This window comes from Martes martes (genome assembly GCF_963455335.1).
Source record: "Martes martes genome assembly, chromosome: 5".
Lineage (NCBI taxonomy): Eukaryota > Metazoa > Chordata > Mammalia > Carnivora > Mustelidae > Martes > Martes martes.
The window spans coordinates 67,724,386-67,829,587 of NC_137892.1; the positions used below are offsets into that span (position 1 = coordinate 67,724,386).

Here is a 105,202-nt window from a genome sequence, read left to right on the forward strand (position 1 = left end):
TGCTTATAAAAATGGTTATTCAGGATTTATTCTGCAATGCAAAGGTGACAAACTAAAATATAAAAAGGTTGTTATGGCTTAACATTTTTGTTGCAGATTAAATATGCAGCATTGAAAAATGGAAAGGTGTGGCTTCATCTCTGACCAGCAGAGTTAAAAAGAAAAAAATCTCTCCATTTTCCTTCATCATCATGGGATACACTGTTCAGGCAATCCGAATTAATAAAGACTTGCACTTCCATATGCACACAAGATCAAGTGTACCAGTTAGGATTTCACATTCACAGTATATAAGAAAATACACATGGAAGGAAAAGTAAAGGGTTAACTTAACAAGGATTTATTCACAGGAATACATGTAAGTAGAGAAAAATAACAGAAAAGCTAAACAAATGAAATGAAGAGGATCCAAACCAACTTTCACTCTGTAGCTTTTTACTTGCACCCTGTGTGCATATATCTAGGGCACAGAGGGCCACCAACATGCGCCAATACAGTGTAGGAACCCTGCATTACATCCATTAACTTAAACATATCTTTAAGATCATGCTTTGAACAAAAAAAGAAAGCTTAGAAGGCAATATGTTGAGTGGGAATAAACATTGAAATATAGCAATCATGTCTTCAACTTCTACAATTGTCTTTATGTGCCAACTAACATTTACGCAGCCTCTTACAGATCTTTTACCATGTATTTTAAGTTTTAGAAGTTTTGATAAAATCACTAGTAGTATATAACCATGCAGAAAGCACATCACACTGACAGCACAGAGGCAAAGATTTTGCACAGGTATATCAGCTTTCCACATTGTGCAGGTTACACACAATACAATATCAATCTTACTCCTAACAAGATCCTAAAAAGATATTTCAAGGCCTAGCTGTAAACTACAGTACTTTATATATCTATATTCTTAATAAAAATAAAAAATCCACAAATCTTCAAAAGGAATTTTAAATGCAGGGCTATATTGAATTGGTAAACTGCAACACAAACTGGCGCCACAGAGGTAAATGAATACCAATCTCACTCTATGCGATGCAAGCATGCTACTTTCCCACTAATTTAAAGTACTTTCAATCACTATGAGCCAGAATGCATGCCTGAACCTTAAACTGCACTTTAAAAAGAACGTCTTGGCCTAGAAATTAAATCTAATGAAGTACAACCATCAAATTATATCCACTACATTAATGTTTTAATGCAAAATCAAGATGTCAATCTTTAGTCTGATATGCCCAACCCCATTTATTCCTCCCTCCCTGCCCACCCCACAAAGGTAAAAGGAGTGACTCATTTGGCATTTCACAGGGTGCTTCATTGTTTAAATTTGTTTTGTTTTATTTCCAACTTTTTTTGGGGTACCTTAAATTGTAACTTCCAAGAACCTGCTTCTACTATGGGTAGGCAAGCTGATTTTAATTCTATTAGCTTCATTTGCGTAGTTCTTCATCAGCATGCAAAAACAAGGCCCCAACACGTGGGAAAATTTATAAAAATCTTTAAATTAAGGAAAAAAAAAAAAGCTTCTTTACTCTTTGTAACCCCCGTTCTTAGGTTTCCTTTATTGTACGCTATAGAATTTTTCCTCTTTCTTATCCCTATGCATCATTTATGTGGTTCTTGTTTTGGTACAATTCCCCATAATATTCCAGGATGTACTGTTTTGTGAGTAGACTGAATAGGTTTTTTGTTTTGTTTTGTTTTTTGTTTTTTTGCTTCTTCACATCCAGTGCGGAGTTGTAATTGGAGACAGATTTCCACCCACAAAGGCTCCAGATGTTAAAACGTTTCCCAACATCGACTTAATACAGTGACGGCAACACCTCCCTCCCGCCCCTCCCAGTAGGGTTGGGATTGTACTGTATTCCCTACTGGTTTACCCTTCCCCCCTGTAAAGGGTAACATTTTCCCTGGGTGCAGAGGCTCCCTCATAGTCTCCAAGACTGAAGGACCTGTAAGAAAACAAAACAAAGCAATTTTATATTTTAACAACAGTTTCTCTTAAAACCAGCGAAACACAAAATTAATCAAGTAAGAATGTTATCTCTAACCAGAGAAAACGAAAACTGGACAAACTGCCTAAGATCATGCCAGCAGTCACTGATAACCCATGTTAGTACCTTCCCCTATGGCTTTCAACAGTCATCTGTGTCAGATATGAAAAGTGACACCAAGCTGAGGACACAGAGAGAGACGTGTGGAGCTCTACATTACACAGATGAAATTCAGTGGATGCCCTGCAGGATGCTATCGATCTAATTCTTTATCCCCCAATTGGTTATTCCTCACTTGTTTAACAAGATGCCTTACTTTTTGCAAAAATCAAGTAACACTTTCTTTAAAACAATCCTTTAACTTGGTGAGAATGAAAACATTATTCTTTTTTTCCCCCAATATGTCCAATATTAAGCAAACAAAAAATCTAATCCATCAAAAAATAAAGGAACATTACTTCTTGTTGGTTGTCTGATGTTCTAGCTTAGGAAGCACTAAAGGTGTTCATAATACACTAAGTTTGCTACATTCAGTAATAGCAAAAAAGTATATTTTAGGGGTGCCTGGGTGGCTCAGTGGGTTAAAACCTCTGCCTTCGGCTCAAGTCATGATCTCAAGGTCCTGGGATTGAACCCCACGTTGGGTTTTCTGCTCAGGGGGGAGCATGCTTCCCCTGCCTGCCTCTCTGCCTACTTGTGATCTCTGTCAAATAAATAAATAAAATCTTTAAAAAAAGTAAATTTTAACATCTCCTTCTAGATGTTCCTTATAAATAATTCTTTTGACCCTATCCTACACAATTGTTTCCTATGTTCTCAGACCTCTTGATATTCCTATAAAGAACCTTTTCAACACTAGCAGTTTTAATGATAACCATATTAAGAACTAAAATCAGATCACTAGCATACTGAAACCAGCGCCTGATGCTGGTCCTTTCACAACAAAAATCTACTAACCACTCAAGCCAAATACGGGGTATATATGAAGACTGATGTGGATTCACAGAGAACGATTAGCCCATCTGTGGGAAAGTGCAAGCAGCACCTTTTCCCTGCCTCTGAAAAAAGGCAGGAATAGAGGATAGTGATCCACTTTCATCTCTAATTAGAAAACAGGTAACTATTTTATGCCTCATCTTAGAACACGATCAACTCAATAAATCAACTTAATTGGTGACATGATAGGGATACAGAAGTTACCAAATCTGCAAGTGCTAAAGACTCAGCTCACTATTATATCATCTCTCAGGCCCTGATATTAAGAGTCATTCTCATCCATTACATTCTCATGATTTAATATAAAGACAATTAAACACTACTTCAAAATGCTAAAGCCACAAAACAGCCACGAGTACTCAAAACTACAGGGGGACAATACACAAAGGGCTCTGAGATATTCCAGAGGCTGCAAGTCCACTTTTACTGCCTTGTAGGTTATACAGCATGGATGTGGAAACCTTTCCAGGTTTAAAATCTAGCTCCAAGTAAATGAGCAGGAGAGCAAACAAAAACTCCAACAAAGGAGATAATTAAATTTCGTGGACATCTTTTGGAAACACACTGAGTACACTCTCTGAGCCCTCCAGTCAATTACGTCTCAGTTCATGTTCAAAACCTAAAGAAGTATATCCTTATTCACTGTACTGACCCATATTCCTAACATTTATTGAGCCAACTTAGTGTGTTAGGTAATACACTTAGTTCTGGTATCACATATAGTTTTAATCTTCAAAATAACGAAAGAACTGAAGCTATGAGATCAGGATTGTTAGTTTGACTTAAGTACAGAAAAACTCAAGAAACAAGAGTCCAAATGGACTTACCCCCTCTACTACCCCAAATCCAAAGACTCATCCATTGTCCATTTTAAAATACAATGCAGGTCACATGGTAGGTACTCAATAAAATACATGTTGAAAAATGAATATTAAATATTCCCATCTGCTGAGCCCCAAACTAGTTGCAATTCTAGCAGGCTTTTCTCAAAAGCTCACAACACAGAAGTCCTTGATGTATCAGAGACTATAAATTTACACTTCAAAATAATCTTTACCCTACCAAAGTAAATGTGGGTGACTTCTTACAGGGCAAAAATTTTAAAAACGGGGATTAGTTTGTTGAGTAATCCAAACAGCATACCAATTTGGTTTTCTTTTTACTCAGGATTCAAAGTAAAACAACGCATTTTACCTTGCTTGCTAGTTTCTAAAGAAAATTCTCTAGCTTTAATTTTAAATTTCAAGGCTAATATAGCCTGAGTTTAACTCAACCTCTGTAGAAAACATACAGCTTTTATTCTACTCAGTAATTTTAGATTGCAGACCTAAGTTTCTTTACCCTGAAAAACTTCCACAAACTTCTTAAAACTTACCCCTAATTATGGGACTGCAGCTTAAGTGTATGAGATTAAACACCGTAAAAAGCTGCAAGACGCTCTTTTAAGGGAAGCGGAAACTGGTCAGAGAAACGCCTCCAATTTTCATCCCCAACTTGATTTTTAAATCCGTGAAGGATCTGTAAAAAGTGAAAAAAATCGTTAATTCATCACTAACAGGAGAAAAATTCCAATCTGCATAGCTTCTGAAGTAAAACAGTATTATTTTTCTAAAATTTTATCAATTTTAAATCAATGGTTCTCAAACTTTGTTGGATGCTATACCACTACATGTCTTACCTAAAAGCACCTCAGAATATATTCTAAATCTTGGTTTGAAAAGCTTAGAATTCAAGCAAGTGTCCTAGTAACAGATGTATGCTAAGCAAACTCTGACCTACTACTAATGGACAACTAAGTACACAATTCATCCAATGGACAAAATTTTTATGTCACATTAAGTTTTTTCAAATTGGAAATATATAAAGCTTTAAGTTCATGTCTGGAATCACAGCTGACTAATTTTAGCATAAGAGGATTCAAACGGGTAACATCATTTTATTCTTATTTTGTTGTGGTTGAGTACTGACTGGAATGAATCCAAAGGGACACTATTAAAACAAAGAACTATATAGACTTAATCCCCGTGGAAACCATTTCAGATTTACTTTATTCAACAGTTTACATTATACTCCAAATCTCAGTCAGCTGTCTTTGAAAATATATGCTGCTTTGGGTTGGGGGGATGATGGGACATCAATCAGCAGTATTGCTGGAGAAAATATTTTTGAAGTGTGTGCTCTTCTGATACAGAGTCACTGCTGTACCTTAAAAAAAGATCAATACAGATGATCTACCAATACTGATTCGAAGCAAAGAGTCTAGTTCTATATGAAATGTAAATGTAATTTAAACTTTCCAACTAGTCTTGTAATAGTCCCAAGATGTTTATCATGGAGACTTTATAGTTACCTTACCTTACAGAACATGTCTCTCAGATCATCTTTTGGGTTAATCCACGATGCAACAGCATCACAAAAAAATATAAAATCCTGTAACAAGCAGGAAATACACCTTAGGCTGCTATTTGTCAAACATAGCAAAACGTACCTATCACGATAGAATCCTACCTCAAAAAAAATTTTTTTAAAAAATCAAGTATGATAAAATATAAATGAGCACCAATCTTAAAATCTTAATTAATTCATTAATTAAATTACTGAATTAAAGAAATACATAAATTCAATAATCTCACAGTTCTGACTGGCCTAGAAAGAATTTAAAGCAAGTTAAGTATATGTCAAATAAGCTTGATTTGAAGTATAGTAATTAATAGATCTAAATTTCAGAATGAAATTTAAAGAAAAGGACCAAAAGCTAGAAGAAAAACTAATTATATAATTATAATACCTAATGCAACCCAACCCAGAGTGAACAAAAGAGAACAAAAAAATCCAATGCTCAATTACTAGAAAAAACTGCATTACTCTCATGATAAGAACAAGGTGACAAAAGGTATATGCTTTAAGTGTTTCATTTAAGTACTTTTTGATCTTGACTATCATACTGAAACAGCAGTTCAATATAGAGCACTTAAGATTACTGCTTATGTCCTGATATGTCAACTATTTAAAATTTTACTAAAGTCTGAGAACTTTCTTAATTTCAAATTTACTGACCGAAATATATGCATAAAACACACATTTAAGCAATTAAAATTCCAGGTGCCTGAGGTTCATGGTTTATTTGAATTATAATTCTTTTTCTTGTTAAAAATTAAAAGTCTCATGTTAAAAATTAAAATATTTACATATCTAAAATTTGTGATGAAAATTTAAACATAAAAAATAACACTTAAGATATTTTCTTCTAACCACATCCAAATAAAATATGTAAAAAGCAGAGATTTGTACTAATTCTTAAGTTGGTAGTGATTTACTGACCACATATGTATGTTACTCTCACCGTCTTAAATGTTAATTTGAAAACAAACAAAACAATAAAATCCTGATGGGAAAATGTTTCTTAATATAATATACATTGTATCAGATAACTCTAAAACACGTTTAAGATGACATAAAGTTCTTAAGTATTGAAAAAAAACAGAAACTTAATCACAGGAGGTTATTTTGCAACTAGGGACTATTTCCAAAGATAGCACCGGCTTGTTTTCATACTAAGTTATTGTTTTACAAATGTGAAAATCAAAAGACTTTTTCCATTTCTAATTTACATGTTTTCAATGCCTATCACCACATTAATTTGAATTTTTAAGCTGGTAATTGACAAAGTTTCTAAACAAATTAACAAACACAGTCATTAACACAAGACGTATCAAAGAGTATTGACTGAAAGATGTTCAAAGCACGTGTCTCCTGGAAACGAAAGGTTATTTTCTTGAAAAAACATGTCCCATAATTTCTTTTCCTTACCATTCACCTGCTGAGTAACCTGGGATACTTAACCTAGAGTTCCACAGCCTGCATTTTGTTGATTTCATACACATGGTGTCAATCAACATGTTCCTCCAGTGTGTGTGTCTTGCAAATTGACACTTGGATCCAGAGGTTATCAGATTCATATCTGATACTTCTGCCAAATAATTTTTTAAATGCTAAAAATGTCCAGATACTATCTAAACTAAGGAAACAAGAGGAATAAATCCAAACCTCTCCAAGTTATAACAGTTTCAATGGTTAATTCGGTATTCTGTTTTGTTAACTACTGAATTTCTAAGTTTAATTCTAATTCCTTGGGTCACTCTCTTAAGCGCAGACACCTGAAAATTCAACAACCTGATACTCAACAAAAGAAGGCATGTACAAGGGGCGCCTGGGTGTCTCAGTTGGTTAGGCATCTGCTTTCGGGTCAGGTCATGATCCCAGGGTCCTGGGATCGAGCCCCAAATCGGGCTCCCTGCTCAGCGGGGAGCCTGCTTCTCTCTCTCCCACTCCCCCTGCTTGTGTTCCCTCTCCCCCTGTGTTTCTAAAAAAAAAAAGAAGGCATGTACAAAATGGAAGATGCTCTGGCTTAATCATCAAGAATATAACTCCAGTACCCTAATGTGTTATTTATTCCACAACAAAGATTTAGGAAGTCATAAACAAGCATTATCATTTCAAAATATTAAGAAGTATACAACTTCTTAAAAACATAATTTGTTTTGGGGTGCCTGGGTGGCTCAGTGGGTTAAGCCTCTGCCTTCAGCTCAGGTCATGATCTTGGGGTCCTCGGATCGAGCCCCACATCGGGCTCTCTGCTTGGCAGGGAGCCTGCTTCCCTCTCTCTCTCTGCCTGCTTCTCTGCCTACTTGTGATCTCTGTCTGTCAAATAAATTAATAAAATCTTTAAACAACACATAATTTGTTTTTATTATCTTTGAAAAATATGTAATAAATGATATTTTCATAATTAAAGTGTTAAAATAATTCACCCTTTAAAGTTTCATTATTCAGAAGATTACAAGTTAAAAAATCTTTGTGACATCTTACTTGGATTACTCCACTGGGATTCACACTGATCATGGTACAAATCCCACGAAACGCTGAATCCTTTTCCTCATTGTCCCTTATGTTTCTCAGAGAGGTGCACCTATTAAATTATAGAACTGAGATTAGCATTTAAGTAAAAAGCAGGTTCAATCACAATACTAATGGACAGTATTTAATGGAATAAGCACACAGTATAGTAATGTTTAGATTCAAAGAATTTTCATGAAGTTTAAGTTTCTCATTCTCCCTGTATGTCTGGCTCATCTTCTAATCTCAATATAGTGGAAGCCTTGAAATTCACATTTTCTTATTAATAGATTGCATTTATAAAATGGACAGTTGATTTTAATCTCCCATTTAAACTTAATGAGGTTGAGCCAAGAGTATGTTATGAATTTTTAAAACTGTATTATGACTTGTATTCCATTAAACACTACTAAAAATGACTTGAATTGAAAGATTATCAATTGAAAGAAGCAGAACATAGGATATACTGCCACAATATAAACTATTATTACACAACTTATGGTGTAGATGTTTAACTTTAACATTAACAAGCAAATAAAGTTTTTATACATAACGTAATTTAAACATGTATTTCTTAATGCAATCCAAGTTTTCAAATTAATTCTAAAAGAAACAATGCAAAAACCTAAATTTATAGAATTTGCATGCATCTTTATTTTACTGGTGGATATTTAAATGCTTTTCATGTATAATCAAGCTTTTTAACACAGCAAGCATGTGACAATCTTATCCCATGCATCAATTAGTCGTTAGCCACAACATAAAATAAATATACATGACGATGCTACTGAAAAACCTCACAAACCTGATAGGACAAGATTAGTCACATGGTTGGCAATGATTAAGGATTGTGATTTTTGTAACCAACTGAAAATATATCTAAAAGTGAGATAGAAAGAGAAAGAAAGAGTGAAGAAAAATGAATTAAAAAAAAAAGATTGAATAATACACACCAGGGTCTTATAAACTGCTGTAGCATGGGGGCCACCTCTTGAGGACAAACGTAACCAAGACGACCAATTGTTATTGCTAAGGTAACGCAATCACGGTTATACACCACCAAACGCCAACCAAGACATGAGCAAATGAGGGGGAAGGAGAAAAAATAAAGAAAAAACAACAAATAACTCAGAAACAGAAACCAACAGAATTTGTGTATGATAATAAACATAAGATTTCACCAGTGCTGTTTATTACCACCCCCTAAAATAAGGGGCAGCAACATATATGGCATACTCTTGGAAAAAGGAAAACAAAAGGAATTAAAAAAACTTTAAAGATTGAGAGAACACCAAAAACCATGATGAAGTGCTTTTCTCGCTCAATCAAGTAAGAAGAAATTCTGTTAATAAAAAGATGAGCGATTAAAATGCATGGATTTAGAGATTCTCCATTCAAAGCCAGTTGAAATTTCAGAATTTAATAATGAAATCTATGTTTTCTCCCCCAAGAATTATTAGTAAATGCAAATGATTACATTTCTGAATTGTTTACTCAAACACAGTTCTCAGAAGTTAAAACAGTTGAAATTTCTTTACTTCTCTATGTCTTTTTTAAATAAGTGATTTCCAATCTTTCAAAATCATCTAGAAATTTAATCGCAATTTAGGTAGTTCTGTTTGTTAACATTGCTAAAATGAACCAGTGGACCATTTGTTACCTGATATCAAAATCAACCATTAAATTTTAGGGGTTACAGTATACACCGAATGAATGAATTGGAAAATCGCTGTGCTGTTGTCAAATTCCATTCCAATTAACGTTTGATGGTGATGATCATGGTAACAACTCAGATAATAGCCCACTAATTTCAAACCATTATTTGACATTAAGAAAATTTACAGTCCACTGTAATGATGTGAAATGTGGACAAAAGGAACAAACACATAATCTGTCTTTGCTATAAAAGGCATAGCACAAAATAGGTAAGACATTATACTGATCACATGCTAGAATTTTACTTAAAAATTTCGAAGTGGGAATTACTCAAACATATTCACCATCAAAATTCATTCAAGAAGTCCTTAAACTTACGAAGAGCTAAAAGAAGTTGCAACTCAGAACTGCATTCTGCAATTCAAAGGTACAAACATATAAATACATTTATACACAACGGGAAAAAAAAATACAAACAGAAAACAAACCATAAGGTGCTTTAATGGTGTTCTCTCAAAAACTTACAGGTTAACCTTTCATAAAAAAAGGGTGGGGGAGGGTAAAGAAAAATGTTTAAGGATTACTTGAAGCAAACTACACAGATAATACTAAAATCCAGCAGATTCATATGAAGCAAGAGAAAGAAAACCTATGTTCAAAAGACACAAACTATGCAACATTCTCATTAAACAGGCAAGTATGAACAATCCAATGAAACATGCGATAAAGCAGATGATGGTCCATTGAAAAAGTTCAGTGTAGGATATACTAATTGGAAAAAGGGCAAATAACTGCATATACTTAGAATTGGCTTTATGAAATATTAAGAAGACAGTAATTAAGTTGCTAAAATCTACAGACATTAGCCACTGACAATGGTTTTATTTTTGTTAATTAACACCCACTTCCCCCTTTTGGATAAGTAATAATGGAAACATTTTCTGCAGCCACTTGTGATAAGATTAATCCAGTGAATCCCAAGTGCTTTTCAATCATATCAATTTAATTTGTCAACTTGATGGGCATTATCAACTTCTTGGTTTACAGTAAAATAATAATTAGAATATAAACTTACAAATAAAGCCAATTTGTTAAAGGAACTATCTAACAAATTCACAAGCTGATATCCCACAAGAAACTTTAATATACATTACATTCAACATTTATTTGCAGTTATGCATTCACATTTAAAAATAAATAGGAAGTCTTTAGGTTCAACAGTAATTTTATGATGGCAAGTGTTCCAAATCTGAATGTCATGTATCGGTACTGCATTCTAAAGAGATAAAAACCTGACAAGATTTCATAACCATCCTAATACATAGGTTTTTATACTTTTCAGCAAGAAAATCTAATTCACTTCACGATATAAACAGTACCCATACAGCCAAACAGCTATATAACTGTTTAATTCAAAGATTTCCTTCCATACCAATAAACATATCAATTTTAATCACATTAAAACATTCACCTTCTATAATTAAATAAAAAATTAAAATGCCTTTGAAAACAAATTTTCTTATTTAGAAGACCTTATTTTAATTTTCACATAGTATTTTGGTAAAACCCTCACTGACTATGAATATATTTACTGGAATTATATCTTAGTTATATAAAGAAAAGGATGTGCCTGATTGAAAACAAAATTCACATCTTTTATCATTATTAACAAAAATCAGGGCGGGTGGAAAAAAATCACCCTGAAATGTGTTCTATAGTATGGAAGGTACTCTTTAATATCAACATGCTCTCTATAAATGCAAAAGAGAAACAAGCCTCCTGAATAAAAATCCCATGAAGTACTGCCTTAAGTTCCCAATTTGAAGGAAAATAATACAATGAAATACAAAATACACATGCCATTGTTAACCAATTAGCCTCTACACTGATGTATATTTTGGGCTACAATTTTGTAGATTAAAAAAAAAAATTACTTCCCAGCTGCCACTCTCTGAATTAATATATATTAAAATTCATATTGTTCAATAGTTATTTTAGCTGGGGTCTGTTTGAGGGAGTATTTAAACACAAAACAGGGGAGAAGTGTTTTTGAAAGTCTCTGAAAATTGGTTATGCGATACAGTTAAAACAATACATACTGTCACTGAAATCTCAAACAGCTGTTAATAATAATCTGGGTTTCTAAAGCTAGTTTTGCTTTGGTTTCTCTACGCATCTTAACTTTAAAAGGCAAATAGTTTTCTCTTCACCATAACAGTTCAGTCATATGGTACCTGTATTCTCTAACAACGTCTTTGGTGTGTTGGGTCTGTTAATGATTTCTACAAGCTGGTGCAACACCATAGGAATATAAGGCTGCATCTCTATACCTAAATCACCCCCAAAAGAGAAAACAAAAGAGAAAAATTTTAATGTTAAAATATCAACATAAAATATTCTGTTCCCTTTATTAACTCTGACATAAGTTAATAATAAATATTTATGTATAAAACTCATTTAGGTTAAAAAGAAAAAGCAATTACAAAAATTCTAAGGCATCTAAAAATTTACAGTGCTTTTAAAAGGGGAGAAAGATCTTACCCATTTGAATGGAGATTTCTCCAATTGCCCATGTGGCATTATTGCAGACTGAAATGAACTCTGGATTTAGGTTGGTTCCCAATATAGGCATGAAATCAGCTAGAAAAAAAATGTTTTAACAACTATGTAGTAAACTTTTCAACAGCATTGAATTGTGCTTTAAAGGAAATCTACTAGGTGGAAACTGAAATCTAGGCAAGAAACACCAATTTTTAAAAGGTTTTGATAATATCTAATCTTAAGAAAGTAAAAAAGGCACTATTTGGCCACTGAACTTTCTATGAAGTAGACCAAGAAACATTAATTTTGGTCTATTTTAGGTATCATTAAAATGAGTTGGTCAGAGTAATTGCTCTTGTCATCAGACGGAGAAAATTCAAATTAAAAATGAGGAAAACATGATATGACTTTCTTCAAAGCTAGTTTTTTTTTTTAAAAGATTTTATTTATTTATTTGATAGAGATTACTAGTCAGAGAGGCAGGCAGAGAGGGAGGAGGAAGCAGGCTCCCCGCTGAGCAGAGAGCCCGATGAGGGGCTCGATCCCAGGACCCTGGGATCATGACTTGGGCCGAAGGCAGAGGCTTTAACCCACTGAGCCACCCAGGCGCCCCAAAAGCTAGTTTTTCACACGCACAAATTAAAAAAAAAAAAAAATCAATGATTTTGGCTTTTAAAGAACTTTGACTTTAGTGTTCAGATTGTGATCTCTAAATATCATTTTCCACTTAAAAGGAATGAGGGCTCTCAGAGAAATGTCTCATTGCAGGCTAAAGGCAGGAAATGTACAAAACAAGCCTGGACTATGTTGTCATACCAGGAAGGACTAAGGAGCCAATTTGATTAAGCTCCCACTGCCAGTGGTAGGACAATTTGAGCATCATGAATTCATACTGACACTCAAAAAAGAACCAAACACAAACAAAAACTGAACTCTGAAACACAATATAGATACCTGTGGAAGATGCTGGGAATCAATTCATTATTTTGAAAACTGGTAAACAAAGAGAAAGAATCAAGTAATTATCCTGCCTCCCCTATATGGTTTGTACCTCATGGTAATAATACACTGGTATGAGAAAATGTCTCTATGTAGGTATTCTCACTGTTAAATCAAGAATTAGAGTAGCATCCTATTTTTAAATCCCCAGTAAGCTTTTTTAAGATTTTTATTTATTTATTTAAGAGAGATCAAAAGTGAGAGAACTCACAGAGGGAGAGGGAGAAGCAGACTTGGCCGCTAAGCGGACAGCCCAATGTGGGGGTTGATCCCAGGACCCTGAGATCATGGCCTGAGCTGAAGGCAAACGCTTTACTGAATGAGCCACCCAAGCACCCTAAGTTAACAGACTTAAGTCAGAGTTTCTAAACCTCAGCAATATAATATTTTGTCCAGATCATTCTGCCACTGGGGGAGGGTGGTGCACACAAAGGGCACTGTATCATGCATTTGTTTGATCTTTAGCGATATTCTTTGCCTCTACCTACTAGGTACAAGTAACACACCTCCAGGGTTAAACAAAATGTAGTGTTAAAATTGCCCCTGGTTGAAAAAGCCCTGATCTAGAAAATAACCATCACGGCCAGTAACATTAAAAAAAAAAAAGAAAAAAAAAAAAAAAGAAAGGTAACTAGACACAGTGTACCTCCTGAAGAAGATACACATGGTTTGTAAAGTCTGAAAAAAAAAAAAAAAGAAAGAAAAGGAAAAGAAAATCCTTCATACAAATTTAAATTCATAAAAACTAAAGTAGGTGTTAAGTACTGGTAGAACAAGCTTTCCATAAAATAAGAATTCATTACACTTTCATTTAGAGTAGTTAGGCTTAAACCTGAGAGTTTAGCATAGCATAATTAATGTTATTACTCAAAGTTCAGAAATACAGTTGTTATTCAAAAGCACAACTGGGAACTGGGTCAAGTTGGTCAAAGGGCACAAACTTCCAATTACAAATAAATCTTGGGGTTGCACCATATGACATGATAACTATAGTTAACAATACTGTATTGTATATTTGGAACTTACTATGAGAGATCTTAAAAGTTCTCATAACAAGAAAAAAAAATCTTTTCAGTACATGAGGTGATGGATATTAACTAAACTTACTGTGATTTTGCAATATATGCCTATGTCAAATTAGGTCATATAGCAAAAACTGACACATGTTATATGTTAATCATGTCTCAATAAAACTGGGGGCAGAAAGCTGAAAAACCCGAAGTACAACTGTATCAAATGAAAAAACCATTTCAGGTCCATGTTTTAAACCATGGTCCACAAAACTGTGTATTTAAAAAAACTAGGATCCAAAACGCTGGGATATAGATTCTAAAGAAAACCAAAAAGCCATTTAATCCACGATTTTGAGAGCAGTTCAGTTTACGTTATTCAAGGAATCCCTATTGTCACAAAAGGCTAAGACAATGCTGTAATGTTAAAACAAAAACAAATTGTTACTTAAAGTAAATGCTTTGGAAAGTTTCCTATGATATCTGAAAAAGTACACTGGTTTATGAGAAAGGCTATTATTACTTGTGGGTACCTCTAAACCCCCGCAAAGGAAGGTTACTCAAAAGTTACCAGTAAACTAGCATATGGTACCAAGGTTACACAGGTGGCATGTCCTTCACACTAAAGTAGTACTTTTCCAGCTCTTCTCCAGTCATACTATAAACGAGTGCCTCATGAGCGGCTCAAGTGATCATGAATTTAAGGGAGCAAGGACATTCTCATCCTACCTGTTTCACTCAGAGCAGCTTTAACTAGTACAATATGTATTTATAAAAGCTGGTATTCCATGACATTTCAGTTTAATAATAGAGAAATATAACTGATGTAAAACTAATGTTAAGCACATCATAGCAGTAGGAAATGTTCATACCTATACAAGGCTTAACATGCTGAAAGCAAGCTTTTGTCAGGTCACCTAATAGGGCGAAGGAACTCTGTCGAACTTCTGGCATTTTATCCTACAAGGAATAAGAAGAAATTAACCCCATTGTGACACAGAGAATCAGGTTTTAATACATTTTAATTTAACAAGTCTCACCTGCATGCATTGATACATTAGTGTTAGAATGTTACTTCGGGCTACTAGCTGTTCAATGTTGCCTCCAAGCCCTTCAGCCAGGCCACTGAGTAAATCAAGAGCCACTATCATAAAATCTTTATCAGGAGCCTCATACTGATCTGGTTGAGCATTGTTCAGCTGAAATTAGACAAAAGTTTTAAAAAACTTAGTTTGTATCAATTAGATGAAAAAAATTTGTATACGTTATGTCTATCCTTAGAAAAATGCTTATGATGCGAGGGAGAGTAGATGTAACTATTTTTTAAAAATACCATGGCTTGTGCAAGAGTCTTCTGTACTAGGTTTACACAACGCTGGTACACAGGTTCACAGTATGGAAGGAAACCAGACTGCAGGGCGGTGGCAACTGAAGATAGGCACTAGAAAGAATAAAGGAAAATGTAAATTTCTGGACATACTTAAAATTATGATAAATGCTTACAAGAGTACTCAGTAAGTTTCTGGTCATTTGTGAGCCTGCTCTATATTCTACAATACCAGGTTATCTTTTCAGACCTCTCCTCTTTGGATGCCACTCACCGCTGTTCAGTTTGTGGAGATTTCCTCAAAAAAGTTTCTGTAAGGAATATTATCCTTGGAGAACCAGATTAGGTATTATATATGCTTATTTTTTTCATCAAATGTAAGATGTTTGCTTATCCTTTCATGATTAATGATATGGGTAGACTTTTTTTTTTTTTTTAAGATTTTATTTATTTATTTGACAGACAGAGATCACAAGTAGGCAGAGAGGCAGGCAGGCAGAGAGAGAGGAGAAAGCAGGCTCTCCAAGGAGCAGAGAGCCCGATGCGGGGCTCGATCCCAGGACCCTGGGATCATGACCCGAGCCGAAGGCAGAGGCTTTAACCCACTGAGCCACCCAGGCGCCCCGATATGGGTGGACTTTTAATGAGGATACCCTGAGCGCCTGCCTAAAAGTAAATCTATTAAGCATAATGATTTTTCTTGTTTTGCTGGGCCCAGAATCAGCCACTGCTCTTAGTCATGGAGGTTTTTACTTCTCTGGCTAGGGACAAACAAACCATGGCAGAAATGACGACCCCTGAAATGACAGGGGAAACAAGAATGGCAATGACTGAAATGGCTCCACCAGCATCAATTAATTTAAATGGTCATATCTGATTTCACGTTCAGTTATTTGAATAACATATCAACTATCAAACCTCAAAATGGACAGAAAGGGTATGAAGCAAAGTCCTTCCCTTATCAGCACCAAGACTCAATGATACTTCACATATGACTAAATGTGTGTATATACAATAGGTATATAACACACAAAATAATTTAAACTATATCAACTGTCATGGTATAGCTATGTATCTATATAAAGAAATGCAATTTAATAGAGGACATATAAGCTGATATGGAAAGATCTCCAAGTTAACTGATTTAACACTGAAGCAGAGCAGGTGAGAAAACATGTAATATAATCCTTTGATGACCTAAAGAAAAAGAAAACAAAAACCACCCAACTTAACACATCCATTATGGGTTTTCTGTTTAACAGTATTTCTTAGTATGGAAGTACCATAATTAAGTAAGGGCAGCTACCTACTTATTCAGCATTTTAACAGAAGTGATTCAAAAGGTTCATCTATTAACATTTTACTCATCACATATTCCCACATTTTATATTTACAGATGTATTTTGATGAAACACGCTATTAGATTAACTAAAGGTTACCAGCTTAGCATACCTCAAGTAAAGGGAAGAGATCTTTATCTTCATCCTTTAACATGTTCCATTTCTGGATCAGTGGAGGCATTAGCATCTGAATATATTCCTATTTGTGAAAAACACATAAAGCTCCACTATCATATATCATACAAGTCCTTTTTGGGTCTATGAAAATTAAAATCCATTTAGAGTAATTGTGTAAAATCATTACAGAATGCATTTTAAAGACTCAGTCTGCTCCCCTTAGCGCCTTTAAAATTTTTATTTTCTGCTTTTTTATAACCTTATTCTATTTTTAAGTCATCATATATCCTTTTTGAAATAAAATGTATACAAATATACCACTACCCAAAAATTATTTGATCAAAATAGGGATAATCTGTGTAAGTTTTACTCTGAATTTTTTCAGTCCTAGAGCTTTTAACATATAGTATGGTCCTAGCTGTACACTATGTTATAAATGACAGGTAAACTTACAGAGGCATTTGTATATGAAGATTCATAATCATTTAAGCATCTTTAAACTTTAGAATCCATAAATAAATAAATACTAAATAAACAATGGTAATCATGTAAACAAGGGGCACAGATTCCAAAGGGTCTAACACATTCAGAAAAACTCTCTCCAGCCCCCTGCACACAAAACAAAACCAACCAATATCAAAGCAAACCCACAAACCAAGTGTCTTGCACCAAGCTTTAAATTTAACTTCTAAACACAATTTTTTAAAGACTTCATATAGCTATCATAAACATGTCATCTATTCTTCCGCTGGGAATTTTGAGCCTGAAATTCTAATATTTAAATCCTATTCAAACAAATCCAATTCCACCATACTCTTCTTAACCCTACTAAAAAGAGTTTGGCTCCTTAGCCATACACACATACTTCTTCTATACCACTATTCAGTACTTCTAACTTATTATCCCAATTTCTAATTGTCTTATCTTAGTGTATGTTCGTTCCCCCCACACCTCTAAGTTCCAGTGAGAAAACAAAGATGTCTAAATGTGGTACTCTAAAGCCTTAATATTTATGAAGTGGTAGATAAAAATACTTGGAATTAAGTAAAAGCTGAAACCCACAAGACCTTTATCATCCTTTTCTAAAAAGTGTTGGTACATTCATGTGATATGCTAATATGATTTCCACACCAAGAAGATATTTACTTTTAATACTATCTAGAAAGTAAATATGTTTGCTGACTTAAGATCTACCTTCTTAAAGTAACCAACACTAAGTGTTCACATCTCCCCAATTTCATTTCCAAATATATGTTAACCTTTTGATCTTAGATATGGTATGTATTTTTTTCTTAATAGTTAATCAAAGATACTCACTGGTTTGTTTAAATGATGTCCTACTGAATCTGCTAAAGTTCCTATGGCATCATAAAGAATGAGCAGGTTCTTATGCTGGTATTTACTAAAAGCGAAGACCAAGGTATCAAGTATATAAGCAAGGTAAGGAACAAGTTCCGTACAAGCCTCCTCTTCTAAGGTAGCAAAGGCACTACAGTTTAAAAAAACAAAACAGAGAGAGAGAGAGAGAGAGAGAGAGATTATTACTGCTGCAGTTTATCATAGAGATAGGAAACCAAGTCTGTAGTATATAGAACATCTATTTATACTTTATATGCCTATCTCCTTACCTCACCATACTAGAGGCTTATTTTTATTATTCATTCCCCATTTCCTATCACTTCTTTCAAAGAGGCTGTCACCTACAGGCATTTGCTTCACTACAATAATAACATCTAAAATTATTGTTGGTTCTTAATATTCAGTCATTCAACAAACTGAGCAGTGTCATGGCCTCCTAAATGTTTCCCTTAGCAGGAGGGGAAATGGGATGATGCAGGTGGTCAAAGGGCACAAATTTTCAGTTGTAAGAATAAATTCTGAAGATCTAAAGTATAGCGTGGTGACTATAATTAATAATGCAGTGCTGTATACTTGAGAGTTAACCTTTCTTACCACACAAAAGACTTACTTATGTCAACTATGTCAGGTGATGGATGTCTTAATTATCTTTATCTTGCTAACTGTTCCATAACGTATGTTTACCAAGTCATCACGCTGTATACTTATTTTTATTTTTTTAAAGATTTTATTTATTTATCTGACAGAGATCACAAGTAGGCAGAGAAGCAGGCAGAGAGAGAGGAAGAAACAGGCTCCCTGTGGAGAAGAGAGCCTGAAGTGGGGCTTGATCCCCGATCCCTGAGATCATGACCTGAGCCGAAGGCAGAGGCTTTAACCCACTGAGCCACTCAGGCACCTCCACGCTGTACACTTTAAATACATGGATTGTTTTTGTCAACTTTTCCTCAATAAAGCTTAAAAATGTTGGTCTAAATTCTACACCATGCATTAGGATGCAAAGTGTGTTATTACAAACTTGCCTTATGTATGACTTACCTATTAAGACAAATTAAGACAGAAAAAACAAACACTCCAGAGTCTGAGTAGTTACTTCAATTTAGGCCTAAATTTGTCTGGACTCTAAGCTGTACCTGGCTCTTCATTTCTAAAATTAAGGTTTGTATTATTTTCTATTCTACCCACTCAGCAATTTCCCAAAATAACAGGCTTAAGCCATTTGTTAGTGAAAGCCTGGTCTTAAATTGTTTATGTATTTCTTTTACAGCACTTGCCATGAATTATAATTATGCAGTTGTTTAGTATTCTATACTAGCCTCTAAATTTAAGATGGCAGGGTCTGTAAACACAGCATTTAATACATGCGTAATGACTAGCAGAGTTTTAAAAAAAACCACAAAACACCTTAAGGAAACCGAATATAATACGTAACCTCCCCTCATTAAAAAAGTAGTGCCATTAATACCAAAGACCTTTTGGTTCAATGTTCTTTCATCTTATTAAGGATTAGAATGCTTTCAGGTGTTTTTGCTTCTCATCTGGTAAAGGGTACAACTCCACTTAAATTCATTTCCCTTTTTTCTTCTTATTAACAAAGTCAACAGTAAAGCAATTCTAATTAAAAAGTTAAGAGCTATAAATATGTCAGGCCTTTTCAGAACACAAAAGGTTTGTTCCAGAAAACTGGAATATTTATAGTAATGAAACTAACTGCTGATCTGACAGAAAGACAGCCCCAAACCCAAACGACACACAGCTACTGGAGTGGATTCACTAAGTGAAAGCTAAGTCATTGTGGGACTTTCTCGCTGATCTTTAAACTAATGATGTGAGTCTGGTCAAACTCTGTTATTCCTTCAAGAGCAAGATCCTCCCTATCACCACTCTAGATGTCTGCAAGAATTAAGATGAAAGAGAATTCTACTGTTATCATAGGCATAGAGAAAAGAAATGAGCCCAAGGAACAGCTGACACCTAGTTGACTCACATTTTGATTTACAGAATCTACAGGTAATAAAAGCTCCATTAACAGTTTAAAACCAACATTCCACCATAAAGCTGAAAATTAGTTTCTCACTGAAATACCCACTCCCTTTTCCCACAATCAACAATGTTATGGATTTGTCCCACCTGCAGGCAGCTTCTTGTACTCTCTTGTTGCTGTCGAGGATTCGCTTTAGCAATTCTGTCATTAATGGCTTCAGGTACGTATCAGGGGGCTGGCTGACTACCCAGTGTGCATAGCGGCTAAGAGTCCAGCACGTTATGGAACGCACAAGAGCCTTTTTATCAGAGAGGCACTGAATAAGGTGGGGAATGAGCTCAGGCAGGTACGGAATCATGCCTTGCATACAACCTGGAAAAAAGGTAACAAATCTCTCAGAAAGTGCTAAAATTCAGTTAAAACAAAATTATTTCAGTTGAATACTAAATTGATAAATGCAGCCATGAAAAATATTCAGATAAAAAAATAGAAAACACTGAGATCATCTCTATCGCAATAAATATTCTCTAATAATCTGTTCCGAAATTAAAAAAAAAAAAGTTAATTGGTCCTAGGTATCTTCTAGTAGTTAGGAAAGCTCGTTTTACTTCTGCTGCACAAATTATGGCTTTCAGAAGTGCCTACAAAATAATTCAATTTCTTGTATATATACACCTATTTCCAAGACACAGTAACCCTTTATGGGGGTTGATGCGACTCTCCTACCATGTTTTTAACACTTACCAATGGAGAAAATTGTTTTTCTAGCAGTGGGGATGTTTCTAACATCAGCCTTCTCATTCTGTTCCCTTTATTGTAACAGAAGCATTTGTAAAACATCGTGATGGAGTTAAAAGTAAGCCTACGGCTAAATAATAATTAACTGGTTCAAGGTAAAAACTTGTCCTGACAGGTTTTTTTTTTTTTAATTGCATTCTTTTACTCTGAGACTGAGCATCTTTTCATGTGTTTAAGGGCTATGTGTCTTTCCATTTTTGTTAGTTATCTATTAGTATATTTACTAATGCTGCTATGTAGGTATTTTCTTCCATTTTTGTTAGTTATCCATTAGTATCATTTACTAATGCTGCTATTTAGGTGTTTTCTTTTTTTCCAGTTCATTCCTTTTGGTTTTTTAAAATTTAAACTCAATTAACAAACATATAATGTATTATTAGTTTCAGAGGGAGAGGTCAGTGACTCATCAGTCTTATATAATACCTGGTGCTCATTACACCACGTGCCCTCCTTAGATGTCCCCCACAGTCTCCCATCCAGCAACCCTCAGTTTGTTTCCTATGATTAAGAGTCATAGGACTTATGGTTTGCCTTGCTCTCTGATTTTGGTAAGAGGACTTTTGGATTTAAACGTCTTTTTTAAGGTTAATGTAGATCACAGTGTCATCTATTCCACATCAGCAACACAAGAAAGCAAAAAAGTATGTGAATTCCAGACTGAATCATCTTTGCTTATTAGAATAACATTCCTTAAAGTGGTCCATCTGCATTAGAGCCTATTAAAGACTTCACAGTTCAGTTTTGACTTAGACTTACCTTCAGCAATTGCTCCTAAAACCAAGATGCCAGATTCTTTAACAACCCATTCATGATGAAAAAGCAATTCTTTCAAAAGGGGCAAAATGTGTGGCAAAAGCTCATCACGATACACATTTGCAAGAACATCTAGGGCAGCAGCAGAACATTTTCCTAAAGAAATATTTAATTCAAAAACATTACATTAAACTCTTATTATCATTAACCCTATTACCATATTTGTTCTATGTACAACACTTTATTCACCTACAGTTTCAAAGAATTCAATTAAATAAGAAGCAATCTGTCTGTCAACAAGAAATATTTTTTGGCCAAGAATTAGAAACCTAATCATAAAGGTATTCTATTTTGCATATGACTGCCACACTAGGATTCTTTTGTCTATGGAGAAAAATCAAAATACATACTGTTCCACTCAATTTAGTGCTTCTAGGATATGATACCCACTTCTACAAACCTGCAGTAAAACGTGTACATTTATTACTTCTACTTAATATTCTTAGTGGTAGATCATTTCGAATCAAGTACGTAATGACTCAGCAAGAGATTAGGCAAAGAAATCTTACCAAGTCACTAGCACCTGAAGCATAAAACAGGCCAGAAAACATTCCTTCCAGATAAAGGAACTATTAGCCATGGAACTACAGATCAATTAAGATTTCATTTAATGTAATAATTAAGAAAACAAAAATATAATTAAGCATAAAAATTTTTCCAAATGGGATTAGGCATACTAAATAGTGGGTCACAAGTCATTAAACAGTATTAAAATCCTTTTTGGAAAAAGGCTGTTAAATTGGCTAGAAGTAACACCTTACTCATCAGTAAGGGTCTTGATTATATTGTATGGTGGAACCATACAAATGAGTACTATACTACCATGAAAGACAAAGAAATCTTAATGTACTGATACAGAATGAGTTAGTTATATGATAAATGGAAAAGAACCAACAGAGTACATGTAATTTCATTTCACTGCTGGGAAGTCAGCCTTGTCTCCAAAAAGAATTTTTTTTACATACATTTTTTTCTGCATGTGCAAAGAAAAACTTCTGGAAGGGTATGAAAATGGGTGGGATGTTAAGAGGGAGTAGGTCCCCCCCCCCAATTCAATTTACATTAGTGCTTTTGTAAAGTTACCTGTATCCTGCCTCCAGCCTAAAAGTAGGGATATACGAGGAGGTAGTATACTAGCCCTCCACTGTGCTGTTTTGCTTTCCATGGTTTTGGTTACCTTCAGTTAGGTGCAGTCTGGAAGCAGATGCTCCTCCTTCTGATGTATCATCAGAAAGTTAACAGTAGCCTAACCGCTATACCATAATATCTATTTCAGTTAACGCCCCCTCCCATCTCATCATGTGAACATTTTATCATCACATATCATCACAAGGGTGAATGCAGCACAGTAAGAAATTCTGAAAGAACACATCACATAATGTTTACTATGGTATACTATTATAATTGCTCTACTTTATCATTAATTAATATTGCTAATCTCTTATGGTACCTAATTTACAAAGTAAACTCTATTGTAGGTATGTATGTGTTAGAAAAAACAATATATACAGGGTTTGGTACTATTTGTGATTTCAGGCACCACTTGGTCGGGTTGGGGGGGCATCTCAGAACATACCCTCCTGCAGATAACAGTGGCTACTACAATCTGACAGAGGTGAAGATGCTGGGCTCTCTTGCTATGGGAAACTTGGGTTCCAAAATTAAGTGTGTCATTAGTACTAGCCATGTTAAATAACCAACCTTGGTAAGTTTCTCTTTTTTGCAGTTTCCTCACCAACCTAAAGCTGTTGTAAAGATTAAATGGGATATTAAAACAAAACAAAACAAAACAAAACAGGGTTTCTTCCTGGGGTGATGAGAATGTTCCAAAATTTACTGTGGTGATGGCTGCATAACTCTGTGAATATATGAAAAACCACTGAATTGTAGTCTTTCATGAGGGCATTGTACAATATATGACTTAGTTCTCAATATAGTTGCTACCAAAGCAGGCAATTGCATTTTTTCTTTTTGACTTACTTAGATTCCAGTCAGAAATTGTATCATCATCATCAATTTCATCATCATCATCATCTTCCTCTTCAATTCCATCTTCATCATGCTGCTGAGCCACTGTCCTTGATCGATGAAAACGTGGCCTTATATCCTGTTCACTATCAGGAATTGTTTCATCTTCTTCAACATCACCCTTTTTTTTAAAAGAAAAATTTTGATGATATTCAAATATCATTACTGAGAGATGATGCCATGTACGTGGTTCTGAAAGTGTACCTAAGAACCACTCCCCTGCACAGAAAAGAAATCTTTGTCGAGGGGCGAGAAAACTACCACACTGCGTATTAGGTTCAGGCCCTGTAACTGCATTACATTGTTTCCCATCAGCTGGTATAATCCAGACTATCTGTATAAAATTCAGACTGTATTTAAAAATTTTAAAATAAATTACAAGTAATTTGAATCAACAGGAAATTTATGCTAACTCTACCAGTGTCACCATCTGGTTCCAATGAAGTTAGAGTACATTAGCACCCAAATTCGTTGTTGGCTTCTACCTTTAAACTCTGTAGCATATAATATATAAGAAGAAACATACTTACACAGTGTCGATTTTAAATAAATATGCTATTAGTCAAATTCAAAGATTCTCTAAAATCAATAAAAAAAACCCTTACCTATTCATCCGAAAACAGTTTCCTTACCTTAAGTAGGATAATATCTATATCTGAGTACTTCATCCCATTCACTAATACAGGAATCAATCTGTAAAGGAATGAATTCATGAAACGAAGATCTAAAAATCTTCTAAGAATTAGTAAGAAGTCTTAATGACCTTACACATACTAGAAATACCAAAGAGACAACTACCACTGCTAATTTGGTCTTGAAGCATGTTCTGTGATGTCTGTCCTTCTCAAATATTGAGTATTCCTAATACATATCCCAGGCCCCCCTTACATACTCACATATGGGATCTACTGGATGAAATCTTAGTAAGAATAAGGTAGCTTATCAAGAGTGGTTAGAAATAAAACTAGCAACAAAAAATTTAGTAATTTCTCCCCTAAGAATTTATCCTGAACATCCTAACAAACATTCCCAGTTCTTTAAGACTTAATGTTTCTTGATGAAGTAACAAAACTAGAAACAATCTAAATGTATGTCATTTAGGGCTTGGTTAAAAATAAATTACAGTAAAGTTAAAAATGAAACAGAAATGCATAAAACACATTTAGCATGGTTCTACTGGAGTTAAAAATAATGAGATTATCCATGTAATTACTTGTATAAACAGACTACTATCTAGAAAGGATATGCAAAAGAAACTGGTATTTTTGGAAAACTGGATAGGCTAAAAAGGGATAAAATTAATCAGTGTGACACTTTTACAATTAGTCTACATTCAGTATTTGTACTCCTTTTAATAAAAGAGATGAAAGTGTTTAAAATGTAAAGTCTAAAGTAATTCATTCAAAAGAAATAACGCAAAAATGGAAAAAGAGCTCTACCAATAAGATTACATTATAGCCTTCAAAGAAGAAATTAGGAAATTTTAATTTCTTAAGAAATTAAGAAATTTTAATTTCTTTTTTTTTTTTTAAGATTTTATTTACTTCTCTGACAGAGATCACAAGTAGGCAGAGAGGCAGGCAGAGATAGAGGAAGGGAAGCAGGCTCCCTGCTGAGCAGAGAGCCCAATGTAGGGCTCAATCCCAGGACCCTGGGATCATGACCTGAGCTGACGCCAGAGGCTTTAACCCACTGAGCCACCTAGGCGCCCCAGAAATTGTAATTTCTTAAGAAATTAAGAACTTCAATTTCCAGTAAGAAAATGCTTAAATCAGGAGGATATCGTGTCTAATCTGAAGCATTAACATAATCATTAAGCCAGAACCAAGATGTCTGTAAACATGGAATCCCAGGTATCCTGGAGTAGTTAGGAAAAAAAATTTACCAAAACACACAAGGAAAGGTCAAAATACTAATGACTTCAATTCCCTTTGTAGCTATGAGAAGTTTAAGCTTTGACTGGTTTAAGTTTTGATGATTTCCTTTCTCACTGGGCCCTTAACACGTTTAAGAGTCTACAGTGGATAAAAGGTTTTGAGAAAACTTAGGAAGCATTTAAAAAGTCCACAGTTCTAGGGGAATCTGGGTGGCTCAGTCAGTTGAACATTGGACTCTTGATTTATGCACAGGTCATGAAGGTTCAGCAGATCAAGCCCCACCCAGACCTCCAGGCTCAGCGCTCAACAGGGAGTCTGGTTGGGATTCTTTCTCTCCCATGCCTCTGCACCACTGCCACCCCCCACCCCCACAGCTGGCACATTCTCTCTCTCTCAAAATAAATGAATAAAATCTTAAAAAAAAAAAAAAGTCTATTGTTCTCTGCTTCTAAATTCTACCTTTAACTGTTCTGGATAGCTTGGGAAATGTGAACAGCCAAAGGAAATTCATACCCATGACTACCATGTGGGCTTATTAATAAGCACTTTCCTTATAATCTAATGAGAAGGTATTATGATCTTCATTTTATAGATGAGTCAACTAAGGCTCGGAGAGGTTACATTACTTCCACAAGGTCATTAATTTTAAGTAATGGGAGAGTCAGAATTCAAGACCAGTTTGGCCTGCCTCCAAAATAATTCTTTCCCCACACCAGCCATTAAGAAACTCTCACTCTCCACGTTCATGTGTTAGGCCTTTGCAGAGGCCTTACTTCAAAGAGTTAAACACTTTAATGTCAATTAAATATGTGCAAAACCAATTCTGAGTACAACTTTACCATCAATAAATTTGTAAACCCTTATTAACTAAAGGAATAGCAAATAGGGGAAAGCAGTGGGACTTAAAATCCCCTACACAGATATAAAAATGTGGGACGGCCAAATTTTCAAGCTGAAAAGTCCTTCTAAATTCTAAAATACAGATTAATAGTAATTTAACATTACAGCTAATGAAAAAGAACTATATCCAATTTATAATAAATAAAACCCTATTCATAAGCTACAGGCATTTTGCAGCACAGTCAGATTTATTTTATTCACCAACAATGAAATCATTTATCATCTCTGTCAGTAATTTGGGGGGAAATAGGACAGATGGAAGACTATAAAATTCTGCAATTAACATGAGGTAAAGTAAAGAAGTAAAGACAGTGAGTCCTGTCTATCCTTTTTAAGATGGAAAAAATTATAAAGTTATGGAGAAAGAAGAGAAAGAGAAAGTTCGAAAAGAGAATGTATCCATTTGATGGGGTGAGGTCCCTGAAGAAAAAATTATGCTAACCATTTAAATTTTAAAAGACTCCTTCAATTCCTATGCAATTAAAATGATCTTACCAGGAAATTCTGAGTACACTGATGATAGGTTAACCTTATTTAAGGGAAGTAATATGTAGTAAAAAGATGAAATTATTATTAGAACAAAATAACTTGTTTGGGCAATTAAGATTATGATTTAGAATAAACCATCTGCAATTAAAAAAAAAATCCCAAAAAACAACTGCTTCCTGAAAAATCTCTTTAGTTATAACCCATGCTTATGCCAAGTAAAATTAAGTCTGGCTTCTTTAGAACTTCCTTCCCTGATGGCAGAATGCAACATAAAAATGTAAAAATGAGGAATCACTATAAATTTAAGAAAAACGCAGCATTCAAAAGAAGGAACACTTACTTAGGAAGATGCCTTACAAGTACATCTTTGCATATGGGTTGCTCAGCCAAAGTGAGCCAGAATTCACAGGCTTCTAAAGCTACATTTTCATCTTGATCTTGCGTCCTCTGTAGCATGTACTGAAAACAAAGAAGCATTAATATTAATTGGTTTAGATCATAAAATTAAAGTAAACCTAATGCTTGCTCAGCAAGTTAAAGGTCCTCTGCTATCACCTTGAACTTTACAGTGATTCTTAACCTCGGCTTTGATTTTTTTAAAAAGTTCCTGGGTCAACTCTAAAATCCAGACAAACTTAAGAACAACTTTGGAATGCTACTTAATGAAAAGCGTTCAAACTATGTATGGCATATCTGCTTCTGTAGAGGTGTATTTTCTTTTATGAAACCACTGAGATTTTAAACGTATTAATAATCAGTCTTCTTGGAAATATCAAAATAAAGTCCATTATACCTTTCATTAAAAAAATGAAGAATCTTTTCATAACATAATTATTTAACCTGTCTCTTACATGTATTTTCACATATGTAACATATGTGACATACATATACTTTACAATTACAAAACTTAAATTTTTATATTTGGAAGGAAGTAGGGATATTTCTTAGAGCAACTATAATCTGTAGTCTCTAACATGCCAAGCCAAATTCATTCTTACTTCTTATTCTTAACTTCAAATAACACTTTTTTTTTTTTTATTAAAATATTTTATTTATTTATTTGACAGATAGAGATCACAAGTAGGCTGAGAGGCAGGCAGAGAGAGAGGAGGAAGCAGGCTGCCTGCTGAGCAGAGAGCCTGATGTGGGGCTCGATCCCAGGACCCTGGGATCATGATCTGAGCCGAAGGCTTTAACCCACTGAGCCACCCAGGCACCCCTCAAATAACACTCTTAACCAAATTCATTCTTAAGGTACATCAACCTGAAATTTATCCAAAGGCAGTGTCTGCCCCTCTTTAAAAAACCTTTATGTGCAAAAACAAAATAAATATAATCAAAGGTACGCCATATGATTTCCCAAAGTACCTGGGCCTGGAAATGGGGTCAAGCGTTAGAGGAAGCCTTTGTACATATTCTCTTCCAGACTGAAACATCTCACATGACAAAACGTGGCAACACAAGAATTGTGACAGGCCAACCCCTATTACATTCTACACCATGTCCTATTACCATGCTGAGTACTGCTAAATAACTATACCATTTTAAGTTAGGCTCCCCACAGGTGACATGGCCCCAGCAAATGATAAAATATCTTTTAATTTTCCCGTTAGCTCCAACTTTCACTAAACCTTCAACCAACTTGACCCTATTCTTCTAGGCACTTCAGAGAGAACAGGTTCATTAGAGAAAATGTCACTTATTCTAATGCTGCTACACATCTTCACCTCTATAACTATCTTTCCTTATGCTTTAGAAAAGGAGCTGCTGCACACTACAGATGCTAGCTTTTTTCTAACAGGTCACAGATCCCCATACTTTAAAAAAAAGATCTTCTCTCTCCAGACCATATAATTCTCTGGAGGTGAAAAGGAGGATCTAAGTAATGTATTATTTAATACAACTGGAAAGCTATATATATACTACTCACATACAAATGTATCCAGTAATATGAAAAGTAGGTGGTACAGTTTGCCACTAGCAGAACTGAGTACTGCCCAAACAAGTTATTTTGTTCTAATAATAATTTTATCTTGTTACTACATATTACCTCCTACTATCATCAACATACTCAGAATTTTCTAGTAAAATTATTATAATTGCATAGGGATTGAAGGAGTCTTTTAAAATCTAAATGGTCTCCTGGAACTAACTGTAACAATTATGTCTAGAAACAACTATGTTTCTACTCAGAAATTTCACTTTTACCATAAATCGTAAGTGGATCAGATCAGCTTTACCAGTAATGGGTGGAAAGCAAACACTTCTAATTCCAACTCCAACGACACAAGAATGTGCCACTTAACTTACCACAGTTCTAGTAATCATTTAGCCTAACACGTATCTAGCAAACACAAATAATTTACTTATTTCTTAGTTATTCTTGTTAAAAGCTGTCTATCCCTTTAAATAACTTTCCCCCCTATAAACATCTTCAATCTCACAAAAGAGAAGTCATCATAAAGAGAACTTATAATTTTAAGACAATCATGAACTGTTTTTCATAGTTCACTGCCAACAAATGTGTTAAATAAATCTAACATTATACATTTTGTTCTCAAGATCTCTCTTGGGAGAAAAAAGAGGAAAGCGCCTTTAAGTCACCTGTATTACCTCAACTATGTTATGCATGTGAGGAAGCAGGCGATCCATTCGAACTTCAAGCAACATCACAAGTGCTCGGCATACATTTTTCCGTACCTCTGGTTCTTCATCAGCAGCCAAAGCAAAGAGGTTCTAGTGAATGAGAAACATTTTTTTTCTAGTTAAGCATTCCGTGTATTAGAAAGGTTTATACATAATAACAAGTCATCTGTAAGTTAGTAACATTTGGAGAAACCCTAAGAAGATATGGTACAAATAAACACTGTATTAACTGGCCTGCAATACTAGGTTATAAAACAATTAATTAAACATAAGATGGTAACTGCCAAAAAGTATGACTTGGTAAATAATCTAAAGCCATTCTTTTGGAAAGACTATGACTAATTGTGTTTTAAGGTAATTTTTAGTTTTTGAGAATAAAATCGTGTCATTAGAACATGGGACACTCATCTAGCTCACCTAGAAGAAGATAATCTTTAAAATACAATTTATTTTAAAAAATTACACAAGTTATTTTCCTTCAAAAGTACTGTGTGTCAAGAGATTATTTCTACCAATCCGGAATCTTAAGGTAGTAACTAATAGGTGCAAGTTCTTTAAAAGCATCAATAATGGGGAAATGGATGCTGAGTTTCCAACAACTTAACCCCAAACTGCTGTTGTTCACCAAGTCAACTACTGAATAAGCAGTAAAAGTAGCCATTAATCTTATGCTGTTCTTAACAAGTTTGTCACCAAGGTTAAGGGGGAAAAAAGGCGCCTGAATAAACAACAGACTGTTTCATGTAATCTACAAGACATTATTATTTGATTTTATAGATAAGGAAATTTAGAAGCTACCTAACTTGCTAGGCAGGGGAGAATCTGAATATGGTTTTCATGGAATTTTAAGTCCACACTCATTCACTGTATCAACAAACCTCCACTAGAAGAGGAGGTTGTCTTTGGTAGAGGTTGCAAAGAGGACATGTGAGAAGATATAGTAAGCCTTCCCCCATCTCATTCTTGAGTTTTTCTTTCTCTGTGTGCGTGCACACACACACACTTACACTTATTTAAAAGTAGTAAAACAATCATTAAAAAAATACATAAAATCCAAAGTGTCCCAAAATCTTCTCTCAAAAAAAAAAAAAAAAAAATCACAGAAAACTCTCCAAATTGAGGAACCTGAAAGCTTATTACAAGGGGTAAGACAATGGAGAAATTCAAATACCAAATGTGACAGTATGTGAAGTACTGTTGTGAAATTTTAAAAACTTCGACCTCTACAAGTCCTTCCCCTGCAACTGACGCTTTCAAAACTCTGTAGTTCCTTTTTTAATCAGACATATTTTACGTATGTTTGATAGTCTTCATTAAATCTGATGATGTCTAAAGTATAAATATCTAGCTTTGTCAAGATACATCTTAGGCACGTATTAGTAACCAATACATTTTCATTCATTATTGTCACACTCAGCAAACATCCGCCCCCAATGAAAACAATGATAATTAAAGAAACAAATGATCCACTTATTAATTTAGCCAACAGTTTTCGAGGGTCTACTATGTGTCAGGCACCTCCTATGGAGGTTTTCTCCTCTTGGATGGAGAACTGGCTGAATCTTACAGGATTATCAAGGAGCAAGAAAATGTTCACATGGTATTTAACACCAATGGGAAATACTTTAAAATGTTGGGAAACATGCTTACTCCACTTGCTGAGTATGGTCCTGTGGAATTTGTTTTCAGAGAGAATTTTATTTCTTTTATTCTGAATTACATTTCTGTATAAGATGTTGGGCTATTTATTCCTATTCCTTTTTTAAACTGTGAAACACTAAGAGGAAATATTATTACACTACTACTTCTAAGAATAATAATAGCTGTAGCTAACATGTAGACCACCTTATTCTGTAGCAGGCACTGTTCCAATTTAGTTATAGCAAATGTCTTTATAACAATCCAACAAGGTAGATCTATTATTGCCCTCATTTTACAGATGTTGAAACTGAAAATATGTTAAATAATGTGCCCAAGGTTAGCAGCTGTGGACCTGAGCTTTGCTTGAACCCAGGCAGTCTTACTCCAGACTTTTAGTATTATCCACTGCCCTCTACCTCAAGGTAGACTGAAGGCAGAAAATTTATGTAACCCTAGCACCAAGCACAGTGCCTCATTTATAGTACGACTCAGTGAATATCCACTGAAGACTCGTGTTTTAGTTTCAACTTTAAATAGCTAGAGGATCCTACTACTCATAGTCTACTGGTCAGAAATGCTCAAAGAAGCTTGTCAATTTAAGTGATGAGGAAAAATGATGACACCATTCCCCCCTTCCTTCTTTTAATTGTCCAACAAAAATACTAGCAGGATGGCCTCTAAAATTTTTAAGCATAACCAGGATGGGAGGGGAGTGGGTGGCGCATGCATGGGTGGGTGGCTCAGTCAGTTAAGTGTCCCACACCTGATTTTGGCTCAGGTCATCATCTCATGGGTATGAGATCAAGCCCCATACTGGGCTCTGCACTCAGTGGTTAGTCTGCTAGAGATTCTCTCTCTCCCTCTCCCCAACCCCGGGTCGCTCTCTAAAAATAAATAAATACATCTCAAAAAAAAAAAAAAAAAGCTGGAGAGGAAAAGACAACTTTCATTTAATGAAAATCAAAGTGAAGTGCTTAAAGAACTTTATAACTTGTTCACAATTGCTGTTATCAAGTGGCAGTAATTCTGAAAAACAATTCTATTGCTTTGAGTTCATGGCCAGAAAATGATGCTTGACCTTCTGCTCTTATCAAAAAGGTAAAAGGGCCTTTAAATGCTTACAGAGATTTAAGAGTCAAATTTTTCCCGACATCTCCAATTCTACAATGGAAACCAATGGAAAATGAAGCACCAACCTTTTATTAGTCTGTGCCTTCAGATTCTTAATAAAGAACAAGTTTAAGATTACTTAAGACTCACCAATGTTTCATGTTTCAAATACTGCAAATGAACTGGGACACTCAATTTACATCTGGAATTTGAATAGTACATTCAAATAAAAAATTTCTAGTTAAGATATTAAGCACCCACAAACCATAATCAATGTTTGTACCGTAAGTAAAAAAATCAGTTTAATAGAGAATTCTTTTATTTTCAGTTAACAAAAATCACAAAGTCTACACTGTATCCAATTTTAATACTATCAGAAAAAATTTAACGTTTTCTAACTTTCCCAAAAGCAAAAGGGGGGGAGAGGAGACAAATCTTACCTCAATAAAAGAATCAATGTGCAACATCAGAGCTTGAGTCCTACTGATGATAAACTGATTGACACATGCAACAGCATGAGACCTAGAAACAAAATTTAAACTTTAACAATGCTCACTACAGATTTTTTTCTATTTACAGAAGACTGACAAGAACTTAACTATTCCTCCATAAATTATGATGTACGTATAGCCATAAACGTGTTTGTACATACATATATGTATATACACATACACACCCTGAAAAGAATGAGTTAAATTTCTTTGAATATTTAACACAGAAAATGAATGATATATTAAGTGAAAAACACCAGGTTCCAGAGCATTACATTAATACTTCTCTCAAAATGTTAACTGTCAGAAAGGGCATGTCCACATTTTTAATAGTAGATACCTCTGAAGGGTGGGACAGTGGATGGAGGCATACTGGAAAATTGTTTTATATACCTACAGATTTTAAAATAATGGCTATTTATTCCTTTTAAAACTAAAAATGATGAAGTCTATAGTTTTTGTGTTCAGATGTAGCCAATTCAACTCCACAGCAATTCCTAATGGCACTACCTTTAAAAACACACCCCTAAGCCAATCATTTCTTCCTCAGTCCAAACTATCCGGATTACTCCAACAGGCTCTAACTGGTTTCCTGACATCCTTTACAGACTACACTACAACCTTTTACACATACATGAATAACATCATCACATTACACCCTTGTTCAGGTTGCTCCAAAAACACATCATCTAACTTTTCCTACAAAAGATCAAACGGTAAATGTAAGTGCGACACAATCTTGTCAATTTAAGTGATTAGGAAAAATGATGACACCATTCCCCCCTTTCTTCTTTCAATTTTCCAACAAAAATACTAGCAGGATGGCCTGCTACTACAAGCCCCCACCTTTTAGACACACATAAATAACATCACATTGTTCAGATTACTCCGAAAATACACAATCTACTTTCCTACAAAAGAATGGTAAGTATTACAAGACCTCTGTGGCAGCTTCATCCCCCACCCTCCAAGCACAACCTTTTAAAGTATAAAATCATTCTTAGCTCAGGTTAGGGGCTGAATTTGGCCCCATGGGTCATAGTTTGTTGAGTTCTGGCCTAGGCCTAGACCTTCCACTATGCTGTGATTACTCCTACTCTCCTAACTTCATTTCTACTGTGCTACAAAGTTTTCTTCTTTTGTCACTGTAAAAGGCTTGTCCCTAACTCCAGGACCTTTATACTTGGTGTTACTTGTCTTATACGTCCTTCTCCTTGACCTTTCAAAGACTTGCTACTTTAACTTTGTTCAGGGTCTCTGCACAAATGTTACCTTTATAGAAAACCTTCTATATACAATACCTATGAATCACTGTCTAATTCCTTATTCTATTATTTTCCACAGCATTCATCATGAAATTATTTGTCTGTTCTGTCTGCCTTTTCTGATAACCCAAGAGAAAAAGACAAAAGAAAAAGGTACTACAAACAGACAATAAACCTATGACAAGACGTTCAACATGATTAATGACAGAGAGGTAAACCATCAAATTCATAATGAAACACAATTTTATATCTGACTGGTGAAAATTAAAATACATCACAATACTAAATGCTGTGCACCCAGAGAAGCTTGTGCTTTGTTAATAGAGAGTATAAATTGATGCAACCACCCTGGAAAACTATGGTGTTCTTTCCTTGTTATTTGTCTTTTGTCCCAGAAATTCCTCCCCAAAGGTTTTATGTCTTCCTAGAGAAACTCTTGCAAATACACAAACGGAGACAAGAAATGTCTGTTTTCAGCAGTACTATCCACAACAGCAAATACGTGGAAGTCACCCAAAAGCTGCAAAGGGGGGGAGGGGCGGATAACATGAATAAATTGTTTAATCACCATGCCAAGTAGTATACAGTAGTCAAAACAAGTGAACTACAATGACAAAATATGAATGAAACCTTAATAATATAATATTAAATATAAAAAGCCACCAAAGATTAAATTCATTAAATACATTCTATAAAGTTAAAAACAAAGACATACACACAAAGACATGCATTTTATATATATATATATGCAATACATTTATTTTTTAGGGACGCCTGGGTGGTTCAGTTAAGCATCTTGCCTTCAGCTCAGGTCAGGATCCCAAGGCCCTGGGATCAAGTCCAGCACTGGGCTCCTTGCTCAGTGGGGAGCCTGCTTCTCCCTCTGCCTGCCACTCCCCCTGCTTGTTCTCTCTCTGATAAATAAATAAAATCTTTAAAAATATATATGTATATTTTTAACATTGCAAGGGAAGGAAAAAGTTGGGATGAGATGTGGGTTGTTGTCATCAAGATCTTAGCTTTTGTTCTAGGTGGTAGTGATTATTAAAAATACCTAATAAGTAACTAAAGACAAAATGGAAGTGGGCCATGATGAGAACATCATGAGGCAAAAATCATAACCCATCTTTGTGTACCTCTGGTAGGGTTTAAAAAATAAAATGGCTGTAATTTTTCAATTGCTTAGTCATGTGATGGATAAAACTACATGCCTTTGCCTCATTCTATATTCTCAAGGTTCAACAGTTATTGAGATGGAAAAAAACATTTTTAAGAGTACATATGAAATACCAGTTAAGCTGTACAAATAAGATAATAAGTAATAATACAGAATAAAATCCTATAAAGATGGAGTTCAGTGTATTGCTAAACTATACAGCAGATACATTTACCCAAGTATACATTAAAATGGAAAAAAGTGTTTATGGGTATGTAGAACAGATTCTCAGATGGGTAATAACGAACATTCACTGAACAGAAACATTTCTGTAGTACTGAACTCTACCGAGTTAAGTTTAAACAACTGACCAGCTAAAAAAATGTATTAAATTACAAAAAACTTGTGTGTCCAGCAATAGTAAACAATTGCCAGGAATATGTTATTTGGATTTTTCTGTTACTCTTTTACTTGCTAAGACCTGGTCACAAAAAAGTGAGTTTCTTTCTTAGAAGTAAAGTAGGCAAATTACCACACTTTCTTTCAGCACCTTCTTTAAAGATTAATAGACAACTTCCTAAGGAACATGAACTCTATCTAGTTAACTATTTCGGGAAGAGTAACATCTTATTTTGGGCATGTTACTACTTATTTGCATGGCACTACCATAAATGAACATGTATCTCCCTGAGAACAACACTGCATTAAGTACCATTTAAGATGAAAAATAACTAAAATTAAATCGAGGTAAAAGAAAAAGAACTAAATACAGAATTTAAGCGAGAGAAAGATGCCTGATTACCCTCTGGTCACACTGTTCAAACCATAATCCTTTGAATACAGCTTGGGATCTTGGGGTAAGCTCCAAAGGACATCTAAACGAACCATCACAGCATATGCAGTAAAGTTCATGCTGCTGGATGGATATCCTTAAACAACCACATCTAGGAACCCTCATAACTTCTACTTTAAATAGCAACATGGTTTTTGGTCATTCTACATAAAAACACGAAGCACTGACAATTAGAAACAACAAAAAGCAAAGCAACTACCAATCAGAAGAGCAATGACTTTTCCACAGTAGCAATAAACAAAAGACAAGTTAGATTAAAACACATTAATTGGAGACAAGGGGGAAAAAAAAGTACAGCAGTTTGGGGGAACTTCTGGTGTAGTTACAGACAGGAGTCTTACACACTTAAACAGTGTGAAAGCATTTTGATAATTATAGCTTGACAGGATAACAGATGATAAGTTAGTCAAAAGTTAACTTAATATTTAAATATAATCTTCCAACAACTATATGCTAGGCACTGTTCAAGAAACTAGGGATATATACAGGACAACAGAGCAGCCCAAGGTTAACTTCTGCCCAAGCAGGCCTACTGATTGCAGAGTGTTCTAAAAAAATCCTTCCACCTTCACGCTCCAAATGTTTTTAATTAGACGTAAAACTCTTAATCTAAAATTACTAAATAATCCAGATGTCATATTGGAGGGTGAGTTAATTTAATACTGGCTACACAAGTACCTGATTTTTGGACTACTGTGCTTGAAGAACTGTAAAAATTTGGGGATCATGATGTTGAGAGGACGGTCCAACACATCACTATCTAAAATCTCAGCAGAATCTTCACAGATCTTCTGAAGGGCGCCAAATGCTCCCTGTGAAAGACATTTATATCATTAGAACTAAAAATGAAGGCATTTTAAAAGCAAACTGAAGAATAGTGATGAATTTGCATGAATTAATGTTCTCAGTCCACATCAAATACTGCCCCTTAAAATCCATAAATTAAAAAAAAAATCCATAAATTTAGTCATCAATTTTAAGACAGAAATCACTATACCACTAAGTTATCTAAAATCTCAGTTCAAATATAATGGTATGTTTTATCTTAGCATTGAATGACTTAAAATTAGAGAATATTCTGGTTGGCAGAAACTATAGTAAAAAAGCTAACCTCCCGAAATATTCTGGTGAATTTTAGAAGTCAGAAAGAAGTCTTAACATCATTTAAAAATTACTTAATATGTAAACCATTCACTGGATAATGGTGACAAAATCAGGTAAAAGGGCAGAAAATTCAAATTAGCAACTATTTCCCTATAACCATTTTTACACTAAAGGGGACAACCTAGAGCTCCTATACACAATATGCAACCTACTAATTACCTCAAACATCTAATTTACTGCTTATAATTCCACCAGTAGGAGAAACCTGGTGCTTATTTTCATGGTACAGTTAATTGAAGAATAATTGCTTTTTAAAATGTGACTTACGTAGAAGCTCCATAATTTCATGATTACTGCAGTTTTAAGTTTTTATTCTTGGTAAGTGATTGTTTTTAAAAATTCTCATCTCCTTTCATGTTACCATCACTATACCAAAGCACAATTTAAATTTTAATCAACTCTTACACGATGGTTGAACACTATTATTATTTTAGTTTCTCTGTAATCTTAGTGTATTTCTTAGGTGTTAATGGAAAATGTATACATGAAAAAGTAATTTTTGGGGGGGGGCGGGGAGAAGTGTAACTTTAGAGACCCCTTTGCTTACTCCCTCTCTTTCCAGTCTCTCCTTTCCTTCTTTCAGATCTGGCAACAAACTGCCAAATCAAAAGACCACTTGAAATTTTTTGTTAGGTTATTTCTTTAGAAGAAGCAAAATACCGAAAATGGTTTCCATTCAAAACAGATTTCTACACAAACTAGAGGCCTGGTAATGAAAGAGATATTTAAAAGTACTCATAAATAGTGAGAAATCCATAGACTTCCTTTCCCATATGGAAAGGCTGCTATTGATCAGTGGCAAATAGGAGATTATAATCATTACATGATTAAAGCTAGATTACTTCAGCCATGTCATAAAACAAGAGGCACAGAAACAATTTAGAGAAGGCTGAAAGTGCTCAAGGTTGGTAAATTTAAGCCTATCTTTGAAAAATAGCACATTAATGGATTGACTGATTATACGTCCTTGTAGCAATTACAGTAAAGAGGCTTCATAACTTAACAGTCATTATAGAAAACAATAAGATAAATGGTCACTAATGTAAAGTAAGAGGGTAACTTGAAGCTTTCAAGTTTTTGAAGTTGTATGTTTCAGAGCAAGTATTTTTTCCAAAGGTTCCAAATATACAACATGACAAGAAAAATAGAGAAGAAAACGTGAGGAGCATATTTTTTTACCTCACAAGTGTTGTAATCTTCAGAATCCAATAGGCTACAGAGTTTTGGTAGGAGGTCAGGCCAATTCTGCAATTCTCCCTTGGAGGCTATGGTTGTAATCAAAATACCTTGAAAGGAAACATACACCATTAGGGAATCTGACTGCATTATGTCAGATACTGCCACACGAATGCACGCATGCACACACGCTCATTTAAATGGCCCACATCAGCCTAGGACCTCTTTTCACCACAACACATGTGTAGAAAAACCACAGCATAAATGAGAGGTTTCTAATCTTGTTTTCCAACACTTCGTTTACCTTCTTTTGTACTTTTAACAATTATCTGTACAAAAAAACTATACGACTCGCTCTTTTCCAACAATAACAACAGTTCCACTCTTTATAGTTGACCCCTGAACAATGTGGCCGGGTTAGGGGTGCTACCCCCCAGTCGAAAATCAACACGTAACTGCGGACTTCTCAAAACTTAACAGCCTACTGGTAACTGAAAGCCTCAATGATTACATAGCTGATTAACAAATTTTGTATATGTGTATTTTATATGGTTTTTACAATAAAGTAAGCTAGAGAAAATGTTATTAAAAAACACAATACAGGGGCACCTGGGTGGCTCAGCGGGTTAAAGCCTCTGCCTTAGGCTCAGGTCATGGTCCCAGGGTCCTGGGATCAAGCCCCGCATCGGGCTCTCTGCTCAGCGGGGAGCCTGCTTCCTCCTCTCTCTCTGCCTGCCTCTCTTCCTACTTGTGATCTCTCTCTCTCTCTCTCTGTCAAATAAATAAATAAAATCTTTAAAAAAAAATCACAATACAAATACATTTATTGTATCTACAGAAAAACCAATTCTACATGTAAACGGACCCACGCAGTTCAAACCTGTACTGTTCCAAGGGTCAAACGTGTTCCTCCTTTACAGAAATTGTACACAAAATAGTAGAAAGAAAATATACCAAAACATTAGCACTGCTTATCACTGGGTGATGAGTATCTGAATCTGGTAGCTTTTAACAAAAATGCATAAAGCGAAAATCAGCTCTCTGACTAAGCTAGGACGGATCACAGCCAAGGCCCAAGGTAGGGAAAATCAAAGTAGATGAACCATCAATGGCTAACAATCCTGTGTGCAACAACCCTTCTGGTGTGTAAAGACCCACATAGTCCTCCAGGACTATCCAGTTCACAGGATCAAGGATGAATCACTGGCATCATCCTTGTTTTTCTCTGCCTTAGCAAATTTAACATGAGTAACATAATACACATCATTTGATGATTATAGACCTTTTAGTACCATAATTAAGATTTGTATAAACTCTGACAGTAGGCAAATTACATGCACTCTAAACTTCAAAATACTAATTTGTAAAAGTGAGAAAAGAAAAAAGAAAAAAGAAAAAGTGTTCTCTTGTTATTTTGAGAACTCACAGTGAGACGCGCAAACAAAATGCCTGCCTGGCATACAGTAAATAATCAATTACTAAACAGCAAATTCTTCTTGTTTCTGTGTATAAATTGTCTTTGAATTTTCCAGTTAGTTTTGAGAAGATTGCTCCCAGTGGCAAAGCACTAAAAAGCCTAACGTTGTTAGCCAATATGTATTCTGCACTAAAAACAAACAAACAAACCCCCCCCCCCAAAACCTCCCATAAGTTATATGGTAAGAGTCAATGGATTGGTAGCATTTTTAAGACATAACCCTTAAAACAGTTTTCTAGTAAGATAAAAAAGCATCAAGGCCAAGGGCAGAGCTACTCCTTCTTGCCAATTTTTCTTTCCTAAAGTTAAAATTTTTAAGAATTAAGGGTAAAAGCAAGCTCTGGATCTGCCTAAAGAAAACTAAGCATGTCTTAAAAAAAAAAAAAAGCAGTAACAAAATTAAATGCCAAGCTACAACTTGGCACTAACAGACTGCTGACATGCATTACTTCTGCTAGAAGATTAGAGAATGTTGATAGACCAACAAATTCAAATTTAACTGGCCCATATAGTTTCATCTACTCCTCGAAAAATCCTTTTCTCATACTATGTAAACACACATAAAGGATAGTCACCAAAATAATAAAATTACAAACCAATCACATACTCTTTAACAGGAGAAACAATTTTACATTTGTCTAATGGATTACCGCATAGTCAACAAAATGTAGTCTTCTCAAATAAACTTCCTCAGCAAGATTCCTAATATGTAGTTAAGATTAAAAGGATTTGAGAAGTCTGGCACATACTCACCATTCTTTTTTACCACTGTCGGGGGGGGGGCAGAACATTAGGAAGGTATATGAGAGTCCATCAGAATAAACCAGGAATTCCCTTTTCTCAAATCACAAATGCCCTCCATCCATCCCATTTAAAATCAGTGTTAATAATGGCAGTATTTAAGACTTGCATATTTTGAGAGAAGTCACAGAGCCTTTGTTTTTTAAGTAAAAGATGTATTGGGTACTTTTCAAACCCACCACGAAGACAAAAAATACAAAAGTAAAGAACATTCAATGAAAATGATTTAATCATTATGGAGTTTCTTAACTGACTTCCATTCAACCAACCTGCCAGATTAACGGAAGCTTTCCAGATCTTTGTGAAATTTAGCTGCTTTAAGTTTTATGGCATACTAAATGCTGAAGGGTCACTCTTTTAAGTCCTCCTGCCTATTTCTGCGTCCATGAATGCTATCACCAACTATCACCAACAGTCAGTTGTGTTTACTCCCAAACCTATTTATACCAGCTATTATAATTAAACATTTTTTTTAAAAGGGTTTTATTTATTTGGCAGAGAGAGGTCACAAGTAGGCGGAAAGGCAGGCAGAGAGAGAGGGGGAAGCAGGCTCCCTGCCGAGCAGAGAGCCCGATGCGGGGCTCGATCCCAGGACCCTGAGATCATGACCTGAGCCAAAGGCAGAGGCTTAACCCACTGAGCCACCCAGGCGCCCCTATAATTAAACATTTTAATTCAGTATTACATAAACAGTTCTTTGACTCAAGTTGAAAACTCTGAAATGACTCAAAAATTGCTGTAATTAGATACAGACAAGGCAATTATTAAAAACAAGGATAGAAAATAGCAAAACCTAAAGTCCTATTCCTAAGTTGTTTTACGAAATTTTCTTTCCATGTAAAGAAAGTGCAACGAAATTATATCCCATGTTTATTATACACGGAAGTCAGATAGTCTACCATCTCAAAAAACAATCCAGATTCTGCAAAGAAGACATCCAGATGGCCAAGAGACACATGAAAAAGTGCTCCACATCACTCGGCATCAGAGAAATACAAATCAAAACCACAATGAGAAACCACCTCACACCGGTCAGAATGGCTAAAATTAACAAGTCAGGAAATGACAGATGCTGGCGAGGATGCGGAGAAAGGGGAACCCTCCTACACTGTTGGTGGGAATGCAAGCTGGTACAACCACTCTGGAAAACAGCATGGAGGTTCCTCAAAAAGTTGAAAACAGAGCTACCCTATGACCCAGCAATTGCACTACTGGGTATTTACCCTAAAGATACAAACGTAGTGATCCGAAGGGGCACATGCACCCAAATGTTTATAGCAGCAATGTCCAAACTATGGAAAGAACCTAGATGTCCATCAACAGATGAATGGATAAAGAAGATGTGGTATATATATACAATGGAATACCATGCAGCCATCAAAAGAAATGAAATCTTGCCATTTGCAACGACGTGGATGGAACTAGAGGGTATTATGCTTAGCGAAATAAGTCAATCGGAGAAAGACAACTATCATATGATCTCCCTGATATGAGGAAGTAGAGATGCAACATGGGGGGTTTGGGGGGTAGAAAAAGAATAAATGAAACAAGATGGGAGGGAGATAAACCATAAGTGACTCTTAATCTCACAAAACAAACTGAGGGTTGCTGGGGGGAGAGGGGTCGGGAGAGGGGAGGGGGGTTGGAAAAGGGGGGTGGGGTTATGGACATTGGGGAGGGTATGTGCTATGGTGAGTGCTGTGAAGTGTGTAAACCTGGCGATTCACAGACCTGTACCCTTGGGGATAAAAATACATTATATGTTTAATAAAGAGAGAACAAAAAAAAAGGAGGAGGAGGAGAAAGAATATAACCAGGAACTTCCCCCAAGTAACAAGAGTAAATGCTATACTATAAGCAAAAAACCAAAAAACCAAAAAAACAACAATCCAGTTACAAACCAGATAAGAAAACTATGTAACAATATAACTTACCTACAGTGGCTCTAATCAAAGGAGAGGAGTCACCAATATTGTTTAAACATTCACTCTTAATAAAGTCTGTCACACCATTTGGGAAGTTCTGAAAATGCGCTTTCACGTTATTCTTTAAAATGAGACCACTCAATGATCTTGTGGGTTCATCTGTAATAAAACAGCATTATTGACTTTTAAAGTAGTTTTCATTTCAAAATATGTAAGAACAGTAACTTTTAAAATACTTATATTCAAAAATTGATTGCAACATTCCAGTAATTTTGCTATAACCAGGAAAAAGGAAAAAAAAAGTATCATAAATGATTATCAGAAGATTAGCTCCATGATTTGTAGTTCAGAGTTTCTCAACCTTGGCATTACTGACATCTTGGGTCAGGTAATTCTTTGCTGGGTGTTGTCCTGTGCATCCTATGATGTTTAGCAGTATTACTGGCCAGAGATGCCAGTATCACCTTTCCAAGGTATAACAACAAAAATGTTTCCAGATAATGTCTGGATTGTTGGAGAAGTGGAATGGATTGCAAGGGGGGTGGGGAGGAGGGCAATCTGCACCTGGTTGAGAACCACTGACTTAGTTTAAGAGTTAATTTAGTTTATATATGGCCACTGTACTCAAGCTTTATTGGACCTGATACAAACATCAAATTACAGATCTGAAAGTATTAGTGACTACAAACATCCTATTAAAAAATAAAGTGGACAAAGAATACATGGGATCACCTTCACATACAAATAACTGATGTTCATTTATATGTTTTTCACTTGACTCTGAGCTAAAAAAAAAAAAAAAGGGTAAAACAGTTTTAAAATTTTCAGAAGTTAAAAATAGAATTTACATAAGAAAGTTTAGTCCTTAGATGGGTGTCAACAAATTTTTAAGGAGAAATTTAGTACTAGTAAAATGTAACTGATGCTTTACCAATTGGCATCACCACCAGTATTAGTAATAGTTAATATCTTTTGAAGCTTATTAGGTACTAACACTGCTAAGTGCATTTCAAATAGTGTGCTTTTAATCCTCACAACCTCATGAGACAGGAGTTATTATCCCCACTGCATAAATGAAGAAACTGAGGGCTTTGCCAAAGTCACACAAGGCTATTAAGTGGGGAAGCCAAAATATGAATCTCAGGAGCCTGGCTCAAGCCTAGACTTCAATGCATGCTGCAGTATCACCCTCCTTAAAAGACTAGAAGACATGAAGAGCTGGTGTGGGGAACAGAATATGCCATTATAGCACTACTGTTTTACAAACGCTATTTAAAAAACTGAATACTCTGAGCTTGTTCTAGTTTGCAGTATGCTCCCATAGTCTGACTGGCACTGAAATATTCCAGGATGATGCATACCGATGGGCAAAAGGATAGCAAAGTTTCTCTGCACATAAACCCCATTCAGGTCATCACAGCAATATACTCTGAAACCTTTTATGTCACCATTTAAAAACCTCTTTCTGGTTTCAATTACAACCCATTCCAATGAATACCTTAAAATGAAACAGAAACAGTTCTAAATTCTCTTTCAAGTTTAAAACTGCCATAAAATAACTGAATAGCCAGATTTTTAACTTCTTCAAGCAATAATCCTTTTGTCTAAATTAGCCCTTAGTAATTCGGTCATATAATTTTATCTTAAATGGCATGTGTTTGTTTATAAGAAAATAGTCATTACTGTTTTTTACAATAAATGCTGTAAGATGAAGAGTTCTAGTAAGTCACAATACAAAGCAGAAATGGTTTAAAATTAAAAAGTATTTTATATTAAAATATTTACTTAAGGTAAAACATGTTCCGTCCTAAATCCAGAGCCACCAATCAACCATTTACTTAAAAAAAAAAAAAAAAGAGTTAAGGCTTTACTTTGTTGGACCTCAATTTGCTGTTAGATAAGCTTATCTCTGAAGTCTCTTCCAGACCTAAATTTTACTCCATAATTCAGTGTAAACAAATTCACAAGAGAATGGTGGACAGATTACTAAGTAAGCATTTCCATTTAAAGATGTTATTTACGTTCCTTCACTAATATGATGACCCCAATGCCAGTTTTGTTTAAAATAAAAAACCAGACATAGTAAACTTGTGTTCCAAATAAGACGCAAGAATATTATGTTATACAGATGTTGAGCTCCTATGTCCTTTGAGAAATGGTGACTAATGAAATGAAGGTAGTCACCCATCCTCTCTTGCTTTTTGAATTCTGTGATTCCTTTTAAAAATACTTATTCTTGGGGCGCCTGGGTGGCTCAGTGGGTCAAAGCCTCTGCCTTCAGCTCAGGTCATGATCCCAGGGTCCTGGGATCGAGCCCCGCATCGGCTCTCTGCTCAGCGGGGAGCCTGCTCCCCCCGCCCCCCTCTGTCTGCCTCTCTGCCTACTTGTGATCTCTGTCTGTCAAATAAATAAATAAAATCTTAAAAAATATATATATAAATATAAAAAATAAAAATACTTATTCTTACATCCCCAAAACTTCAAGAAAGAGTATGATATTCTAACAATCTCTAATATTTGGAATTTATGGTGTGCACACAACATGACAGAGTAGATGGCCTGGTGAAAATAAGTTTAAAAATTTTCAATAGAACAATTTTAGAAAAATTCATTTACTAAATATTAAAGTTCTTTAAAAAAAAGAGTAACACTAATTTGATTATTATTTATTATGTAGGAAAAATAAAATTTCTATATTAAAAAAGTATTAAGTATATTTAAAAAACTAAGAATATTAATTGCTGAATTTAAATATATGCTGAAGGAATTCCTACTTTCTAAAAACCTAGATTTAGGAAAAGTTTTAATTTCCACTACATCCCTCAATCACAAATTAAAATCCTTCAAGTTAACCAGAATATTTAAAATTAATTAAAAACAAATCACTGTACTCTATAAATTATCAAAATCTTAATAAACGTAAGATCAATGAGGGGTGCCTCGGTGGCTCACTCAGTCGAGTGGCCAACACTTGATTTCAGCTCAGGTCATCATCTCCAGGTCCTAGAATTAAGCCTGGGTGGTCAGCAGGAAGGAAGTATGCCTAAGGATCCTCCCTGACCCTCTCCCTTTGCCCCTCCTCCCACTCATGCCAGTGGCTCTCTGTAAAATAAACGAATAAATCTTAAAAAAAAAATTAGTGAGATTTTACCACACATTAAGGCCATTAACCCCCTAGAGCTTCGGAGATGAACCCTTACAAGCGGTTTGGCAGTCTAACATAGGCATTATATAGGTGAGAAAAAGCAAGAGAGGTGAAGCAGTGTCATTAAGGGACTTGCTTCCCAACTCCAAGTGCCCTTGGTTTTTTTTTTCTTTTTAACTAATTGCTCTGTGGTTTCTAAAACACTAATCGCTGAACAGCGTAAGATGTTTACATTTAGAGGCCAGTTACTCCATAGTATTTGAGTGCCTTTTGTGCATCTGACAATGTTTCAGGAAGGGAATCTTCAATAATCAAATGACTCTATGAAGAACACTCTCACTACAGTGTAAGTTCCATGAGGGCAGAGATTCTTATTTTGCTTACTTTTATTGCCCCTGAGCCTGGAAATGAAGTGGTGCTCAACAATATTTGTGAAATGAATAAAATTTACTGGGACACATGACCTGTATTAGAAACAATCAAATGACCACACCATTTAAAAAATAAAACTAGTTTAAAAATAAATAAATAAAACTAATTTTCAGGCTTTGAAGTGGCATAAAAATAATTTAAGACTATTGCAGAAGAACAGTTAATGAAAAAATTTCATTACACTGTTCAGTGTACTGTTAGAAGTTAAAAAAAATCACAAAAGTTTATGAAGAGAATGATCCCTATTATAGTTAAATTTTAAAATGTATATAACCATAGAAGACTGTAGAATTCATTAATCAAGAGTAATAATAATTCTCTCTGGGTGACACGACTAAGTTAATTCACATTTTGGTTATATGAACTTTCAATTTTTTTTTCTGTACCCACATAAACTTAGTTAATTAGTAAATCCTACATTCAATCTGTGTATTAAATCATTCTTTATGACATTCATGAATAAGAATTCAAGCAAAACACCAAAGCAGACTTTGAAACACCCTTTTCAGTCACAAAATATGAGAGAATTTATTATAAAACACCCAATTAACGACCTAATGCTTATTAAGCATCTAAATACTTAGACTCAAGTCTCTCCTCATTCCACATATGTAAAGTAGCGGTTACTACAAAATGCAAAACCTTTAAATTAAAGTTAACTCTCAGCCTATTTTAATAGGTCTCGAAGACCTTTCCAAGTAGTTTTATCAATAAAATCCTTACTTACCTTCAGATTTTAATTTTGTAAGAACAAAAATCAGGTAGTTGTTAAAATCTGGATATTGATTGAGTTGTTCCAGTTTCTAGAACAAACAGTAGTTAAGGAAACTTCTCAATGTAATCTAAGGAAAAAATTAAGCGTTTTAAATCTAAAATCAAGAATCCCTTTCATGGTATTTTCAATCCAGCATTTTTTTTCTCAAGAAGAATAAAGTTATCTTATTAAAACCATCAACCTCACCATGAGATTTCTTAAGTGCTTTATGACTGAAATATTAAACTTACTATTTCTTATCAATTATATTCATTACAACATAAGCCAACTTCCATCTTCAGAATGTTCAACATAGCAAAAAAACCTTTCAAAACAGAATTCTGGATTTATTTGAACTTTAAAAACCTTAATCAGAAGGGTATTTAGGTACAAAAATAATGACAAAAATGAAAAGCATTCCAAAGAAATAAAATCATTTAGAGAAATTAACTTTATAAAAGTGCTTTTACTAGACTCATTTTTCCAGAGTTAAAAAACTGACTATAAAATGCCACTCATACACAAGTCTACATATCAAGTCTTATTACATAAAGTCAGTATGAAATTACTGAATTGCAACAGTTCTAAAATTGTTCCCCCTCCCCAAGACTTACCATTTCTGGTGACTTAAATCTGCAGGTATTTCATTCTGTTGGCAGTCAACAGTAATGTAATGTTCTATTATATCTTTCTTCATGCCCTCTTAACCTCTAATACCCTTCTTAATAACACTCCTAATTGTGTTTTATTAGACAAATATTCAAAATGTTTTTACTGAGATCTCAATTTTTTAAAATTAATCCCATGGTACAAACTCTAGGTACATTGTATTAGCTATTTATTTCATACTAAAATACCCTCAATAGTTAGTGGTCAGAATTAACTAGCAAAAGATGTTCTCTAGAAAATTTCCAAAGTCTACTTTCCTCGACAAAGAAAAACCCAGTGGTTTCTTTCTTTAGTCAATGGCCAATATTAACAAGCTGATGTGCTAACTTTTCAAAAATACTTCCTGGTAAGATTTACTTTCTTACAACTTGTGCCATCTATCCATATCACTAGTAGTCTTGCAAAAGGTGCTAAAGCCTATACAGAAACAACAATAAAATAAATGCTTTCCTAAGGACACACAAAAGAACAAAGTCATTCATCATTAGGCACTCTGAAAATACAAAGCAATGTGTACTTTTAAATACGGTTCGCGCACTGAAATTTAATTTGTTCTTTATGCAGCAGGCATATCATGCTCCAGGCACACAGAATAAACTGTAAAATTGATTGTCAGCCCAAGCACAGTACCGGGCATATAAAAGATATTTAATAAATATGTACCAAAATAGAAAATAATGATATACAGTGCTATAGAAGAAATTACAAGGTGGTTATGGGCTTGGCTAACTTAAGAAATAACTGTGTCATACTATTACCTGTAATTCATTAAATATCTTGTCATTCCTACAGCCATGACAACAGAAATTAAGACTGGGCTACAGCAAGGTTTCAGATATTAGGTCCAACACACTCCAAAGCTACTACTCTTACCTTAGTACTAGCACCACATTATCCTCTCGGGTTTTAAATGAGCAGTATATTAAGAAGTTATGTACTTCCTCACCTATTTAAAGTTTTAACTTAGAGTAGCAATGCAGTACTTCGACTTCAACTTACTTACCAGAGTTTCTGTCCGAACTGTACATAATTTCACCTCAACAGCGTATTATATTCAAGTAAGCCCGAACTGCACTAAAGAGCTTACTTACCAAATTTTATAGTTCTGTTCACGACCAATAAAAATCAAATTGTCTCTGCAACAACAACAGACTTTTAAGTTTTTTTTAAAGAATTCTTTAGCCTCAAAGTAACAGGGATAAAAAGCTTATTTGTGACTAAGTGAATCTGTCTCCTTTATCGTATCCAAAAAGAGCTCTTTTATTTGTCCACCGTTCAGGGCACCACAGACAGCACACAGAGCACAGGTTTTGCTGCTGCTTTTAACCTTTTCGGGCTCTAAAACCGTAGCAATATGACTGCGACCCCAGCAAACTCGGTAAACACGGAGTAACTGAGCAGTCAGCCTTTGAGCCAAAAAGGCTATTTCCCTCAGGAGCCAAGAAACTTGCAACAGGTGTGAGCAAGAGCAGCCCCGGGGTGAGACCTGAGACCCCCCCACTTGTAGGTCCTCCAACACTTTGAGGCCAGTGGCCTCGAAGAAACCCCAAACCAATGCGGCGGCAGTTTAAACCCCGCGCCAGCTCCACCCCATTTCTGGCCCGACGCTTGGCCCGCGAGTCCCGTCTCGCACACAGCGCCCTCCACCCAGACTCTCGCTCGGACCGCCGCCCCTCAGCGGGGGACGCATTGTGTGGGGCCGGGGGTCCGCGCCGCACCCGGGGCGCCCGCCCGCGCCTCTCTCCACCCCGTGGGCAGGTCAGCAGTGGGCGGGCGGGGACGTGGCGGGCCGGCGGGCGCACATGTCGCGATCGCGGGCGGCGGCCGAGAGCCCCCGCCTCCCGCGGGCCGGAAGCCGGCGGCAGCGGCGGCACCCCGGACCCGGGCTTGAGGGCCGCGTGCGCGAGGCGCCGGGCAGGAGCTGCGGCGGCGGGCGGGCCTCTCCCCGCTGGCGGGCGGAGGGCGGAGGGATCCGGGGAGCGGGAGGAGGGGGAGGGGCGGCGGGAGCCACCCGGCCGCCGGGAGCGGGCCCCGCGCGGGGCGAGCTGCGCGGGCGGCGGCAAGGCCTCGGAAAGGATACTTGTTGCACGGTTCTCTGGATGGTGGTGTCTGGGGACTGGGACTCCTTCAGCAGCTGCAGGATTTGCTGAAGCCCTTGCTCGTCAGGTTTCCACTCATACTCCATCTTGGTTTGCTGCAAATAAAGCCAGACACAGGAAGAGACGGAGCAAATGTTACTCCCCGTGCACAGGCCCGAGGGCTTCCCGCGCCGAGCAACCCCCCTTTCCCCTCCAGAACGACCCCTTTGCTCCCCAGACGCCTCGGACCTGCTTGGGGTGCCCCGAAAGAAGTCTCGGACGGAGAAACCCGGGGGGAACTGATCCTAGCAGCTCGGCCGCCAACGTCTGCTGCTGCTGCCGCCGCGGCCGCCGAGCGCAAGGAGCCGACCAGACTGAGTCACCGCGAATTTGCAATCTGGCCCCTAGATCCGCTCACGGGAGCCCCCTGGGTCCTAGTGCCACGCAGTTTTCTCCAACCCAACCCAAATGGAGTTCTGTCCAGATTACTGATTTAACGACTCATCAGAAGTTGAATTCTTATCCAAACCCCTGCAAAACACCTCAAGAGATCTGATTTGGGGTATTAGTCATTTTAAATTAACATAGTGAATAATGAAGAGTAACTGGAATAGGGGGAAAAGCCTGATAATTCCTGACAACTCAACAATACTTAGAAAAAAAAGTTTACATTTCAATTTGACATATATAGCACTAATATTTGGTCTAAAATGTTAAAAATGTAACCACAATCCACACTTCGAGAAACACTAAATGTTGCACTGACATTTGCAGAACGTGACTGAAAAAACTGCATTCTTCATAAACTTCTGATCTCAAGTGAAATAAATTCCATCTGAAATAACCACATTTCACAACTAAGGACTTTGGGGTGAAGGAAAAACAAAAATAATGTAATTTTATAAGTGGAACGTGTTTAATTCCATTGAAGTGTTCTCACATACATTTTCTCATCTCATTCTTAAGCCAACCTGGGGAGGTATCAGCCCCAATGTGCCAACTACAGCTCAAAAATATCTGAGCAAATTACCATAGTTAATTAGTGAAGACTGGGCGAAGTATAGGTTTCTTAAGCTACTAAGAGTTGCATTTGCTACAATCAGTTGAAACTATATCAATGACACAGTTTCATTAAAACATGCTTAATCAAAAACAGAACTTGAGAATCAAGTATGAATTATTTGTAAAAATCCAACAATATGATGAAAGAATATTTCATATGGCTTTATTACCACATGATGGTTTGACAGATGAAATTAGTCCCTTCCTAGTAGGAGTCCCTTCCTAGCAGGGGTTAAAGTTACCTGACCTTACCGCATGTCTCTAGTTAGCATTGTTTTTCTTTCTTTCCTTTTTTCTTAAACCTTTCCTCTCTCCTTCACCCTTATTTTCTGGTTAATATCCTGTAGTGCGGCTTTGTTCACCACCTCCTACAGACTCCCTGAACTACCCAAAATGAAAATCCAAAACCAAAAATAATCTAGACATGATATCTGTTAATTGTGTAGTTTATTCCAGTCTTCATTCTGTGTGCTTATATGTACCTTATATTTCATAATAATGGGGTTGTCCTGTTTCTTGCCCACCTTATCATTATATTTACTCAAAGTGCTTTTTAAAAACATGATCATATTCCCTTGTATTGCTGTGACATAATTTTAATACACTTTGATATATATACAATCTATACAAGGCATATATATAGGCATACAACTAAATGGATTATTACAAACTGAAGATGCCTGTGTAACCAAAGCCCACATCAACATATAGATCATTACCAGTACCAAGGTTTCCACTGTACCCATTTCTCAGTCATCCAAAGTAATCCCTATTATTAATTTCTATCATTATAGATCTCTCCTTCCCTCTTACTCCAGAAACTTGTTAAAAATTACAAAAATTGGGGGCACCTGGGTGGCTCAGTGGGTTAAGCCTCTGCCTTCAGCTCAGGTCATGATCTCAGGGTCCTGGGATCAAGCCCCGCACCAGGATCTCTGCTCCGCAGGGAGCCTGCTTCCCCCTCTCTCTCTCCCTGCTGCTCTGCCTACTTGTGATCTCTCTGTCAATAAATAAAATCTTAAAAAAAAAATCTTAAAAAATTACAAAAATTATAACAAATCAAACAACATGGTTGTACACATAAAGTTAATCAATCCTACCTCTAAGCTTATGTCCGTGACAGAATCCATTTTAAGTTTGATATGAATCCTATTACACCTTTCTCTATTCTCTAACATACATATAGCTCTGGTTTTGTTTTGTTTTAAGATCATACTACGAATTATTAATGCTACAACTTTTAAACACATAATATACCATTCATTCCCGGCCAACATATAGATTTAACTCATTTTTTAATAGCTAAATATGGGTCTTTAGAATGGTAGAACATAATTTGTTCAACCACTTAACTGGCTTCCAGGATGCTTGCACTTTTTTTTTTTTTTAACCACAATAAGCAACACACACACAAAATAATCTTGCACTAATGTCTGTACACAATAGTGGCAACTCAATGGGATTATTAAACCAAAACTATGTGAACTTAAAAATTTCTAACAGTTATTACCACATTATTTTCTAAAAAGTTATGCAATTCACACTCACCAACAATATGAATGTCTCTCGTATCTTCACCAGCACATTCTTTTAATTTTTGTGAATCTAATGGGTGAAAATTTAATTTCTCCTGATACTGGGGTATGGGGACAGGGGGAGGTTAAGAGGAGGGAACCTAAAAATCTGAACTTTAGAGAGCTGGAGCTGCAACCATGCACCTCACACCAGTGTAGGTGACATTTGGATAGCCTACTTAACTCCTTAGCCACCCTTCTGAATAAAGGGAAGCTGGGGCCAGTAGCAGCCAGTCCAAAAGGCATCTTCATCACATCCATCCCGAGGATGAGTGCCTCATAATATCATTATCATGCTTCTGTCTTTATACCTGCATCAAAGTAAGTAGAGTCCTTTTTTTCCCTAAGTTTGTATTAAGAACATTTAATTTGATGATGGGATAGGTAGAACGAAGATAAACCATTCCCTTACACCTACACCTCAAGTTATTGGGAACAAAAGATTCTCAAAAATATGTGATTAACTGCTTGATGAGAGAGAGATCTCAAGTCATTTTGGACTTCTATGCCATATTTTTCTTATTGTGGTAAAATATATATGATATAAAATTTAGCATTTTTTAAAAAGATTTTTTAATTTATTCGTTTGACAGATAGAGATCACAAGCAGGCGGAGAGGCATGCAGAGAAAGAGAGAGGAGGAAGCAGGCTCCCCGCTGAGCAGAGAGCCCGATGTGGAGCTCATCCCAGGACCCTGGGATCATGACCTGAGCCCAAGGCAGAGGCTTTGACCCACTGAGCCACCCAGGCGCCCCTAAAATTTAGCATTTTAACCATTTTAAGCGTACAGTTTAAGGGCATTAAGTACATTCTCATTGTTGTGCAATCACAACCCCTATCTCCAGAACTTACCACATTTTAATAGCCATTAAAATTAGGAAGAATCTTCTGCTAGGGTGGCCAGAGGGATCACAAATCTAGATAACATCAGAAGAACTTAAAGCTAACCAAGGACACCAGATTTTGAGGCAGAACTCATTACTTAAATAGTAAACTACATCCATAATAAATAGAATATCAAGATTAACACTGGATGTTCTTAAAGTAATTATAATTCTTTATATATGCTGAAGACTATGATCTATGTGTTTCAAAAAAGGGAAGTAGTGCTTCAAATTTTTCTCTTTTAGAGTATGCAAATCATGCTGATTGAGCCATAGCATTCCACAGTGAACACCCCCAGCAACCAATGGCTCTTCATTAGTCAAGACAGTTATTTGAACTAGCTGGATAGAAGATGACACCAAAATAGAAAGTAGTCTGCTAAGTTACTATAAGATACCATTTGGGGCCTTCAGCAAATCAAAGACTCCCAAACCATTAAGAACTTGAAAGTACATAAAAATTTTGAATTTTGCCAGAGTTGAAAATCGTGCGAGGTAAAGACACTGGTTGAAAAAGTAAAAATAAATCTAGTTCCTTCCCTGATGGAGGGGCTGTAAAATATAGTTTAAAAAGCAGATGGGAGGTCTGGACTCAACCAACCTAAGTTTAAATCCTAGTTCTTCCACTTAGTAGCTGTGAAAACCTGGGCAAGTTAATTAATCTCATTGAGCTTCAGTTTCTTAACTATAAAATAAGACTGTATCAACTCTGTAGTAGAATTATACATACCTGCCAGGCATATGGTATGATTTGAAATATAGTAGTTTTTTTAAAGATTTATTTATTTCACAGAGAGAGAGAGAGAACGAGCAGTGGGAAGAGCAGAGGGATAGGGAAAAGCAGACTCCCCGTTCATCAGGGCGCCTGATATCATGACCAGAGCCTAAGGCAGATGCTTACCTGACTGAGCCACCCAGGTGCCCCTGAAATATAGGAGTTTTACTTGTCACATCATTGGTTTTCCATTGCCTGCAAGATAAAAATCTAACTTCTTTTTCACGGAGGAGGCCATTCATGATCTGGTCCATCATCTCTAGGAACAGCTTTCTCTCTTATGACTTAACCTCAAACTTTATGCTCCACCAATACCTCTTCAGATGAGCTATGCTCATCTATTCAATTTCTAATATTTACTGAGAGTCTTCCTTGGCACTATAATTGATACTGGATACTATTTTTCTTTCATGGTATTATTCCAGGACCTCCCCATAAGACTTACATGTTTTTTTCATTACAGATCTAAAGTTTATAGCTATTGCCATTTCGGAAACTATCATATTATATTATAATTATTTCCAGGTCTGTCTTTGGCAATAGATCATGTGTTCTTTGAGAGGGATTGTATCTTTTTGCCCTCTTTGCCTAGCAGAGTCTGATTCAATAAATATTTGCTGAATAAATACTATTGCTGTTGCAATTAATTCAACTGAATATTAAGCTGAGCAACTACCATGTGCTCAATGAGCAACAAAGATTCAAAGGTATGTAAAATACTGTTATTACCCCCACTAAACTCTGGCTTAATGAGAGAGACAGATGTGTGGTCTGTGAATGATATGAATAAGCGCAACAGGAAGAGAGAGGAACACAAATATATTTGGCCAGAAAAGAGAAAAATGCTTTACCCCCTCTTTGGTTCAGAGCTTTTTTTTTTCCCTTCTAATTTCAATTACATTCAAAAAAAAATATTTACTGAGGAGTCAGATGTTTCCACCTATATGGTGAATTACAAGAATGTGATAAATACTGCTGTCATTGACATAATTTCCCAAAATAGTGAACAACTCCAAAGAAAACAAGACATACTCTTCCTTCAATAGTACGGTAGTTTTATTCCTGGAAAACTCAACATTTAATTAAAATCCTGCAAAAAATTCCTTATGTATATGTAAAATTATATTAGGCTTTAGGCTGACATTGTTTTCATCTATGTGACCATCTAGTGGGATGGTCAAAAATCATTCGGGGCTTAAGATAATTCTTAATGGTGAACATCTAGAATCCCTCAGCCCCACCAACTAAATGCCAAGAGCACTTCATCAATTCTAAGACCCCCCTTTACCCCCACCCCAGAGAGCAGCACTATGGTAGGAGAACGACTATGGCAGAACAAGTACAAGGGCTGGGGGGACATTACACTTACCCCTTTAGGAAGTCAGAAAAGAATCTCCCTGAAGAAATGACTTTTTGCCTGAGACTCTTAACAGGAATTACCAAAAATGAAAGTGAGAGGCGGGCAGGGGCTAAGAGGACCTCACAGCCATGTTAAGGGTTAGCATACATACTAAGGCTAACAGAAAGCTTGTGAAAGGGGTTATAAACTAATAAAAGACACGATCAAATAAAAATATGGAAGAGAATTACTCTTCATAAGAAGTAGAAATGAGAAAGGAGAGGTTAACTTTCTGCTGTTCAGTATTACGTTAACTTTCACAATAAGCATAATATTTTCCTAACAAAAAATGATTTCTACATAAAACCCATCAAAGTGGGAAATCAGTGGAGGGCAGGAGCTGCAGGAGATCTAACTGTCCAATCTGAATTTAAAATGGAGTGCCAGGAGCCTGGGTGGCTCAGTGGGTTAAACAGCCCAACTCTAGATTTAGGTTCAGGCCATGATCTCAGGGTCATGGGATCGAGCCCCACTTTGTGCTCCACACTGAGCACGGGGAGCCTGCTTAATTAAGATTCTCTTTCCCTCTGCCTTTTCCCTTCCCCACTTTAGCTATCTCACTCTCTACAGATAGATAGATAAAATGGAGTTCCAATCTCAGAATTTGAGCCCCACGTTGGTTGCAGAGATTACTTAAGTAAATAAACTTTAAAATAAAAGAGTTCCAGTTTGTTAGGGGAAAGGCTGTCATCTTTCACACAGAGCCAGAATACTACCAAAATATCTGGTACTTATATATTAAAAGGATAAACACATATATGATTTTGTCAATAATACCAATAGCTTAAAAAATACCAACAGCTAATGTTTCTGAGAACCAGTCAGTGTCCTAAGCACTCATATATGCTAATTTAATCCTTAGAACTCTATGATGTATTAAAATCACCTGTATTTTGCAGAAAAGTAAATTGAGGCACCAAGAAGTTAAATTACTTGCTTTATTGTGTAAGGTTACTTATATAATAAACAAAGCCCTGATTCAAACCCATCTAATCTGGCTCCAGAGTCCAGTCTGTAAGCCTCTGATATACTGCCTTTCTAACAGAAACATCAATTTCTATAAACTGGTTAATCATAAATAAAACCATTTGTATTCTAAAGGAATAACATATACTTGATACCTTGGTCATGAGGTAAGAGAGAAAAGTAAAAATCATATTTCACTATTGTAAAATAAATAAAGCAATAAATAAAGCAGTATTTATATCAGGAACATATAATAAAATGGAATATTTCAATAGTGCTGAGTACACGAATTCAAGATATTCTAAATCTAATCTTTACAACAATGCTTTGTTGTAACTAGGTGGGTAAGTATTATCTTCATTTGACAAACAGATACAACACAATACAACTTAAGTCATTTGCTGAATGTGAATCAGATCTGTAGATTTCCAAAGTCAATTCTCTTAAACTGGCTTTGTACAAAAAGATGCTATGATGAACAAGGAAGAAAAAAAAATCCAGAGATATCCAAAGGGCTATGAGGAAAATAAAGATACCTAATAAAACTTTTATGAGAAATCAAATCAAAGTTCAGGTATGAAAGAAAAAAAGGCAAAGTCTAAAGGTAGCAGATTATTAATAACTTAAAAAATGAGGTGTTTTAATATCAAAGAATCAAAATGTCAACTGGCTTGTTAAATTATAGCTACCAGTGAAACTACAAAGTCCTTTAAGAGATTCTATAAAGTAATCAGTGATCAAGGCTCAAGAACGAAAAGGAGAAAAGCAAAACCCAACTGTACAGCCCAAGCTGTTTGAAAGGTGCTGGAACAGATTAAAGGGGAGGGACCATAGCATACAGCTTCTCTGATGTTATAAGGCGTGAGGCACGTAATAGGTTTTAAATCATCCCTGATTGATTGGAGTGAATGATCTAGCTCACCACTTGGAAGAATTATGCTAAAAGGCTAAAATTATAATCCTTAGGCACTACAATTTATTGTAATCTAAAAGCAAAAAAGATTAACAACAAAAAAGAAAATGGAAAACAGGTACTAAGGGAAATTTAAATAAATACATTCTTAGAGCGCTCTTTCAGGAAGACCATTAAAGATGACTAGACATATAACTCAAATACTTTACAAACACTAAAAAAAAAAGGAGTCTAGTATCAAAGTGAACAGGTGATAAGAAGGAAAACTTGATCTCAAAATCCAATCCAATCTACAACCAGGTACTTTCTAGATACTTCAGCTCATTTAATATTCACAACAGCAGTATGAGGTAGATATTAACTCCATTTTATATTAACTGAGGTTGAGAGAGGTTAAGTACTTGCCTGGCCAGTTTGTGGCAGATTGGGCATTCAAAACCAAATCTGTGTGATTTTAAAGTTTCAACTGTGCCTAGTAATAACAGCAACCCTGTTATCATTTATGGAGCACTTCTTATGTGCCAGTTATTACACTAAGTGCTTTAAATGCATGATCTCACTGAATTCCATGAATAGGGACTATTATCATTTCCATTTTCCAGAAAAGGAACAGGCTTAAGTCAAGTTAACGAATGCAGCTAAGGTCACAGAGGTCATAATGAACAAAGGTGGGACCTAAGCCCAGCCGTACCTGACTTCAGGGCCTGTCTACTGAACCATGCTGTTGTATTTTTCTCATTCTGCCACTTTCATGAACATCTGACTAACCATTAACTGAACTCTTGGGTAGACTTCTTGAGTAGACTTCTCTCTTCCTCTCTATTCCATACATAACCAAAAATTCAATAGCTCTACTGGTTAGTATCTACTTTCTTCAGGTCAGGTATGGTGACAGCACCTTGCTTTTCAGAGTTTAAACTTTTCTTTCCAGAGTTTACACTTTCCTTTTTTTTAAAGTTTTATTTATTTAAGCTGTCTCTATGCCCAATATGAGGCTCGTAATTGTGAGATTGGGTTACATACTCTTTGAAATGAGCTAGTCAGGGGCTCCAGAGAGTTTAAACTATTCATTTTTATTATTTATTTTTTTTAAATTTATGGACTAGTTTATTATAAAGCCACTATATCAAAATATCTTTAATAAGCAACTATTATCTTTACTTCACAGCCCAAGCACAAAAATTCCATTGGTTTAAAATGACTTTAGCAAAATGTGTTCATTACACAAAAATGTGTTCTTAAATTTTGTCTATACAGATCAGGAAACTATGGTTCTCCGTACTAAATCATGTCTATACATGAAATTTGGGTTAATTTTTTTAGTTGAAAATAGTTGGCAATTAATTGGTATAGTAAGGATATGCAAAATGTGCCCGTGGGGGTTGTTTATTAATATTGACCTTAAAAAAACTATATGGTTGATTTGCATATTTTGGTCTGATGTCCTTGTGAAGCTTTTTTTCTTTCTTTCAAAATGGTAAATTATTTATTTTTATAATTAATTTCAGAGATGGAGGTCAGTGATTCATCAGTCTTATATAATACCTGGTGCTCATTGTATCACATGCTCTCCTTAATTCCATCACCCAGTTACCCCATCCACCTTACCCCCTTTCCCTACAGTTCAGTTCGTTTCCTATGATTTAGAGTCTCTTATGGTTTGTCTCCCTAATTTCATCTTGTTTTATTTTTTCCTCTCTTCCCTGATGAACCTATTTTTTTAAATTCTACATATGAAAAAAAAAATTCTACATATGAATGAGTTTATATGATAATTATCTTTCTCTGATTGACTTAATCTGCTTAGTATAATATCCTCTAGTTCCGTCCAGGTCATTGCAAATGGCAAATTTCTTTTTTTGATGGCTGAGTAGTATTCCATTGTGTGTGTGTGTGTTCCACTGTGTGTGTATATATGCACATATATATACACACATCTATACACACACACACACACACACACACACACACACACACATCACAACACATCTTTTTTATCCATTCATCTGTCTGTGGACATCTGGGCTCTTTCCATAGTTCGGCTATTGTGAACACTGCTGCCATAAACATTGGGGTGCAGGTGCCCCTTCAGATCACTACACTTGTTATCTTTGGGGTAAACACCCAGTAGTGCAATTGCTGGGTCATACAGTAGCTCTATTTTCAACCTTTTGAGGAACCTCCATACTGTTTTCCAGAGTGGCCGTACCAGCTTGCATTCCCACCAACAGTGTAATGGGGTTCCGCTTTCTCTGCATCCTCGCAACATCTGTCCTATCCTAACTAGTTAATTTTAGGCATGCTGACCAGTGTGAGGTGGTATCTTGTGTGGTTTTGATTTTATTTCCCTGATGCCAAGTGATGTTAAGCACTTTTTCATGTGTCTGTTGGCCATTTGTAGATCTTCTTTGGAAGAATGTCTGTTCATGTCTTCTGCCCATTTCTTGATTGGATTATTCGGATTATTTGTTCTTTGGGTGTTGAGTTTGGTAACTTCTTTATAGATTTTGGATACTAGCCCTTTATCTGATATTTCATTTGCAAATATCTTCTCCCATCCTGTTGGTTGTCTTTTGGTTTTGCGGACTGTTTTTTTGCTGTGCAAAAGCTTGATGAAGTCCCAAGAGTTCATTTTTGCCTTTGTTTCGTTGCCTTTGGAGACATGTCTAGCAAGAAGTTATTGCGGTTGAGGTCGAAAGAGGTTGCTGCCTGTGTTTTCCTCTAAGATTTTGATGGATTCCTGCCTCGCATTTTGGTCTTTCATCCATTTTAAGTCTACTTCTGTTTATGGTGTAAGAAAACGGTCCAGTTTCATCCTTCTGCATGTGGCTGTCCAATATTCCCAATACCATTTGTTGAAGAGGCTGTCTTTTTTCCATTGGATATTCTTTCCCGCTTTGTTTAAGATTAGTTGACCATAGAGTTAAGGGTCCAATTCTGGGTTCTCTATTCTGTTCCATTGATCTATATGTCTGTTTTTTTGTGCCTGTACCATACTGTCTTGATGATTACAGCTTTGTAATACAGCTAATAAGTCCAGAATTGTGATGCCACCAGTTTTCTTTTTCAACACTCTTTTGGTTATTCAGGCTTTTTTCTGGTTCCATACAAATTTTAGGATTGTTTCTTCCTGCTCTGTGAAAAATGTTGATGGTATTTTGATAGGGATTATATTGAATATATAGATTGCTCTAGGTAGCATAAACATTTTAACATTTGTTCTTCCAATCCATGAGCATGGAACATTCTTCCATTTCTCTGTGTCTTCCTCAATTTCTTTTATGAGTGTTTTATAGTTTTCTGAGTACAGATCCTTTGTCTCTTTGGTTAGGCTAAGATTTCTAGGTATCTTATGGTTTTGGGTGCAACTGTAAATTGGATCGACTCTTTAATTTCTCTTTCTTCTGTCTCATTGTTAGTGGATAGAAATACAACTGATTTCTGTGCATTGATTTTATATTCCTGCCACTTTGCTGAATTCCTGTACGAGTTCTAGCAATTTTAAGGTGGAGTTTTTTGAGTTTTCCACATAGAGTATCATGTCATCTGCAAAGACTGAGAGTTTGACCTCTTTGCCAATTCAGACATCTTTTATTTTTGTTGTTATTGTTGTCTGATTGGTGAGGCTTGGACTTCTAGTATGATGTTGAACAACACTGGTGAGAGTGGACATCCCTGCCGTGTTCCTGATCTCAGGGGAAAAGCTTTCAGTCTTTCCCCACTGAAAATGATATTCGCTGTGGGCTTTTCGTAGATGGCTTTTATGGTATTGACATATATTCCCTCTATCCTTACACTGTGAAGAGTAAATTTTAATCAAGAAAGGATGCTATAAATTGCCAAATGCCTTTTCTGAATCTATCAAGAGAATCATATGGTTCTTGTCCTTTATTTTATTAATGTAATGTATCACATTGATTGATATGTGGATGTTGAGCCATCCTTGCAGCTCAGGGATAAATCCCACGTGGCTGTGATGAATAATCCTTTTAATGAGCTGTTGGATCCTACCGGCTAGTACCTGGGTGAGAATTTTTGGATCCATGTTCACCAGGGATACTGGTCTGTAATTCTCTTTTTTGTTGGGGTCTTTGTCTCATTTTTGGAACAAAGTAATGCTGGCCTCATAGAAAGAATTTGGAAGTTTTCCTTCCATTTCTGTTTTTTTTCTAAAACAGCTTCAGAAGAACAGGTATTAATTCTTCTTTAAATGTTTGTGGGCGCCTGGGTGGCTCAGTGGGTTAAAGCCTCTGCCTTCGGCTCAGGTTGTGATCTCGGAGTCCTAGTATCGAGCCCCGCATCGGGCTCTCTGCTCAGCAGGGAGCCTGCTTCCCTCTCTGCCTACTTGTGATCTCTGTCAGGTTAATAAATATAAATCTTTAAAAAAAAAATGTAAATGTTTGGTAGAATTCCCCTGGGAATTCCTGGGCTCTTGTTTGCTGGGAGATTTTTGGTTACTGCTTCAATTTCCTTGCTGGTTATGGGTCTGTTCAGGTTTTCTATTTCTTCCTGGGTCACTTTTGGTAGCTTATCCTTACGTATGTCTCTAGCAATGCATCCATTTCTTCCAGATTGCCTAATTTGTTGGCATATACTTGCTCATAATGTTCTTATAATTGTTTTTATTTTTTGGTGTTGGCTGTGACCTCTCCTCTTTCATTCATTTTAATTATTTGGGACCTTTCTCTCTTCTTTTTGGTAAATCTAGTCAGGGGCTTATCAATCCTATTAATTCTTTCAAAGAACCACCTCCTAGTTTCATTGATCTGTTGTGTTCTTTGGGTTTCTAGTTCATTGATTACTGCTCTAATTATTATTTCTCTTCTCCTGCTGGGTTTAGGCTTTCTTTACTGTTCTTTCTCCAGTTCTTTTCGGTGTAAGGTTAGGTTGTGTATTTGAGACCTTTTTCATTTCTTGAGAAAGGCTTGTATTGCTCTGTATTTCCCTCTCAGGACCACCTTTGCTGCATCCCAAAGATTTTGAACAATTGTGTTTTCATTTTCATTTATGTCCATGAATTTTTTAAATTCTTCTTTAATTTCCTGGTTGACCCACTCATTCTTTAGTAGGAGCTCTTTTGCTTCTTTGTATTTCCTAATTTCCTTCTTAATTTCCTCCTGTGACTGAGTTTCAGTTTCAAAGCAGTGGTCTGAAACTATGCAGGGAATGATCCTAATCTTTTGGTACTGGTTGAGACCTGATTTGTGACCCAGTATGTGATGTGGTCTGGAGAATGTTCGATGCGCACCTGAGAAGAATGTGTATTCTGTTGCTTTAGGATGGAATGTTCTGAATGTACCTGTGAAGTCCATCTAGTCCAGTGTATCATTCAAAGCCCCTATTTCCTTGTTGATCTTCTGCTTAGATGATCTGTACACTGCAGGGAGTGGGGGGTGTTAAACTCCCCTATTACTATTGTATTATCATTGTGTTTCTTTAATTTTGTTAATTGGCTTTTCCCACGTTAGAGGCAAAAATATTTACAATTGTTAGATCTGCTTGTTGGAAACACCCTTTAATTATGATATAGTGTCCTTCCTCATCTCTTATTACAGTCTTTGGTTTAAAATCTATTTTGTCTGATATAAGGATTGCCACCCCAGCTTTCTTTTGATGACTATTAGCATGATAAATGGTTTTCTATCCCCTCACTTTCAATCTGGAGGTGTCTCTGGTCTAAATGAATCTATTCCAGATAGCATACGCATGAGCCTTGCTTTTTTTTTTTTTTTTTTTTTTTAAGCAAATCTGATACCCTGTATCTTTAGATTGGGGCATTTAGCCCATTTACATTCAGTGTAACTACTGAAAAACATGAATTTAGGGCCACTGTATTATCTGTAAAATCACTGTTTCTGTATATTGTCTCTGTTCCTTTCTGGTCCAGGTTACTTTTGGGATCTCCCTTCACTTAAAGGATCCCTTTTAATATTTCTTGCAGGGCTGGTTTAGTGATCCCAAATTCTTTTAGCTTCTGTTTGTCCTACAAGCTTTTTATCTCTCCTTCTATTCTGAAGGACAGCCTAGTTTAAACTTTGTTATAAGACACTGTATGTGAGATTTGTGGTAACCATAGAGGAAAAATCTGATAGATTATGAAAAAGGAATTAAAGCATACCAATATAAAAAGTCATCAAATCACAAAGGAAGATAGCAAGATGGGAAGAAAGAAACAATCTACAAACCAGTCAAAAACCAATTATCTAAATGGCAACAATATGTCTTTACCTATCAATAATTACTTTAAATGTAAGTAGATTATATTCACTAATCAAAAGACAATGGGAGACTAGATTAAAAAACAAGATCCAACAATATGTTGCTTATGAGAGATTTACTTCAGTTTGAAGGACATACACAGACTGAGGTTGAAGAGATGGCAAAAGATGTTTCAAGTAAATGGTAACCAAAACAAAGCAGGCTAGCAATACTTATATTGGACAAAATAGACTTTAAACTAAAAATGGTCTAAACAGACAAAGAAGCTCATTACATTAATATAAAGAGGTCAATCTATTAAGAAGTTATATAATTACTGTATATATATGCACTCAACATCAAAGCACCTATATATAATGTAAATACAAACAGAACTAGAAAGAGAAATAAACAGCAATACAATAATAGCTGGGGACTATAACATCCCACTTTCAACAATGGATAGATCATCCAGACAGAAAATCAATAAGGAAGCAATAGATTTGAACAACACTATAAAACAAATGGACCTAACAAACGTTCCATCCAAAAGAGGCAGAATACATATTCTTCTCAAGCGCACACAGAAAACTTTCTATGACAGATCTTATGTTAGACAATGAAATGAAATATGTCTTAACAAATTCAAGACAGCAATTATATCAAGTATCTTTTCTGATCACAATGGTGAAACTAAAAATTAGGAATAGAAAGATGGAAAATTCACAAGTACATGGAAATTAAACAACACACTCCTGAACAACCAATGGATTAAAGAATAAAGCAAAAGAGAAATAAAAAAAATCTTAACACAAATGAAAAGGGAAATCCAACATTTCAAAAGTTATAGAATGCAGCAAACACAGTTTTGTGGTTTTTTTAAAGATTTTATTTATTTATTTGTGAGAGAGAGAGAGAGCATGAGCACAAGCAGGGCGAGCGGCAGGCAGAGGGAGAAGCAGCCTCCTCACTAAGCAAGAAGACTGATGCAGGAGTCGACCCCCAACCCTGGGATCTTGACCTGAGTCAAAGGCTTAACCGACTGAGCCACCCACGCATCCCAGCAAAAGCAGTTTTAAGAGGAAAGTTTATAGTCATAAGCACATACATATATCAAGAAAATACATCAAACAACTTTATACTTCAAGGGAGTAGAAAAAGAAAAACAAAGTAAGGCCAAAGTTAGAAAAAGGAAGGAAATAATAAAGATTAGAGCAGAGATCAATGGAATAGGGATTAAGGAAACAATAGAAAAGATCAACAAAACTATGAGTTGATTATTTGGAAAGATAAAATGGACAAACCCTTAACTAGACTAATGAAAAAAGGGAAAAACAAAATAAATAAAATTATAAAAGAAAAAGGAGCTATTATAACTGATACTACAGAAATACAAAGGATCACAAAAGATTACTATGAACAACTGCATACCAACAAATTGGACAAGCGAGAAGAAATGTATAAATTCCTAGAAACATCTAACTACCAAAATTGAATCATGAAGAAAAAAAATCTGAAGAGACTTAAAATAAGTAAGGAAAATGAATAAAGTTAAATCCCAATAAAGAAAAGCTTAGGACCAGATGGCTTCACTAGTGAATTCTACCAAACATTTAAAGAAAAATTAACATCAATTCTTCTTAAACTCTTACAAAAAATTGAAGAGAAGGGAACACTTCCGAACTCATTTTACAAAGCCAGCAATTCTCTGGTAGTGAAGTCACGTAAGGACACTAGAAGAAAACCATAGGTCATTATCTCTGATGAATATAGATGTAAACATTCTCAACAATTACTAGCACAATGAACTCAACAGCATATTAAAAAATCATACACCATGATCAAGTGGATTAATCCCTGTGATGCTAGGACAATTCAATAGACACAAATCAATCAATATGATATATCACATTAATAAAATAAAAGACAGAATATGATCACAAGAAATACAGAAAAGCATTTGACAATATTCAATTTCCATTCATGGTAATGCTCAACAAATTTGGTGTACAAGGAACATATCTCAACATAACAAAGATCATCTATGACAAAACTACATCTATGACAAAACTACATGTAAAATGACACGCAACAGTGAATGGTTGAAACCCTTTCCTCTAAAATCACGAACAAAATAAGGATGCCCATTCTTACCACTTCTATTCAACATAGTACTGGAAGTCCTAGCCAAAGCAATCAGGCAATAAAATAAAATAAAATACACCCAAATCAGAGTGGAAGAAGTAAAACCGTCTCTATTCACACAAAACATGATTTTACACATAGGAAATCTTAAAGACTCTATCAAAAACTAATAAATGAATTCAGGAAAGTTACAGGATACAAAATCAACATACAAAAGCCAGTTGCATTTCTATGCACTAACAATAAATTATCTGAAAAATAAGTAATTCCATTTACAACAATAAAAAGAATAAAATAAGGATGGGAAAGATCTGTACACTGAAAACTTTAAGACACTGAATAAAAGAAATTGAAGAAAACACAAGCTGGTCTTGGCAATGATTTCATGGGTATGACAGCATAAGCACAAGCACCAAAAGCAAAAATAAACTTTTGACTACATCAAACCAGCTTCCACATAGCAAAGGAGACCATCATCAAAACGAAAAGGTACCCTTCAGAATGGGAGAAAGTTTTGCAAACTGTTATCTGCTAAGGAGTTAACATCCAAAATATGTAAGAAAATCATACATCTTAATAGCAAAGAATCCAAACGATTTGATTAAAAAAAAAAAAAAAACTGGGCTAAGACCTGAATATACATGTTTTCCAAAGAAGATATTCAAATGGCGAAAAGGTACATGAAAAGATGCCCAACACCCTTAAAGCAAACCCAAACCAAAATAGCATAATACCTCAAACCTGTTAGAATGGCTATTATCAAAAAGAACAGAGATAACAAATGCTGGCAAGAATGTGGAGAAAATGGAACTCATTGATGGGAATGTAAACTGGTGCAGCCACTATGGAAAAACAGGATGGAGGTTCCTAAAAATTTAAAAATAGAACTACCATATGATCCAGCAATTCTACTTAAAATCACTATGTTGAAAAGATAACTAAGCCCTCATGTTGACTGCAGCATTACTTATAATAGCCAAGACATGGAAATAAATGTGTCCATCAACAGATATATGGATAAAGAAAATGTGATATGCAGTCAACCCTTGAACACCACTTTGGATATGAACTATATGGGTTCACTTAGGTGGCAAAATTTTTTTTGATATAAATACTATAAATGTATTTTCTTAGTAACACTTTCTCTAGCTCAGTTTAAGAATAAAGTATATAGAATATATACAAAATATGTTTTAATCAACTTTTTATGTTATTGGTAAGGCTTCTAGTGAACAGTAGGCAATGGGTAATTAACTTTGGGGGAAGTCAAAATTATATTTGGGGGAAGTCAAAATTATATGTGTATTTGTGACTGCACAGTGGTCAGTACCACTAACTTCCACGTTACTCAAAGTCAACTGTATATATATAATGGAATATTATTCACTATAAAAAAAAGGAAATCCTGCCATTTGTGACAATTTGGATAAAACTTTAGGGCATTATGCTAAGTGAAATAAATCAGAGAGAAAGACAAAAACTGTGGATCACCTATTTGAGAAATAAAAAGAACCCCAATCTCACAGAAACAGAGAGCAGACTGGTCTTGCCAGGGTAAAAGTGGAGAGGGGAAATGACTGAAGACAGTCAAAGGATACAAACTTCCAATTATAAGCTGATTAAGTTCTGGGATGTAATACAGCATGGTGACTATAGTTAACAATATTGTTTTTTATATATATACATATATACATATGTGTGTGTACATATGTATATTTACATTTGAAATATATATATATTTTAAAGTTGCTAAGAAAATAAATCTTAAAGGTTCTTACCAAAAAAATAATATAATAATTTAAAAAACTATAACCATGTGAGATGATGGACATGTTAACCTTACTGTGATAATCATTTCATTATATATACATATATCAAATCATTATGTTGTACATCTTAAACTTCCACAATGTCATATGTCAATTATATCTCAATAAAACTAAATTAAAAAAAAAATAAGTAGGTGGATAAGAAAGTTTTACTATTATTTCTCCTTCCTTCTCCCCCACCAAAAAAGACTTGGGTTTGGAATGGAAGCCTTCCTATTCTTGTTCCAAAGTTTCTTCTACTCTGAACTGTTCCTTTAATTCATGGTTCATAAGATATTTAAGTATAAAGAAGAGTAGCTTGTTTTTTTTTTTTTTTAAAGATTTTATTTATTTATTTGTCAGAGAGAGAGAGTACACACAAGCAGGCAGAGAGGCAGGCAGAGGCAGCGAGAGAAGCAGGTTCCCTGCCAAGCAAGGAGCCCGACGCGGGACTCGATCCCAGGACCCTGGGATCATGACCTGAGCTGAAGGCAGCGGCTTAACCAACTGAGCCACCCAGGCGTCCCAAGAGTAGCTTGTTTTAAAATAACATTTCTCTACACTGTTTGATTATGTGTGAACATGTATGCAAGACAGAGACGAATCTGTATGTACTCTAGCAAGACTATGATAGCTCTTGGTAAAATCCCGGTACTGAATGATTTAAAATACATCAGCACCAGGCAAGTTACTGATTATAGCTTACTATATTTAAGGAGTTGATAAAAATATTTAAGGAGTTGATAAAAAAGGGCTATGATGCAAATAGTCAAACATTTTTCTGTGTAACACATCTGAAATTATAAAGTCTATCAATACAAGGCATGAGCCAGTATTTTATTTTTTTTTAAGACTTTTATTTATTTATTTATTTGACAGACAGAGATCACAAGTAGGCAGAGAGGCAGGCAGAGAGAGAAGGAGGAGAAGCAGGCTCCCTTCTTCAGAGTCCCTGGCTCCCAGGACCTTGGGATCATGACCTGAGCCGAAGGTAGAGGCTTTAAACCACTGAGCCACTCAGGTGCCCCAGCATTTTAGAATCTATGTGTTTATAAAGTGAGATACTGTATATTGATAGAACTCTAAGTTGATAAGTTTTAGAAAAATTAGGACTACCATTACACATCATTTTGGTAACTAAAAGCGTACTGTGTCATTGTGGTTAGATTGCTCCTAAAGTTCTAAAGTGACAGGGCCCTAAGAATTTCTCATTCATGTCCATATTCTTGATTGTTATGGTGCAGTGAGTTGATTCACTATTTCACATTTTCAAGTGTAAACAGGAAAAGGAACATAGCACTATGCTCACTGGCAAGAGCTGAATTGGAAAAGGGTCAGAGTACCTTAGCCAATAAAATAGGAAGGTAATAAATAGTTAAGTGGTTAGTAGGCTGATCATCATTAGATTTTATCTAATCTTTCCTTTGTTCATTGAAATCTTTCTCACACTTAACAGAGGCACATATCATACTGTGGAAAGCAGAGACAGGAGAAACAATTTACGAAAGGAAATCAATTTTTGGAATTTTAGTTCCTAAACTGAGTACCGTTCTACACTATTTATTGTTGGTAAGCTAGAAGATAGAGTAAAGGAAGCATGGGTTCCAGAGTCCTACATACAGGAGTTCAAACCTCAGTCCTTCCCACTGTCTTTTTGAGAAAAGTAGCTTGACTTTCTAAGCGACAGTATAGTTTTCTGTGAAATGGGCTGAAGGGAAGATTAAATGAGAATGCAAAATGCTACAATGGTAGGTCCTTAATGTTCATTCATTCCCTTTGCACTTCAACTCCCACTAAAATTATCATTAAGACAGATTTACTGATGGCAGTTTGTACCATCAGATACCACTAAGAAGAAGGTGACATTATTATTTTTTTAAGATTTAATTTCAAGTAATCTTTATACCCATTATGGGGCTCAAACTCACAACCCTGAGATCAAGTGTCACATGTTCACTGATGAGCCAGCCAGGCACCCCAAAGATGAAATTATTTTTGTATGATAAAAGGATATTCAACAAAATAGGCTGTATGACTTCTCATTTAAACAGAAATATTGAAGGAATAATAAGAAGAACGAAGCATCAGAAATCAAATGTTGAATAATTAAATCAAATATGAATGTAATCAATCTATAAAAATTTTATGAGGGCAAAAATTTAGTTGAGTGAGGGTAGTCTTCACAGTATACAAAGAGATTGGAAAAGAATATCACAAAAAAAATTCCATAGAGGTGAAAAATTCCATTTTCCACAAATGGAAAAAAAATAGCAAGAAATAATGTAGGACAGATGTTACTATACAGCTAACCATTTAGAACCGAAAACAAAAGCATACATGTTGTGAGTATTCAAGTCTGTTTATCTCTTACTGTGACAAAGAGACAATGAGACTCTCAACCAAGACTGAGGAATAAAAAAATTAATGAATATAAAACCTAGAATGAAATATGAGATGGTAAGGAAATCTGAGGATACAAACACAATAACGCTAATCTACTATATATACTAACAAAGTGTTCAGCTTATAAGAATATACCCTTAAAACTGAATCTTGGCTTAAAAATCTTATTGCCCTCTTCCAAATAGAGATACTGAGTTATTAGCCAACTGAATATCACATACTTAGCACCATCCAACCCCTTCAGCCCATGAAACTGGAATTCATCAACTTTAACTGTACTCAGAAAGGTAATCATAACATCTCATCTTCAGGATGAAAACAACAGACCTCTATCTAATCCTTCTGTTTTATTTTTAAAGATTTTATTTGAGAGAGAGGGAGAGGGAGAAGACCCCCACCAAGCAGAGAGCCCATCTCTGGGCTCCATCCCATGACCCTGAGATCACGACCTGAGCCGAAGGCAGACACTCAACCAACTGAGCCACCCAGGTGCTCCCAATCCTTTAAAAAGGGGGTTGGAATCAAGACCTAGAAACATTACAAACGAATTTTAGGAAGAATCTGACTTCAACTTTTAAAATGAAGTTTTTTTGTTTTTTTTTTAAAGATTTATTTGTTTGACACAGAGAGAGAGAATACAAGAAGGCAGAGCGGCAGGCAGAGGGAGAGGGAGAAGCAGGCTCCCTGCTGAGCAGACAGCCAGATGCGGAGCTTGAACCCAGGACCCTGGGATCATGACCTGAGCTGAAGGCAGACGCTTAACCAACTGAGCCACCCAGGTGCTCCTAACATGAAGTTCTTAACCCCCTTCATTTTTTCATAGTATACCGATTTTCTGCTAGTTATCTACCAGTAAAACCAAAACCTTTCTCTAAAGGGAATTGGGTAGCCCTCAGCCCATGCCCAAGTGTTGGGTCTAATGGCAAAGTTGTGACTACATTTCCTAAATGTGACTGACTAAACAAAGACCAGGTACATGATGATGAATCCTGGCATAAAAGGATGAGCTAAATAAACTGGATTTCCTTTCTCATAAATACGAATATAAAGTACTAGGATCATTTACCACTTAACAGTTCTCAAAGAAGACACTAAAATGTTACGATGTGGTAGGCACAGGGCCATCATTAGACTGCACATGCAAGACAAATTACAAAGGGCGGAAGCATGCAGAGACGAGAATGGACAGTACAGAGAGAAGCAGGGAACCACTGAGCAAGATTATATAGACAACCAGACAGACAGTAACTACTCCTGGGAGTTGCCTTGCTTCCTGATGGCTTTCTACTTCCACAAATGACTTAAATGACTTAAAATAAACCTCTCTGTTTCTCTTAAGACAATTTGAATGCATTTCTCTTCCTTGGAACCCAAAGAGCTTAATTATAATAGAAATATTAAGTAACTACTATATATATAATCATATGATTAGATATGTTAAATGTTACATTATAACAAGCTATTCCCAAATTCTATTTGCTTTAAATGAAAGGAACTAAACTTTTTAGGGAGTTACCTAGGAACTGTAAGGACTGGTACAATGAGGCTGATGACTACTATGGAAATAAATTTCCATAGCTTGAACAACCAGACTAAACTGGAGCAGCTGATGTGGAAGTCCCTGAGAGATATGGAGTATAATGAATATACCCAAACAGGTGGAGAATAAACCAAGTAGGAAGACAGAGAAAACCAAGAATAAAGCCAGCTGCCAGTTCAGGTGTACAATCCTTTTTACAGACAGCAGAATTCCTTACTCATCTACTTCTGCCTGTTCCCTGCCTTTTCCAAATTATACAATTTTGGTTTTGAACACTGGCAATCACTGCCCCTGCTGCCATCAAGGGAAAAAATTCCTTGTAATATTTGTTTCCTGAATACTTTACACCTGTGAGAGATGTAGAACTAGTGGCAATTTACTCTGACTATGATGTTAGCTAACAGTTAATACTGGTTTCCCAAGACTAGCACAGTCTGCATGTCAAAGAACCTACAGTATCTCTTACACATTTCCAGGAGGCACCACAATTTAGAAATATGGTGGATAAACACATGACTTATTTGAACAAATACAAAAGGGAGCTCCTAGCATATCAGAGCAATACAAAGTCAGATGATGCAACAAGATAGTAATATATTAATTATCTAGAAAACTATTTTAGAACCAACAGACAACACATGAAAGAAAATGCACAAAATACAAGAGCAAATAAACCTGGGAAAATACTGAACCTTATTAGTAATCAAAAAATGTAATAAAGAAATAGAATTTTTAGACTAATTAGCAAAGATAATTTTATAACAGTAACACACTATTGCTGCTGAAGATATGATGAATCAACTCCAACAAATTGCTGAAGGTAAACTGACAGAACTCAGCAACCTGTAGCAAGAGCCATACGCAGTTTTTACCCTTTGTCCTCATGATTACACTTCTTAGACTGTATCTTAAGAATCCTAAATAAAGAAAAAAACCCTGTTATTCTCAAAGAGTTTATCCTGGGATTACTTCTAATACAGCAATAAATATATGCGTAACCAGTCAACTGTTGGGTTACTATGCAGTTATTCAAAAAGATGGTTAATTTCTGTAATGATATGGAAAATGTTTATGATTAGAAAGTGAAAAAAGTGATAAAAAGTTGTACGTAGAGAACTACAAAGAAGTAAAACATGTATAAGATAAAGACAGAACTGTTAAATGAAAGAGACTAGAAGGAAACAATGAAAAGCTAGCAGTGGATTAGTGTTAAGATTATGGGCCTTTTTCCTTTTTAAAAAATTTTCAATACTGTGGTTTTATTACCTTGAAAATGAAAATAAGTAATAAAAATCTCCAAAAGTCTAATTGTTTGAAGTCATATATAGGACAGGGCAAAAACCCTAGAAAATGTTCGTAATAATGACAGAATCATCAAAAAGCTTAAATCACACCCTTTCTACTTGTTAAAATGTCAAGATGTGAAATATAATTTAGAAAGTTTTATATGAAAATGCTTAAAGGTTATGGCACTTAAAGGGTTAAACTTTATGGAATTATAGAAAATTGAAATACTTGCAAAACATTTTCCTCGATTATGCCATTAAAATGAGTAGACACACACTTATAAGATAGTGGAAATAAAAAAAATCTTTATAGCAATGGAAAAAAACGCAGTTTCTGCAAAGCAAAAGAATTATACCAAAGAAGCTGTTTTATAATCCCAGAGACCTAGTCTCACAAAAAGAATGGAAGTTTTACTTTTACTTAGATGATAGGAATTACTATAGTTTCTACATTTCTTGTTAGTGTTTTAGATTACAGTTTAAATATCTCATATGCACAGAAAAATTTTTAATCTTATGATAACATATTATTAGAACTTATTTAAATGTTTAAATGAAATACTAAGTAATAGATATACAGAAAAGTAAGACTACTACAAAATTTGAAACAAGAATACCAACATTTTGGGGGTGCCTGAGTGGCTCGTTGGTTAAGCAACTGCCTTCAGCTCAGGTCATGATCCCAGAGTCCTGGGATCGAGTCCGACATCAGGCTCCCAGCTCCATGGGGAGTTGGCTTCTGCCTCTGACCTTCTCCCCTCTCATGCCCTTTCTCACTGTCTCTCTCTCAAATAAATAAATAAAATCTTAAAAAAAAAAAAAAAGAATACCAACATTTTGTTTAATATAAAAAAAATTTCAGGGCGCCTGGCTGGTTTAGTTGACAGAGCATTTGACACCTGATCTCAGGGTCTTGCATTCAAGCCCCATGTTAGGACTGGAGACTACTTAAAAATTTCAAAATTTTTCAAAATTTTTCAAAGCTAATTTTTCAAAACACTGATACATAATTCCAGAAGTACCAATTTTAAAAAAATCAATAAATATCTTGATTAAACCCTATGTGGAATGAGAAGAAAAGAAAATCCCACAAAAATATAAAAGCCAAAAGTAAATTAAAATAAGTTTTAGCTTAGAAAAGAGAGTCTATAATTCTTCTACAATAGTCCTTAAGACTTTTGTGGCAAAACGTTTTAAAGATTCTCTCAGTAATCACAAGAATGAATATTACAAGCAAAATTTACTAATGTGTAAGAAAATTTCAACTGCAGAAACAAGTGAGCACATACTACAAATAATTTAAATTTGTCATGAAGCATATACTAAACTGATAAAGGTTAGAGTACTGGTTCTTTTCATTTTACTAGTCAATCATTTGTGTCATGTATCATTTTACTCCTTAAGAAAATAATTCATAAATAATTTAAAATTAAAACCTTCAGAAAATAGTAAATAAAAACTGTTCAAGATTTAAAAAATTGTTAGAATCATCAATGGATTCTTTATATATTTTTCTGCCCAGGGAAGTTAATGTAATAACTAAGAAGGGATGGAAAACAAACACATGTTTATAAATCATCTTCACTTGAAACCAATGGTAAAGTTCTGTGTACCTATGTGGTCTATGAGATAGATAACCATCCATAAGCACACACTTGTAATTGGTAGACAAAGGAGTCTAATGAAAGCTTCAAAAGCACACATTATTTCCATTACACTAAACTGATTCTTAGGGAAAAAAATAAATTCATTTATTATTAAAAAAAGAGAACAAAACACTTTTCCTACATGATTTTCTTGGAGTACAGCTGGGTGCACAGAACGCAAATCTTTGTCACACGAAGTATTTCCACTAAAAAAAAATTTCGTACAGCAACTAATCCACATTTACAGTTCATAAAATACATAATCTCCAGTCAACTCTTCATTATGCTTTCTTACAGTAGTATGCATATTCTAGAAGGAAGGAATTCCAGAAATTAAATCAATAGGCAAACATTCAGTAAGCACTGATAAATGTGGGATTTTATGGCTAGAAATTACAAACACAAATTCCTAAGATTTCTTTATGTTAATAAATTCAAAAATTCAAATCATTGTGAGGCATTTGAGGAATCTGATTCAAAACATTTAAGATGTCCAGGAGTTTGTATCTCCAAGATTCAGAAAATGATAATTTTACCTGCAATCACAATGTTGTCCTGATGGCTGAGCAACTGAAACTCTACTAGAATCTCATGGAAGTATGAATGTATCAATTCTGTTTTACAAATACAAAACTGCCTGCTGTGTACCAGATCAGCAAGCACCAACGCCAAAACAAAAGCCCCTGCCCTCTAGGATGTAAGGGGAAAGTAAAGCTGGGATTTTTATTAGAGCCGTTTCCTTTTTATGCTTCAACCTTTTATTTCTCTACCAGCTTTTAAGATTCCCCATCAAATTCCTACATTAAATCTTAAACTACTATATCATACTCATGAATCTGAGCTTATTATTCGCACTAAAACAAGACTCCAGGAAAACCTCCTACTCTTACAGTTTTTCCAAGTGTTTCATCCTTGACTTAAGGAAGGATGAAGTGTGAGGCCAGGAGAAGGATGGGTGACACAGACCCTTGAATCACAGCCACGGCCTTTCTGGAGCTAAGAAACCTAGTGTAATTTCATGGAGCTTTAGGACCAACTGCTTCAGACCATGGGTCTTTAAACCTTCTATGCCATGAATAGCCAAAATAACATCAGGAAAAAAGGTGTGTCAGAGATCTGGAGCGCTTGTTTCACTTCTTCCCTACAGGCAGAATAGCTGCCTGGCAATCCTACACAAATCACTTAATACTCATTTGGTTCATTTCCCCAGCTAAACAGCAACTAAAGACCATGGTCCTCTCAGCTTCTAGAAGTGAAACATTTTGTTGATTATAAACAATCAGTCTGGTCATATTCCACACATAAAAGCCAGATTTTCTTCTTTATACTTTCTACTGAAAGCTCTCCAAGCCTTCAGTGAAACTTGTATTCAACTCAAGTGTTCAAATGTAGTTATGGGACTACTAAGTTACATGTCATTTGATTCTTTCTGCAAATACTTGGGCTCTTGTATCAGGTCACTTCTTACCGAAGTCACATTCAAGGGGCACCTGGGTGGCTCAGTGGGTTAAAGCCTCTGCCTTCGGCTCAGGTCATGATCCCAGGGTCCTGGGATCGAGCCCCGCATTGGGCTCTCCGCTCAGTGGGGAGCCTGCTTTCCCCTCTCTCTCTCTGCCTGCCTCTCTGCCTGCTTGTGATCTCTGTCAGTCAAATAAATAAATAAAAATCTTAAAAAAAAAAAAAAAAGAAGTCACATTCAATAGCGAGAACAATCTTTAGTTGAAAATGTCAGAAAATGTTTTATCATAACTTGGGTTTCTATCCAACAGAAGTCTTTACCCATTAACCCTTTAAAACTCTAACAGAGATGATGTTAAGTATTATTCAACTAAAAATCCAATGCCTGGGTGGCTCGGTCCGTTGGGCTTCAGACTCTTGGTTTTGGCTCAAGTCATGAATCAGGGTCATGAGATTCAGCCCTGCAAAGGTCAGGGTCTGCACTCAGTGCAGAGTTGGCCTGAGAATCTTTCCCCCTCCTTCTCCCTCCTCCTCTGCTCCTCCCCACTGCTTGTGAATGCTCTCAATCTCTCCCTCTCTCTCAAATAAATAAAATCTTAAAAAAAAAATCCAATGGAGCATTCTAATTCTGTCCTGCAGTACCTGTGGTCAATGAGCCACTGTTTAATGCTCTCTTCCTAAATTAAGTCTCATAATATTTTCTAATAATGGTTTAACAAGTAGCATTTTATGAGCTTAAATAAACTCTTTTTGAAACACATCAGGGCTCTTTAGATCATGCCCATATACTTCCAACTGAACTCTATCACAAAAGAATTAACCAAGTATTTTATTTTGCCTTTCTAAAGAATCAACACCAATAACTCTGAAGACATATAATTTATGCCAAAGGCTGGAAAGTTTTACATACAAAGTTTTTTTTTTTTTTTAAGATTTTATTTATTTGACAGAAAGAGAGAGAGATCACAAGTAGGCAGAGATGTAGGCAGAGAAAGAGGGGGAAGCAGGCTTCCCGCTGAGCAGAGAGCCCGATGCGGGACTCCATCCCAGGACCCTGAGATCATGACCTGAGCCGAAGGCAGAGACTTAACCCACTGATCCACCCAGGTGCCCCAGGTTTTACATACAAATTTAAATATCTTCACTTTTCTTGCTTTTTCTTCAGTCCTAAAGATCATCAGGGGGACATATTAAACCCTGATCCACCACTCCAGAGAGTTATAATGCAGATCTAGAAAGTTAAAATCATCCTTTTAATAGAAGGCTCATTGCCTCTGATCTATATATTTGACTTATTTGTCCACTTTAAACAGGAAATTTCAGATTTTTCCATGCACTGCTTGAGAGGCACTGTAGTACAGAGCTTAAGAGTGCAAACCCGAGGGACACCTGGTTGGCTCAGTTGGTTAAGCATCTGCCTTCGGCTCACCACATCAAGAGCTCCTTGCTAAGCAGGGGGCCCTCTGACCATGCATGCACACTCTCTCTCTAGCTCTCTGACAAATAAATAAAACCTTAAAAAAAAAAAAAAGAGTGCAAACCCTGGAATTTCTCTGCTTGACTTTGCATTCCTGTCCTGCCATTTATTGGTCAGAGAAAGAATAATTAACCATGGGGTAGTTATGAGGATAAAATAGCCAAGTTTCAAAAACAAACAAACAAAAACAAACCCCAAACCAAAAAACCTCTATCTAAAAAAAGACAATTAAATGTAATATAAAACCCTGGCTGGATCCTGTACTAGAGGAAAAAATGTTATGAAGAATATTACTAAGGAGCAGTTGGCTGGCTCAGTTGGTTAAGCACCCAACTCTTGATTTTGACTAAGGTCATGATCTCTGGGTCGTGAGAATGAGCCTCACATTGGGTTCGACGCTCATGAGGCAGGGAGATTGCTGGAGATTCTTTCTCTCTCTCCTGCTTGTGCATGCTCTCTTGCTCTAAAATAGGTAAATAAATAAATAAGTCTTTATTTAAAAAAAAAAGTTACTGGGACAAGAGACAAAACTGTAATACAGAATGTAAAAAACTTAAATTTCCTCAATTTGATAACTATATGTGGTTTCAGAAGAGAATATCCTGGCTTTTAAGATATACACGTTAAAGTATTGAAGGGATAGAGGCAAGATGCATGCAACCTACTCTCAAATGATCAAAAAAAGTTGTGTGGGGGGTGGGTAGTGGGAGAAAAGAATGTGGCAAAATGTAAACAACTGGTGAATCCAGGTAAGGTGTATTTTGGAACTGTCTGAATAATTTCCGCAATTTTCCTCTATGTTTAGAATTATTTTAAAATAGTATCTTTAAAAAAACAACTTTGACTCCAATCCCCTCCACTACCATTCAATTTCTCCACTTCCTTCCATTCACAGAAACATCTTTCTTTTTTTTTTAAAGATTTTTAAAAATTTATTTATTTGACAGTCAGAGATCACAAGTAGGCAGAGAGGCAGGCAGAGAGAGAGGAGAAAGCAGGCTCCCTGCTGAGCAGAGAACCCAATGCGATGCGGGGCTCTATCCCAGGACCCTGAGATCATGACCTGAGCCAAAGGCAGAGGCTTTAACCCACTGAGCCACCCACGCGCCCTTCCCAGAAACATCTTGAAAGTTCTCTACAGTCACCATCTCCCCATCTTTACTCCACTCCAGTGAGACTGAGATTTCCTTGTTGCCAAACCCAGTGATTTCTTCCTGGCCTTAACACCATTCCTCCACAGTGCTGAACACAAGCAACCGCTCTTTTCCTTCCTAGCCTCACATCTCACTGGTTTTCTTTTTACTTCATTGGCTGCTCTTTTGTCAGTCTCCCTTGCTGGCCCCCTACCCCTAAATACCCAAGGTCCCTTTCTTTTCTCTGTCTATATAATCTTCATTTAGTCTGTGTCACTGAATAGCACTCTGAACTCCACACTTAAGCATCAAGATTTTATAAGACATACTCCTTTGTTTGTGAAATGGGCATCTTAAACTTTGCTGGCTAAACCACAATTCTTGATACTTCTCCTCATCCCATTCATATCTGCTTCTCCTCTAGTTGCCTACGTCACTAAGTGTTCATCCAGTTGTTCAGGCCTTTCCTTTATGTTCCCCATTCAAATCAACAGCCAGTGCTATCAAGTTTTACCCTAAAACATACTCTGAATCTGACCAATTCTCACCTCCTCCAGGCTACCCTAAGTCCAGGTATGTAGGATACACTAGCATGTTCTACAACAGAATGTTCTACTAAAATGGGTTTTCCTTGTCTTTCTGTGTTGTCCCCTTACAGCCCATTCTCTGAGATGAAGCAGCAAAAATGATGTCAAAGCTGCAATTAAATCAAGTCTTCCAACCATCAAAACTTTCCAATAGTTTCTCATCACACTTAAAATAAAACCTCACATTCTTAGCACAGCCTATAAGACTGTACCTACAGAGACTAAGTAAATAAATAAATAATTACAAAAACCCTTTCAAAATATGCCTTCGCTTTCCTATTCATTATATATAGCTCTACTTCATTACTAATTGCAATGAGTTACTGAATACTTAACCTATTTATAATTTTGTACTATTATAAGCAATTCATTCATTTAACAAATATTTACTGAATGCCTACTATATTCTAGGCACTGTTCTAGCTGCTGCAGATAGAGCAATAAATAAAACAAAATATCTCTGCCTTCTTGGAGCTTACATTTGGTGGGAGGAGAAAGACAATAAACAGAATATACAATGCAAACTGCATCTGCAAAGGGCCAGGGAAGTAAGTATTCCAGGTTTTGCAAGTCAGATGTTGTATATTATCAATTTTTGTTTCACAACCCTTTAAAATGTAAAAACTGTTCTTAGCTCACAGGCTGTACAAAAACAGGCCAGAGGGCAGTGGGGCTCTAGCTTGCTGACCCCTGATCTAGCATTATAGAAGGGTATGTATTATGCAAAAAATAAAAAGAGAACCCAGGATAAGGGGGATGGGAGAGGGCAGGATGCAGTATTAAAACGGGTATTTAGAGGAGGTAAGACCTGAGCAAAGAACAGAAGGTAAGGCCAGTGAGCCAAGTAGATATTTGGGGAAAAGGAGATTCCAGACAACTGAATCAGCTAAAGCAAAGGTCCTAAGTAGGAGCATGACTGATATGTTTTTGATATAGCAAGGCGGTCAGTGAGCAAGGAGGGAACTGGTAACAGGAAGTAAGGTCAAGGAGGTATGGAGAAAGGGGAGTGGGTTGGGCAGATTACATAGAGCCTTTGCGAGCCACTGTAAGCACTAGATTTTCTAATCAAAAGAAGAGCCAATGCAGTGCTCTGAATGAAGAAGCGATAGGGTCTGTCTTAATTTGAAAAAGGCAAGTTCTCACCACTATATTAAGAAAAGGCTGTTGGGGGGCGCCTGGGTGGCTCAGTGGGTTAAAGCCTCTGCCTTCGGCTCAGGTCATGATCCCAGGGTCCTGGGATCGAGCCCCGCATCGGGCTCTCTGCTCAGCAGGGAGCCTGCTTCCTCCTCTCTCTCTCTGCCTGCCTCTCTGCCTACTTGTGATCTCTGTCTGTCAAATAAATAAATAAGTCTTTAAAAAAAAAAAAAAAAAAAAAAAAAAAGAAAAGGCTGTTGGAACAGACTATGGTAGAATGTGGAGACCAAATAGTAACCTATTTAAGCAGTATTTATGACAGCAGTAGCTTGGATGAAGTTGGTAGTACTGGAGAAGGCAAGGCACAGTAAAATTCTGGATGTATTTTGATACATAGGAAAAAAGTCTGTCCTGAAAGAACGGATATGAAGAGTCAAAGAAAAAGCAAAGTCAAGGCTAATGCTAAGATTTTAGCCTGAGCCATGGGAGGGATGGAACTACCACCGACAGAAATGGGGAAAATCTGTATGTAAAGTAGGCACTGGGGAGGAAGTTTAGGTTAGTTTTGGACATGCTGAGTTTGTTGTACATTATTAGACATTTAGGTAGAGAGGATGAATAGGGAGTTGAACACGTGAGACCGGAATTAGGGAGAAGAGCTGAAGATCTAATTTTGCCTGTTGCTGGTATTTAAATGGCATATAAGCCAAGAGACTGAGTTAAATAACCAATGAAGTGAGTACTGATAGGAAAAACAAAGAATAGAAAACAAAAAGCAAGGACTGAGCCCTGGGGTTCTCCAACGTTAAGTCTGTGAGAAAAGGAAAGGAGAATTACAAGAGGCAGGACAGAGGTAGAAGATAAGCAGGGGTGTGTGGTATACTGAAAAGCAAAGAAGAAAGTGTTGCCAGGATAAGGGAACAAATAGCTCTGTCAAATGTTGCTGATAGGCCAAGTAAGATGAACAGAATCAATGGCATATGGCATTTGATAACATGGAAGTTATTGGAGAACACGAGCTGCTCCAGCAGGAATGCTGCAGACAAGAGCCTGACTGCAATGGGTTTAGGAGAGTACACGGGAGGGAAAAATTTGGCATACCAAGTGTAGAAAAGTCTTTTGAGGAATAACGCTGCAAAAAGAAATCTGAAAAATGAGGAAACGGGGTGAATAGTGAATCAAGGTATTTTTTTTTTGTTTCGTTTTTCGCTTTTTAAATAATGGGAGAAATAACAGCATGCCCGTTTGCTGATAGAAATAATTCAGTAAAGACGACATGGCAGAAGAGAAGCTGAATCAATGTCCTTGAGCACGTGATGAGAGCGGATGGGATCTAGTACAAAAGCCTTTGTGGGACGCTTTCTTTGAGAGTCAGAGAAAAACCACAGTCAAGGATAACTCTAAGATTTTAACCCAAGCCACGAGAAGGATGGAGTTGCCACTGACAGAAATGGGGGATTTGGGGTCATAGCAGAACACAAAAAATTTTAACTACAGAAGGACTGCAGTTACTAACAAGGTAAGGGGGCATCACGATGGGAGTGAGTAACTGAGACAGGGTAGACAAGCCCGGGAGGAAAGGTCTAGGAATGAGAGGACAGGGTACTGGAAAGATTAGTTATGTATATTCTTTTCAATTTCATTATAAAGACAGGCAATACTGAAGAAAGGGCAATGAGGCTGGAGCTAAAATAACTAAAGAACGACGAGAAATGACCTGGAAGTCACCGATATCAATTATGCTATCAATCGTTGGTAACAATCATAAGGGGTAATGGATTACATAATCTGAGGAGTTTTTAGAGAGAAGGGAGGGAGAGTAGTCCAAAAGCAGCCACGAGATGCATAGCAGACAACAGCAGGAATAGTGAAGGGAGAGCTACAGAAAAGGAAAAAATAAAACAAAACAAAACAAAAAAACAGCCACAGCCACACAGTACAAAAGTCAGGTTTCCATATGAGCAAGAAAGTGAAGGGAATGTTTAAGAATAGGTTGAGGTTGGACTTTGCAGATGTTGGACTGTACCAGTAGGAACAGTAGAAGGGTATACAGAGTTAGAAGAGTTTGGGTTGTTTGTTTGTTTTAAGATTTATTTATTTGAAATAGAGAAAGAGGTGGGTGGAGAAGAATCCTCAAGCAAGCAGACATGGGGCTCGATCCCAGGATCCTGAGATCATGACCTGAGTCAAAAGCAAGAGTCGGATACCTAACGGAATGAGCCAGCTGGGTGCCCCTGCTTTTTGTTTGTTTTTAAAAGACAAATACAGACCATTTTATGAACTGGAGTGTGGGTGATGAAAGGTGACCTGGAAGTCTGGAGGTTCTGTGGCTACTGACAGATCCTTGAACACAAATGTCTCCTGATACACCCACATGCTTCTCTAAGAAATGGAAATTGCTGGGTCAAAGTGTTTTTGCTTGAAAACTAACATGGCTTTACTGATTTATTTAATGTACAAGTTTCGGTACAACCCTGCCAATACATACTAGCAAAACTTTCTCACTTTTGCAAGTATAATGGGAAACAAAATTTTCACCATTTTACTTTGCCCTTCCCTCCTGGTAGGGGAGAGCATTATTTCATGTTAGCTCTCTGTATTTCCTCCTCTGTGATTCTGGCCATTTAAGAAATTGAGTTGTCTTTTCCTAATGGTTTATAGTGCTTAGAAAGAAACTGGTTTTTTTTTTGTTTTTTTTTTTAAGGTTCTATTTATTTACTTGAGAGAGAGAGAGAGACAGCACATGAGAAGGGAGAGGGTCAGAGGGAGAAGCGGACTCCCCTTGTTGAGCAGGGAGCCTGATTCAGGACTCAACCTTAGGACTCCAGGATCATGACCTGAGTTGAAGGCAGTTGCTTAACCAACTCAGCCACCCAGGCACCCTGTTTTTCTATTTTATTCCATTCTTAATGATTCACACAAATCAGTGTTGTGAATTTCTTGTTTCAAATATTCCAATGGCTCATACTAGGCCCAGTAGGTTATTTCCTCCTTGAATCCTTCTACTATTTATTAGAGATAATTAAGACCCACGAGTTAAATTGGTCAAACCCTTTAGTTTCTGTACTGTCCCTGTTTTTGTACTACATTTGAGATGGTATGGCAGAAAATATTTAGTATTTAGTCCTCTACAAAAAAGTTTGTGGATTCCTGCTCTGTACCTTTTAGGGCCCCTGAACTATTGGGAGATTCGGGAACACAGTAGGTCCTTATCTTAACTGACATAGTCTCTGAAATGCTGCTCCTATTCCCCTGAAATGCCTGAGTCACTGCTCCCACTCTCCGCTTGGAACCTATTACTAGTCCTGCTGGATGCCTCTGGAGGTATATACCATAAAAGCTGTACCATACCATTTTATACCATAAAAGCTGTAACTACACTTTGTTGTACTTTTTCATTTACTTCTCCCTCTCCAGGAGTATGTAAATCTCTTAATCAAAAGGGACAATCTCAGCACTCATAAATGTTTAGCAAATGAATAAATGGCCACGTTATAAATCCATCATAATTTGCCATCTTTCTCATAATTTTCCTGTTTTCTTATGCTCCAGCCAAAACTATTTTTATTTTTACTTAAGTATTTTTCAAAAACATTATTTTTAATGGCAGCATATTAATTTTATGACTATTTCTTTATAGTTTTGGTGAATACCACCTATCTATTTTTAATCATTCATGTGTATCTATTTAGAATGTTCACAATTTTGTGAAGTATTTCTCTGATTTAATTCCCTCCTTATAAAGACAAGAGCAATGAAATCTTTGTTTTTCTGAGATGACCCTTTTTATCTATGGCAGCCACTTCTGCACCTGAGGATTAAGGGGCTTTGCCAAATATTATTTTACTAATGGCTTCAGAGTGCTTCAAAGTCAACTATAAAATCCAGTTAAATTTTTTTCCCTTTAGTTTTCAGTATATAATTAATTTCCAACAGCTTGTGGGTAGTCTTATTCTCCTTAACTGAAATATCTCTATGATTTTTTGTTGTTGTTGTTGGTATTTCTCTATTAAGACCTTAGCTAAGTTTGGCAGGGGTTTTACTAAACCTATTTTTCAGTTTGGTTACTTAATAGGCCATTGTCACTTCTTATATAGATGCCCCAAATCTGATGGGACTTTTTTCTACCCTATTTGTGTTGAAAGGTCGTTACTAAGAGTGTTTCACCACAAATCATTTTAGAAATCAGCTTTAAATACTCATTACCAATTACATCTCAGTCAGGTAAGGATATTTTTTCCCTTTGTAAAATATATGCAGATACTTAAGCCATGTCTGGTTTAACTTTGTCATTTACCCATTCATTACTTCCAGGTCAAATTTTACTATCTTTGTAATATGGTCTATGATCTACAATTAGTAGCTCCATTAAATTATAGTAAATTATAAAATTCATTATAAGGTTGTGTATTCATTCGATATATGTATTCATTATGAGATTCCTAATATGTATATTACCTAAAATTTTACAAATAAAGGACATAAGCTTTGCAATCAGGCAGATCTATATTCAAATTCACCTTGAAAACTCTGGAAGTACTTGCCTATCTATAGGTAACTGCCATGCATAATACAGGGCTATGATAAGGAGCAGAATGTATGTAAAAGTAACAATGGATGATAAATGCCTACAAATAATGCCTTGCATATTACACGGAAAAAATGTTAATTTACTCCCTCTTCTTTCCCATCTCAAGCAATAATAAGGTCAATAAATGCTGTGCTCCTCAATTTATCTTAAGCCCATTATTAAATTCCCTTAATTAAAAGCAAAATGGGAATATGGACCATGAGCTTTGGATGTTCATATACTCCAACCTAATATTTTCACTTTGGAGGATCTATCTTAATGAAATAATCTAAAACCCAGAAATTTTTTCATGTACAAGGATGTTCAGTGTAGTGTTTCTTAGAACTGAAAAAAAAAAAAAATCAGAAACTTGCCAATTGTCCAATAGGAAAATGTTTAATCATGAGAAAGTCACATTATGTGGTCATTTTAAAAGACGCTGACAAAATAATTAATAGCACGAGAAACTGCTTATGATACTACGTGAAAAAAGCAGAATGTAAAGTTATTCATACAGTAAAGTCTCAACTATATAAAAATCAAATAAACTGAGAAAAAATACTGGAAGAAAATGTATCAGAGGGTTTACAGCAGTTATCTCATAATCTAGATACTAGTGATTATAATTTTATGAGTTGTTTTCTAACATATTAATGATCATGATGATAACAGCAGTTATTATTTATGGAGTGTCTACTACATCAGACCTAGTTCTAAGAGCATACTCATTTAATCCTCACAGAATTGTGAGATGAGAAAATCTGAGGTACAGTGAGATTAAATAATTTGCTCAAATTCACACCTAATTTCAGAAGGTACCATGATCTGAATCCAAAAAGTCTGGCTCTAGAGCTCCTATTCCTAACTGCAACATTCAAAGATTTGCTTTGCTTTTAAATTTTAACCATTAAAAAGCCACATGTCAACTCAAATCCTGTGGTCTTTCAATTACCAGCTTTCTTTTAGCTTTAGGCATTCCTGCACTTCTGAAATCAAATAACTGCTCTGCATCAGGTGTCATTTTGGAGTAAGACATAGCCACCATTCCTCTATAGGTTCTATGTACTCCAGAAACTTCCAAGACAAATCTGCATCCCTATTTCTTATTCCATTATCTCATTTAACCACTAAGACTCATTTAACCACTCTTAGTTATTACACCTACTTTCAGTACTTCCAAAGAATTCTAGTAAGGAGGTCCAGAGTTAACCAAACAAGGTTTCTAGGAACTCTCTCCTATACCCATCCATATAACTACAAATCTAGTTACCAGCCTTACAGACATCCATCTTCCATCATAAAGTTCACTTACCCTGTGACCCAAGAGACATCCCTCACCTGCCAACTCTCACTGGATATCTACCATAGGACTGGATGAATGGGACCAACTAAGAAAGATTTGGGGAATTTTTTTGTTTCTGATCCTTATTTTTGAAGATGGCATTATTCTCTACTGTTTTTGAAAACAATTATCAGTTAACCAATCACTTTGATTCTTTCAGCTTTCTCACCCTTTTGCTAGTAAACCCAATTGATTTTTTTGGAACAAGAACTTTTTGGCACCAATATATGTATTCAATATCAATCCCAGGAAGAAATATTAACAACTTATACCCTGGGCAATAAAAACAACTCCCACTTAATTGCTGTGCTCCTCTCTGCATTTTACACTTGATAAATCTATTTCATGACCTATGTCACTTGTTTTGCCTTCCTTTATTAACCAAATTTCTTTTCTTAAAAACAGTATTTGCAGAATCCAACATGGATAAAAGCAAGCAATTCTTCTAAAGATAGTACATTTACATTTCAATGCAGTTTACAGTATTTAGAAAAACTGAGTTCATGTGAAGGCTTTAACATTATACAAAAAAGAAAAACTGGTCATAAAAACAATGAATACAGTATCAAGTGTTGATAATGGAAATATTTACAACCAGGATCATATATATTTTTCCTAAAATCTTATCCTGCTCATAATATATAATGGTAATAAGCTTGATTACTTTTAAAGATTTTTATAGATATTTCAGCAGAAGGAATTTAATAATTCCCTGAATACCTAGGGCAAAAATGTAACTGATCAAGGCTGGTCGAGGAGGGGGCCCCTTATAGGAAAAAGAAAACGGAGCACTAATAGTTCATTAGGCTAACATTAAATTAGGTGAAGTAAAAACCGGACTGCTAAACTGTTATGATTTATGACTACAGGTGCGGAGGAGTAAAAAAGAAATCTGCACCTTTGAACTAAAATCTCCTTTTTGCCGCTACAAATTTTCAACTCGGTGGAGACATTCTCTAAGAATGGTGTGCAGAGTAGGATAAAAGGAGAAAACATAACTTTTTCCAAAAAAAAGTAATGCGTCCCTGCTTCACTAAGTATAACTTATTTGCCATTCTAATAGGAAAGCTCTGATGTAACAGGGAAACTTAAAACCAAAAGGTACTTTTGTTATCCTAAAAATGAGTAGATCAGGATAGCCATCTTATAACCTCACATTTCCAACTAGCTATTAGGTCATACAACTTTAAAAAAAAAATCTTTAGGCTGAAAAATAAAGTACTATTTATAATCTCATCACTGAAGTCATCACTGTTTCAAGGCAGGATTGTTATTAAGCTTCCTAATACAACTGTCAAAATCAATTTGTGGACAGCCGCCAAGTTCAAATTTCTACATCTGTTGATGGACCAAAGTGATTAGTGATCGTTAAGATAACGGACTTAAAGGCTAAGCAATCTTTGCAACATCCAGTTGGTTTTTACAGCCGGCAGACAATCGATCATTTTTAAAGGAAGGAAGCCGTTTCTTTTTAACTGTGGTAGCCGGTCTGCTCCTCAGCAGCTGTTCCCTGTTGCGTGTTCGCGTGGGAGAAGTACAAAGCGGTGGAAGTGCAAAAAACAAACCCACGCGAAGCCCGTACAAACCTTAAAATTATGTAAATATGTCGTGAGGCCAAGAGGCCCCAAGGGGCAAAAACAGCCCAGAGAAAGCGATCAGCCAGCTGAGTGTGGAGGCGAAGGTGTGTGCGGCCCCGGACGCCAGGGCGGAGAGGGCCGGGCGGGGACAAAGACGGGCCATCGGGGCAGCGCCCGGCAGTGCCCCAAAGCGCCCAGAACCGGCGGGAAGCAGACGTCCTGGGCAGCGACTGCGACACCAGGGCCCTCAAACGCCGCGTCTAACAAAAAGCGCCCCGGCGAGAAGGCTCTCCCCTTCGCACCGCCCCCACAGGACCCAGGCCCTGGCCTCGGACACCTGAGGAGCGCTGCCCGACCCCTGCCAGTGTCCCGTAGGACGCCCCGGCCGGCAGCTGTTGGGCTTAGAACCGCGCCGCCGCCACCGCCGGGCTCCAAACGGCCGGGAGGGCGGCGGGTCGGGCGCTTCTCCCCGCAGCCCGTCAGGCAGCTTCGGAACAGCTGGCCTCCGCTCCCGCCCTCCAGTCTGGGGCCGCGCACCCTCACACCACCTACCCGGTCCCACACCATCCCAGAGGCCTCCGGCGCTCGGGCCCTCTGCCGTAGCGGCGCTGCCTCCCGTCCGGGGCCTGAAATGGCTGCGGAACAAAGAGAATCTGGGCTCCGGCGAGCGCGGGTCCGATTGGCCGGGGGGCGGGGCCCGCCTCGGGAACGTTCGGCGGCGGTCGCCTAGGCAACGGCGGCGCGGCTGGGAAAAGCGGAGCCTGGGCCTGCTGGGCCTGCGGACCTGCGCCTACCGGCGCACAGCGGTGGTTGCTCAAGCCGCGCTGCCGTCCGCAGCTCTGCGCCGTGAGGCCTCGACCAAAATGGCCCTGGAAGTGTGGATGTTTGGGGGCTGTCCAGGGCCTCCTAGAATGACGACTCTACGCCAGCGAACTTCCGTACCCCAGGAGAATCTCCCAAGTGACAGCCCTAACCCGGGAGCCTACTTAACACGGAGCATGCCACCAGTCCCCCAATAATACAGTTCCAAAGTCTCTGGTAAAAAAAAAAAATAATAATAATAATAAATAAAAATAATAAATAAACGACTTCAGTAGATGGATATGGGCAGAAGGCTGCTTGCTAATGTTGCGTGATTGTCTTTTGAGGTCTACTGCACCTAGCACGTCAACTGCTGTGTATGTTAAAATTAATGGGTTTATAAAATTTTTTACATGTCCTAGTGTGTATTCAGATAAAACTAGTTTCTTGCTCTTAGAAATAACAAGCCCTTCTCTCCGTAAGCAGCCATCATGAGAAATTAAAATGTCTTCGGTTTTCTGAACAGAACATAATTCAAAATGGGAGAGGTGGCTATTTTTATACCCAATTATGATAATGGTAACGATTGATAAATAACAGTTCCCTTACCCACATTATTCTTATATATAAATGGACTATATGTGAATATTTTAAATTTGCATAGCTGGATAATCATTATATCCTACGGTGATGATGCCGCTGATAATATTCTTCGTCATAAGATCAACTTGTGTAAAATGCCGGCAGTTTCGGCTATCCTATTTGCAAGTGCTGTGTATAACACGTTTTGGAAATGTGTAGCAGTTGTTGTCTTCCAGGCATAGTCTAGATAAAAGTACAGTACTGGTACTAGAAAGTTTCTTAAATTTATATTGGTGAAGGTTATTTGTTAACAAACTTGCTAATAATTTTCATTTGCAACAAGTCATTTTACCAAACAATTTATTTCACTTAAATTTTGAGTATAGGACTATTTTTATCATCAGGAAATGGAACATAGTAAGAAAAATATTTTAAATAACTAAAATGCTCATAATTATGAACCCACCATTCCTAATGTTAATTTGATAGCACTTGGATACAGGAGCATGCAGCAAAAAGAGATCTCTAAATGGGAACAGATTGCAAGAAAAAATACTTAGTGCAAACCTTCTGAAATGGTTGTTTAGTGTATCTGCAAGAACATTTATCCAGAATATGTGTATTTATCCAAATAACAAAAAGGGCTTATTTCTGCATTTGAAAAGTCCCACTGTGGGACTTCTTTGGGACATCAAGGGAGCCCTGACCGTACAAATCAGTTGTGTGGTATCTGCATTCTACTTTGCTAAAGAAATGTAATAGGAATTCTTTCTAAATGTAAAGGTTGAGCAAATAATGATGGATGTAAAGAACTACTGACAAAGCAATTAGTCAGGAATTCACCTGAATAATATTTTGGATTATTATATATAATAATTGAAATTAATTTAAGAAAATGAAGTGTTTTTTGGTGTATGTAAAAGGATTTATTGACCAAAATCTTTTGAAAGAAAAAATATTGATTATCAAATGTTGTGAAATTGAGACTGAGTAAATTACTGTACATACTTCTATGAAATTTAAATGAAAGCGAATTAAAAATTTAGTATGAAATAGTTCTGCATTGAATGAAGAGATGGTTCTATATAAAGCATTTTGTCTCTACCTTCTAGGTTAAATTAAAAAAAGATGTTTTAAACAATAGATGTTCTTACCATTAACAAGGGTTTATTAACATGGCTTATTTTATTTTTTCTGTTATTTGTTTACCCTTTGCATACTTTGCACATGAAATAGCAGCTATTCAGTAATATTTTCTCTTTATCCCCGAATACAAAGCAGCAGAACTCCTGTAGTAAAACTTTGTCAGTATTTTTTAATGACATATACTTAAGTTAAAAGTGGTAAATAACTTAAATTTTTAACCCCCAAATCTATTACACATACCCTATATTTAAAATTTTTGCATTAATTCTTTTCTTAGGTAAAAAAAAATGACAAGGATAAAAATAAACAATGGTAGAAATTACAAAATAGCATTAAGGGAGAAACATACCTATAAACTTTCCCCTTGGAAGAAAAAGATGCTTACTCTGTCAATGCAGCATTGTCAAAACAAGCATGAAGGTGGGAGGCAGAGGGTCTGTATGCAGATGCTAGCTTTACCACTTATGAATGCTTCCCATTCAGCCTTTTTGAGCTTCACCTGCCTTAAGCAGGATTAAATAAGATAAAGTATATTAAGAGCTCATTAGCAGAGTGCCTGGCAGATAGTTAGAGGACAATGAAAGATAGTATTACTAGGTATTAATATATATAAAAGAACAGATGTTTGAGAAGGAGGAGTGGTGATTGAAAAAAATTATAGGTTTGGAAATCTAGAAATTGTTAAGTATCTTTAATAGGAAATTGTTTGTGAATATATACATACACAGTAAAATAAGTGAAATAATCCTTTAGATACCGGCAATCTTTTAAAATAGAATACTTCTGGAAATATTCTCATCGTATACTTTGGGAAAGATGGGAAAGATGTGGGAATTCTCATTATAATCTTTAATACTAGGCAGTTTCAGGAATCGCCTTCCATTGCAGTATCTTCAGATTGGCATTAAGGAAAAAAAAATTTTTTTAAGTAATTATTTAGAAGAATTTAATTCAAATTTTGAAAGAGAACAGTTATTTACATATTCAGAAATGTGTAAATAATCTAGAGGCATTTTTCATTTAAAGCAAACCCACTATACTGTTTGAATGTACAAAAAAGATAAATTAGAGAGTTATTATTATCTGGGAAAGGATTAACTTCAAAGTTCCCTCAACTATTAATGTCTCTCAGTGATTAAAATATGAGTCTATTTATAAAAAGGTCTACTTAGACTTCTACTTCTGGGAAGATGAAGTAGACCTACTTTTCCCTATTCCTCCCAGTAAGTACAATTACGTGCCCCTAAACATTACATATAAAACAAACATATGAAGACTCTGAAAGATGGAGAGAAGACAAACCAGCAAGGACCTCAAGACCCAAGCAACAACATAAGGAGTGGTTCCCTGGGTTTTTTGGTGTGTGTTTGTTTTGGTTTTTTGCCTCCTCTATCTCAGACTTGAAACTGAAGGAGTTGGCAACCTGAAAATTCCAGTGGTTCAGACAAAGAAATCCCCAACAAAATAATGCTCAGTTTAGCTGAAGAACGAGAAAAGAGGCAGTATAACAGATAAAAACAAAACAAAACAAAACAAAAACCAGAAACAAAACCGAACAAACAAACAAAAACCATTTAGACAATAACCAATAAAACTAAAGAAAAGCAAGCTACAGGAAGAAATCATGACCACTCCTCCTCATCCCCCACTCAAGTCAGCAAAGGTCTCGTGGAAAGCCTGGACTTCTTCAGTCACCAGACTGTAACAAGGTGCCTCAACCCCATCTCCCACCCTATGGTGTCAAAGAAGTTAGGTAGGCAGCCAGGACTTTCTTCCCACTGGCCAGTAATGAGAGAGAGAGAGAGAGAGAGAGAGACTTGGGTGTCTATGGAGGCCAGGTGAGGAACTTAGACTATTCTCCAACCTGGCAGTAAGGAGGTGGTGCCTGTTCCCCACCCCCACTTCCTCTAACAGTGCTTTGTCAGAAAAAGCCAGCTGAAACAGAATATTTAAATAAGATCCAAAGTCTTATAACATGATACCTCAAATGTTTAGGTTTCAATTGAAAACTGCTCATTTTAGCAAGAACCAGAAATATCTCAAACCGTGCAAAAACAAAAAAACAACTAATAGATGACAAATCCAAGGCAACAGAGATGTTAGAATTATCTGACAAAGATTTTAAAGCAGAACTGAAACACTTCAGTGAGCAACTACAAAAACACTTGGAACAAAAGAAAAAAAAAGAAGATGTAAAGAATGGCTGAATCAAATTTTAGACCTAAAACATACAATAGCCACAATAAAAAACAAAGTGGATGGGTTCAACAACACAGTGGAGGAGACGGAGGAAAGAATCACTGAAAATCTAGATAGAACCATAGAAATTACTCAACTTAACAATGGAGAGAAAATAAATTGAAAAAAAAAAAAAAAAGAATAGATCTAGTCTCATGGAATTAACAAGAGGTCTAACACTCATGTCCTCAGAGTCCTGGAAGAAGAAAAGAAAGAGGGTGACACTAAAAATAATAGCTGAAAACTTCAGAAATTTGACAAAAGACATAAACCTACAGACTTAAGAAGCTGAACAGAGTGTTCCAACAAAGGTGTTAAAACAATAAAATGGGGAGAGACTGTTTTCAACAAACAGTCCCGAGGCAACTGACTATCCATATGCAAAAGGATAAAGTTGGATCTCTACCTCATATAATAGTACAAAAATTAACTCAAAATGTAAGAGCTAAGCATAAGAGCTAAAACCAAATGAAACAGCTAAAACTATAAAATTCTTAGAAGAAAGCATGAAAGTAAATATTTATGACCTTCAGTTAGGAAAACTGAAGACTTGTTAGATACAATACTAAAAGCACAGGCAACAAAAGAAAAAACTAGATAAACTGGACTTCATCAAAATTTAAAGTTTGTGTTACAAAGGATACCGTTAAGAAAGGAAGTAAAAAGGTTACCCATGGAATTTTTAAAAATTGCAAATAATCTATCAGATAAGAGACTTGTGTCTGGAACAAAGAATTCTTAAATCTCAATAATAAAAAAGATGAATAACCAAATTAAAAAATGGGCAAAGAATCTGTGTATCTCCAAAGAACCTATACAAATGGCTGATAAGTATAGAAAAAGAAGCTCAACATAATTAGCTTTTAGGGAAATGCAAATCAAAATAATGAGATACCCCTTCATACCCGGCTATAATAAGAAGGACAGGTAATACCAAATATTGGCAAAAATGTAGAGAAATTGGAACTCTCATACATTGCTTGTAGGGATATAAATGCTATAGCTGTTTTGGAAAACAGTTTGGCGTTTCTTCAATTAAACATAGATTTACCATATCATCCAGCAATTCCACTCCTCATGGAAATGAAAACATATGTCTATACAAAACTTGTGCACAAATATTCACAATAGCATTATTTATAGGAGCCATAAAGTGGAAAATGATGGACTCAAATGTCCATCAGCTGATGAATGAATAAATATATTATATCCATATATGGAATATTAATTAGTACTAAAAAGGAATAAAGTACTAATACATGCTACCTTGACAATGTGCCTAGTGAAAGCATCCACTTACAAAAGACCATATATATCTCTCTATATATCTAGAATAGGCAAATCTACAGAGACAGAAAGCAGATTCATGGTTTCCAGGGATTTGAAGAGAGAAAATAGAGAGTGACTACCAATAGATATAGTGTTTCTTTTGGGGGTGATGAAAGCAGTTTAAAATTAGATAGTGGAGGTTGTTCAAGTCTGTGAATATACTAAAAACCACATTATGGTACATTTTAAAAGGGCAAATTTTATAATACATAAATTATATCTCAATACAAGTCATTTTAAAAAATAAACAAATGAAATAGGATTAACCCAACGAAATTCATGACAGGACCCACTGTTCAACTTCTGCACACTAAAAACAACTTCTGTACACTAAAAACCTTGAAGACAGGAGCAAGAAATGACATTTTACCTGTAAGGGAAAAGCAATTTGAATGACAATGATTTCACATCAGAAATCATGGAGTCCAGGGGTTCCTGGGTGGCTCAGTTGGTTAAGCATCTGCCTTTAGCTCAGGTCATGATGTCAGGGTCCTGTGATCGAGCCCTATGTCAGCTCCATGCTCACTGGGGAGTCTGCTTCTCCCTCTCTCTGTACCCCTCCCTCCCCCACTCATGCACACGCACTCTCTCTCTCAAATAAATAAATAAATAATATCTGTGTTTAAAAAAATTGTGGAATACAAAAGGAAGTAACACTACATTTTTCAAGTGTTGAAAGAATCCTATATCTGGCAAAAATATCGTTTAGGAGTGAAAATCATAACATTTTCAGAACAAGGAAAACTAAAAGGTTTTTGTAACTAGCAGATTTTTTGTAAAAGAATGGCTAAAAGAAGGTATTTAAACAGAAAGGAAATCATAAAATAAAGAGTGTAGGAACACTGAGAAGGAAGAAAGAATAAGTTAGGCAAAAATACTGGTAAATATAATTAGCTTCCCTTCTTTCTCTTTTTTTTAAAAAGACTTATTTATTATTTTAGAAGGAGAGGAAGAGCATGTGATTGGGGGAGGGGCAGAGGGAGAGAAGCAGACACCCCTCTGACCGTGGAGCTCCATCTCACAGACCTGAGATCATGACCTGAGTGGAAATCAAGAATCAGATACTTCCTTTTCTTTGAATCTTCTAAATGATGTCTGATGGTTGAAGCAAAAATTTTAACATTGTCTTAATGTGGTTCTAAATGTATGAAGAGGAAATATGTAATGTAATTATAGTATTAAATGGAGAAGGTAAAGAGACGTAAAAGGAGACAAGTGTTCTACACTGTACTTGAACTGGTAAAATAACACTACCATTATACTGGGATAACTTACACATTCATAATATTTATTAAATAGAACACATATGTATTATATGTAACGCATACAATATATAACTATAACTATATATATAATGTAACAGCTAGAGAAACCAGTCAAAAAGTTATGTAGAGATACATTCAAAAATATTATAGATAACTCAATATGGAATTCAAAAAATGTACAATAACTCATAGAAAGGCAGAAAAACAAAAATAAAAAACAATAAACAGAAAGTAAAATGACAGACTTAAAGCCCATACATATCAATAATTACATTAAACATAAATGGTATATAAACATCATCGTATTTTGATTGGCAGAGTGGATTAAAATTTGAGCCAAGTGTCATCTACAAGAGACTCACTTCAAATATAATGTAAAAGCAGACTGAAAGTAAATGGAAATAATAATGATAAGAGCAGAAATCACTGAGTTTGGAAGCAGGAAAAACAGAAGAGAAAAATCAATGAAACAAAAAGCTTCTTGGGCAAAAAAAGCAGTAAAATTGATAAACCTCTAGCAAGACTGAGAAAAAAAAATAAAGTGTGCGAGCGTGTACTCTCTCTCAAATAAAGAAACAAAATCTTAAAAAACAAACAAAAATGAAAACTAGTCAACATCATTAGCCATCAGAGAAATGCAAATTAAGCCACAAGAGATGAGATATCCCTATCCACCTATCCGAATGGCTGGTGAAAAAAGAAAAAAAACAAACAAACCACACCACTCAAATCTGAATCACTCACACATTGCTGCTGGGAAGATAAAATGGAATAGCCACACTGGAAAACAGTTTAGCACTTTCTCAAAAAACTAAACATGTGATTACCATATAATCCAGCAATTACACTCTCGAGCATTTAACCCAGAAAAAATGAGAACTTACTTTCATACAAAACCTGTATGTTTATAGCAGCTTTATTTGCAACAGCCCCAAATTAGAAACAACCCAGATGTTCTTCGATAGATAAATGGTTACCATAGAATACTACTCAGCAATAAAAAGAAACAAACTATTGATACACACAACAACCTGGATGGATTTTTGGAGAACATTCAGTGACAAAAGCCTACCCCAGGTTTCTTCTAGCAAAGACCATTTATCTGCTTGATCTCCTTCCAGGCTTCTCTTTCCTCTATCTTCAACATTTCCCTCTCCACTGGATCCACAACTTTTGCTAATTTAAACTGGATATGATTTTACTATTAGTAAGAGTTGAGGGGTCCTACATTAAGAAAGAGGGCAAGATTCCATCAAATTCGAAAGCTTTTTTAGGGTTGGAAGGAGAATGTGTTTGCATATCTTATGTCAGAGAAACACAAATTTCAACCAAGGGGTTCACTGGAATAGAAGACACAGACTTCATTCAATAGACCGGGGCTGCCTACTACATGGAGTTTGGGTGCCACAATGAGCAGACTGCCAAGTTCTGACCTCTCTACCATAAACTAGAAATAGGCCTCAGTATGTTGCATCAGTGTTCCTGGGAAGACTCCTGTAAGTGTCCCGGCCCTAAATTTCTAGTTATTATGCAGTCTTAAGCAAGCTAAGAACAGAGTGTGTTAGGATTCGATTCAGCAGCAAGTGACAGAAAACTCATAACAAGATAGTAATTTATCTCTCATGTAAACCATAGGCAGTTCACAGCTGGTCTGGAAGGTTCAAAATTATCAGGGACGGAAGTTCTTCCATCTTGCTGCTTTTGTATCCTTAGCATGAAGCTCCCTTCTCATGGTTCTATATGAATTCCCGGGTTTTACCTTGGGGATTTATAACCACATCCCAGCCAGTGGGAAGGGGAAAAAATAAGGAGAGGCATATGAGCCTTCCTTTGAGAAAGGTGCAAGCACCGATTTCATTTGTCATCAGCTAGAATTTTGTCACTTGTCACATACCTAGCTTAGCATCTTGGCCTTACTCCATTCTCAAAGAAAAGTACAAGTTTACCTCTCACTTCGCTCCAGGGCCTCTCAGAAATCGCATTCTGCCATTCTTCTGAAAACCTCCCCAAGGGCTTCCAATAACTCCTAGAATACAGTCCTTATCATAGTTATGAAGCCCTACATGATCTGGCCTTTGACTACTTTCTGACCTCATCTCCCACCTGTCCATTACTTGCAGACCTGACTGCAGCCATACTGTCCCACAAACATACTGAGCCCATCTCCACCTTTGGTTCTCAACACCTGCTGTTTTCTCTGCTGAATTGCTGTCCCCCTTCAGGTTGCAAACATCCTGCTAGATATTTCTTGACCAACCTATTAAACCTCTATCTTCTCACCATGAAATTTTATTCATTGAACTAATCAGGATCTGAAGTCATATTCTTTTTTTTTTTTTTAAGATTTTATTTATTTATTTGAAAGAGAGATAGAGATCACAAGTAGGCAGAGAGGCAGGCAGAGGGAGAGGGGGAAGCAGGCTCCCTGCTGAGCAAGGAGCCAGATGCGGGGCTTGATCCCAGGACCCTGGGATCATGACCTGAGCCGAAAGCAGAGGCTTAACCCACTGAGCCACCCAGGCGCCCCTGAAGTCATATTCTGTATTTGTTTGAGGTTGTCCATGTCTTGCACTAAAATGCAGACTTCATTAGGACAAGGACTTCTGTCTCTCTTATCAACACTCACATCCTTAGTGTTAAGAACAATGCCAGGCATAAAGTAAGAACTAAATAAAGAGTAACTGAGTGGATGAGTGGATGAATGGATGACCAGCTTGATGTAGGAATGCTGATAATACCATCTCCAGCTCTGGCCCTCCATCTTGTTCCTGTCCTCCCCATACGTGTTCCAGGCTCGTTGGTGGTTAACGTATGCCCCGACCAGAATGCAGGAAGGCTTGTTCTGATCCTCCCTAAAGTTGTTTAGATAACTTGTAGAGCCAGCTTCCTCTTCCTCTCCTTTGTCACATGGATGATGTCACCTTAGATAACCACATCTCTTTGCTCTATAAATTTGTGGATTAAGATCAGAACTTTGCAGAAAATATAGTGGTTTAGAACCTAGATCACCGTCCACCTGATCCCCTCTCCCTCTCCGCAAGCAAGTGACCTTGAGTAAAACTCTCCATCAATGGTATGGGTGGTTCGCTTCATTTTTTGCCTCAAAGTGCCTTCTCAGTCTGGAGGAATCTTCACTGTCCCCCCTCCACCTTCTAACACTTGGTGAAGCTAGCTAGCTATTAAGAGAATCCATAAGTAAATGGCTTTATTTCCATGCTAGCTAAGCAACTTTCTGATTATAACTTAGCTTTCCACCCAAATTTGATTAATGGAGAAAAAACTGTTCCAGGCATGTTTAGATACTGACATTTTGGTTCTTCATGCATATGTCTCCCTGCATTTGGCTAATGAGAGTTTGCTCCTGAGAAGCAGATCTACCTTTGTGCTTAGAGTTTTGCTGGGTGACCCCTGATCTTACTGGGGACCTTTTTTTAGAATAGCAGTTGGGACCTCCAACTTTGGACCATGGTAACCCTATCAAGGTAAAGGCCCTGTGTGAGGCCCTGACTAGGAGAACAGCTCTGCTTCCTCTGTAACATTTTAGGTTTATTTTTATCTTCAACTTGCAAAACTTTTTTAAAAAAATATTTTATTTATTTATTTGAGGGAAAGAGCATGAGTGCACATGAGTGGAGGGAGGGAGGGACAAAGGGAGAGAAAGAAGCAGACTCACTGCTGAGTATGGAGTCCCCACACAGGACTCCATCCCAGAACCCTGAGATTATGACCTGAGTTGATGCCAGACACTTACCCAACTGAGCCATCCAGACGCCCCAGCTTACGAGACTTCTGAGGAAGACATCTATCAAATGACATAAGTCACCAGTTTACCATTTAATCCCCTTCCATTTGCATGCTTACGATACAACTTTGATTTCCTTTTCCTTCATTGAGAAGTAGTGAACACGGAGGTTGAAGACAAAGCTTTAGTGCCGGGCACAGGTAGATTCAAATTCTTTGCCATCTTGGAGATGTTGAGCAACCTTTAGAATCCTTGGTTTCTGCATCTGTATGATGAGAGTAATAGCAGTAGCCACCAGCTAGGGCTGTGGAGAGCGTGACGAGAGACTGTGCTTGTCCATAGTCTGTCACAGTGCCCAGCACAAAGGAGGCACTCAGTACATACCAGCTATCTGCCTTCTCATTATTATTATTACTGCTTGGAATGGGAGATGATTTTTGCTATGTGAACTGAAAACAATACTCATTCCTCTAATATTATTAACTGTATAATAGAGGGATGAGAACTTTTTTTTCCTGTAAGAATGTCTCTGTTTTGATAAATGTTTTTGAGTAATTGTGTTATACTCTACTAAAGATAAAGACGAGTTGGGCAGGTTACCTAGCCCCGACAAAGCAGAAATAGTGGGAAATAGTGGTAGAACTCAGTGAGAGAGGTACCTAAAGGCATCTCAAATCCAGCCCTTTTATGGAGAGCATGGCAGGAAACATTCAGGGTTCGTTTTCTCTCTTGGGGGATATTGATCAAAGTTTAAAAATGATGTTTTCTTCTACTGCTTGCATTCTTCCCCTTGCTGCAAATTCGTTTTATTTTTGCCTCCACCTTTCATCTTTCACTTTGGAGCTTTTCTTAAATGTCTGGTGAGACTTTGCTCACCATTCAGGCATATTTAAGAGTAAGGCACTCAAAAGCAAACTGGAAGCTCTCTTGTGATGGAGAAATTATGGACAAGTGGGCATCTTCATTGTGGGCACTGAGACAACTTTTAAGCTGACAAATGTTCTGATATGTTGGCTGGGAGGAATGAGCATGCCTGCGGGGGTATTCCGGGATCTGGAAGGGGTTCCGGAAATGGAAGTGGGAGCTTGCCCTGGTCATCATGCTAACTCTGATTTATTTTCATTTTGGTGCCTCATCCCTGCCCTTTCCTGGGTCTAGAATCCTCAAGTCTAGGGCTTCTTTAGTTCAGTTACTGGGGAGAATAAACCTCCCATTTTTCTAAGGTGAGCCAGGAGTCCTGGTCGGGCTTCACAGGTAGGGTTCCAGAGTTCTTTTCAGCATTTTCAATATTGTCAGTGAAATTCTGCATCTATGCCTGTTTGAATACATCTGATTCCTGAACCCTTCCTCGGCTCTACAGAGAGAATCAGCATGCCTCAGTTTGGTATTTGGCACTCAGATTTTAGGTTTCTCTGTTCTTCTAAACCAGTTTCCACTTCTTCGTCTGCTTTCCATCTTCACAAATTTGTTAACATTCCTTGTCTGCTGTAGTGTCTTTCCAGCTCTCCTTGTGCTTGTGGACTTACAGGTTTTAGAAAATTTCCTTTACTGACATATTCGGGGGATTTAATACAGGAGAGGAGAGAAAAATACATCTAGCAGGTTAAACCGGAAAATTTGATTCTGCTTTTAAAAAGTAAATGGTATGTGGAACATGAGGAATAGTGAGGAGGACTATAGGGGTAAGGGAGGGAAAACTGAATGGGAAGAAATCAGAGAGGGAGACAAACCATGAGAGACTCTGGACTCAGGGGGAAAAAAAAACTGAGGGCACGTGTGGTGATAAGCACTGGGTGTTACACACAACTAATGAACGGTTGAACACTACATCAAAAACTAATGATGTACTATATGTTGGCTAACTGAACATAATAATTTAAAAAACATGAAAAAAAGTAAATGGTAGATAATATACTGGACATGGTTTCATTTTAAATTTTGAGGAAGAGATGAAGTATTTCAATGTATATAATTTGAGTCAGTAGATGAAGTTAGCAACTGGGAATTGAGTATTAAAAAAATTAGGTGTAATTCCACTGGTATTTTAGGAATCCTGTTATGATTTTATTATAGCCCATGGAGGATAACATTAAATCAATCCAAATAAATGGCCCTATAATTTTTCATGTTTTGAATGTCATGAAAATTCCTCACAAAATTAATTTATAAGTGAATCTTCACCTCTCATATAAGGAAGATATTCTGTCCAGAAAGATTTATGTTTTTAAACATAGACTGTCATAGCAAAACTTGCAAATTAAATATATATGCAAATCTTTTCAAATAAATCATCCCTGGAGACAGAAAATAGGAAACTCTTTTTCTAACTTTTAATTTCTGTACCAGAAATTCTGGGGTTATAATATCAAAGGATTCCACCAAACCACAGGGATTCTCTGCTATATTTATTCATAAATTTTAAAGCAATAAAAGATTTCCTTATGAAGTTTTCCCTTGGGGCTCTGAAGGTACATATATGCTGGACTGACTTCTTTCCCCTCAGGCCCTTCTCTGCATTTTTAGTTCAATTTTCAGCTGCATCTCTCAGTTACTACTTTTGTCTTGTCCGTATTCACTGTTGTTCTTCCTTTAAGAGTCACTCGATTGGCAGTTTGTCAAAAGACCAATTTGTGATTCCGTATGCTATGCTTTTCCTAGTACTCCTGTCAGAGAAAATGTAAAGATTTCTGAAATTAGGGCTATCTCTTCACTACTTGGCCTAGAGTGGAAGTGGTAATTTGGATTTGCTTTGTCTATACTGGTCATGATTGTAATTCAGATAAATGAATTTTAAGGCATAAAAGCTGTGCTTCCATCTCACAGGACTTGTGTTGCCTGTGGGGGAAAACATATCTCAGGGTCTCTAGGACTAAACAGAAGGAAAGCTTTCTAACTTGGAATTGGATTTTTCTGAGGGATGCAGATTCACAGAAATTAGAAAGAAAAACCATTAGGGAATTTAATTATGAAGAACACACAAGCCGATAAGACATCTGAAAAATCAAAACAAAGGAAAATTTCAATAGTAAGCCATTAATTTATATCCCTTTACACCTTTCCCATTTCCTCATTAACCCTTTTTTCTATGCTTGTTAGTAATAATTATGCTCAAATAATTTGTATTCCTTCCTCAGAACTACGTTCCAATATAGGGAGTACATAATTACTCTGTTAAAAATGGATGTAATACTGGAATTTGGATTGCTGAAGAGGCAGGATGCCATCACATTGCCATTTGGATGATTTACCATGATTCTAATTTACCATGATTCTAATATATCTTGAGTTGTTTTGCCTCAAATGACTATTTCTTACACATCTTTTATTTTTTTCTTTCACATAAAGATCTGAGCAAATGAAATTAAGGCCATTCTTATGGTGCAACAGAGGTATGTAGATAGTGTATAGAAGTATATAGATATCGTCTATTGATCTGGATCTATAGAGTTTTCTTTTACAGGAAACTATAGTGCTCTAACAGAATCTGAAGGAGAAGGGCTCAGAAGTGAAAGAAACAAGGTGAAAATATCTCTAAGCCATACAGGTCATTTTAGGGGTACTTTAGAAAGTACATCTTTTACTAGTTAGGCTAATAGAAATCTTTCAATTTCAAAGAAGTACCACGAACAGATAACTCAAGACAATATTATAGAAGTCACAGAGATAAACAAGGCTAGAAACGAAGTAGTCATCCTTGGCAGGGAGATTAACTGAAGACTAGAGATTCTGACTTATTTGGATTGAAGTTGTGTTATGTTAGATTTGGGGGGAGGGCGAGGCACCAAAACCAGATTTTCACCAACTAAGGCAAAAATAGCTTACTGAAAGTGTGCTGAAATATATCTCAAAGAAGAGTTAAACAGTTTACTCTAGGGACTGTAATATAGTTTGTCCTTGGAGCAACAATGTCAGATTGTCTGCTTGCCTCCTATTTCTGTAGATACTCTTTCCCGTGGGGAACACGGCTACCTGGTATACCCAAGGTTTACTTTTTGTAGCTTCAAATATTAGGGACCAAACTCTCTATTTTCTTTCCTCCTAAGACCCAAATACCTGAGGATGGGACTTACTGTTCCTGAAGGAATGTGGTGTCCAACTTGGACCACCGCTGATTAACTGTGGCCAGAAGGAAGAGTCATGTTGCAATAGGACTGTCCTGCTGTAGATGCACTGCAGTGGGAGGGGGAAAAGTGAGGGAGGAGCAGTTTCTAGAATAAGCAGTGGGGCCCAGGAGATTACCTCAGAGTTTTCCACTACAGAAGTTGATCTCTAAATCACTTGATTCATGTGATTTAATTTGAAGAGATGATTTGATGTTCAAGGAAAAAAAAAAATCCCACTAAGCTACCATCATATTCTGGTAAGATGACAGTACCTGAAGGTTTACCAAGCTTTATTGTAAGTACTTAGATATAAAAAGAGTAGTTTATTAATATTAATTTTATAAATTCTAATAAATTATTCATTTTCAATTGCGGCTGGAAGGCATTGATAAATATAATGCAGTTCCCTCATTCTACAGAGGAGAAATCTAAGAGTATAAATAACTTGACCAAGGTCACATGGTAAATAAATGAAAATATCTGGGCTGGAGTCCAAATGTTTTTTCTTATCTAGTGCTGATATCTTGTTCTTATTATTTGCTTAGGAGTGGTTTTTGTTTTGCTAGAAAATCTTAAGGATGATGTCTTATTTGTACAATCTCTGAATAAAAGTATATGTAAATCCCTGATCTTCTTGTGTCCAGTGGCAACAAGACTTAACAGTAGCTTAGAACTTTAGCTCAGAAATTGAAAACTGTCAGTTCCATGCAGAGCTCTCTCCTGAGTGAAAGGCCACTTCTGCACAGACATGATTTGCAAACAGATCTGTAGGAAAAGCCAGGATTTAGGAACAGCTTTGGATTTCATCAGCTCCAAGATAGCACTGTAATGTTAGATCAGGGTATATGACAATTTAATATGGCAATGATGAGCTGACCAGTAAGAACTTTGAAACAACAATCCCAGGAAGGGCCCGATGCACAGGGGACAGACAATAAATACATAAACAAATAAACAAGAGAATTCGAGATAGCAGTAACCGCCATGGAGAGAATAAAATGAGAAATGTGACACAGAGACAGAAGGCTACTCAACACTGGGAAATTAAAGAAATTCTCTCTGAATTCATGAATGATTCAATCAAAGGAAAATTAAAACAGAAGCCACATATCAATAATTTCAATAATAAAACCATATAAGGCCATAGCAATAAAAGCTCCAAATGAGATATATATATATATATATATATTTATATTTAAGATTTTATTTATCCATTTGACAGACAGAGATCACAAGTAGGCAGAGAGGCAGGCGGAGAGAGAGGAAGGGAAGCAGACCCCCCACTGAGCAGAGAGCCCGACGCAGGGCTCGATCCTCGATCCCAGGACTCTGGGATCATGACCCGAGTGGAAGGCAGAGGCTTTAACCCACTGAGCCACCCAGGTGCTCCTCCAAATGATTTTTGATAAAATTCAACATCTAGTCTTAAAGACCTTAAAAGTGAGATATAGGCTCGCTCTTTCTTAACATAAAAAAGGAAGAACTAAGAATTTAAAATGGAGTTAATTTTATAAATGGTAGAGCAAATCCAGCAATATTTCCCTTTAAAAAAAATGAACAGGGGCGCCTGGGTGGCTCAGTGGGTTAAAGCCTCTGCCTTCGGCTTGGGTCATGATCCCAGGGTCCTGGGATCAAGCCCCACATCGGGCTCTCTGCTCAGCAGGGAGCCTGCTTCCTCCTTTCTCTGCCTGCTTCTCTGCCTACTTGTGATCTCTGTCTGTCAAATAAATAAATAAAATCTTTAAAAATAAAAAATAAAAAAAATGAACAAAGCAAAACAAAGCTGTCACCAGCATTTTCCATTATAGTGCAAAAATTATAAACATATATATACATACATGCCTTAGTAATCTCTATGTCCAACGTGGGGCTCAAACTCATGACCCTGAGATCAAGAGTGGTGTGCTCCAGTGACTGACCCGGCCACACACCCCTGAAAATTATTTTTATAGGATCTTCAAAAGAAATGAAAACGAAATATTGGTGGGGTGGGGAAGGGGAAACAGAAATGTTAACTGAAGAAATAGAAGACCCAAATTACACTACATCATTCTTAAAGGGACTATCCACCAAGATGATCTAACAATTGTAAATATCTATGCCCCAGGACCAGCCAAATACATAGAAACCTATAGTATCATTCAATGGCTCTTATTTCTTTAATTGGATTTTCTGCTTCGATGATCTGTCTATTTCTGAGAGAGGCGT

At 36.3% G+C, this 105,202-nt stretch overlaps 1 protein-coding gene across 5 annotated transcripts; it reads right to left on the reverse strand.

The window, feature by feature from the left end:
* Positions 1–318: 318 nt before the first annotated feature.
* TNPO1 (transportin 1) lies at positions 319–88,397 on the reverse strand. 5 transcript variants are annotated; one of them, XM_080803632.1, is made up of 26 exons: positions 88,341–88,397; positions 49,914–50,027; positions 47,138–47,213; positions 42,843–42,992; positions 38,634–38,740; positions 36,969–37,102; positions 32,966–33,047; positions 29,742–29,864; positions 27,469–27,587; positions 24,495–24,555; positions 23,815–23,983; positions 21,778–21,930; positions 20,370–20,595; positions 18,198–18,369; positions 16,876–16,962; positions 15,430–15,537; positions 15,137–15,295; positions 14,969–15,056; positions 12,088–12,186; positions 11,781–11,876; positions 9,925–9,960; positions 8,844–8,919; positions 7,864–7,963; positions 5,350–5,424; positions 4,370–4,512; positions 328–1,956 (listed from the first exon to the last, which is right to left on the reverse strand). In XM_080803632.1, exons 1-25 carry the CDS (start codon positions 88,353–88,355, stop codon positions 4,405–4,407), a joined length of 2,733 nt encoding a protein of 910 aa, XP_080659758.1. In that variant the 5' UTR covers positions 88,356–88,397; the 3' UTR covers positions 328–1,956; positions 4,370–4,404. The 5 variants fall into 5 exon arrangements, 4 of the variants coding, with proteins under 4 accessions (XP_080659760.1, XP_080659761.1, XP_080659758.1 ...); XM_080803633.1 differs by lacking the exon at positions 88,341–88,397 and adding an exon at positions 50,161–50,286; XM_080803634.1 differs by lacking the exon at positions 9,925–9,960 and having other exon boundaries at positions 319–1,956.
* Between the last annotated feature and the right edge of the window lie 16,805 nt (positions 88,398–105,202).

What these genes read in the sequence shown, in the direction of transcription:
- TNPO1 (XM_080803632.1), bottom strand. An exon ending in TAATGTATCAATGCATGCAG is followed by an intron (nt 15,057 to 15,136) that starts GTGAGACTTGTT and finishes TATTCCTTGTAG; the next exon opens with GATAAAATGCCAGAAGTTCG. An exon ending in GACGTTGTTAGAGAATACAG is followed by an intron (nt 9,961 to 11,780) that starts GTACCATATGAC and finishes TTTGAATTGCAG; the next exon opens with AATGCAGTTCTGAGTTGCAA.